Source organism: Saccopteryx leptura, chromosome 4 (genome assembly GCF_036850995.1).
Source record: "Saccopteryx leptura isolate mSacLep1 chromosome 4, mSacLep1_pri_phased_curated, whole genome shotgun sequence".
Lineage (NCBI taxonomy): Eukaryota > Metazoa > Chordata > Mammalia > Chiroptera > Emballonuridae > Saccopteryx > Saccopteryx leptura.
In genome coordinates this window covers 187786967-187931145 of record NC_089506.1, presented here as the reverse complement: position 1 = coordinate 187931145, position 144179 = coordinate 187786967, and the positions used below count along the sequence as shown (strand labels likewise).

At 39.0% G+C, this 144179-nt stretch overlaps 1 protein-coding gene across 1 annotated transcript; it reads left to right on the top strand.

Moving 5' to 3' along the window:
• Positions 1 to 91548: 91548 nt before the first annotated feature.
• LOC136403449 (cytochrome P450 3A12-like) lies at positions 91549 to 141250 on the top strand. The gene is made up of 13 exons (XM_066382189.1): positions 91549 to 91697; positions 94706 to 94799; positions 96633 to 96685; positions 106996 to 107095; positions 109964 to 110077; positions 110341 to 110429; positions 112083 to 112231; positions 127754 to 127881; positions 129504 to 129570; positions 131114 to 131274; positions 133632 to 133858; positions 137583 to 137745; positions 140717 to 141250. The coding sequence occupies exons 3-13, from the start codon at positions 96678 to 96680 to the stop codon at positions 140810 to 140812; spliced, it is 1302 nt and encodes a 433-aa protein (XP_066238286.1). The 5' UTR covers positions 91549 to 91697; positions 94706 to 94799; positions 96633 to 96677; the 3' UTR covers positions 140813 to 141250.
• Positions 141251 to 144179: the final 2929 nt, after the last annotated feature.

The window sequence follows — 144179 nt, the reverse complement described above, 5'->3', positions numbered from 1 at the left end:
CACCAACAGTGAAGGAGGGTTCCTTTTTCTCCACAGCCTCTCCAACATTTGCTATTACCTGTCTTGTTAATAATAGCTAATCTAAGAGGTGTGAGGTGGTATCTCATTGCAGTTTTGATTTGCATTTCTCTAATAACTAAAGAAGATGAGCATCTTTTCATATATCCGTTGGCCATTTGTATTTCTTCCTGGGAGAAGTGTCTGTTCACATTTTCTTTTTTTTAAAGGCTGAATACTATTCCGCTGTATATACATACATTTTCTTTATCCATTCATCTAATGATGGACATTTAGGTTCTTCCACGTACTGGCTATTGTGAATTATGCTTCAATAAACATGGAGAGTGGTTATCTCTTTGAAATACTTATTTCAAGTCCTCTGGGGTAGCACAGGCTGAGCTTGCAGTGGAGATAAGAGTTGCCTCCCCACAAAGTAACCACACACCCCAGCACCTGCCCATCAGATTCTGGACAAAAGCTTTCCTGGGAGACATGCTCCAAGAAAGTCACGGCTCTTCGCATGGCACCCTGATCTCCCAGGGTGGCTGAACTCAGCTAGAGGGTGAACCAAGTGATTTAACAAGTTGGAGGAGGGTACCAGCTCTGCCCTCAAGATGAAGGAGACCAGCCCTGTTTCCAAAGCTGCACAGTTTACACTATCTGAGTCTCTGCCAAGAACCTTCCCAGAAAAAAGAGTGCCCCAAAAGACACTGCTGGATGCTGCTAGCAGACTCCTCCCTAGGACCAAGCATTGCAGAGAGGTCCTGCCATCCATCTGGGATGGGCAGTGAACTCCTCAGGTTAGTGCTTAACAATAGGAGTGCTCTTCCCTGGGAAGGTGGAATTTTGGTGTCTCAGACCGAATCCTCACTGATTTTCACCACCAGATGCTATGTGGGCTCCTCTTCCCATCTCTGTTGCTCTGTGTTGGGGATTCCTGCATGGGGTTTAAACCCCATGCTCCTTAGGAGAGGGAGTTGTGCCACCACAGTATCCCTCCAGCATCTCAGCGGCAGCACCTGGGTATGGTGGTTAACTCCTTCTGTGTCTCTGCCCTTCTTACCAGTCTGTATGTGGCTTCTTCTGTAAATCTTTGGTTATATTTCACTTCAACTAGCTTTCAGTTGGTTATCCAGGTTGTTTGCCCTATGAGCTGTCAATCTGGTTTAGGGCTGAGAGCAGTTGAGTGTAGCTTCCACCTACTCTGCAGCCATCTTGGAATCCCGGGACAATATCTCCTATGCCATTCCTCCGGTAAATGGAGATTCCTAGTGTCAGAGAAGGAAGAATGGTTCATACTTCCTCATCACTAGCCAACATGTGAGTCAGTGTAGGCCTATCCGGTGGTTTTCATTTCACTTACATGTTTGTTCTGCCTACATACAAGCCTCTGCAGAGAAATTTTCAAGTAAGGTCATGCTGGGGGATCAGATATTCAGGAACTAGATTAGAAAATAGGACATCCCTTAGCATTGTCAGCTTATTCTCTCACCCTTTAAGCCAGGGTTGGGAGAGCCATGAACGCCATATATTTTAAAATGTAATCCCGTGAGAGCCATACAATGACCCATGTACATTACACATTATCCAATAAAAATTTGGTGTTGTCCCGGAGGACAGCGGTGATTGGCTCCAGCCACCCACAACCATAAACATGAACAGTAGGAAATGAATGAATTGTAATACATGAGAATGTTTCATTTTTTTTTTTTTGTATTTTTTTTTTCTGAAGCTGGAAACCGGGAGAGACAGTCAGACAGACTCCCGCATGCGCCCGACCGGGATCCACCCGGCACGCCCACCAGGGGTGACGCTCTGCCCACCAGGGGGCAATGCTCTGCCCCTCCGGGGCGTCGCTCTGCCATGACCAGAGCCACTCTAGTGCCTGGGGCAGAGGCCAAGGAGCCATCCCCAGCGCCTGGGCCATCTTTGCTCCAATGGAGCCTATGCTGCGGGAGGGGAAGAGAGAGACAGAGAGGAAGGGGGGGGAGTGGAGAAGCAAATGGGCGCTTCTCCTATGTGCCCTGACCGGGAATCGAACCCGGGTCCCCTGAGCACCAGGCCGACGCTCTACCGCTGAGCCAACCAGCCAGGGCCGAGAATGTTTTATATTTTTAACGTTATTATTTTTTTTATTAAAGATTTGTCAAGCTCAAGGGAGTGATGTCAGAGAAATGGCACCATGAGGAGCACTCCCAATACCTCTCCCCAAAATTTCAACAAGTTCTACAACCAGTGACAGAAAATTCTATCCTTGGAGCTTCTGGAAGTCCCACACACTGAACACGAAGGTATGATCGAGCAAAAAATTGACTAAAAATATAATCAACCCTTTAGGAAATAAGACAGAGAACAGAACACTCCACCTTCCTCACTAACCTGAACAAGGGCTGTTTCACTTGGAACTGAGAGAGAGGGGGGGGCTGGGAGCGCAGAGGGAACCGGGCTGTGGCACAGACATACAAGCCAAGGAAAGAGTGTGCCCACGGCGACTCAGCCCATGTGAGCTAACGCCCATGCTAGACCTTGGCAAAGGCGGGCGAGCAGTGGCTACATTATCCCCGATATCTGGGTCAGCGAGCACGGATAGTGTGCGAGAGTTTCCTCCTAGCACCCCGGCAGTGGGCTCCCATGTTCCCAGATAGAGGGGCAGGGTCAGAGGCCTCTGCTGGGCTGCGACCAGAGTCTCAGTGTAATCCCTGCTCCCCAAACAGCCGCACAGTGCGGGGAGTACATGAAAGCAAACTTCCCTACGCCCGGACTTCTCCAGGTGGGTGGGGCGCCTCACCCAGCCATTCAGGCTAACATCCTGGGGAAGAAAAGATACGGAAGTGCTAGTGGGGGGGGCGTGCAAGCAGCTTGCAGTCTGTCTCTGGAGCAGATCTGTGGACTCAATTGCTGATATTGGCTTAACCAACAGTCTGCTTACCTCCCAACTGACTTACGCGGCTCTAATTGACAAGGTGTCTCTCAGATCAGCAATCTAAGACAAGAGACGTGATATATTTTCAGGCCTCTTGCTATGCACGTAGGGGTGGAGGCAACTACCTGTCAGCCAATACAGGGTGAAAAACACATTCCTATGGAACAAATCTCAGAGAACACTGAAGAAGTTAGGATAGGCTGTAGGCCTTTTAATAAGGAAGAAGCCTGCAGGAAACAATCCCATGGAACGCTAAGGCAAACTTAACTAGATATACCTGGGGAACTGAACAGAAGTCAACACATACCCCTACCTGCTTAAGCTGGTGGCTCTGATTGGCAGAGCTTTCATACTCAGGGCTATGTTAAAAAGAGGGACTTGGCAGCTTTTAAGACCTCCTGTTCTGCAGGCAGCGACTAGGGCATCTTCTTCCCAAGCCAAAACAGGTTCCAAAGTGCAAAAAGCCTGGGGAGAGTGGTCCCACAGAGTGCTGAGGCATACTGGACACACCTGGAGGATCATAGAAAGTCACCTTGAGAGCAATTGGCTCCCAGCCCTGCCTGATTATGCTGGCGGCTCTGACTGACAGAGCCTTACCCAGAGCCTTGAGCTGAGTGGGGATAGAGTGGGGATTTGCCAGCTCTTTAAGCCTCTTACTCTCCAGGCAGTGGCAGGGGCAACCTCATAGCTGGATCACCAGGCTGCTAATTCAAGAAGGAGAGACTAGGAGAGAGGCTCCGGGAAAACGAACTCTCCCATTGTTGGAGCCTACAAATGCTAACAAGCCCCAACTATCAACAAGACTGAGGCCTAGTATATGGCATCACCATAGAGACTCATCAACTACAAATCTCTACCTAAGTGTGCCAGAGAGGCAGAGCCTAGGGTACAGAGCCACCAACCAGGAAGAGGTAAAGGAAAGAAAAATGAAGAAGATAACCTCTCAAAATCAAGAATAATCCACAGTCTTTATAACTTTTTCCACTTATTTTTGTTTCTTTCATTTTCTTATCTTTTGCTTTTCTTCTTCTTCCACTTTGGTCCTTTTATCCTCTGCTCATCTTATTCTTTTCTCTTCACCTTAAACCACATTACTCATAAGTGTTACATTTCCCATTTATTTTATTTTCTTTTTTCTTTCTCTCTATGAGGGTTACAGTCCAAAATCCTTAACTCTCTCCTTTTTTTTTCTTTTCTTTTTTTATTTTTCATCTTTCTCCCTCTCTCTTAGTTTCTTCTTTTCTCTTTTACTTTTCCTCTCATTCAATCCTCACTCACAAACAAACTATTTTACTTTGGATTCAAATTTTTCATTATGGCGTTTTGTTTGCTTTTTACTTTGCTTTTTAACTCATTAGTATTCCCCCCAACACCGGCTCTCCATTCTATGTAGTTTTCATTCCACTTAATACAATAGTATTTTTTTTCTTTTTCTTGTTTCTTGCCTATCTCTTTCACTATATATCTCATTCGACCATCATTTATAAGCAAATTATTTTATTCTTGATCCAAATTTTTTCCTTTTTTGCATATTGTGGGTCCCTACCTCATTTTTTGCCCTTTTGTCACTTCTCCCCAAATCAGGCCCTCCATTATAGATAGTTTTTGTTTCATTTAGCACGATATAATTATCAATTTTTCACCGTATTTTCTCAAAGAAAAGAAAAGATATAATAATTTTTTAAATTATTTTTTATTGTCTATTTTTTTACTTTTTATTCTTTATTAATTCTCATGAGTGTTATTAACAAAACCACCCTCAGATGCAATTAAGAAAAAGGAAATCTAATATCATGCATACAAAAGACAGAGATGTAGCACAGATAGATGAGGAAAAGTCTATAGAAAAAAATTTTAATAAATTGGAAATCTTGGAGTTAAATTACAGATAATTTGAAAGAGAAATCCTAAAAATACTCAGAGATATACAAGAAAACACAGAAAGGCAATTTAGGGAGCTCAAAAATCAACTCAACTGACACAAAGAATATATTACCAAGGAAATTGAAGCTATGGAAACAAATCAAAAAGAGATGAAAAACTCAATTCATGAACTGAAAAACAAGGTAACAAGCTTAGCTAATAGAACAGGCCAGGTAGAAGAGAGGATTAGTGACATAGAAGACAGGCAACTTGAGGCACAACAGAGAGAAGAACAGAGATTCATGAATTTAAAAAAATGAGAAAGCCGTACAGGAATTGTTTGACTACATCAAAAAGAGTAACATAAGAATAATAGGTATGGAAGAAAGAGAAGAGAGAGAAAATGGAATGGAGAACATATTCAAACAAATAATAGATGAGAACTTTCCAACCCTGTAGAAAGAACTGAAGCCTCAAATTCAAGAAGCAAACAGAAAACCGAGTTATCTTAACCACAACAAACCTACTCCAAGGCACATCATAATGAAATTGGCACAAACCAATAATAAAAAAAAAATTCTCAAGGCAGCCAGGGGAAAGAAGAATACAACATATAAAGGAAGGCCTATTAGATTATCATCAGATTTCTCAGCAGAAACTCTACAAGTGAGAAGAGAGTGAACCCAATATTTAAAGTTTTGAAAGAGAGGAACTTCCAGCCAAGAATACTATACCCATCAAAGCTATCCTTCAAATATGAAGGAGAAACAGAAACATTCACAGATACAGAAAAGATGAGGGAATTTATCATCTGAAAACCCAAACTTCAGGAAATACTAAAGGGGGTTTTCCAACCAGATACAAAGAACAAAACAAAACAAAACCACAAGTAAAAGCTCCACCAAGAACACAATAAAAGCAAATTTAAACTGTAACAACAAAAACAAAAAAAGGAAGAGGACGAAGATTAACAGTAGCAAAGGACGATGGAGTACAGAGGCACTCATAAGATAGTGTGCTACAATGAACATGGTAGGTACCCTTTCCATTACTTAATGGTAACCACCCCTGAAAAAACCACCACAGAAGCACATAACTTGAAAAAGGAAGTAGCAGAGAAAAGAAGTATGGATTACAACAAAAGAAAAACAAATGATAGAAAAACAAAAGAGAAGAATCAAACAAGATACAAAACTAACAGAAAGCAATATATATAATGGCGACAGGAAACCCTCAAGTGTCAATAATTACACTAAATGTAAATGGATTGAATTCTCCAATAAAAAGACACAGAGTAGCAGAATGGATTAAAAAAGAAAATCCAATTGTATGCTGCCTACAAGAAACACATCTAAGCAATAAGGATAAAAACAAATTCAAAGTGAAAGGCTGGAAAACACTACTCCAAGCAAATAACATCCAAAAAAAAGCAGGTGTAGCAATACTCATGTCGAACAATGAAGAAGAAGCAATACGTACAAACACATTTTATGAGGCCAACAAACATAACCCTCAAACCAAAACCTGGCAAGGATGGCACAAAAAAAGAAAACTACAGACCAATATCTCTAATGAATACAGATGCTAAAATACTAAACAAAATACTGGCAAATCAAATACAAAAACATATTACAAAATAATATATCATGGTCAAGTGGGATTCATCCCAGAATCTCAAGGATGGTTCAACATACGTAAAACGGTTAACATAATACACCATATCAACAAAACAAAGAACAAAAACCACATGATCTTATCAATAGATGCAGAAATGGCATTTGATAAAATACAACACAACTTTATGTTTAAGACACTCAACAAAATGGGCATAGAAGAAAAATATCTCAACATAATAAAGGCCATATATGATAAACCATCAGCCAACATATTAAATGGCATAAAACTGAGGACTTTCCACATTAAATCAAGAACAAGACAGGGTTGTCCACTCTTTCCACTCTTATTTAACCTGGTGCTAGAAGTTCTGGCCAGAGCAATCAGACAAGAGAAATAAAAGGCATCCATATCAGAAAAGAAAAAGTAAAGGTATCACGTTTTGCAGATGATATGATCCTATACATCAAAAACCCCAAAGATTCCACAAAAAGATTACTAGAAACAATAAACCAATACAGTAAAATCGCAGGATACAAAATTTTTTTTTAATAATTTTATTTTTTTAATGGGGCGACATCAATAAATCAAGATACATATATTTAAAGATAACAAGTCCAGGTTATCTTGTCGTTCAATTATGTTGCATACACATCACCCAAAGTCAGATTGTCCTCTGTCAACTTCTATTTTTCTTTGTGCCCCTCCCCCTCCCCCTTTTCCTCTCCCTCCCCCCTCCCCCCATAACCAACACACTCTTATCAATGCCTCTTTATTTTTTATTATTATTTTTTTTATGTTTTGAAATACATTCATTTATTTTTTTTATTTCATTTTTTTAATGGGGTGACATCAATAAATCAGGATACATATATTCAAAGATAACAAGTCCAGGTTATCTTGTCGTTCAATTATGTTGCATACCCAACACCCAAAGTCAGATTGTCCTCTGTCACCTTCTATCTAGTTTTCTTTGTGCCCCTCCCCCTCCCCCTTTCCCTCTCCCATTCCCTTCTCCCCCCCATAACCACCACACTCTTATCAATGTCTCTTAGTTGCACTTTTAAGTCCCACCTATGTATGGAATAATACAGTTCCTGGTTTTTTCTGATTTACTTATTTTGCTTCGTATCATGTTATTAAGATCCCACCATTTTGCTGTAAATGTTCCGATGTCATCATTTCTTATGGCTGAGTAGTATTCCATAGTGTATATGTGCCACATCTTCTTTATCCAGTCTTCTATTGAAGGGCTTTTTGGTTGTTTCCATGTCTTGGCCACTGTGAACAATGCTGCAATAAACATGGGGCCGCATGTGTCTTTACGTATCAATGTTTCTGAGTTTTTGGGGTATATACCCAGTAGAGGGATTGCTGGGTTATAAGGTAGTTCTACTTTCAGTTTTTTGAAGAACCACAACACTTTCTTCCATAATGGTTGTACTACTTTACATTCCCACCAACAGTGTATGAGGGTTCCTTTTTCTCCACAGCCTCTCCAACATTTGCTATTACCTGTCTTGCTAATAACAGCTAATCGAACAGGTGTGAGGTGGTATCTCATTGCCATTTTGATTTGCATTTCTCTAATAGCTAAAGAAGATGAGCATCTTTTCATATATCTGTTGGCCATTTGTATTTCTTCCTGGGAGAAGTGTCTGTTCATATCCTCTTCCCATTTTTTTATTGGATTGTTTGTTTGTTTGTTGTTGAGTTTTATGAGTTCTTTGTATATTTTGGATATTAGGTCCTTATCTGAGCTGTTGTTTGAAAATATCATTTCCCATTTAGTTGGCTTTCTGTTTATTTTGCTATCAGTTTCTCTTGCTGAGCAAAAACTTCTTAGTCTGATGTAGTCCCATTCATTAATTTTTGCCTTCACTTCTCTTGCCATTGAAGTCAAATTCATAAAATGCTCTCTAAAACCCAGGTCCATGAGTTGAGTACCTATGTCTTCTTCTATGTACTTAATTGTTTTAGGTCTTATGTTTAGATCTTTGATCCATTTTGAGTTACTTTTTGTACAGGGGGAGAGACTGTAGTCCAGTTTCATTCTTTTGCATGTGGCTTTCCAGTTTTCCCAGCACCATTTATTGAAGAGGCTTTCTTTTCTCCATTGTGTGTTGTTGGCCCCATATCAAAAATTATTTGACTATATATATGTAGTTTTATTTCTGGACTTTCTATTCTGTTCCATTGGTCTGAGTGTCTATTTTTCTGCCAATACCATGCTGTTTTGATTGTCATGGCCCTATAATATAGTTTGAAGTCAGGTATTGTAATGCCCCCAGCTTCATGCTTTTTCTTTAGGATTGCTTTGGCTATTCGGGGTGTTTTATAGTTCCATATAAATCTGATGATTTTTTGCTCTATTTCTTTAAAAAACGTCATTGGAAGTTTGATGGGAATTGCATTAAATTTGTATATTGGTTTGGGTAATATAGCCATCATGATTATATTTATTCTTCCTAGCCAAGAACAAGGTATATTCTTCCATCTCATTATATCTTTTTCGATTTCCCTTAACAATGGTTTATAGTTTTCATTATATAAGTCCTTTACATTCTTTGTTATGTTTATTCCTAAGTATTTTATTTTTTTTGTTGCAATTGTGAAGGGGATTATTATTTTGAGTTCCTTCTCAATTATTTCATTGTTGACATATAGAAAGGCTATTGACTTCTGTATGTTAAATTTGTATCCTGCGACCTTACTGTATTGGCTTATTGTTTCTAGTAGTCTTTTTGTGGATTCTTTGGGGTTTTCGATGTATAGGATCATATCATCTGCAAAAAGTGATACCTTTACTTCTTCTTTTCTGATATGGATGCCTTTTATTTCTTTGTCTTGTCTGATTGCTCTGGCTAGAACCTCTAGTACCACATTAAATAAGAGTGGAGAGAGTGGACAACCCTGTCTTGTTCCTGATTTAAGGGGGAAAGCCTTCAGTTTAGTGCCATTTAATATGATGTTAGCTGATGGTTTATCATATATGGCCTTTATCATGTTGAGATATTTTCCTTCTATACCCATTTTGTTGAGAGTTTTAAACATAAAACTGTGTTGTATTTTATCGAAAGCCTTTTCTGTGTCTATTGATAAGATCATGTGGTTTTTGTTCTTTGTTTTGTTGATATGGTGTATTACGTTAACCGTTTTACGTATGTTGAACCATCCTTGAGATTCTGGGATGAATCCACTTGATAATGATGTATTATTTTTTTAATATGTTGTTGTATTCGATTTGCTAGTATTTTGTTTAGTATTTTAGCATCTGTATTCATTAGAGATATTGGTCTGTAGTTTTCTTTTTTTGTGCCATCCTTGCCTGGTTTTGGTATGAGGGTTATGTTGGCCTCATAAAATGTGTTTGGAAGTATTGCTTCTTCTTCAATTTCTTGGAAGACTTTGAGTAGAATAGGAACCAAGTCTTCTTTGAATGTTTGATAAAATTCGCTTGTATAGCCGTCAGGGCCTGGACTTTTATTTTTGGGGAAGTTTTTAATGGTTTTTTCTATTTCTTCTCTACTGATAGGTCTGTTTAAGCTTTCTGCTTCTTCATGACTCAGTCTAGGAAGGTTGTATTGTTCTAGGAATTTATCTATTTCTTCTAGGTTGTTGAATTTAGTGCCATAAAGTTTTTCATAGTATTCTACAATAATTCTTTGTATATCTACGGTGTCCGTGGTGATTTCTCCTCTTTCATTTTGGATTTTGTTTATATGAGTTCTTTCTCTTTTTTCCTTGGTAAGTCTTGCCAAGGGTTTGTCAATTTTGTTGATCTTTTCAAAGAACCAGCTCCTTGTTCTATTAATTTTTTCTATAGTTTTTCTTTTCTCTAATTCATTTATTTCTGCTCTGATTTTTATTATCTCCTTTCTTCGGCTGGTTTTGGGTTGTCTTTGTTCTTCTTTTTCTAGTTCCTTAAGGTGGGAAGTTAAGTGGTTCACTTGGGCTCTCTCTTGTTTGTTCATGTATGCCTGAAGTGATATGAACTTCCCTCTTATCACTGCTTTTGCTGCATCCCATAGATTCTGATATGTCGTATTGTCATTTTCATTAGTCTGTATATATCTTTTGATCTCTGCACTTATTTCTTCTTTGACCCATTCATTTTTTAAAAGTATGTTGTTTAGTTTCCACATTTTTGTGGGATTTTTTTCCTCTTTTTTGCAGTTGAATTCTAGTTTCAAGGCTTTATGATCAGAAAATATGCTTGGTACAACTTCAATTTTTCTGAATTTGCTGATGTTGTTTTTGTGGCCCAACATATGGTCAATTCTTGAGAATGATCCATGTACACTGGAGAAAAATGTATACTCAGTCACTTTGGGATGAAATGTCCTGTAGATGTCTATCATATCCAGGTGCTCTAGTGTTTTGTTTAAGGCCACTATGTCTTTGTTGATTCTCTGTTTGGATGACCTATCTAGAGCCGTCAGCGGTGTATTGAGGTCTCCAAGTATGATTGTATTTTTGTCAGTTTTTGTTTTAAGATCAATAAGTAGCTGTCTTATATATTTTGGTGCTCCTTGGTTTGGTGCATATATATTAAGAATTGTTATGTCTTCTTGATTCAGTGTCCCCTTAGCCATTATGAAATGTCCATTTTTGTCTCTGAGTACATTTTCTGTCTTGTAGTCAGCATTATTAGATATGAGTATTGCTACACCTGCTTTTTTTTGGGTGTTGTTTGCTTGGAGTATTGTTTTCCAGCCTTTCACTTTGAATTTGTTTTTATCCTTGTTACTTAGATGAGTTTCCTGTAGGCAGCATACAGTTGGATTTTCCTTTTTAATCCATTCTGCTACTCTGTGTCTTTTTATTCCTGAGTTTAATCCGTTTACATTTAGTGTAATTATTGATACTTGTGAGTTCCCTATTGCCATTTTATATCTTGCTTTCTGTTAGTTTTGTATCTTGTTTGATCCTTCTCTTTCGTTTTTCTATCTTTTGTTTTTATTTGGTTGTATTCCATACATCTTTCCTCTGTTGCTATCTCTTTTATCTCATGTGCTTCTGTGGTGGTTTTTTTAATGGTGGTTACCTTTGAGTAATGAAAAGGGTCCCTACCCTGTTCATTGTAGCGAACGATTTTCTGAGTACTTTTGCACTCCATCGTCCTTTGCTACTGTTAATCTCCATCTTCTCCCCCCCTTTCTTTTTGTTGTTGTCACAGTTTAAATTTGGTTTTATTGTGTTCTTCTTGGAGCTTTTACTTGTGGCTCTGTTTTTTTTTTTTTTTGTTCTTTGTATCTGATTGGAGAACCCCCTTTAGTAATTCCTGGAGTGGGGGTTTTCTGATGATAAATTCCCTCATCTTTTCTGTATCTGTGAATATTTTTATTTCTCCTTCATATTTGAAGGATAGCTTTGATGGGTATAGTATTCATGGCTGAAAGTTCCTCTCTTTCAGGACTTTAAATATTGGGGTCCACTCTCTTTTAGCTTATAGAGTTTCTGCTGAAAAATCTGATGATAATCTAATGGGCCTTCCTTTATATGTTGTATTCTTCTTTTCCCTGGCTGCCTTGAGAATTTTTTCTTTGCTGTTGGTTTGTGTCAATTTCATTATGATATGCCTTGGAGTAGGTTTGTTGGGGTTAAGAAAACTCGGAGTTCTGTTTGCTTCTTGAACTTGAGGCTTAATTATTTCCACAGGCTTGGGAAGTTCTCCTCTATTATTTGTTTGAGTATGTTCTCCATTCCATTTTCTCTCTCTTCTCCCTCTGATATACCTATTATTCTTATGTTATTCTTTTTGATGGAGTCAGATAATTCTTGTAGGGCTATCTCATTTTTTTAAATTTTTGAGTCTCTTTCTTCTTCTCTCTGTTGTGCCTCAAGTTGCTTGTCTTCTATTTCACTAATCCTCTCTTCTATCTGACCTGTTCTATTAGCTAAGCTTGTTTCTTCATTTTTCAGCTCGTGAATTGAGTTTTTCATCTCTGTTTGATTTGTTTTTATAGTTTCAATTTCCTTGGACATATATTCTTTGTGTTCATTGAGTTGTTTTCTGAGCTCCCTAAATTGCCTTTCTGTGTTTCTCGTATATCTCGGAGGATTTTTAGGATTTCTATCTTGAATTCTCTGTCATTTAGCTCGAAGGTTTCCAATATATTAAATTTTTTCTCCATAGATTTTTCCTCATCTAGCTGTGTTACCTCTCTTTCTTTTGTATCCATGATATTCAATTTTTTCTTCCTTAATGGCATCTGAGGGTGGTTTTGTTGATAGTATTAATGAGATTTAATAAAGAATAAAAAGTTAAAAAAATGAAAAAATAAAAAATTGAAAAGAGTTGTTTTTTTAAAAAAAAATTAATAATGAAATAAAGAAAAATGAAATAAAATAATAATTTAAAAAAAAGGAAATTATTCCACCCCCTACTTTTTTCCTCTCCTCTCCTCTCCCCTCTTTCTTGAGAACATCTTGTGCTGAACTGTGAATTATAACAAAAAATGCCTGTGATGGAGGGCCTGAATTGGGGAAAAGTAATAAAGGGGCAAAAAAAAGAAAAAAAAAGAAAAGAAAGAAAATAAAAGGGGGTATAGACTCACAAAAAGCAAATAAGGAAAAAATTTGGGTTAAGAATAAAATGATTTGCTTTTAGGTGTTGGTTGTCTAAGAGTTATGATTAGAGGAATAAGAGGAAAACAGAAAAATGGGGGGACAAATTAAAAAATTACTATTGTATTTAGTGGAACAAGAACTAGATAAAATGGAGAGCCAGGGATGGGAGCAATGCTAGTGAGTTAAAAAGTTGAAGTAAAAACCCCCCAAAATGCCACAAACATAAGTTTGAGTCCCAGATAAGATAGTTTGTTATTGAGGTTTGAATGAGAGGATATGTAAAGGAGAAAGAAAGAAACTAATATAGAGGGAGAAAAGAAAGAGAGAGATAAAAAAAGAGGAAACCACTAAAAGAAGAAAAAAGAAAGGAGAGAGAGAGAGAGAGAGTTAAGGGTTTTGGAGTGCAACCCTCATAGAGAGAAAGGAAGAGGAGAGAAAAGATAATGGGAGATGTAATACTTATGGGTAGTGTAGTTCAAGGAGAGGAGAGAGTAAGACCGGAAGAGAGTTAATCGGCCAAATTGGAGGAGGAAAAAAAGTATCAAGAATGAAGATAAGAGAAACAAACGAACAAATATAATAAAATGGGATAGGTTATAAAGTCTGCAGATTATTCTTGATTTTGAGAGGTTATCTTCTTGCTTTTTCTTTTCTCTCCCTCTTCCTGGTCGGTGACTCTGTACCCTGGGTTCTGCCCCTTTGGCACGCTCAGGTAGAGGTTTGCAGTTGATAAGTCTCTATGGCAATGTCATGTATTGTGCTTTAGTCTCGTTGGCAGTCGAGGCTCATTAGCATTTATAGGCTCCGACAGTGAGAGAGTCCGTGTTCCTGGAGCCTTTCTCCTAGTCTTTCCTTCCTCAATTAGTAGCCTGATAATCCAGCTATGGGGTTGCTGCTGCCTCTGCCTGGATAGTAAGAGGCTCAAAGAGCTGGCAAAGTCCCCACTCTATTTCCACTCAGCAGAGGGCTCTGGGTAAGGCTCAGTCAGTCAGAGCTGCTAGCATAATCAGGCGGGCTTTCCGCCTACTCAAAGAACTCTGGCTCTGCCACTCTGTCCGGTAACACAGGCGGGCGCCCACTTCCGGGGCACTTGGAGGAAACACTCACTGTCTGCGCGTGCAGACCAGGATATCCAGCCAGCAGTCTCACGCTCTGAGTGAAACCCCCAACCGCAGGGAAAAGTTGCAGTGTTGGAATTGAGTCTCGCTCCGTCCCCGTGCGTGGCTTTTGCAAGGCGCTCGGGCAGCCCGAGATTCCGCTTTGGCCCACACAAAGGCCCCTGACTCTGCCCCTTTGTGCGATAACATGGGCGCGCACTTCCAAGGCACTCAGAGGAATCTCTCACTCCCTATCTGCACGCGCAGACCAGGATATGAGGCCGGCCGCGTTTCCCTCTGAGTGAAACCCCCACCAGCACGGAAAATTTCCACCGTTGGAATTAGTTCTTGCTCCCTCCCATGCGCGGCTTTCCCAGGGCGCTGGGGCTGCCCAGAGATTCTGCTTTCTGCCCACAGAAAGGCCTGTCACTCTGCCTCTCTGTGGGGTAACACGGGCACCCACTCCCGGGGCTTAGGAAGAAATCCCTTGCCCAGTAGCTGCGTGCACCGACCAGGAGATCGGGTAAAATGGCTGCCCCGCTTGTCTTTCTTTGTTTGGGTTTGGCGCGAGTGTTAGCTTGTATTGCCCGGGTTGCCACAGGATCAGTTTTTCCTCGGCTTGGATCTCCGTGCCAAAGCCTGGTTAAGCCGTTTGTGCCGCGGCCTGGATCTATTCAACCCCTTTGCTCGCCTCAGTTTCTATATTCACAGTTACCAGAGAAAGCCGCCGTGTTTAGGTTAGTGAGGAAGGCGGAGCATTTCTTACTCCCTATTTCCTTCGGGGTTTGGTTATATATTTAGCCAATTTTTCACTCGACCATACCTTTGGGTGTATTGCAAAGCATCTGGAGGCTCCAAGTACCCGTTTTTTGTTTCTGGTTGAAGATCTTGTTGAGTTTTGGGGGAGATTTATCGGTATCGCTTCCTACCCCGCCATTACTCTGACATCATCCACTATCAATGCCTCTTAATCTCACTTTTATGTTCCACCTACGTATGGAATAATTCAGTTCTTGGTTTTTTCTCATTTACTTATTTCACTTCGTATAATGTTATCAAGATCCCACCATTTTGTTGTAAATGATCCGATGTCATCATTTCTTATGGCTGAGTAGTATTCCATAGTGTATATGTGCCACATCTTCTTTATCCAGTCATCTATTGATGGACTTTTTGGTTGTTTCCATGTCTTAGCCACTGTGAACAATGCTGCAATAAAGATGGGGCCGCATGTGTCTTTACGTATCAATGTTTCTGAGTTTGGGGGGTATATACCCAGTAGAGGGATTGCTGGGTCATAAGGTAGTTCTATTTTCAGTTTTTTGAGGAACCACCATACTTTCTTCCATAATGGTTGTACAACTTTAAATTCCCACCAACAGTGAATGAGGGTTCCTTTTTCTCCACAGCCTCTCCAACATTTGCTATTACCTGTCTTGTTAATAATAGCTAATCTAACAGGTGTGAGGTGGTATCTCATTGCAGTTTTGATTTGCATTTCTCTAATAACTAAAGAAGATGAGCATCTTTTCATATATCTGTTGGCCATTTGTATTTCTTCCTGGGAGAAGTGTCTGTTCATGTCCTCTTCCCATTTTTTTTATTGGATTGTTTGTTTGTTTGTTGTTGAGTTTTATGAGTTCTTCGTATATTTTGGATATTATGCCCTTAACAGGATATAAAATTAACATAGAAAAGTCCATAGCCTTTCTATATGTCAACAAAGAAATATTAGAAAACGAACTCCAAAAAATAATCTCCTTCACGATTGCAACAACAAAAAAATACCTAGGAATAAACATAACAAAGAATGTGAAGGACCTATATAATGAAAACTACAAAGCATTATTAAAGGAATCAAAAAAGATAAATGAGATGGAAAAATATTTCTTGTTCTTGGATAGGAAAAATAAATATAATCAAATGGCCATATTACCCAAAGCAATTTATAAATTTAATGCAATTCTTATCAAAATTCCTATGACATTTTTAAAAGAAATGGGACAAAAAATCATCAGATTTATATGGAACTATAAAAACCCCCTAATAGCCAAAGCAATCCTAAGGAAAAAGAATGAGGCTGGGGGCATTATAATACCTGACTTCAAACTATATTATAGGGCCACAACAATCAAAACACCATGGTATTTGCAGAAAAATAGACACTCAGACCAATGGAACAGAATAGAAAGTCCAGAAATAAAACCACATATATATGGCCAAATAATTTTCGATAAAGGGGCAAATAACACACAATGAAGAAAAGAAAGCCTCTTCAACAAATGGTGCTTGGAAAACTGGAAAGCCACATGCAAAAGAATGAAATTCGACTACAGTTTGTCTCCTTGTACTAAAATTAATCCAAAATAGATCAAAGACCTAAATATAAGAACTGAAACAATAAAGTACATAGAAGAAGACATATGTTCTAAACTCATGGACCTTGGTTTTAAAGAGCGTTTTATGAATTTGACTCCAAAGTCAAGAAAAGTGAAGGCAAAAATTAAGGAATGGGACTACATCAGACTAAAAAGTTTTTGCTCAGGAAGTAAAACTGACAACAAAATAAACAGACAGCCAACTAAATGGGAAATGATATTTTCAAACAACAGCTCAGATAAGTGCTTAATATCCAAAATATACAAAGAACTCATAAAACTGAACAACAAACAAACAAAACAATCCAATAAAAAAATGGAAAGAGGACATGAACAGACACTTCTCCCAGGAAGAAATACAAATGGCCAACAGATATTTGAAAAGATGCTCATCTTCTTTAGTTATTAGAGAAATGCAAATCAAAACTGCAATGAGATACCACCTCACACCTGTTAGATTAGCTATTATTAACAAGACAGGTAATAGCAAATGTTGGAGAGGCTGTAGAGAAAAAGGAACCCTCATACACTGTTGGTGGGAATGTAAAGTAATACAACCATTATGGAAGAAATTATGGTGGTTCCTCAAAAAACTGAAAATAGAACTACCTTATAACCCAGCAATCCCTCTACTGGGTATATACCCCAAAAACTCAGAAATATTGATACGTAAAGACACATGCAGCCCCATGTTTATTGCAGCATTGTTCACAATGGCCAAGACATGGAAACAACCAAAAAGCCCTTCAATAGAAGACTGGATAAAGAAGATGTGGCACATATACACTATGGAATACTACTCAGCCATAAGAAATGATGACATCGGATCATTTACAACAAAATGGTGGGATCTTGATAACATTATATGAAGTGAAATAAGTAACTCAGAAAAAAACAAGAACTGCATTATTCCATACATAGGTGGAACATAAAAACTAGACTAAGAGACATTGATAAGAGTATTTTGGAGTGACGTCATGGAAATGGCGCCGTGAGCAGCACGTCCGACAGCTCTCCCCTAAATCACAACAAATTTATCAACTAGAAACAGAAAAATCTATCCTCGGAGCATTCCGGAATTCCACACAAACTGATAGCGAAAGGACTGTTATCACTTGAATCTGAGAGACGAGGGTGTGAAGGAAGCTACCGCAGGGACGTTCATTCAAGCCGCGAGGAAGTGCGCCTGTGGTGAGTCAGCCCACACTCGGGAGCTGCGAGCCGCTGCGAGCCGCAGCGAGCTGCCGCGAGCCGCCGGGCGCGCGCCCGGTCCGGTTGCAGCGCGAGCACCGCTTACGTTCCCAGCAGCCCGCGCACTACGAGTGAGAGTCGCCAGCCACTGGTGCCCGGAGCACCCCATTCGCACGCGTGCCCTGGGCATTCCACGCGTCCAGAGTGCCCTACTGGCCCGCACACCCAGGGTGCCCCATTATCCTGCGCCTGGTGCGATCGGGAGAGGCTTGGGAGATTCTCTCCGTGGGCGGGGCACATCACCCAGCCATTCGAGCTAACAATCAAGCCTTGGGGGAGGGGCGCGCGCAGGCAGCCTAAAATACCTTCGGGAGCACAGCTGCGACCCAATCACTGAAATTAGCTTCACCCTTGAAATCTGCGCACCCTCGGTTCTAATTGATAAGATCTCTCTCAGTTCAGCGATCCAAGACAAGAGGCATGATATTTTTTAGTGCCTCTCGCTAAAGGGGCGGGGGCAACATCTGATTGATAGAGCCTCCATATTCAGGGATAAACGCTAACAAGAAGGACTTGGCAGATAATAAGATCTATACTACATTAGTCGCAAGCAGAGACTAGTGCCTCTTCTTCCCAGCAAAAACAGGCTACAAAGTGTGGAAAGCCTGGGTTGATAGGCGCTGAACAGTCACCTTGACAACAATTGACTCCCACCCCCGCCTGATTACACTGGAGGCCCTGACTGCCAGAGCCTTTCCCAAAGCCTTGCACTGAGTGGGGATAGAGTGGGGATTTCCCAGCTCTTTGAGCCTCTTACTCCCCAGGCAGAAGCAGTTGCAGCCTTATAGCTGGATCACCAGGCTGCTAATTCAGAAAGGGGGGACTAGGAGAGAGAATCCAGGAAAGCAAACTCTCTCATCGTTGGACCCTGCAAACGCCAACAAGCCTTGACTACCAGCAAGACTAAAGCCAATTATATGACATTGCCATAGAATCCCATCAACTGCAAATCCCTACCTAAGTGAGACACAGGGGCAGAGCCTGGGGTACAGAGTCACCGACCAGGAAGAGGGAGAGAAAAGAAAAAGGAAGAAGTTAACCTCTCAAAATCAAGAAAAATCCACAGACTTTACAACTTGTTCCACTAATTTTTTTTTTGTTTTTGTTGTTTGTTTCTTCTATCTTATTGCCTTTATTTCCTCCACCTCGGTCCTTCTATTCTCTGCCCATCATATGCTTCCCTTTTCTTGAACTACACTACCCATGAGTGTTACATTTTATTTCTCTTCTTCATCCTCACCCTCCTTTAAGGTTATACTCCAAAACACTTAACTCTCACTCTCTCCTCTTTTGTTTTTTTTTGTCTTGCTTTATTTTGTTTTTTTTTCTCTTCCTATTTTATTTCTTCCTTCGTTTTTCTCTTTTTCTTATTTTTTCCTTTCTATTCGTTTTTTCTTTTCTCATTTTACTTTCCTCCCATTTAATCCTCAATCACGAACAAATTAGTTAATTTGGGACTCAAGGCTTTTTTTGGCTTTATTTTTCTTTTTTGCTTTTGTTTTTATTTTTTTCTTGTTTGTTTATTTTTGTGGCATTTTGGGTCCTCCCAACCCAAGGTCTCCACTGTATTTAGTCTTCGCTCCACTTAATACAACAGATTTTTACTTATTATTTTCATTTTTTTCTTCTTTATTATTCTTTTTTGGTCCTTTTTTCTGGTTCCCTCTTATCCCTCTCATTATATCTCTTAGTTGGCCATCACTTACAAGCAAATCATCTTATGCTTGTCTAAGATTTTCTTCCTTTTTTTTTGCATTTAGTAGGTCCCTACTCCCTTTTTTTGCCCCTTGAACTCTTCACCCCAAATCAGGCCCTCCATTATAGGCATGATATTTCCCTGAGGATGGGAGAGGAGGGAAAGAGAAGAAAGAAAAAAGGGGGAAATAATAAATTATTACTGTTTTTTTTTGTGGGGTGTTTTACCTTTTTTTTTTTTTTTTTTACTTTTTACTCTTTATTAATTCTAATTAGTGCTATCAACAAGACCACCCTCAGATGCTGATAAGAAAGAGGAAATCGAATATTATGGATACAAAAGAAAGAGAGGTAACACAAATAGATGTGGAAAAATCTATGGAGAAAAGACTTAACATATTGGAAGCCTTGGAGCTAAATGACAGAGAATTTAAAATAGAAATCTTAAAAATACTCAGAGATATACAAGAAAACACAGAAAGGCAATATAGGGAGATCAGAAAACAACTCAATGAACACAAAGAATATATTACCAAGGAAATTGAAACTATAAAAACAAATCAAACAGAAATGAAAAACTCAATTCACGAGCTGAAAAACGAGGTAACAAGCTTAGCTAACAGAACAGCCCAGATTGAAGATAGGATTAGTGAAATAGAAGACAAACAACTTGAGGCACAACAGAGAGAAGAAGAAAGAGACTCAAAAATAATAAAAAATGAGAAAGCCCTACAGGAATTGTCTGACTCCATCAGAAAGAATAACATAAGAATAATAGGTATATCAGAGGGAGAAGAAAAAGAAAATGGAATGGAGAATATACTCAAACAAATAATAGACGAGAACTTCCCAAGCCTGTGGAAAGAACTAAAGCCTCAAATTCAAGAAGCAAACAGAACACCGAGTTTTCTTAACCCCAACAAACCCACTCCAAGGCACATCATAATAAAGATGACACAAACCAATGACAAAGAAAAAATTCTCAAGGCAGCCAGGGAAAGAAGAGTACAACGTACAAAGGAAGGCCTATTAGATTATCATCAGATTTCTCAGCAGAAACTCTACAAGCTAGAAGAGAGTGGACCCCAATATTTAAAGCCCTGAAAGAGAGGAACTTTCAGCCAAGAATACTATACCCATCAAAGCTATCCTTCAAGTATGAAGGAGATATAAAAACATTCACAAATTCAGAAAAGATGAGAGAATTTATCAACAGAAAGCCCCCACTCCAGGAAATACTAAAGGGGGTTTTCCAACCAGATTCAAAGAACAAAAGAAAACAACACCACAAGTAACAGCTCCACCAAAAACACAATAAAACCAAACTTAAACTGTGACAACAAAGGAAAAAAAGGGGGGAGAGGATGGAGATTAACAATAGCAAAGGACGATGAAGTGCAGAAATACTTATAAGATAGGGTACTACAAAGAATATGGTAGGTACCCTTTTTATTACTTAATGGTAACCACCCTTGAAAAAACCACCACAAAAACACTTGACTTAAAAAAGATAGCAACAGAGGAAAGAAGTATGGAGCACAAACAAACAAAAACAAATGATAGAAAAACAAAAGAGAAGAATCAAACTAGATACAAAACTAACAGAAAGCAATTTATAAAATGGCAGTAGGGAACCCACAAGTGTCAATAATTACACTAAATGTAAATGGATTAAACTTACCAATAAAAAGACACAGAGTAGCAGAATGGATTAAAAAAGAAAATCCAACTATATGCTGCCTACAAGAAACACATCTAAGCAACAAGGATAAAAACAAATTCAAAGTGAAAGGCTGGAAAACAATACTCCAAGCAAACAACACCCAAAAAAAAGCAGGTGTAGCAATACTCATATCTAATAATGCTGACTACGAGACAGAAAAAGTACTCAGAGACAAAAATGGTCATTTCATAATGATTAAGGGGAAGTTGAATCAAGAAGACATAACAATCCTTAATATATATGCACCAAACCAAGGAGCACCAAAATATATAAGACAGCTACTTATTGACCTTAAAACAAAAACTAACAAAAATACAATCATACTTGGAGACCTCAATACACCACTGACAGCTCTAGATTGGTCATCCAAACAGAGAATCAACAAAGACATAGTGGCCTTAAACGAAATACTAGAACACCTGGATATGATAGACATCTACAGGACACTTCATCCCAAAGCGACAGAGTATACATTTTTCTCTAGTGTACATGGAACATTCTCAAGAATTGACCATATGTTGGGCCACAAAGACAATATCAGCAAATTTAGAAAAATTGAAATTGTACCAAGCATATTTTCTGATCATAAAGCCTTGAAACTAGAATTCAACTGCAAAAAAGAGGGGGAAAAACCCACAAAAATGTGGAAACTAAACAACATACTTCTAAAAAATGAATGGGTCAAAGAAGAAATAAGGGCAGAGATCAAAAGATATATACAGACAAATGAAAATGAAAATACGACATATCAGAATCTCTGGGATGCAGCAAAAGCAGTAATAAGAGGAAAGTTCATATCAGTTCAGGCCTATATGAACAAACAAGAGAGAGCCGAAGTAAACCACTTAACTTCACACCTTAAGGAACTAGAAAAAGAAGAACAAAGACAACCCAAAACCAGCCGAAGAAAGGAGATAATAAAAATCAGAGCAGAAATAAATGAAATAGAGAACAGAAAAACTATAGAAAAAATCAATAAAACAAGGAGCTGGTTCTTTGAAAAGATCAACAAAATTGACAAACCCTTGGCAAGACTCACCAAGAAAAAAAGGCACAGGACTCAAATAAATAAAATCCAAAATGAAAGAGGAGAGATCACCACGACATCATAGTTATACAAAGAATTATTGTAGAATACTATGAAAAATTATATGCCACCAAATACAACAATCTAGAAGAAATGGATAAATTCCTAGAACAATACAACCTTCCTAGACTGAGTCATGAAGAAGCAGAAAGCCTAAACAGACCAATCAGCAGGGAGGAAATAGAAAAAACTATTAAAAACCTCCCCAAAAATAAAAGTCCAGGCCCAGACGGTTATACTGATGAATTCTATCAAACATTCAAAGAAGACTTGGTTCCTATTCTACTCAAAGTCTTCCAAAAAATTGAAGAAGAAGCAATACTTCCAAACACATTTTATGAGGCCAACATAACCCTCATACCAAAACCTGGCAAGGATGGCACAAAGAAAGAAAACTACAGACCAATATCTCTAATGAATACCGATGCTAAAATACTAAACAAAATACTGGCAAACCGAATACAACAACATATTAAAAAAATAATACATCATGATCAAGTGGGATTCATCCCAGAATCTCAAGGATGGTTCAACATACGCAAAACGGTTAACGTAATACACCATATCAACAAAACAAAGAACAAAAACCACATGATCTTATCAATAGATGCAGAAATGGCACTTGATAAAATACAAAACAATTTTATGTTTAAGACTCTCAACAAAATGGGTATAGAAGGAAAATATCTCAACATGATAAAGGCCATATATGATAAACCATCAGCCAACATCCTATTAAACGGCATAAAACTGAGGACTTTCTACCTTAAATCAGGAACAAGACAGGGTTGTCCACTCTCTCCACTCTTATTTAACATGGTGCTAGAAGTTCTGGCCAGAGCAATCAGACAAGACAAAGAAATAAAAGGCATCCATATCGGAAAAGAAGAAGTAAAGGTATCACTTTTTGCTGATGATATGATCCTATACATCGAAAACCCGAAGGACTCCACAAAAAGATTATTAGAAACAATAAACCAATACAGTAAGGTCGCAGGATACAAAATTAACATACAAAAGTCCATAGCCTTTCTCTATGCCAACAATGAAATATTAGAAAACGAACTCAAAAAAATAATCCCCTTCACGATTGCAACAAAAAAAATAAAATACCTAGGAATAAACATAACAAAGAATGTAAAGGACCTATATAATGAAAATTACAAAGCATTGTTAAGAGAAATCGAAAAAGATACAATGAGATGGAAAAATATTCCTTGTTCTTGGATAGGAAGAATAAATATAATCAAAATGGCCATATTACCCAAAGCAATATACAAATTTAATGCAATTCCCATCAAAATCCCTATGAGATTTTTTAAAGAAATGGAACAAAAAATCATCAGATTTATATGGAACTATAAAAAACCCCAAATAGCCAAAACAATCCTAAGGAAAAAGAATGAAGCTGGGGGCATTACAATACCTGACTTTAAACTATATTATAGGGCCACGATAATCAAAACAGCATGGTATTGGCAGAAAAATAGACACTCAGACCAATGGAACAGAATAGAAAGCCCAGAAATAAAACCACGTATATATGGTCAAATAATCTTTGATAAAGGGGCCAACAACACACAATGGAGAAATGAGAGCCTCTTCAACAAATGGTGTTGGGAAAACTGGAAAGCCACATGCAAAAGAATGAAACTCGACTACAGCCTGTCCCTGTGTACTAAAATTAATTCAAAATGGATCAAAGACCTAAATATAAGACCTGAAACAATAAAGTACATAGAAGAAGACATAGGTACTAAAATCATGGACCTGGGTTTTAAAGAACATTTTATGAACTTGACTCCAATGGCAACAGAAGTGAAGGCAAAGATAAATGAATGGGACTACATCAGAATAAAAAGTTTTTGCTCAGCAAGAGAAACTGATACAAAAATAAACAGACAGCCAACTAAATGGGAAATGATATTTTCAAACAACAGCTCAGATAAGGGCCTAATTTCCAAAATTTACAAAGAACTCATAAAACTCAACAACAAACAAACAAACAATCCAATAAAAAAATGGGAAGAGGACATGAACAGACACTTCTCCCAGGAAGAGATACAAATGGCCAACAGATATATGAAAAGATGCTCAGCTTCATTAGTTATTAGAGAAATGCAAATCAAAACTACAATGAGATACCACCTCAGTCCTGTTAGATTAGCTATTATCAACAAGACGGGTAATAGCAAATGTTGGAGAGGCTGTGGAGAAAAAGGAACCCTCATTCACTGTTGGTGGGACTGTAAAGTAGTACAACCATTATGGAGGAAAGTATGGTGGTTCCTCAAAAAACTGCAAATAGAACTACCTTATGACCCAGCAATCCCTCTACTGGGTATATACCCCAAAACCTCAGAAATATTGATACGTGAAGACACATGTAGCCCCATGTTCATTGCAGCACTGTTCACAGTGGCCAAGACATGGAAACAACCAAAAAGCCCTTCAATAGAAGACTGGATAAAGAAGATGTGGCACATATACACTATGGAATACTACTCAGCCATAAGAAATGATGACATCAGATCATTTACAGCAAAATGGTGGGATCTTGATAACATTATAAGGAGTGAAATAAGTAAATCAGAAAAAAACAAGAACTACATGATTCCATACATTGGTGGAACATCAAAATGAGACTAAGAGACATGGACAAGAGTGTGGTGGTTACCAAGGGTGGGGGGAGGGAGGACATGGGAGGGAGGGAGGGAGAGAGTTAGGGGGAGGGGGAGGGGCACAGAGAACTAGATAGAGGGTGGCGGAGGACAGTCTGACTTTGGGCGAGGGGTTTGCAACATAATTTAATGACAAAATAACCTAGACATGTTTTCTTTGAATATATGTACCCTGATTTATTAATGTCATCCCATTACCATTAATAAAAATTTATTATAAAAAAAAAAAAAAAAAGAGTATTTTGGTTACGGGGGGGGGAGGGAGAGGAAAAGGGGGAGGGGGAGGGGCACAAAGAAAACTAGATAGAAGTTGACAGAGGACAATCTGACTTTGGGTAATGGGTATGCAACATAATTGAATGACAATATAACCTGGACATGTTTTCTTTGAATATATGTACCCTGATTTATTGATGTCATCCCATTGACATTAATAAAAATTTATTTATAAAAAAAACAACAACCCATTATTCCAATGGTTGAGTTGAGAGATGGGACTCTAAGTAAAGCCTGACTTTCCCTAAGGACTTAACACTTTGTTCCTCAAGGGAGTTGTATCCTCCAACACCAGAAAGCTCAATGTACTTTGTGAATAAAACCCAGAAATGAACATAAACTTACCCTACTGAGCTTGATGAATGACTAGGGATTCTGTACATTCATTTAGCCTTTTTGGTATCTATACAGAATGTTATACATATATTTTGTAATATAAAAAAGGTGACTGAATAAGTGGCAGATATATGGATTCAGCTTATTGGGTTTTTATAGTACTGTCTCCATCTACCCCATCTACTCTTACAAAGGACTAATGAAGAATACAAATTTCTCAACAATTTCATCAACAAACTTTAATGAAAACAAGAATTATTGTGGTAACAACATTTGTATCACATATTTTTTTAAATATCCTATATATTATATTATATTGAGCAACTCAATAAAAATCTCTTCACAATAGTATCATCTAATGGTTTCCTGCACAGTACGAGGAACCTATAGAAACAAATGAGTCAAAGGTTTTGGCCATCACTGGTTGGGTTGGGCCTTTTTCAGAATTCCAATTTGATATAATAAGATAGGTGAGTAGAAAGGGATGGCACGGGTTTGGCTACATAAAGAAGGGTTCATCAAATAAGTATTTTGGATAATGCAAGTCAGTCTTCTCACTACTGGAGAAGAATGTCACTAATTCAGAAAGAGAGAAAACCAGAAGAATAAACCTTGTAGGCTCAGAGATTGGAACTGAATGTGTTGTGTAAATTCATGCTTTTCTATATTGATAGATGATAGCTAAGTGTGTGTGTATGTGTGTGTGTGTGTGTGTGTGTGTGTGTACACACATGTAAAGGAGTAGGGTCCCAGCAGTTCTGATGAGAAGGTAAAGATGACCACTGCCAGTACGGTGTGGTGGTTGAGATGGAAGTCTCTCCCTGCATTCATTAACCAGATCTGCCACTTACAAGCTGATGATCTAGTTATTTCACTTGTAAAATCTCAGATTCCTCATCTGTGAAGCAAGAATTATTATAATAGCACTTACCTTATGGAATAATTATGAGGATTATGGAAGTTAATACAGATGAGATTCTAAGAATAATTCCAGGTACATAGTGAACCAACAACAGTGCCGGTCATTGTGTTGTTTTTTTTTTGTTTTTTTTTTTTAATAAATTTTTATTAATGGTATTGGGATGACATTAATAAATCAGGGTACATATATTCAAAGAAAACATGTCTAGGTTATTTTGTCATTAAATTGTGTTGCATACCCCTCGCCCAAAGTCAGATTGTCCTTTGCCACCCTCTATCTAGTTCTCTGTGCCCCTCCCCCTCCCCCTAACTCTCCCCCTGTCCTCCCTCCCCCACCCCTGGTAACCACCACACTCTTGTCCATGTCTCTTAGTCTCATTTTTATGTTCCACCAATGTATGGAATCATGTAGTTCTTGTTTTTTTCTGATTTACTTATTTCACTCCTTATAATGTTATCAAGATCCCACCATTTTGCTGTAAATGATCTGATGTCATCGTTTCTTATGGCTGAGTAGTATTCCATAGTGTATATGTGCCACATCTTCTTTATCCAGTCATCTATTGAAGGGCTTTTTGGTTGTTTCCATGTCTTGGCCACTGTGAACAGTGCTGCAATGAACATGGGGCTACATGTGTCTTCACGTATCAATGTTTCTGAGGTTTTGGGGTATATACCCAGTAGAGGGATTGCTGGGTCATAAGGTAGTTCTATTTGCAGTTTTTTGAGGAACCACCATACTTTCCTCCATAATGGTTGTACTACTTTACAGTCCCACCAACAGTGAATGAGGGTTCCTTTTTCTCCACAGCCTCTCCAACATTTGCTATTACCCGTCTTGTTGATCATAGCTAATCTAACAGGGGTGAGGTGGTATCTCATTGTAGTTTTGATTTGCATTTCCCTAATAACTAATGAAGCTGAGCATTTTTTCATATATCTGTTGGCCATTTGTATCTCTTCCTGGGAGAAGTGTCTATTCATGTCTTCTTCACATTTTTTTATTGGATTGTTTGTTTGTTTGTTGTTGAGTTTTATGAGTTCTTTGTAAATTTTGGAAATTAGGCCCTTATCTGAGCTGTTGTTTGAAAATATCATTTCCCATTTAGTTGGCTGTCTGTTTATTTTGTTGTCAGTTTCTCTTGCTGAGCAAAAACTTTTTATTCTGATGTAGTCCCATTCATTTATCTTTGCCTTCACTTCTGTTGCCATTGGAGTCAAGTTCATAAAATGTTCTTTAAAACCCAGGTCCATGATTTTAGTACCTATGTCTTCTTCTATGTACTTTATTGTTTCAGGTCTTATATTTAGGTCTTTGATCCATTTTGAATTAATTTTCGTACATGGGGACAGGCTGTAGTCGAGTTTCATTCTTTTGCATGTGGCTTTCCAGTTTTCCCAACACCATTTGTTGAAGAGGCTTTCTTTTCTCCATTGTGTGTTGTTGGCCCCTTTATCAAAGATTATTTGACCATATATATGTGGTTTTATTTCTGGGCTTTCTATTCTGTTCCATTGGTCTGAGTGTCTATTTTTCTGCCAATACCATGCTGTTTTGATTATTGTGGCCCTATAATATAGTTTAAAGTCAGGTATTGTAATGCCCCCAGCTTCATTCTTTTTCCTTAGGATTGTTTTGGCTATTTGGGGTTTTTTATAGTTCCATATAAATCTGATGATTTTTTGTTCCATTTCTTTAAAAAATCCCATAGGGATTTTGATGGGAATTGCATTAAATTTGTATATTGCTTTGGGTAATATGGCCATTTTGATTATATTTATTCTTCCTATCCAAGAACAAGGAATATTTTTCCATCTCATTGTATCTTTTTCGATTTCTCTTAACAATGCTTTGTAATTTTCATTATATAGGTCCTTTACATTCTTTGTTATGTTTATTTCTAGGTATTTTATTTTTTTTTGTTGCAATCGTGAAGGGGATTATTTTTTTGAGTTCGTTTTCTAATATTTCATTGTTGGCATAGAGAAAGGCTATGGACTTCTGTATGTTAATTTTGTATCCTGCGACCTTACTGTATTGGTTTATTGTTTCTAATAATCTTTTTGTGGAGTCCTTCGGGTTTTCGATGTATAGGATCATATCATCAGCAAAAAGTGATACCTTTACTTCTTCTTTTCCGATATGGATGCCTTTTATTTCTTTGTCTTGTCTGATTGCTCTGGCCAGAACTTCTAGCACCATGTTAAATAAGAGTGGAGAGAGTGGACAACCCTGTCTTGTTCCTGATTTAAGATAGAAAGTCCTCAGTTTTATGCCATTTAAAATGATGTTGGCTGATGGTTTATCATATATGGCCTTTATCATGTTGAGATATTTTCCTTCTATACCCATTTTGTTGAGAGTCTTAAACATAAAATTGTGTTGTATTTTATCAAAAGCCTTTTCTGCATCTATTGATAAGATCATGTGGTTTTTGTTCTTTGTTTTGTTGATATGGTGTATTACGTTAACCGTTTTGCGTATGTTGAACCATCCTTGAGATTCTGGGATGAATCCCACTTGATCATGATGTATTATTTTTTTAATATGTTGTTGTATTCGGTTTGCCAGTATTTTGTTTAGAATTTTAGCATCTGTATTCATTAGAGATATTGGTCTGTAGTTTTCTTTCTTTGTGCCATCCTTGCCAGGTTTTGGTATGAGGGTTATGTTGGCCTCATAAAATGTGTTTGGAAGTATTGCTTCTTCTTCAATTTTTTGGAAGACTTTGAGTAGAATAGGATCCAAGTCTTCTTTGAATGTTTGATAGAATTCACTAGTATAACCGTCTGGGCCTGGACTTTTATTTTTGGGGAGGTTTTTAATAGTTTTTTCTATTTCCTCCCTGCTGATTGGTCTGTTTAGGCTTTCTGCTTCTTCATAACTCAGTCTAGGAAGGTTGTATTGTTCTAGGAATTTATCCATTTCTTCTAGATTGTTGCATTTTGTGGCATATAATTTTTCATAGTATTCTACAATAATTCTTTGTATATCTATGATGTCGGTGGTGATCTCTCCTCTTTCATTTTGGATTTTATTTATTTGAGTCCTGTGCCTTTTTTCCTTGGTAAGTCTTGCCAAGGGTTTGTCAATTTTGTTGATCTTTTCAAAGAACCAGCTCCTTGTTTTATTGATTTTTTCTATAATTTTTCTGTTCTCTATTTCATTTATTTCTGCTCTGATTTTTATTATCTCCTTTCTTCGGCTGGTTTTGGGTTGTCTTTGTTCTTCTTTTTCTAGTTCCTTAAGGTGTGAAGTTAAGTGGTTTACTTCGGCTCTCTCTTGTTTGTTCATATAGGCCTGAAGTGATATGAACTTTCCTCTTATTACTGCTTTTGCAGCATCCCAGAGATTCTGATATGTCGTATTTTCATTTTCATTTGTCTGTATGTATCTTTTAATCTCTGTGCTTATTTCTTCTTTGACCCATTCATTTTTTAGAAGTATGTTGTTTAGTTTCCAAATTTTTGTGGGTTTTTCCCCCTCGTTTTTGCAGTTGAATTCTAGTTTCATGGCTTTATGATCAGAAAATATGCTTGGTACAATTTCAATTTTTCTAAATTTGCTGATATTGTCTTTGTGGCCCAACATATGGTCAATTCTTGAGAATGTTCCATGTACACTAGAGAAAAATGTATACTCTGTTGCTTTGGGATGAAGTGTCCTGTAGATGTCTATCATATCCAGGTGTTCTAGTATTTCGTTCAAGGCCACTATATCTTTATTGATTCTCTGTTTGGATGACCGATCTAGAGCCGTCAGCGGAGTATTGAGGTCTCCAAGTATGATTGTATTTTTGTTAGTTTTTGTTTTAAGGTCAATAAGTAGCTGTCTTATATATTTTGGTGCTCCTTGGTTTGGTGCATATATATTAAGGATTGTTATGTCTTCTTGATTCAGTGTCCCCTTAATCATTATGAAGTGACCATTTTTGTCTCTGAGTACTTTTTCTGTCTTGTAGTCAGCATTATCAGATATGAGTATTGCTACACCTGCTTTTTTTTGGGTGTTGTTTGCTTGGCGTATTGTTTTCCAGCTTTTCACTTTGAATTTGTTTTTATCCTTGTTACTTAGATGTGTTTCTTGTAGGCAGCATATAGTTGGATTTTCTTTTTTAATCCATTCTGCTACTCTGTGTCTTTTTATTGGTAAGTTTAATCCATTTACATTTAGTGTAATTATTGACACTTGTGGGTTCCCTACTGCCATTTTATAAATTGCTTTCTGTTAGTTTTGTATCTAGTTTGATTCTTCTCTTTTGTTTTTCTATCATTTGTTTCTGTTTGTTTGTGTTCCATACTTCTTTCCTCTGTTGCTACCTTTTTTAAGTCATGTGTTTTTGTGGTGGTTTTTTCTAGGGTGGTTACCATTAAGTAATGAAAAGGGTACCTACCATATTCATTGAAGTACCCTATCTTATAAGTATTTCTGCACTTCATCGTCCTTTGCTACTGTTAATCTCCATTCTCTCCCCCCCTTTTTTTTTTTTCCTTTGTTGTCACAGTTTAAGTTTGGTTTTATTGTGTTCTTGGTGGAGCTGTTACTTGGGGTTCTGTTTTCTTTTGTTCTTTAAATCTGGTTGGAAAACCCCCTTTAGTATTTCCTGGAGTGGGGGCTTTCTCGTGATAAATTCTCTCATCTTTTCTGTATTTGTGAATGTTTTTATATCTCCTTCATACTTGAAGGATAGCTTTGATGGGTATAGTATTCTTGGCTGAAAGTTCCTCTCTTTCAGGGCTTTAAATATTGGGGTCCACTCTCTTCTAGCTTGTAGAGTTTCTGCTGAGAAATCTGATGATAATCTAATAGGCCTTCCTTTATATGTTGTACTCTTCTTTTCCCTGGCTGCCTTGAGAATTTTTTCTTTGTCATTGGTTTGTGTCATCTTTATTATGATGTGCCTTGGAATGGGTTTGTTGGGGTTAAGAAAACTCGGTGTTCTGTTTGCTTCTTGAATTTGAGGCTTTAGTTCTTTCCACAGGCTTGGGAAGTTCTCGTCTATTATTTGTTTGAGTATATTCTCCATTCCATTTTCTTTCTCTTCTCCCTCTGATATACCTATTATTCTTATGTTATTCTTTCTGATGGAGTCAGATAATTCCTGTAGGGCTTTCTCGTTTTTTATTATTTTTGAGTCTCTTTCTTCTTCTCTCTGTTGTGCCTCAAGTTGTTTGTCTTCTATTTCACTAATCCTATCTTCAATCTGGGTTGTTCTGCTAGCTAAGCTTGTTACCTCGTTTTTCAGCTCGTGAATTGAGTTTTTCATTTCTGTTTGATTTGTTTTTATAGTTTCAATTTTCTTGGTAATATATTCTTTGTGTTCATTGAGTTGTTTTCTGATCTCCCTATATTGCCTTTCCGTGTTTTCTTGTATATCTCTGAGTATTTTTAAGATTTCTATTTTAAATTCTCTGTCATTTAGCTCCAAGGCTTCCAATATGTTGAGTCTTTTCTCCATAGATTTTTCCACATCTATTTGTGTTACCTCTCTTACTTTTGTATCCATAATATTCGATTTCCTCTTTCTTATTGGCATCTGAGGGTGGTCTTGTTGATAGCACTAATTAGAATTAATAAAGAGTAAAAAGTAAAAAACAAACAAAAAAAAAAACAAAAAAAAACAAAAATAAAAAAAAACAAAAAAAAAAAACCAGAGGGTAAAACACCCCACAAAAAAAGCAGTAATAATTTATTATTTCCCCCTTTTTTTTTCTTTGTTCCCCTTCCCTCCTCTCCCCTCCTCAGGGAAATATCGTGCCTATAATGGAGGGCCTGGTTTGCGGTGAAGAGTTCAAGGGGGCAAAAATAAATAAATAAATAAATAAATAAATAAAAATAAAAAAATAAAAAAAGGAAGAAAATCTTAGACAAGCATAAGTTGATCTGCCTGCGGGTGACGGTCAACCAAGAGATATAATGAGAGGGACAAGAGGGAACCAGAAAAAAGGACAAAAAAAGGAATAATAAAGAAGAAAAAATAAAAATAATAAGTAAAAATACGTTGTATTAAGTGGAGCAAAGACCAAATACAATGGAGACCTTGGGTTGGGAGGACCCAAAATGCCACAAAGACAAACCAACCAGAAAAAAACAAAAACAAAACCGAAAAAGAAAAACAAAGCCAAAAAAACCCTGAGTCCCAAATTAACTAATTTGTTCGTGATTGAGGATTAAATGGGAGGAAAGTAAAACGAGAAAAGAAAAAACGAATAGAAAGGAAAAAATAAGAAAAAGAGAAAAATGAAGGAAGAAATAAAAAAGCAAGAGAAAAAAACAAAAGAGGAGAGAGTGAGAATTAAGTGTCCTGGAGTATAACCCCAAAGGAGGGTGAGGATGAAGAAGAGAAATAAAATGTAACACTTATGGGTAGTGTAGTTCAAGAAAAGGGAAGCATAAGATGGGCAGAGAATAGAAGGACTGAGGTGGAGGAAATAAAGACAATAAGATAGAAGGAACAAACAACAAAAAAAAAACAAACAAAAAAAAAACAGTGGAACAAGCTGCAAAGTCTGTGGATTTTTCCTGATTTTGAGATGTCAACCTCTTCCTCCTTCTCCTCTCTCCCTCTTCCCGGTCGGCGACTCTGCACCCCAGGCCCTGCCCCTGCGCCACCCCCAGGCAGGGACTTGCAGTTGATGGGGTTCTACGGCAATGTCACACAATTGGCTTTAGTCTTGCTGGTAATCAAGGCCTGCCGGCGTCTGCAGGGTCTAACGACGAGAGAGTTCGCCTTCGTGGATTCTCTCTCCCAGTCCCCCCCTCCCGAACCAGCAGCCTGGCGATCCAGCCACAAGGCTGCCACTGCTTCTGCCTGGGGAGTAAGAGGCTCACAGAGCTGGGAAATCCCCACTCTATCCCCACTCAGTGCAAGGCTCTGGGAAGGGCTCTGATAGTCAGGGCCTCCAGTGTAATCAGGCGGGGGTGGGAGTCAATTGTTGTCAAGGTGATTGTTCAGCGCCTAGCATTCCGTTGGACCTCTCAACCCAGGCTTTCCACACTTTGTAGCCTGTTTTGGCTGGTAAAAAGAGGCACTAGTCTCTGCTTGCGACTAGTTTGGTATAGATCTTATTATCTGCCAAGTCCTTCTTGTTAGCGTTTATCCCTGAATATGGAGGAGCTATCAATCAGAAGTTGCCCCCGCCCCTTTAGCGAGAGGCACCAAAAAATATCACGCCTCTTGTCTTGGGTCGGTGAACTGAGAGAGATCTTATCAATTAGAACCGAGGGTGCGCAGATTTCACGGGTTAAGTTAATTTTAGTAATTGGGTCGCAGCTGTGCTCCCGAAGGTATTTCAGGCTGCCTGCGCGCGCCCCTCCCCCAACGCTTGATTGTTAGCTTGAATGGCTGGGTGAGGTGCCCCGCCCGCGGAGAGAATCTCCCAAGTAGGGAATACCGCCCTGGGGCCTCTCCCGCTCCCCGTGCGCGGGCCGCTGGGAACGTTAGCGGTGCTCGGTCTGCAATGCTCGGTCTGCAACCAGACCGGGAGCGCGCCAGCAGCTGCTCGCCGTTTGTTTTGCAACCGACCCGGGCGCTGCCCGCGGCCGCTGGCAGCGGCGGCTGGCGGCGGTGGCCGGCGGCGGCGGCGGCCGGCGGCGGCGGCTGGCGGCGGCGGCTGGCGGCGGCTTCCGAGTGCGGGATGACTTACCACAGGCGCACTTTCTCGCGGCTTGAATGAACATCCCTGCGGTAGCTTCCTCCACACCCTCGTCTCTCAGATTCGAGTGATAACAGTCCTTTTGCTTTCAGTTTGCTCCGAAGATAAATTTTCCTGTTTCTAGTTGATAAATTTGTTGTGATTTTGGGGAGATCTGTCGGACGCGCTGCTCACAGCGCCATTTCCGTGACGTCCCATTGTTAAGACTCATACATTTAGACTAGCACTCTCTGAGATGCAGAAGTCATGGAAGCAGCCCAATTTGCTACAGATCAATTTGCACAGGAGTCCCCATACTTTTTCTACAGGGGGCCAGTTCACTGTCCCTCAGACCATTGGAGGGCCAGACTATATAGGACTCATGTTCTTCCTGACATCACCTCTATTACCTGCATTGTCCCTTTCTTTGACCCACTCTACTGCCCCCATCCTATGTTCACATTGGTGTATTGGTGTTCTATCCCTCAACAAACTTTACTGTTTTCTCTATTTTTGTGGATTTATGGCAATAACAGAGTAGTCTAGGTCTTACTGTCTTATGGTTTTGATGAACTGACTTATCTTGAATCGACTTATATGCAGTGCCATAAATAGGCACTGGGCTTCAGGCTAGCTACACTAGGTTTCAATGGTCCCTCAGTCCTGGCCTCATTTACTGAAAGCTTGACCTTCCCTATTTCAGTGATTTGCAAGTGGCTTACATCATGATACTCCTGACCCTTCATGTTATGCCCTAAGAACAGGTACTAATAATTAATTGGACTATTTACAGAGTTACGTGACCGCAGCACTCTTCATCTTATTAATTTTGAGGGTGGTATTGCAAATGGATTCCTGCAATCACGTATTTATTCAAAACCTCCATGCCAGGTATAGAATTCTTAGGCCCCAGGAATATAGAAGTGAATAAATTGTGCTTCCTACCCAGGAAGATTCCATAATTTATTTGGAGAGACAGAAACATAAGTATTATACAATCACTGAGTCCACAGACATCCTTTTTCTGGCCCACAAGGGAAGGAGATTAGGTCTATATTAGTCTGCAAGGGCTACCATAGCAAACTATAGTAGACTGGTGGCTTAAACAGCAGAAATTAATTTTCTCACAGTTATGCAAGCTTCAAGTCCAAGATCAAAGTGTCAGCAGGTTTGGTTCTTTCTGGGGTCTCTCTCCTTAGCTACTAGATAGCCATGTTCTCCCTATGTCTTCACATGGCAATCCCTCTGTATCTCCCCATCTGAATTCCCTTTTCTTAGAAGGATACCAGTCATATTAATTGGTACTTACTGATATGTTCTCATTTAAAGTTAATTAGCACTTAGAAGTCCTACCTCCAACTCCAGTCACATTCTGAGGTGCTGGAGGTTAGAATTTCAACATATAAATTTTGAGTGTGGGGGACACAATGCAGCCTTTAACAAGATCTTAGGAGAGCCTGCACATGGATGTCACAGGATGGCTAAGGGGTCCCCCCCACACACAGCAGTGAGAATGCCCTCTCATCAAGGGTGGAGGGTGGGGATGGGCCCTCAATGCCAGCGAGAAGCACTTAAGTCAGCAGGGAGACTATCAGGCTTCACAAAACCATGAATATAACATGGACATTTGAAGACTTTCTGCAGAACCAGGACAGGGAGGAGACATCCCCTGCCAAGTGCAGGGCAAGGTGATGGTCTGAGACCCACCCTTCATTAGTCATATCGATAAACATCCCAATCTTATCCTGGGAGAAGCAGGAAAAGAGGTGGTCAGCAAGACCAAACTCAGAGAAATTTTTACCCAAATGAAACCAAGAAGTTGGTTTATGGAAACAAATAATTCTTTTATCCCAGGTAAGGTCTCATGGGGATGATGATCTTATTTATGAGAAGTTAAAAAGCTACATTTCTTTGAGCATCTGTGTGCATTTTCAAAAATACTATATATCTTATTTCTACAATTAGTACCATAACATGATTGATGAACAAAGATAAAATGAGGGCGGAAGATCCAAGATGGCAGAGCAGGTAAAATTTGCATTCACCTCCTATGACCACATCAGAATTACAACTAAATTATAGTACCATCAGTCTGGATAATAATCTGGAGACTAGCTGAACAGAAGTCTTCTAACTAAAGATATAAAGAAGTCATATTGAGACTAGTAGGAGGGGCAGAGATGCAAAATGGGCTGGTCCTACACGCAAATGCAGTGGTTAAGAATCTGGAGGGATATCTCAGCTACAGAGGTCCCCATGAGGAGCAAGAAGCCCCAAGTTGATGCCATTCTCCTCAACTTGCAGTACCAGTGCCAGAAAGAGGAGCCCACAAAACATCTAGCTGTGAAAATCATCAGGGATTCAGTCCAACCAGGTGAGACAGTAGGCAGCTAGAAACCTAAGCATCCACTTAAAAGGCCTGCACACAAAATCTCACTCGAAGGCACTCATCTTGGGCTCTAGCAGAAGGATGGCAGTTTGGAGAGTGCCAGAGTCATCCAGGGAGAGACTGAGTTGTGTGGCTTTGCAGAGGGCTGGATAAACAGCTGCCAATGTCCCGGCTTTGTGTCTCATTTCCCTACCACACATGGAGGCCATCTTTCCAAGATTGAGCACATCCTCCACACTGCATTAGCTTGGGAGCTACACTATCGTCACCCTGATGATTCCCTGAAGTTTGGCCCTGCCAAACTCAGACACCACTATGGGTTCTGTCAATGGTGGAAGTATGGACTGTATTGCAGTATTTCTTGAAAATTTCTCAAGGAATTCCAGGCAAGCTCAGGGATGCCAGAGACACACAGGGAAAGACAAAGTTATGTGGCTTTAAGGTGAAAGTCATCTTCCAGTGCACTCAACAGGAGCCACCATTCTTGTGAAGAGCCCTCCTTACACATGGTCAAATATTTATCTGCTTTAACCTGATGAATACTACTGATTCCACCCTGAGGACTCAGCAAGGTCCTGTCCCACATCAAGGTTCACTGTCCCCAGGAAGGTGGTGACTGTCTTTGGTGTACCCTGAGACTTTTACTAAGTGGCTGTAGACCCAGCACTGGTGATTAATTTCAATCTGTATTAACCTGATGACCACCACTCACCCTTACCTGGTGACTCATTGAGAACTTGCCTCACACAATTCATGTGACAACTGAGGCTCTTTAAATGGCCGAAATGAATGGGCAACCAGCAGGTGGTGGTGAGTCTTGGGTTGCTTTCAGCCTTTTATTGACCTGTTCCAGAGCAAGAACATTTGACAACAAGCCTTGGAACACAACTGGGCCCCTCCTGCATTGATCCAGACATATTATAGACAGATACCAAACATGGATTGCTTTGTAACTCCTAACAGATTGCAAAGGCCAGACACAAGCCAAGTCTGACATTAATTTTCACTGAAGTGCATCCCCAAAATCTTCAGAAACAACATACCTGGTGCCTGGCTTGAGACCAAAACAAAACATAACCTGATTGGCTCCAAAAGTGATAAACCCAAAGGCAGATCTCCTTGGGCATCAGTCCCTTTGGGGAAAAATTCTACTTCATGGAATCAGTCTCCACAGAGCAGCCTGTATAATGTAGTCAGGGCCAATCCTCACAGCCAACAAGTCTGAGGGTCAGTTTCACCCATGTATATGCCAACAGCAATAAATAATTAAGTATAATAAAAGGGTGCACATAATCCACACTAAGGACAATGCTAGAGCACCTAGATCAGAGTGATCATGGAGACTGTGCCACTGAACACCATTAAACATCTACAGTGTAAGGCCACCCTACCACAATTAGGAACATAGTAGATCTACCTAATGCACAGAAAAACACAGAGAAGCAGCTAAAATGAAGAAAAACAAACAAACACAACATGTGCTCCAAATGAAAAAATAAGAGAAATCTCCAGAAAAAGAACTAAATGAAATGTAGGCAAACAATCTACCAAACACAGAGTTCAAAACAATGGTTATGAGAATGTTGAAGAAACTTAGTGGAAGAATGGATGAAATTACTGGAAACTTAAAAAAATGATAAGCATAAAAAAGCAAAAAGACATTATAAAAAGGAACTAGTTTTTGTTCACAGTGGCCAAGACATGGAAACAACCAAAAAGCCCTTCAATAGATGACTGGATAAAGAAGATGTGGCACATATATACTATGGAATACTACTCAGCCATAAGAAATGATGACATCGGATCATTTACAACAAAATGGTTTGATCTTGATAACATTATACGGAGTGAAATAAGTAAATCAGAAAAAAACAAGAACTGCATGATTCCATACATAGGTGGAATATAAAAACGAGACTAAGAGACATGGACAAGAGTGTGGTGGTTATGGGGGGGGAGGGGAGGGTGGGAGAAGGGAAGGAATAGGGGAAGGGGCACAAAGAAAACTAGATAGAAGGTGACGGAGGACAATCTGACTTTGGGTGATGGGTATGCAACATAATTGAATGACAAGATAATCTGTACATGTTTTCTTTGAACATATATACCCTGATTTATTGATGTCACCCCATTAAAATTAATAAACATTTATAAAAAAAAGAAAAATAAATTTTTATTGAAAACACACATACACACACAAAAAAGGAACCAGTTGAAAATAAAGAATACAATATCTGAAATGAACAATCTGATATAAGGAATCAAAAACAGGTAAGCTGTGCCCTGGCTGGTTTGCTCAGTGGTAGAACGTCGGCCTGGCGTGCAGGAGTCCCAGGTTCGATTCCTGGCCAGGGCACACAGGAGAAGCACCCATCTGCCTCTCTTTCCTCTCTGTCTCTCTCTTCCCCTCCCGCAGCCAAGGCTCCATTGGAGCAAAGTTGGCCCGAGCACTGAGGATGGCTCTGTGGCCTCTGCCTCAGGTGCTAGAATGGCTCTGGTTGTAACAGAGCAACGCTCCAGATGGGCAGAGCATCGCCCCTTGGTGGGCCTGCCGGGTGGATCCCGGTTGGGCGCATGTGGGAGTCTGTCTAACTGCCTCCACATTTCCAACTTCAGAAAACAAAATACAACAACAACAACAACAAAAACAGGTAAACTGAAGCTGAGGATCGAATCAGCAATTTGGAAGAAAAGGTAGCAAAAAGCAAAACAAAACTCCCAGTCAGAACAGCAAAAAAAAAACACATAAAAAATTAAAAATAGAAATATAGGTTAAGAGAACCTCTAGGACAACATCAAGCATAATTATATCCACATTATAGGGGTACCAGAAGGAGAACAGAGAGAGCAAAGGACCGAGAATCTAATCGAAGAAATAATGACTGAAAATTTTCCTAATTTGGTGAAAAATATATACATGCAAGTCCAATAAACACATAGTCTCAAACAAACTGAGACCCATACCAAGATACATCATAACTAAAATGGCAAAGGTTAAGACAAAGAGAGACTATTAAAAGCATTAAGAAAAAGACAGCTGATTATCAGTAAGGGAGCTCCCAGAAGATTGTCAGCTGATTTCTAAACAGAAACTTTTCAGGCCAGAAGGCGTTGGCACAAATGAAAAGAACTGCAACCACATCTACTCTATCCATCAAGGCTATCATTTATTATTGAAGGGGAAATAAACAGCTTCCCAGACAAGAAAAAGCAGAAAGAATTTATCATCACCAAAAATGTAATACAAGAAATGTTAGAGGGACTATTTAAGAAAAAGAAAGACCCCAACTTCTCTCTCTTCCTCTCTCTCTAAAATGAATAAATAAAATCTTTTTTAAAAAAGTATTTAGCCTGACCTGTGGTGGCACAGTAGATAACGTGTTGACCTGTAACCCTGAGGTTACCAGTTCGAAATCCTGGCTTCCCTGGTCAAGGCTCATATGGCAGTTAATGCTTCCTGCTCCTCCCCCACTTCTCGCTCTCTTTTTCTCTCTTCTATCTAAAATGAATAAATAAAATCTTTAAAAAATAAGGAAGAAAAAGAGGAACATAAATATGAATAATAAAATGGCAAGAAATAAGTACTTATTAATCACATTAGTGTCAATAAATTATGCTGCAATCAACAGACATAGAGTAGTTGAATACATAAGAAAATAAGACATATATACGCTGTCAACAAGAGTCCCACTTCAGATCGAAAGACATGGACTGAAAGTAAAGAGATGGAAAAGATATTTCATGCAGATAACAACAAACAAACAAAAACTCTGGGGTAACAACACTTAAATAAAATAGGCTTTAAAACAAAGGCTACATTAAAAGACAAAAAAGAACACTACACGATGATAAAGAGATCAATCCAACAAGCAGATAAAATCCTTGTAAACATTTATGCACCCAAAATAGGATTGCCTAAATACATAAAGCTAATGTTGATAGACATAAATGAAGTGATCGGTAATAATACAATCTTAGTAGGAAACTTTAACACCTCATTGACAACAATCAATAGATCTTCCTGGCAGAAAACCAATAAGAAAACAGCAGCCTTAAATGACACATTAGACCAGATGGAATTAATTAATACTTATAGAGCATTTGACCCCAAAGCATAGAATATATATTCTTCTTAAGTGCACCTGAATATTTTGAAGGATAGACCACATATTAGGCCACAAAACAAGTCTCAATAAATTTAAGAAGATTAAAATTTATCGAGCACGTCTTCTCACCACAGTGGTATGAAACGAGATATCAAGTATAAGAAAAAAAACTGAAAAACACACAAACACATGTTAAAGGAGGTTAAACCACATGCTACTAAACAATAAATGATTAACAATGATCAAGTAGGATTTATTCCTGGGATGCAAGGGTTTCAATATACACAAATAAATTAAGTAATAAACCCCATAAATAAAATGAAGAGTAAAATCATATGACAATATCGACAGATGTAGAAAAAATATTTGACAAATCAAGCACACATTTATTATTAAAAACTTTCTGCAAAGTAGGAATAGAGGGAGCATACCTCAACAAAATGGCCATGTATGACAAACCCACAGCTAACATCATACCTTACAATGAAAACCTAAAAGTGTTTCTTTTAGATCAGGAACAAGACAGGGATGTCCACTTTCACCACTCTTATTCAACATAGTACTGGAAGTCCTAGCCACAGCAATAAGACTAGAAGAAGAAATAAAAGGCATCCAAATCGGAAAGGAAATAGTAAAATTGTCATTATTTGCAGATGACATGACACTATATATGAGAAAACTAAAGATTCTGCCAAAAAGCTACTAACACTGACAAATGGATTCAGTAAAGCAGCAGAATATTAAATAAACATTCAATAATAAGTTGCATTTTATACACCAAAAAGGAACTATAAGAAGGAGAAACAGAAAACAATCCCATTTAGAATTTTATTTAAAAAATAACATAACTAAAAATAAACTTAACCAAGGAGTTAGAAGACCAGTACTCAGAAAATTATAAGACATTGAAGAAAGAAATTGAAGAAGATACAAATAAATGGAAGCATATACTGAGTTTATGGATAGGAAGCATGAACATGGTTAAAAAGTTCATTCTAGCCAAAACAATCTATAGATTTAACACAATTCCATTGAAAGTATCAATGACATTTCTCAGACACTAGAATAAATAATTAAGAAATTTATATGGAACCATAAAAATCCCAAATAGCCACAGCAATCTTGAGAAAGAGCAAAGCTGAAGGTATCATGCTACCTAATATGAAACCATACCACAGGACTATAGTGATCGAAGCAGCATGATACTGGCATAGAAAAACAGACAGATAGATCAATGGACAGAATAGAGAGCCCTGATATAAATTCATGCCTCTATGTTCAATTAATATATGACAAAGAAAGCAAGAACACAACGTATGTAAAGACCATCTATTTGCTAAATGGCATTGGAAAAACTGGACAGATTCAAGCACCACATAGAAGAATAAATTCAAAATGGATCACAGAGTTAAATGTAAGACTTGAAATCATAAAACTCCTAAAAGAAAATATAGGCAGTAATATCTCTGCATATCTCTTAGTAATATTTTTACTGACACAACTTTGTGGGCAACAGAAACAAAAGAAAAAATAAACAAATGGGACTACAGTGTGTTCGTAAAATCATGATGCACTATTGACCAGTCATGGAAAGCAACAAAAGATGATAGAAATGTGAAATCTGCACCAAATAAAAGGAAAACTCCCCCAGTTTCATACCTATTCAATGCAGTTCGATGTGGGCTCACGCACAGATTTTTTAGGGCTCCTTAGGTAGCTATCCCGTATAATCTCTACAGACTTGTCACTGATTGATGGCCTACCAAGAACGGGGTTTCTCCACCAAACTGCCGGTTTCCTTCAACTGCTTATCCCACAGAGTAATGTTATTCCTATGCGGTGGTGCTTCGTTATAAACACACCAATATTCACGTTGCACTTTGGTCATAGATTTGAATTTAGCGAGCCGCAAAACACACTGAACTTTCCTCTGTATTGTCCACATTTCGACTGGCATGGCCATGGGCTGCTCCGCTGTATACACGGTGTTACATCATCATCTGCGCATGTGTACATGCTGCCATATCATTCTACAGAAACTGGGAGGGTTTTCCTTTTATTTGGTGCAGATTTCACATTTCTATGGTCTTTTGTTGCTTTCCTGTGACTGGTCAAAAGTGCACCATGACTTTACAAACACACTGTATATATCAAACTAAAAAAAAGTTGCAGCCCTGGCCGGTTGGCTCAGTAGTAGAGCGTTGGCCTGGAGTGTAGAAGTCCTGGGTTCCATTCCCAGCCAGGGCACACAGGAGAAGCGCCCATCTGCTTCTCCACCTCTCCCCCTCTCCTTCCTCTCTGTCTCTTTCTTCCCCTCCTGCAGCCAAGGCTCCACTGGAGCAAAGATGGCCCAGGCCCTGAGGATGGCTCTGTGGCCTCTGCCTCAGATGCTAGAATGGCTCTGGATGCAACAGAGCGACGCCCCAGAGGGGCAGAATATCGCCCCCTGGTGGGCATGCCGGGTGGATCCCGGTCGTGCGCATGCGGGAGTTTGTCTGACTGCCTCCCCGTTTCTGGCTTCGGAAAAATACAAAAATAAAAAAAAGTTGCACAGCAAAAGAAACCATTGACAAAATGAAAAGACAACCTACTGAATGAAAAAACATGTTTGCCAATGACAAGGTATCACTATCCAAAATATATAAAGAACACATACAACTTAACATCAAAATAAAAAACCCATTAAAAAGGGCAGAGTATCACCTCACACTTATCTGAATGGCTATCATCAGTAAATCAACAAACAAGTGATGTCAAGGGTGTGGAGAAAAGAAAATCTCTCTGCACTGTTGGTGACAATGCAGATTTGTAGAGCCACTGTGGAAAGCAGTATGAAGCTAGCTCAGATAATTAAAAATGAAACTGTTTTGCCTGATCAGGTGTGGTGACACAGTAGATAGAGTGTCAAACTGGGATGCTGAGATCACAGGTTCAAAACCTGAGGTTGCTGACTTCAACATTGGCTCACCTGGCTTGAGCACAGGCTCACCAGTTTGAACGTGGGATCATAGACATGGCCCCATGTTAGCTGGCTTGAGCCCAAAGGTCACTGGCTTGAAGCCCAAGTCACTGGATTGACCCTAATATCACCAACTTAAGCAAGGGATCTCTGGCTCAGCTGGAACCCCCAAGTCAAGGCACTTATGAGAAAGCAATCAATGAACAACCAAAGAGCCACAATGAAGAGTTAATGCTTCTTATCTCTCTCCCTTTCTGTCTATTTTTCTCTGTCTTTCTATCTGTCACACACACACACACACACACACACACACACACACACACACACAGAAACTGTCTTATGACTCAAAAATTCCACTTCTGGGAATTTATCCAAAGAAACCCAAAACACTAATTTAAAATAATATATGCACCCCTATGTTCAGTGCAGTGTTATTTAAAGTAGCCAAGATTTGGAAGCAGCTCAAGTGTCCATCAGTAGATGAGTGGATAAAAGATCTGTGGTACATTTACGCAATGGAATACTACTGAGCTATAAAAAATAATTTTCCCTTTTGTGACAGCATGAAAGGACCTGGAGAGGGTTGTGCTAAGTGAAAAAAGCCAGTCAGAGACAGCAAATACCATATGATTTCACTCATATATGGAATCTAAAGAACAAAATGAACTAATAGGCAAAATACAGACTCACAGATAAAGAGCAGTCATGGGTATTGGGTGAGAGTGGTGAAGGGATTGAGCAAAAAAGAACCAAAAAGAAAACCCAAAACTTATGTACACGAACAACAGTGTGATGATTGCTGGGCCAAGAGGGAGGTGGAGGAGGGTATAAAGGGGATAAATGATGATGGAAGGAGACTTGCCTCAGGGGTGCTGGTGAACACACAATACAGTGTACGTAAGATATGTTGTAGAATTGTACACCTGAAACCTGTGTCATTCTGTTAACCAGGATCAGCCCAGTAACTTCATTTAAAAATAAAATTAAATAAAAATGGGTAGAGGACCTGAATAGACACTTCTCTAGAGAGGACAGACAGATGGCCAACAAACATGAAAATGCTCACCATCACTAATCGTCAGAGGATGCAAAATACAATCACAATATCACTTCATGCCTGTCAGAATGGCTACAGTCAATTAAGAAGCGACAAGTGGTGAGGATGTGGAGTAAAGGGCAGCCATGTGCACTGTTGCTGGGAATGCAGATTGGTGCAGCAACTATGAAAAATAGTATGAAAGTTTCTCACAAAATTTAAAAGAAAGGTAAGTACCATATGATTTCATTCATATATGAAATCTAATGAACAAAATGAACTAACAAGCAACATAGAGACAGACTCATATAGAGAGCGGGCTGACAGCTATCGGGGGTAGGGAGGCTCAGTGAAGGAGGTGGAGGGATTGAACAAAAAAGGAAAAATAAGAAGAAAAACTCGTTCGATTTTTAATTTTTTGAGGAATCTCCATACTGTTTTCCATGGTGGCTGCTGCAGTCTGCATTCCCACCAGTAGTGCAGGTGGGAATACCCTTTTTCTCCACATCCTCGCCAGCACTAATTCTGTGTTGTTTTGTTGATGAGTGCCATTCTGACTGGTGTGAGGTGATATCTCATTGTGGTTTTAATTTGCATTTCTCTAATGATTACTGATGTTGAGCATTTTTTCATATGCCTATTGGCTATCTTATGTCCTCTTTGGAGAAGTGTCTATTCATTTCTTTTGTCCATTTTTGGATTGGATTGTTTGTCTTCCTGGTGTTGAGATTTACAAGTTCTTTATAAATTTTGGTTATTAACCCCTTATCAGACGTATTGTCAAATATGTTCTCCCATCGTGAAGTTTGTCTTTTTATTCTGTTCTTATTGTCTTTAGCTGTGCAAAAGCCTTTTAGTTTGATATAGTCCCATTTGTTTATCCTGTCTTTTATTTCCCTTGTCCGTGGAGATAAATCAGCAAATATATTGCTCCGAGAGATGTCGGAGAGCTTACTGCCTATGTTTTCTTCTAAGATGCTTATGGTTTCACGGCTTACATTTAAGTCTTTTATCCATTTTGAGTTTATTTTTGTGAGTGGTGTAAGTTTGTGGTCTACTTTCATTTTTTTGCAGGTAGCTTTTCAATTTTCCCAACACCATTTATTAAAGAGGCTGTCTTTACTCCATTATATGCCCTTACCTCCTTTGTCAAATATCACTTGTTCATAGAGCTGTGGGTTTATTTCTGGGTTCTCTGTTCTGTTCCATTGATATATGCCTGTTCTTATGCCAGTACCAGGCTGTTTTGAATACAATGGCCTTGTAGTATAACATGATATCAGAAAATGTGATACCTCCCGCTTTATTCTTTTTTAAGATTGCTGAGGCTATTCGTGTTCTTTTTTGGTTCCATATAAATTTTTGGAATATGTGATTTATATATTTAAAGTATGTCTTGGTATTTTAATTGATAATGCATTGAATTTATAAATTGCTTTGGGTAATATAGACATTTTAATGATGTTTATTCTTCCTAACCATGAGCACGGTATATGCTTCCACTTGTTTGTATCTTCCTTGAGTTTTTTATCAATGTTTTATAATTTGCTATCCCACTTTTAGGAATATACCCTAAGAACACCATAGAACTCTTCCAAAAGGAGAAATGCACCCCCATGTTTATGGCAGCATTGTTCACAATAGAGAAGATCTGGAAACAGCCCAAGTGTCCGTCAGTGGATGAGTGGTTTAAAAAGCTTTGTTACATATATACTATGGAATACTACTCAGCTATAAGAAATGATGACATCGGATCATTTACAATAACATGGATGGTCCTTGATAACATTATACTGAGTGAAATAAGTAAATCAGAAAAAACTAAGAACTATATGAATCCATACATAGGTGCGACATAAAAATGAGACTCAGAGATATGGACAAGAATGTGATGGTAACGGGATGGGGGGATGGGAGGGTGGGGAGGAGCAAAGAAGGAGAGAGAGGGGGTGGGAGGAGGGGAGGGGCACAAAGAAAACCAGATAGAAGGTGACAGAAGACAATTTGACTTTGGGTGAGGGGTATGCAATATAATCAAATGTCAAAATAATCTGGAGATGTTTTCCCTGAACATATATACCCTGATTTATCAATGTCACCGCATTAAAATAAATAAATAATAAATAAAAAAAAACTCGTGGCCAGAGACAACAGTGAGGTGACGTGGTGGGGGAGTTGGAGGAGGGTGCGGAGAGGGGATAAATGGTGATGGATGAAGACTAACCTTGGGGGGGTAAACATACAATACAGTATACAAAGATGTGTTGTGGTATTGAACACCCAAAACTTGTATAATTATGTTAACCCATGTCAATAAATTCAATTAAGAAAAAGAAATGTTCATCTGAATCTCATGCATGTCTGGGAGCAGGAAGGTTCTGCCAGGCTCCTGTCTAGATCCACATTTCCTGAACACCACTCTGGGCAAACTAAGAGGCCCCCATTTTCTCAGTGGAAAAACATCAACCCCTTGAACAGATCAATTCAACGTGGAGGTCAGCCTGGTTGGTGGTCTGGGAGCACAGAGAAGGGCATTGACCCCAAAGCAGGTTGGGAGAAGGTGACTCCTGATCTGGGGTTTTTCAAAATTCATTTAAAAACAATCCTGTGGTCATGCAGTGGATTAAAGCCTCGACCTAGAACTCTGAGTTTGCTGGTTTGAAACCCTGGGCTTGCCTGGTCAAGGCAGATATGGGAGTTGATGCTTCCTGTTCCTTCCCTTCTCTCTCTCTCTCTCTTTCTCTTTGTCTCTCCTCTCTGAAATGAATAAATAATAAAAAATAAAAATAAAAATAATTAAAATACAAAAAACACAATTAAATTTATAGATGAACATACTCTAAAAAGACAGACAGTCCTACAAGATTTATAACAAACCCCTTGGCACCTTGCCCTGCCTGACCCCCAGTCTGGGTTTTCTCCCCAGTGTCCACTTTCAACCATTTAGTAGTGTCTTCTGGTGTTTCCTGCCCTGTCACTCAGTACATTACTATTTCTTGATTTCTCTGGAAGATGTGAATTTAGGTTCCTACTATCCTCCTTTGCCTCATCCCACTTCCTGCCTTCCCAAATCTAAGATAGGAATCTGATTTTGATTCAGTGTTTGTATCAATATGACCTAAGTACTTATTATTTATTAACAGTTGAACCACACACATTTCTATGCTTTCATTTATGTTCTTGACAAAGTTTCATTTTTCTTGAAATCAATAGTACCTTTTTCTAATCTCATGAGTTTTCTCTGTCCCTGTTATCTGTTTTCTACTGGAAGCTAAGTCTCCTCTCTAAACGTTCAAGTCTTCCAGAGACTTTTCAGTTGCTTTCTGTCTAGGCCACTCAATCCTAGTGGCTTCTGCAGGCTTTGCCCAGACTTGCCCTTGCCTCTCGGCTGTGCTGAACGACCTGTTCCCAGATCCTGTACCTGACTCTCTTTCTTGACTTTCTCCATCCTTTTGATAGAGGAATCATATTGTAACTTTTAGAGAAATGATGCATAAGAGTAAATTTCTTAAAGAACTTGCATGTCTCAATACATTTAATACATATATGTTATCGTCATGCAAAATTGATAGTTTGGTCATAGAATTCTAGGCTGGCCCAATTTTTCTCTCAGAACTTAAAGTTATAGAGTCTTGTTTCTAGTTTCGCTGTTGAGAAGTTCAATATCCTTCTGTATTCTGAGCCTTTCTGTGGGACCTATTTTCTACTCCCCTAACCTTTCTTCCAGCTTTGCTATCTTCTTTTTGTTCCTGTTATGAAATTTTATTATGGTGTGCATTGGGGCCCTGCCTTCATCCATTATTCTAGGCCAGAGCTGTTGGATAGAACTTTCTGCAATGACGCAGCTGTTCCCTGTATTGTCTAACAAGGGGTCCTCCCACCACATGAGGTTATTGAGCACTGAGGAATTGCATTTCTGATTTCATTTAATTTTAATTAATTTATGTTTAAATTTGACCAGCCATATGGCTAGAGGCTACTATTTAGAAAAGTGCCTTTTAATATGGAGACTCTCGTCCTTCAGTTCTCAAAATTTACTTTATTTTTTCTATTTTCTGTTCTGATACCCACTATGGGGTAGGTTATGGAACTCCTAGAGTGATTCTCTACTCTTCTTTTTATTTGTTTTTCAATTTCCATCTATTCATTTCTCTTCTGTAGTAAAGTAGTTATCTTCACCTTCTCATCTTTCTCTGGAATGATACATCTTCTGTTATATTTTTGTATTTCTATGAGTTCTTTCTTACTCCATTCTAATTTTACATGAGCACAGCTCTCAGGTTGCTATGGCTATTTCCTGAAGCTCCCTTCCTAACCAAACACTGCTTGTTTTCCTTTGGGCTCCTATCCCTATTTGTTTCAGTCTTTCTCTTAAATGCTGCCTGTCCTTGCCTAGCTGCGTGTGTTTAAGAGTGTGTGGGATTTGATGTATAGCCATCTGACTGGAGGACCCGTAAATCTCAGAATCAGTAGTTTATATGGACGAGGAATTCCTAGGAGGAATTCTCTGGTCTTTAACCCAGGAGGCAGAGGGTGAGGCAAATCTCATAATTCCTTCTTCCTTCTGTCCAGCACTCCTTTTCTCTGCCACGGTTCTCAAGCCCACAGTGTGGCTGGTTTAATGTGGGTGGAGTATAGCCCACAGTCCTCTGTAGGGTAAAAGAGGTGGCTGTAAAAAAGTATACAAACTGAGTGGCTTAAAACAACAGAAATGTATTTTCTCAATATTCTGGGGGCTAGGAGGCAGAGCTCACAGTGTTGGCAGGATTGGTTCCCACCGGAGGCTCTGAGGGAGAATCTGCTCACTGCCTCTTCCTAGCTTCTGGTGGTTGCCGGCAATCTTTGGTTTGCTTGACTTGTGGTAGCATCACTTCAATCTCTGCCTCCATCTTGATATCACTGCCTTTCTTCTGTGTATGTCTCTTGAAAAACACTGCTCATTAAATTAGGGATGATACATCCCACTATGACCACATCTTAACTAATTAGTTTTGCAATGACTTTGATTCTGAATAGGGCCACATACTGAGGTAGCTAGTGCACATGAATTTTGAGGGAACACTATTCAAGACTGTACTTTCAGGGATCATTCTATAGTTTGTTGAGGGAACACTATTCAATCCAGTATAGGAAAGAATCTAGAAATATAACTATTGTGCAGACTATAAACCAGGGGTCCCCAAACTATAGCCTGCGGGCCACATGTGGCTCCTGAGGCCATTTATCCGGCTCCTGCCGCACTTCTGGAAGGGGCACCTCTTTCATTGGTGGTCAGTGAGAGGAGCACAGGATGCGGATGCTGGAGTACTGTATTGGCGGCATCGCAAAGCGTGGCATCGCTCACATACAGTACTACTTCTGGTGACACGGGTCGCACGTGTCACAGCTCCAGAAGCACGTCATATCACTTGTTATGGCTAGCAGTGACAAATATGAAACCGGACATTGACCATCTCATTAGCCAAAAGCAGGCCCATAGTTCCCATTGAAATACTGATCAGTTTGTTGATTTAAATTTACATGTTCTTTATTTTAAATATTGTATTTGTTCTTGTTTTGTTTTTTACTTTAAAATAAGATATGTGCAGTGTGCATAGGGATTTGTTCATAGTTTTTTTTATAGTCTGGCCCTCCAACGGTCTGAGGGACAGTGAACTGGCCCCCTGTGTAAAAAGATGGGGACCCCTGCTATAAACAATCCTTTGTTTTCAGTCTCCACCTCTTGATTTTAGACATACCTGTGCATTCAGTTCCTGAGTCCTTCTGGGCCTGGTGGTCTGGTTCTACTTGCTCTGGTCTCCCCAGTCCTGCCGGCTCAGTTTCTGTTTTTTTCTGTTCTGCCCAGCAAGTGACCATTTACAGTAGATGTATAGTTGTAATGGGCATAGACTCTGGGGCCAGGTCATCTGGGTTAAACCTGGATCTGTGGCTGCTTGTTACCTTGAACTAGTGACTTAACCTCTCTGCACTTATTTGTAAAAGGCGGTTGATAATAAGAGTACCCACTATACAAGTAAGGGGAGCACTTAGAATGGTGCCTGGCATGAAAAGCTCACGATAACCCTTGGCTCTACTTCTAGATTCATGTGTTTGTTGGCAGTTGTTTCCACTGATTGTCTTTGTCCTTGTGTATTTATGACTTTTAAGAAAGACCTTTAGCCTGACCAGGCAGTGGCACAGTGGATAGAGTGTTGGACTGGGATGCAGAGGACCCAGGTTTGAGACTCTGAGGTCGCCAGCTTGAGCACAGGCTCATCTGGTTTGAGCAAAAAAAGCCCACCAGCTTGGACCCAAGGTCGCTGGCTTGAGCAAGGGGTTACTTGGTCTGCTGTAGCCCTCGGTCAAGACACATATGAGAAAGCAATTAATGAACAACTAAGATGTTGCAATGAAAAACTGATGATTGATGCTTTTCATCTCGCTTGGTTCCTGTCTGTCTGTCCCTGTCTATCCCTTTCTCTGACTCTCTTTCTGACTCTGTTAAAAGAAAAAAAAAGAAAAGAAAGACCTTTAGTGCATTTTATGGGGCTCCTGGATGCTTCAGAGATAAATGTATGTGTTCAATCACCATGTTCAAGTCTCTGAGCAAAATTTTACATATGAAGCAATTGGGAGGGAATAAAGCAGGCAGAGCAGCATGAGTAAAAGTGAGAATGTATGAGGCAGCCGGGAGTGTGCAGGTACTGCAAAGACTCCAGGGTGCTGCAACGGGAGATCTGAGGAGGGGAACTGGGACCACACCTGGGGCAGTCACCTGTCACCTGGATGAAGTACTGGCTATGCCTGATGTGGGAGAGTCAGTCCTAAGCACACCCTGATTAAATGTGCAAAGGTTGCCCTCTGAAAGACATCAGCCAGGAAGCTCCGGTTAGTCTCCGTCAGAGATGATGAGAGTTTGACTCGAGTAGGGGTATGGGAAGTGAGATAGGAGAACGTTAAATGATGTTTAAACTTAATAAATACTGCTAATAATATCTTCAATTATATAACAATAGTTTTCAAATACAGAAAAGTAGAACAAAATAATGAAAAATGTTATATAAGCACTTGTGTGTACGCCACCCAGATTTTATGGTTAGCATTTCTTTATCATCTATGCATCCACCCATTGACTTGTTTAATTTTTTGTTGCATTTCAGTGTAAGCTGCAAAATAAGAGCGCTTCCTCCTTGCAAGAGGTGTGTAATTACGTAGGTGAATCTTGGTACTTAAATAAAATTAACCTGCAGACCCTGCCTTTATTTCAAATTTTGACATTTTATATATATATATATATAAAATGGGACATTTGGCAAATTTGTGCTCAAGTAGAATGTCTCCCTCTCCTCACTCTCATTCTGTTTTTGCTTGGAAGTCCCATTGAATTTTATAAATTTCCTGTGTCTGCAGAAGGGAATGAGCTCTCTCCCTACTCCTTTTTATGGTCCTTCTGGGTTTTGCCTATAAAGTGTAAAACTGTGGGAACTGTTTAGAAACAAATTCTGCCTCACCTAAGGAGGACAGGGAGAGGGATTTCATCCAATAGGAATTTTAAGATTCCACAATGGTGGGGAAAGGTAGACCTGCTGCAGGTCCTGTGCTGACACAGCTGGACAGACACTACCAGACTTAATTAGATATTCAGGAAAGTAAGGCTCTAATTTCTTTCTTTCTTTCTTTCTTTCTTTCTTTCTTTCTTTCTTTCTTTCTTTCTTTCTTTCTTTCTTTCTTTCTTTTTTTTTTTTTTTTTTTGTATTTTTCTGAAGCTGGAAATGGGGAGGCAGTCAGACAGACTCCCACATGCGCCTGACAAGGATCCACCCAGCATGCCCACCAGGGGGTGATGCTCTGCCCATCTGGGGCATTGCTCTGTTGAGACCAGAGCCACTCTAGCGCCTGAGGCAGAGACCATAGAGCCATCCCCAGCGCCCGGGCCATCTTTGCTCCAATGGAGCCTTGGCTGCAGGAGGGGAAGAGAGAGGCAGAGAGGAAGGAGAGAAAGAGGGGTGGAGAAGCAGATGGGCGCTTCTCCTGTGTGCCCTGGCTGGGAATCGAACCCAGGACTTCCGCACGCCAGGCCGACACTCTACCACTGAGCCAACTGGCCAGGGCCATAAGTCTCTAATTTCTTATGTGTTCAGAGGCTATTCACACAGGAACTAGTAAAAACAACCATTTACTTAATCTATTTTTAAAATTATATTTGTTGTGGTAAAATGGATCAATAACATATAATTTTCAGGTGTACGAGATTATAACCAGATATCTGTGTACTCTGTTACATATTCCACATCTGAAGTCTAGTTTTGTTCCATTACCTATATTGGAACCTCTTTACCCTGACCCTTTCCCTTCTGGTAACCACCATGCTATGAATCTGGTTTTGATTGTTTTGATATTTTGTTACTTTTTGTCTTATATTTGACATAAGAATAAAATTTTGTTATTGTCCTTTTCTAACTTATTTCACAGCATAAGACCCTCTTGATCCATTCATATTGTCACAAATAATAATATTTTATCTTCTTTATGGCTGGAATACCATTGTATAGGTGCACTGCTATTTATTTTTTCAATCATGGGCACTTAGGTTGTTTCTATGTCTTCACTTGGGAAATAATGCTGCAGTTAATAGGGGTACATACATTGTTACAAATAAGTGTTTTCCTATTTTGGGGGCAAATCCTTAGAAAATGAATTGGTAGATTCATATGGTATTTAAATGCTTAATTTTTTGTTTTGTTTTTATTTATTAAACATTTAAAAAATTATTGATTTCAGCAAGAGAGGAGGGGAGAGATAGAGAGAAAAAAAATCCAGCTGTTCTTGTATGTGCTCTGATCAGGGATTGAACCAACAACCTCTGTGTTTCAGGATGATATTCTAACCAACTAAGCTATCCAGCCAGGGCTCGTTTTGTTTTAAAGGGTAAGTTTTTAAAAATAATTTTATTTAGAAAATTAAATTTAATGGGGTGACATTGATCAATAAGAATAGATAGGCATACAGTAGTCTTGGCTGGTAATTCCTCTTTTTCAGTACTTTGAATGCTTGGAGAGTTTGGCTTGTAGAGTTTATGCTGAGAATTCTGATGATAACCTGATGGGCCTTCCTTTATATGTTAAGTTCTTCTTTTCCCTAGCTGCCTTTAGGATCCTCTTTTTTGTCATTGCTTTTTGACAATTTTATTATAATGTGCCTTGAAAAAGGTGCTTTTGGATCAAGGTAACTCTGCATTCTCTTTGAATTTTGGATTCAAGGACCTAACTCTTTCCATAGTCTTAGGAAGTTTTCATCAATTATTTATTTGAATAGGCTTTCCATTCCCTGCTCCCTCTCTTTTTCTTCTGACACACTCATTCTTATATTGTTCTTTCTGATGGAGTCAGAAAATTCCTGTAGAGCTCTATAATTTTTTTTAAAACTCATGAGCCTCTTTCTTGCTCTCTCTATAGCATCTCTAGTTGCCTGTCTTTGATGTTACTTATTCTCTCCTCTATAGGACCTGTTCTATTAGCTATACTTGCTATCTCATTTTTCAATTCATATATTGACTTCTTTATCTTTGTATGGTTCTTTTTTAAAGTTTCAATTTCCTTTCTGAAGTGTTCATTTTGTTCATTAATTTGTTTTTTGAGCTCATTTAATGGCCCATCAGTGTTTCTCACATCTTACTGAGTATTTTCAGAACTTCCATTTTAAGTTGTCTAGTGTTTAGCTAGGTTTCCATGCAATTAAGATGGCTTTCTGGAGATTTTTAAATATTATCTCTAAACTATGTCTCTTTCTGTATAGCCATATTTGTTTTCTTCTTCCTTGATGGCATTTGAGATTGAATTATTAAGAACTCTAACAAAAAATAAATAAAATCTTTTTCAAATAAAAATATGATACAATAAAATAAATTTTTTAAATAATGAAAAGTAAAAGAGAAATCACCAATAACAAAGAAAAAAACAAAAAACAAAACGCTGCAAAAAATGAAATAATAATATAAAAAATTAACAAAAGTGAAATCCAAAAGAAAAGAGAAGAAATGTCAGTTTGAGAGGTTTTCTATTTTCTTCCCATAGGTGGTGCTGTATTACAAGTTTTAGGTCTGAAATTCTTGGGCTGACCTCTGCTGAGATGTTGCTGTCTTAATGATGGAGGCAGGGCTGCAGTCTCAATGATGGGTGGGGTGTGTTGTGAGAAAATTACGGCTTTAGCAATGGTGATCTCAGGTCTCTACGTGCTCCTCTCCACATCTCAACAGATCAGGGGACAAGACACAGAGCACCTCTGTTCTTCATGGGAGTGAGTGGCTCTGGAGAACAGGCTGTGAGGTAAATCTCTGCAGCTCTCCATACCCGTGAGGTGAGGGAGGCGGGATCTGGGGAGGTGTTGTACTTTGTTTTTTTCTGTCTCTGTGCCAAGTGTGGGCTGCTGGCAGGATCCATGACCCGTTGCTCTGCCACTGCTTTGTTTTGTTATCTCCCTCTCTGCCCCTCAATCTGACTGCTTCTCCTATCAGAAGAAGACTCAGTCACTCTGGGTTTCTCCCTTCTCTGGAGCCTTGGCAGATTAAACCCCAGACAATCTGGGTTTCTCTTCTCTCCAGAGCTGACCGTGAGTGTGTCTATCTTCCACTCTATCCCCCACCCATCTCAACCCTTACCTCCTTTATTTAGTCCATGTGCAGATCTTTTTGGGCAGAACTGTGAGCCCAGTTGAGATTTTTTCCTCTGCATTACAGCTGTTTAATTTGTTGAAATTTTAAGGGTAGTGATCAAGGATACCTCTTATGCTGCCATTACTCTGACATCATCTCAATTCTTAATTTTTGAATAAACCTAAACCTTTATAAATCTTTTCATATGTCTGTTGGCCATCTGTAGGTCTTCCTTGGTAAAATATGTGTTCAACTTCTCTGCTCATTATTTAAATCAGATTGTTTTCCTGTTGTCAAGTTGTGTAGTTCTTTATTTATTTTAGATATTAGCCATTTATTGGAGGTATGGTTTGCCAATATCTTCTCCCATTCAGCTGGTTGCCTTTTTGTTTTGTTGACAGTTTCCTTTGCTGTGGAGTAGTCTTTTTTGTTTGATGTAGTCCCATTCATTTATTTTTGCTTTTAATGCACTTGTCTTTGGAGCCAAGTTTACAAAACCCCTTTGAGACCAAGGTTTGTAAGTTTAGTACAGTGTATTTATATTTTTACCTTGTTCTTCTTTAAAAAGTCCCTTTAACATTTTTTGTATTACTAGTTTGGTGGTGCTAAACTTGTAAATTTTTTTTCTCGTCTCAGAAGCTCTTTATTTGTCCTTCAATTTTTTTTTTTTTGTATTTTTCCAAAGTTAGAAGTGAGAAGGCAGTCAGACAGACTCCCACATGTGCCCGACAGAGATCCACCCGGCATGCCAACCAGGGGATGATGCTCCCCCTTCTGGGGCATTAGTCCATTTTGGCCCGAGCCATTCTAGCTCCTGAGGTGGAGGCCATGGAGCCATCCTCAGTTCCCGGGCCAACATTGCTCCAATGGTGCCTTGGCTACAGGAGAGAAAGAGAGAGATAGAGAGGAAGGGTGAAGAAGCAGATGGGCGCTTCTCCTGTATGCCCATGCTGGGAATCAAACCTGTGACTTCCACATGCCAGGCTGATGCTCTACCATTGAGCTAACCGGCCAGTCAATTTTAAATGATATCCTTGCTGGGCAGATTAATCTTTGTTATAGGTTCTTACTTTCCATCACTTTCAATATTTCATGCCAATCCCTTCTAGCCTAAACATTTTTTGTTGAGAAGTCAGCTGACAATCTTTTGGCACTCCATTGTAAGCAACTAACTGCTTTCCCCTTGTCGCTTTTAAGATTCTCTGTTTGTCTTTAACCTTTGCCATTTTATTTATAATGTCTTGATGTGGGCCTCTTTCAGTTCATCTTGTTTGGGGTTGTCTGTGAATCTTGGGCTTAAATGTCTATTTCTTTCACCCAGTCAAATAGTTTTTCAATTACTTTATCTCTCTTCTTCTGGAACTACTATGATACAAATGTTGTTACGTTTGATGTTGTCTCACAGGTCCCTTAAACCAGTGTTTTGAACCACTGGACCAAGTACGGGTCAGCCAGAAATTTTGCACCAGTCCATAAAAGAGTTAACCACCCTGATATTGTATGAAGATTATAGACTCAACAATCTTAGTTGAATTTGCTTATGCTCAGGATGATTTCCACCTTAGGGGTCTCTATTTTCATTGGTCCCCAAGTGTAAAAAAGTTAAAAACCACTGCCTGAAACTATCCTCATTTTTTTAACTCCTTTTGCTACTTTCTCTTCTAAATTGCTGATGTGATCCTCTGTCCATGTAATCTGCTTTTAATTTCACCTAATGCATTTTAAATTTCAGTTATTACATTCTTATTCTTTATTTCTAACTGGTTCTTTTTATGGTTTTTATTTGTATAAGGTCTCCTTGAATTGATCTATTTTTCCCCTAAGTTTATTGAGCATCTTTATAAACAAAATTTTGAACTCTGATTTGTACATTTTATGCCTCCATTTTGGTTAGTTCATTTTCTGGAGTTTTTTCCTGTTCTTTTATCTGAGACCTGTTTCTTTGTGTCTTCAATTTGCCTCTCTTCTTACTTTTGTTTCTATATATCTGGGAGATCTGCTATATCTCCCAGTATTGGCAGGGTGGGCTTATGCAGTATGTCCTGTGGGGCCCCAGTGGCACAATTTCCCTGGTCTCCTGAGCTGGGTGCTTGAAGAGTGTTCCTTGTGTGTGCCATCCTGTTGTAGTTGAGACTTCTTTGTAGCTGGCATATCAGTTGTTAGGATTGCCTTCAGGCTGACTGGCTATAAGAACCGGCCATAACTAGAACAAATGAGCTGTTGTCCAGGGTCTGACCCCATGAAGGAAAATTCTCTTTAGTGAGCCTCAAGTCAGCTGAGGTTAGTTCTGGGGTGTGTCATTTGTGATGGCAGCTCAATGGTGCTGTGGTTTGGTCTGAAGCAGGCTACCAGGTATGTTAGATTTGGGCCTCTTGGAAGTGGCTCTGGCTCAGGTTAACATTAACCACAGCTTGTACCTGGACCAGGGCCACCTGAAAGGATCTACAACCTGATCTGCATTTTGTAGCTACCTGTTCTGGGCTTGGAAGTCCCTGAGAGAGGTTATGCTGCAAACTAAAGCTCAGTTTGCACCAAGTGTCACTATTGTTAGGCTTAGGGCTGCTTAGCAAATGGCACAGGGCACACCAACACCATCTGCTGTTTGTTTAGCACTGTGGCCCTTGGGAAATTTTAGGACATTCTGTAGCAAGGACCAAGGTTGACTGTTGGTGAGAAACAGTTTAAGGAATGGGCTGGTGCAGGAGCTAGATGGGATGGAGTCTCAGGAAATTACCAGGATGGGGCAAGCTGTTGTAGCCAGGTTGATGGAAACTCAGAACTAGGTTCCACCGGTACCTACAGGCTGGATGAAGAGAGGGCTCAGAAAGAAACAATGGAACAAACCTGTCCACTCTGTGCAGGTTGGACTCAACAGTGAAACAATGACACTTGCCAGTACTTTTGTCCCAGAGAGCGCTGCCCCTGCAGCCCTTACCCTAAGACCAAATGATTCTCTTTATTTCATTTGTCCCCGCTACTATTTGAGCTGCTGTTCCTTCACTGGCGCTTAGAATGAGTATTTGTGAGTGAGTGAGTTGAAGGTTTGTCAATTTTATCTTTTCAAATAACCAGTTTTTTATTTCATTATTTTTTTCTATTGTTTTTTTGGTCTCTATCCCCTTCATTTCCACTTTGACTTTTATTATTCCCTTTCTTCTACTGACTTTGGGTTTCATTTGTTTTTTTCTTTATTAGTTCTTAAAGGTACAATATTAAGTTGTTTATTTGAGATTTTTCTTGTTTCTCTTGGTAGGCCTATGATGCTATAAACTTCCCTCTTAGTAATTTTTTCTGCATCCCCCAAATTTGATACATCATAAGTACATTTTCATTTATCTTTGTATCTCTTGATCTTTTCTCTTATTTCTTCTTTGACAAAACAGGTGTTCGGTAGCATATTGTTTAGTCTCTACATATTTGTTATTTTTCCAGCTTCCTTATTGTAGTTAATTGCCAATTTGATAGCACTGTGTTCAGAATATATGCTTGGTCTTTGTCTTCTTAAATTTATTGAGACTAATTCTGGGACCTAACACATGTTCTATGCTTGAGAATGTTCCATATACACATAAAAATAATGTGTATTCTGTCCCTTTGCAGTGGGAAGTTCTATAAATATCAATTAAATACATTTTTTTTTTTTTTAAATAAATTTTTATTAATGGTAATGGGATGACATTAATAAATCAGGGTACATATATTCAAAGAAAACATGTCTAGGTTATTTTCTCATTAAATTATGTTGCATACCCCTCGCCCAAAGTCAGATTGTCCTTCGCCACCCTCTATCTAGTTCTCTGTGCCCCTCCCCCTCCCCCTAACTCTCCCCCTGTTCTCCCTCCCCCCACCCCTGGTAACCACCACACTCTTGTCCATGTCTCTTAGTCTCATTTTTATGTTCCACCAATGTATGGAATCATGTAGTTCTTGTTTTTTTCTGATTTACTTATTTCACTCCTTATAATGTTATCAAGATCCCACCATTTTGCTGTAAATGATCTGATGTCATCGTTTCTTATGGCTGAGTAGTATTCCATAGTGTATATGTGCCACATCTTCTTTATCCAGTCTTCTATTGAAGGGCTTTTTGGTTGTTTCCATGTCTTGGCCACTGTGAACAGTGCTGCAATGAACATGGGGCTACATGTGTCTTCACGTATCAATGTTTCTGAGGTTTTGGGGTATATACCCAGTAGAGGGATTGCAGGGTCATAAGGTAGTTCTATTTGCAGTTTTTTGAGGAACCACCATACTTTCCTCCATAATGGTTGTACTACTTTACAGTCCCACCAACAGTGAATGAGGGTTCCTTTTTCTCCACAGCCTCTCCAACATTTGCTATTACCCGTCTTGTTGATCATAGCTAATCTAACAGGGGTGAGGTGGTATCTCATTGTAGTTTTGATTTGCATTTCCCTAATAACTAATGAAGCTGAGCATTTTTTCATATATCTGTTGGCCATTTGTATCTCTTCCTGGGAGAAGTGTCTATTCATGTCTTCTTCCCATTTTTTTATTGGATTGTTTGTTTGTTTGTTGTTGAGTTTTATGAGTTCTTTGTAAATTTTGGAAATTAGGCCCTTATCTGAGCTGTTGTTTGAAAATATCATTTCCCATTTAGTTGGCTGTCTGTTTATTTTTATATCAGTTTCTCTTGCTGAGCAAAAACTTTTTATTCTGATGTAGTCCCATTCATTTATCTTTGCCTTCACTTCTCTTGCCATTGGAGTCAAGTTCATAAAATGTTCTTTAAAACCCAGGTCCATGAGTTTAGTACCTATGTCTTCTTCTATGTACTTTATTGTTTCAGGTCTTATATTTAGGTCTTTGATCCATTTTGAATTAATTTTAGTACACGGGGACAGGCTGTAGTCGAGTTTCATTCTTTTGCATGTGGCTTTCCAGTTTTCCCAACACCATTTGTTGAAGAGGCTTTCTTTTCTCCATTGTGTGTTGTTGGCCCCTTTATCAAAGATTATTTGACCGTATATATGTGGTTTTATTTCTGGGCTTTCTATTCTGTTCCATTGGTCTGAGTGTCTATTTTTCTGCCAATACCATGCTGTTTTGATTATTGTGGCCCTATAATATAGTTTAAAGTCAGGTATTGTAATGCCCCCAGCTTCATTCTTTTTCCTTAGGATTGTTTTGGCTATTCGGGGTTTTTTATAGTTCCATATAAATCTGATGATTTTTTGTTCCATTTCTTTAAAAAATCCCATAGGGATTTTGATGGGAATTGCATTAAATTTGTATATTGCTTTGGGTAATATGGCCATTTTGATTATATTTATTCTTCCTATCCAAGAACAAGGAATATTTTTCCATCTCATTGTATCTTTTTCGATTTCTCTTAACAATGCTTTGTAATTTTCATTATATAGGTCTTTTACATTCTTTGTTATGTTTATTCCTAGGTATTTTATTTTTTTTGTTGCAATCGTGAAGGGGATTATTTTTTTGAGTTCGTTTTCTAATATTTCATTGTTGGCATAGAGAAAGGCTATGGACTTCTGTATGTTAATTTTGTATCCTGCGACCTTACTGTATTGGTTTATTGTTTCTAATAATCTTTTTGTGGAGTCCTTCGGGTTTTCGATGTATAGGATCATATCATCAGCAAAAAGTGATACCTTTACTTCTTCTTTTCCAATATGGATGCCTTTTATTTCTTTGTCTTGTCTGATTGCTCTGGCCAGAACTTCTAGCACCACATTAAATAAGAGTGGAGAGAGTGGACAACCCTGTCTTGTTCCTGATTTAAGGTAGAAAGTCCTCAGTTTTATGCCATTTAAAATGATGTTGGCTGATGGTTTATCATATATGGCCTTTATCATGTTGAGATATTTTCCTTCTATACCCATTTTGTTGAGAGTCTTAAACATAAAATTGTGTTGTATTTTATCAAAAGCCTTTTCTGCATCTATTGATAAGATCATATGGTTTTTGTTCTTTGTTTTGTTGATATGGTGTATTACGTTAACCGTTTTGCGTATGTTGAACCATCCTTGAGATTCTGGGATGAATCCCACTTGATCATGATGTATTATTTTTTTAATATGTTGTTGTATTCGGTTTGCCAGTATTTTGTTTAGAATTTTAGCATCTGTATTCATTAGAGATATTGGTCTGTAGTTTTCTTTCTTTGTGCCATCCTTGCCAGGTTTTGGTATGAGGGTTATGTTGGCCTCATAAAATGTGTTTGGAAGTATTGCTTCTTCTTCAATTTTTTGGAAGACTTTGAGTAGAATAGGAACCAAGTCTTCTTTGAATGTTTGATAGAATTCACTAGTATAACCGTCTGGGCCTGGACTTTTATTTTTGGGGAGGTTTTTAATAGTTTTTTCTATTTCCTCCCTGCTGATTGGTCTGTTTAGGCTTTCTGCTTCTTCATGACTCAGTCTAGGAAGGTTGTATTGTTCTAGGAATTTATCCATTTCTTCTAGATTGTTGTATTTGGTGGCATATAATTTTTCATAGTATTCTACAATAATTCTTTGTATATCTATGATGTCTGTGGTGATCTCTCCTCTTTCATTTTGGATTTTATTTATTTGAGTCCTGTGCCTTTTTTCCTTGGTGAGTCTTGCCAAGGGTTTGTCAATTTTGTTGATCTTTTCAAAGAACCAGCTCCTTGTTTTATTGATTTTTTCTATAGTTTTTCTGTTCTCTATTTCATTTATTTCTGCTCTGATTTTTATTATCTCCTTTCTTCGGCTGGTTTTGGGTTGTCTTTGTTCTTCTTTTTCTAGTTCCTTAAGGTGTGAAGTTAAGTGGTTTACTTCGGCTCTCTCTTGTTTGTTTATATAGGCCTGAAGTGATATGAACTTTCCTCTTATTACTGCTTTTGCAGCATCCCAGAGATTCTGATATGTCGTATTTTCATTTTCATTTGTCTGTATGTATCTTTTGATCTCTGCGCTTATTTCTTCTTTGACCCATTCATTTTTTAGAAGTATGTTGTTTAGTTTCCACATTTTTGTGGGTTTTTCCCCCTCTTTTTTGCAGTTGAATTCTAGTTTCAAGGCTTTATGATCAGAAAATATGCTTGGTATAATTTCAATTTTTCTAAATTTGCTGATATTGTCTTTGTGGCCCAACATATGGTCAATTCTTGAGAATGTTCCATGTACACTAGAGAAAAATGTATACTCTGTCGCTTTGGGATGAAGTGTCCTGTAGATGTCTATCATATCCAGGTGTTCTAGTATTTCGTTCAAGGCCACTATATCTTTATTGATTCTCTGTTTGGATGACCGATCTAGAGCCATCAACGGAGTATTGAGGTCTCCAAGTATGATTGTATTTTTGTTAGTTTTTGTTTTAAGGTCAATAAGTAGCTGTCTTATATATTTTGGTGCTCCTTGGTTTGGTGCATATATATTAAGGATTGTTATGTCTTCTTGATTCAGTGTCCCCTTAATCATTATGAAGTGACCATTTTTGTCTCTGAGTACTTTTTCTGTCTTGTAGTCAGCATTATCAGATATGAGTATTGCTACACCTGCTTTTTTTTGGGTGTTGTTTGCTTGGAGTATTGTTTTCCAGCCTTTCACTTTGAATTTGTTTTTATCCTTGTTGCTTAGATGTGTTTCTTGTAGGCAGCATATAGTTGGATTTTCTTTTTTAATCCATTCTGCTACTCTGTGTCTTTTTATTGGTAAGTTTAATCCATTTACATTTAGTGTAATTATTGACACTTGTGGGTTCCCTACTGCCATTTTATAAATTGCTTTCTGTTATTTTTGTATCTAGTTTGATTCTTCTCTTTTTTTTTTCTATCATTTGTTTCTGTTTGTTTGTGTTCCATACTTCTTTCCTCTGTTGCTACCTTTTTTAAGTCATGTGTTTTTGTGGTGGCTTTTTCTAGGGTGGTTACCATTAAGTAATGAAAAGGGTACCTACCATATTCATTGTAGTACCCTATCTTATAAGTATTTCTGCACTTCATCGTCCTTTGCTACTGTTAATCTCCATTCTCTCCCCCCCTTTTTTTTTTCCTTTGTTGTCACAGTTTAAGTTTGGTTTTATTGTGTTCTTGGTGGAGCTGTTACTTGTGGTGTTGTTTTCTTTTGTTCTTTGAATCTGGTTGGAAAACCCCCTTTAGTATTTCCTGGAGTGGGGGCTTTCTCGTGATAAATTCTCTCATCTTTTCTGTATTTGTGAATGTTTTTATATCTCCTTCATACTTGAAGGATAGCTTTGATGGGTATAGTATTCTTGGCTGAAAGTTCCTCTCTTTCAGGGCTTTAAATATTGGGGTCCACTCTCTTCTAGCTTGTAGAGTTTCTGCTGAGAAATCTGATGATAATCTAATAGGCCTTCCTTTATATGTTGTACTCTTCTTTTCCCTGGCTGCCTTGAGAATTTTTTCTTTGTCATTGGTTTGTGTCATCTTTATTATGATGTGCCTTGGCGTGGGTTTGTTGGGGTTAAGAAAACTCGGTGTTCTGTTTGCTTCTTGAATTTGAGGCTTTAGTTCTTTCCACAGGCTTGGGAAGTTCTCGTCTATTATTTGTTTGAGTATATTCTCCATTCCATTTTCTTTCTCTTCTCCCTCTGATATACCTATTATTCTTATGTTATTCTTTCTGATGGAGTCAGATAATTCCTGTAGGGCTTTCTCGTTTTTTATTATTTTTGAGTCTCTTTCTTCTTCTCTCTGTTGTGCCTCAAGTTGTTTGTCTTCTATTTCACTAATCCTATCTTCAATCTGGGTTGTTCTGCTAGCTAAGCTTGTTACCTCGTTTTCAGCTCGTGAATTGAGTTTTTCATTTCTGTTTGATTTGTTTTTATAGTTTCAATTTCCTTGGTAATATATTCTTTGTGTTCATTGAGTTGTTTTCTGATCTCCCTATATTGCCTTTCCGTGCTTTCTTGTATATCTCTGAGTATTTTTAAGATTTCTATTTTAAATTCTCTGTCATTTAGCTCCAAGGCTTCCAATATGTTAAGTCTTTTCTCCATTGATTTTTCCACATCTATTTGTGTTACCTCTCTTTCTTTTGTATCCATAATATTCGATTTCCTCTTTCTTATTGGCATCTGGTGGTGGTCTTGTTGATAGCACTAATTAGAATTAATAAGGAGTAAAAAGTAAAGAACAAAAAACAAAAACAAAAACAAAACAAAAAAAAACAAAAACAACAACAAAAAAAAACAAAAAACCAGAGGGTAAAACACCCCACTAAAAAAGCAGTAATAATTTATTGTTTCCCCCTTTTTTTTTTTTTTTTCTTTGTTCCCCTTCCCTCTTCTCCGCTCCTCAGGGAAATATCGTGCCTATAATGGAGGGCCTGGTTTGCGGTGAAGAGTTCAAGGGGGCAAAAAAAAAATAAAAATAAAAATAAAAATAAAAAAAAAATAAAAAAAATTAAAAAAAAAAATTAAAAATAAAAAAAGGAAGAAAATCTTAGACAAGCATAAGTTGATCTGCCTGCAGGTGACGGTCAACCAAGAGATATAATGAGAGGGAGAAGAGGGAACCAGAAAAAAGGACAAAAAAAGGAATAATAAAGAAGAAAAAATAAAAATAAGTAAAAATACGTTGTATTAAGTGGAGCAAAGACCAAATACAATGGAGACCTTGGGTTGGGAGGACCCAAAATGCCACAAAAACAAACCAACCAGAAAAAAAACAAAAACAAAACCGAAAAAGAAAAACAAAGCCAAAAAAAAAAAAAATAATAAAAAAACCTTGAGTCCCAAATTAACTAATTTGTTCGTGATTGAGGATTAAATGGGAGGAAAGTAAAATGAGAAAAGAAAAAACGAATATAAAGGGAAAAATAAGAAAAAGAGAAAAACGAAGGAAGAAATAAGAAAGCAAGAGAAAAAAACAAAATAAGGCAAAAAAAAAACAAAAGAGGAGAGAGTGAGAATTAAGTGTCCTGGAGTATAACCCCAAAGGAGGGTGAGGATGAAGAAGAGAAATAAAATGTAACACTTATGGGTAGTGTAGTTCAAGAAAAGGGAAGCATAAGATGGGCAGAGAATAGAAGGACTGAGGTGGAGGAAATAAAGACAATAAGATAGAAGGAACAAACAACAAAAAAAAAACAAACAAAAAAAAAACAGTGGAACAAGCTGCAAAGTCTGTGGATTTTTCCTGATTTTGAGATGTCAACCTCTTCCTCCTTCTCCTCTCTCCCTCTTCCCGGTCGGCGACTCTGCACCCCAGGCCCTGCCCCTGCGCCACCCCCAGGCAGGGACTTGCAGTTGATGGGGTTCTACGGCAATGTCACACAATTGGCTTTAGTCTTGCTGGTAATCAAGGCCTGCCGGCGTCTGCAGGGTCTAACGACGAGAGAGTTCGCCTTCGTGGATTCTCTCTCCCAGTCCCCCCCTCCCGAACCAGCAGCCTGGTGATCCAGCCACAAGGCTGCCACTGCTTCTGCCTGGGGAGTAAGAGGCTCACAGAGCTGGGAAATCCCCACTCTATCCCCACTCAGTGCAAGGCTCTGGGAAGGGCTCTGATAGTCAGGGCCTCCAGTGTAATCAGGCGGGGGTGGGAGTCAATTGTTGTCAAGGTGATTGTTCAGCGCCTAGCATTCCGTTGGACCTCTCAACCCAGGCTTTCCACACTTTGTAGCCTGTTTTGGCCGGTAAAAAGAGGCACTAGTCTCTGCTTGCGACTAGTTTGGTATAGATCTTATTATCTGCCAAGTCCTTCTTGTTAGCGTTTATCCCTGAATATGGAGGCTCTATCAATCAGAAGTTGCCCCCGCCCCTTTAGCGAGAGGCACCAAAAAATATCACGCCTCTTGTCTTGGGTCGGTGAACTGAGAGAGATCTTATCAATTAGAACCGAGGGTGCGCAGATTTCACGGGTTAAGTTAATTTTAGTAATTGGGTCGCAGCTGTGCTCCCGAAGGTATTTCAGGCTGCCTGCGCGCGCCCCTCCCCCAACGCTTGATTGTTAGCTTGAATGGCTGGGTGAGGTGCCCCGCCCGCGGAGAGAATCTCCCAAGTAGGGAATACCGCCCTGGGGCCTCTCCCGCTCCCCGTGCGCCGGCCGCTGGGAACTTAGCGGTGCTCGGTCTGCAATGCTCGGTCTGCAACCAGACCGGGAGCGCGCCAGCAGCTGCTTGCCGCTCGTTCTGCAACCGACCGGGGCACTGTCTGCGGCCGCTGGCGGCGGCGGCGGCGGCGGCGGCGGCGGCGGCGGCGGCGGCGGCGGCGGCGGCGGCTTCCGAGTGCGGGATGACTTACCACAAGCGAACTTTCTCGCGGCTTGAATGAACGTCCCTGCGCTAGGTTCCTCCACACCCTCGTCTCTCAGATTCGAGCGATAACAGTCCTTTTGCTTTCAGTTTGCTCCGAAGATAAATTTTCCTGTTTCTAGTTGATAAATTTGTTGTGATTTTGGGGAGATCTGTCGGACGCGCTTCTCACGGCGCCATTTCCGTGACGTCACTCGCCAATTAAATACATTTGGTATAATGTGTCATTGAACACCAAAATTTATTGACTATCTTTCTGGATGATGTACCATTGCTACTGGAAGGTATTTAAATTTCCTAGTATAATTGTATTTTTTTTTCAATTTCTCTCTCTAGGTTAGTTAATAAATGCCTTATATATCTTAGTGCTCTCTTGTTGAGTGCATATATATTGATAAATGTTATATATTTTTGGCCATTATAAAATGTCTTTCCTTGTCTTTTATTACCTTCTTGTAACAGTACTTATACAAGACAAAATTGATTTCATTAGCTTTGAATATTATCTTCCACCCCTTCTTTTAAAGCCTCCTTTGTCTTTGTATCTGAAATAAGTCTCCTGAAGGTAGTATATAGTTGTGTCTTGGTTTTTAATCGAACCCATTACTCTGTGCCAAAGAGAGCCAGTGAACTACAATGAACAATGTGGGGAAAGGCAAACAGTTCATGTTTAGCAAACTCCCAACATTCTAATAATTCTTTTCTACTAATATTTGAACTTATGTCTCCTCTTTTTGCTAAAAGAAAATACATTACACAATTTGGGATTACTCTTTAACTTTTGTCCTCTCGCTGACACAAGTTGAACTGTTTATGAGTTCACCTGGGTGAACATTTCTAGATGATCCTGCAGCAGTCAGATATCGGCTGAACATCGTGATATATTCTCTTTGATCACAGCCATCATGGGACAAACTTAATATCTAGGCCTGAAGCTGCTGCAGCTCACAGATCAGGGCCATTCCTGGTAAGAGCTCCTTTGCAAAGGAAGGACATAATTATTAATGCTTATTTTATGAGGCTATGCTGTTTAACTCCTATCGTACCTGCATATCAGTTGCATTTGGTGGATCCCTCTTAGCCATCTGTTTAAACAACAAAGAATATACATGTCCTTGCAGTCCATACAAAGCTCAGGGGCCAACCAAGCCAGGTTCTCACAACACCTTTTCCTTGTCTCCCTCTATCTGGTATATTCTCAGAGTTTCTTACCCAATGTGTTGTGCAAAGTTAAAATCCCAGAAGAACTATGACTTCACAACAACTAGGGTGGCTATAAAGAAAAAAAACCCAAAAGTGTTGGTAAGAGTTTGAAAATACTGAAACCCTTTTATGTTGTTTGTGGAAATGTAAATTGGTGTAACCAGTGTGAAAAATAGTTTGGTAGCTCCTCAAAAAGTGAGAATTACCAGACAAGCCAACAATTCCACTTACAGGTATAGACCTAAAGAGAACTGAAAATGATTTCTCAGGCAAATACATGTACCCACATGTTTAAAGAAGCCAAAAGGTGAAAACAGCATAAAACTGTGAATTACTAGATAAGCAAATTGTGGTATATATGTACAACTTAGTAGTATTTAGTCATAAAGGGAATGAAGTACTGATATGTGCTACAATAAGAATGCACCTTGAAAATTTCATTTTAAAAATGAAAGAAACAAGATATAAAAGCCACATATACATAATTACATTGATCTAAAAGGGGTAAATCCATAAAGCCAGTATGTACATTGCTAGTAGTCAGGGGCTTGGGAGAGCAAAAAGCAAAAGGCATTGCTCAGTTGGCACAGGATTTTATCTTCAGTAAAATGTAAACGTTCTGTAACCACAGGGATGTGGTGGCAGTGCAGCATTGTGAATGCACTAAAAGACAATGAACTGTTTATTCTAAAATGACTAATTTTATGTATTGTGGATTTTACCTTGGTCATTTTTTTTCAATCCCAGAAATGCACTCTAATAATTACAATACACATCAACATTGGGTCTGCCAAGCCCATTGGCTATTTCCAGAGAATCAGCTCAGCCTTCAGCACCCTACTGTCTGATCCAGGGTTGACTCTTGACCCTAGAAACAGAAGATCCTCAGCTTTGCCTGTGAACTGACTAGTTCCTTATTAGCAGTAGTAAAAGTTGGCATGATTCAGACACTGTACTTTTCAGTTAACAAAAGGTAAACACGATCAACAATGATAAAGATGGTAAGCTAAGCCTTTCTCACAGCCTGAGGTGCTCTCTCTCTTTTTCTTTTTCTGTCTGAAAACTCCTCTATCTGTGGTAGTACAACCAGAGTGTCACCTCCTCTGGGAATTCCCTCACCCAGGTTGCTCCAAATCCCCCTTAACTCTGCTTTCCTCAAGCTCTCAGTGCCTTTGGAGGTATCTGCTTGCAGTGGAGCACTCCACCTAGGTCCTCTGCATAAACACCTTTGTGACATTCTTGTTTGCTCTTTGTCCCCACGTACATCATAACACCAGGCACAGCAAAAACCCCATTCAAATTGATAAGCAAGGCCCGTGGCTCTGGGGATAACCTGTGACTGATTGAAACAGGGCATCTTGTGCTGGACCTCAGGAGAGGACTGAACTTGGCTGACCCCTGGCAAAAGTCAATGGGTTTGGCAGGCAGCATGGTGACATGTCTCCTTGGGAACCACTATGATCTGCACAGAAAATGAGTGTTTGTTTATCTTCTGGGGAGATTGTTCATTACTTTTAACTGATTATCAAAGGAACCCACGTTCTGACTAAAGTTCAAGAACTCCTGCTTGTGAACCCAGCTTTCTCCCTTCCCCACTCCCCTTGCTGCCACTAAATCTGGTCAGTTGATGCGGTCTCATAGGGATAAAAATAATTAATTTTTTCAGTAATTTAATAGTTTTCATTTAGGATTTCATAAGCAGGATTTCTGATGAAACTAAGTAATGATGTTCTTTCTATTAACAGCAAAAATAAATTCATTGATGGGATTTATTTATTTAAGAATATGCTATTTTTGAGTGAGAAGATGGCAGCAGAGTAGGCAGAATCATTCACCTCCTCCAAGGCCCAAAATAGAATGACAACTAAATTATTGATCAATTAACCTCATAACTAACTGAAGAGTATCTGAACAGAAGCCTTATAACCAAGGAACTTCAGAGAAAAACACATCCAGACTGGAAGGAAGTGCAGAGATGTGAAAAGGGCTGTCACTGGACCCACATACAGTGACTGAGAACCCAGAGGGATACCTCAGCTAAACAGGTCCCCCCTGAGAAACACGGGGTCCCAACTCTATGCCTAGTTGCCATGCCCTGAACAACAGAGCCAGGAAGAGAAACCCACATAATATCTGGCTGTACAAATCAGTGGGGATTCTGTATGCTAGGAGAGAGGAGAGTCTGCTAGAAACCCAAGTACCCTCTTAAAAAGTCAGTATACAATATCTCATCTGCAGCCACTCATTCTGGACTCCAAAAAAAGAAGCATTGCTAGTATAAGACTGGAGTCCTGTGTAGACAGACTGGTGTGGGTTGTGTGGCTCTGAGGGACAACCACAAGGGTCCCTGTGCTGAGTCCCTCTCCTGTACCACTCACAAAATCCATCTTTCCTCAATCAAGCATACCCCTTCAAACTACATTGGCCTGGAAGGACTGCACTATCCCTACCTTCCTGACCTCTTTTCCCATGCCCAGCTGAGCTAATGCCTTGCAGATGAATTTTGCTTCCTGATCCTGTGGTATAGATGTTTCTGTAGGGATCTTGAGGGCAAATAAGGGAGAATCAAAGACAGAGTTGTGTGGCTCTGGGGTAGAAGATGTTTCCCCTCTTTTTCTCCATAACATACTAGAGCAGAAACACCACACACAGCACCTCTTCCCTATACATGGATCAGAGTAGCTGCACCATGCCCACTCAGAGTGCCAGAGGAATTGTACCCCACCTATCGTAAGCCAGAGCTTCTGCACACAGCACCAGAAGTGCCAGAGAAGCACTCAGAGTCCCTCATGGGCTAGAGCAGGGTTCACCTTGCCCATATCTAGAGATCCACTAGCTCACCGAAGGAGAACCAATAACTACACCCTCCTGAATCCTGATGGCCTTACCCTGCTGAGCTTATATGTGGCAATATTTTCAGCAGGATGTGGCCAACCCAGTCCCCTAGTGCAAAAGACTCTCCAGGAGATAAGGACAGACTCTGGGGAAAACTGAGTTGTGTGGCTCTTGGGCGGGGCCATTTTTCTCTTGCATGCCAGATTTGTGCTACCATTCCTATACAGAACCCTGCTTTCAAATGGCCAAATTTTGGTCTGTTTGGGCCCGATGAGCACTGCTGGCCTTACCCCAATGAACACTTAAGACCCTGTCCCATCACAAAGGTTTCAGGCACCTGATTGGTAGCAGCTGACCTTGGTATACCCTTAGACACTTGCTGAGTGGCCTCAAACCCTGCACTGGCACCAAGTTTGAATCTGTATCAGTCTAGTGAACACCACTTATCCCTACTTTGTGACTCATTGAAAGCTTCCCTCATGCAATTCAAGTACCACAGAGGCTCTTCTGGTAACTAACAGGTGAGGGTGTATCTTGGGGAGCCTTGGAATTTTTACTGATCTGTCCCAGGGTTCAATGATGATAGAAACCAGCCTTGATATGCAGCTACATTCCTCCTAAGCACAACAAGTCCTGCAGAGGCAGCTACAAACCATGGATCACTTTGTAACTCCAAATCAGTAGCCCAAGGCTGGTCACAGGCAGTGCCTGACACTGATAAGCACTGAGTCCCCTCCTAAGTGGCCAAAGAACCAACATACACAGTGGTTCAGATTACATCAGAACACAACTCAATTAGCTCCACAAATAGCACACTAAAATGGAGATCTTGATAGACAAAAGACCCTGTTTGGGTTAATTCAGCTTTGTGGAGTCAGTCCTTGCACAACAGATCATACATTGTACTCGGGGTTGACTCACATACCAACCAGAGGGGCAACCCCACCATGATGGGCCAACAGCAATCAAGACTCAGTTACAACAAGACAGCTCATATAACTCACACAAGGGAAATTCCTGGAGAACCTAGTTCAGACAATCAGGGTGACTGCACCTCTGATCTCAACAGGACATCTACTACATAGGAACCATATCAAGGCATAGCAGATAAATGTAATACAAAACACAGTTACAGAGAAACAGCCAAAATGTGGATAAAAAGAAACATGCTCTGAGAGTAATGGCGGGGTAGGAAGCGATACCGATAAATCTCCCCCAAAACTCAACAAGATCTTCAACCAGAAACAGAAAAACCTATACTTGGAGCCTCCAGATGCTTCGCAATACACCCAAAGGTATGGTCGAGTGAAAAATTGGCTAAATATATAACCAAACCCCGAAGGAAATAGGGAGTAAGAAATGCTCCGCCTTCCTCACTAACCTAAACAGGGCGGCTTTCTCTGGTAACTGTGAATATAGAAACTGAGGCGGGCAAAGGCGGTGAATAGATCCAGGCCGTGGCACAAATGGCTGAACCAGGCTGTGGCACGGAGATCCAAGCCGAGGAAAAACTGATCCTGTGGCAACCCGGGCAATACAAGCTAACACTCGCGCCAAACCCAAACAAAGAAAGACAAGCGGGGCGGCCATTTTACCCGGTCTCCTGGTCAGCGTGCGCGCAGTTAGTGGGCGAGAGATTTCTTCCTAGGCCCCGAGAGTGGGTGCCCGTGTTGCCCCACGGAGAGGCAGGGTCAGAGGCCTTTCTGTGGGCCGAAGGCAGAGTCTCTGGGCAGCCCCAGCGCCCTGGGAAAGCCACGCACGGGAGGGAGTGAGAACTAATTCCAACGGTGGATATTTTCCGTGCTGGAGCGGGTTTCACTCAGAGGGAAACGCGGTCGGCCTCATATCCTGGTTTGCTCGCGCAGATAGTGAATGAGAGATTCCTCTGAGTGCCTCGGCAGTGCGCACCCGTGTTATCGCACAGAGGGGCAGAGTCAGGGGCCTTTGTGTGGGCCAAAGCGGAATCTCGGGCTGCCCCAGCGCCTTGCAAAAGCCGCGCACGGGGACGGAGCGAGACTCAATTCCAACGCTGCAACTTTTCCCTGCGGTTGGGGGTTTCACTCAGAGCGTGAGACTGCTGGCCAGATATCCTGGTCTGCGCGCGCAGCCAGTGAGTGAGAGTTTCCTCCAAGCACCCCGGAAGTGGGCGCCCGCCTGTGTTACCGGACAGAGTGGCAGACAGAGCCAGAGGTCTTTGAGTGGGCGGAAAGCCCGCCTGATTATGCTAGCAGCTCTGACTGACTGAGCCTTACCCAGAGCCCTCTGCTGAGTGGAAATAGAGTGGGGACTTTGCCAGCTCTTTGAGCCTCTTACTATCCAGGCAGAGGCAGCAGCAACCCCATAGCTGGATTATCAGGCTACTAATTGAGGAAGGAAAGACGAGGAGAGAGGCTCCAGGAACACGGACTCTCTCACTGTCGGAGCCTATAAATGCTAATGAGCCTCGACTGCCAACGAGACTAAAGCACAATACATGACATTGCCATAGAGACTTATCAACTGCAAACCTCTACCTGAGCGTGCCAAAGGGGCAGAACCTGGGGTACAGAATCACCGACCAGGAAGAGGGAGAGAAAAGAAAAAGCAAGAAGATAACCTCTCAAAATCAAGAATAATCTGCAGACTTTATAACCTATCCCATTTTATTATATTTGTTCGTTTGTTTCTCTTATCTTCATTCTTGATACTTTTTTTCCTCCTCCAATTTGGCCGATTAACTCTCTTCCGGTCTTACTCTCTCCTCTCCTTGAACTACACTACCCATAAGTGTTACATCTCCCATTATCTTTTCTCTCCTCTTCCTTTCTCTCTATGAGGGTTGCACTCCAAAACCCTTAACTCTCTCTCTCTCTCTCTCCTTTCTTTTTTCTTCTTTTAGTGGTTCCCTCTTTTTTTCTCTCTCTCTCTTTCTTTTCTCCCTCTATATTAGTTTCTTCCTTTCTCCTTTACATCTCCTCTCATTCAAACCTCAATAACAAACAAATTATCTTATCTGGGACTCAAACTTATGTTTGTGGCATTTTGGGGGTTTTTTACTTCACCTTTTTAACTCACTAGCACTGCTCCCATCCCTGGCTCTCCATTTTATCTAGTTCTTGTTCCACTAAATACAATAGTAATTTTTTAAATGGTCCGCCCATTTTTCCATTTTCCTCTTATTCATCTCATCATAACTCTTAGACAACCAACACCTAAAAGCAAATCATTTTATTCTTGACACAATTTTTTCCTTATTTGCTTTTTGTGGGTCCATAAGCTCTTTTTTTTTTCTTTCATTTTTCTTTTTTTTTCTTTTTCCCCTTTATTACTTTTCCCCAATTCAGGCCCTCCATTACAGGCATTGTTTGTTATAATTCACAGTTCACCACAAGATTATTCTCACGAAAGAGGGGAGAGGAGAGGAGAGGAAAAAAGGAGGGGGGGAATAATTTCCTTTTTTAAAAAATTTTTATTTTATTTTATTTTTCTTTATTTCATTATTAATTTTTTTAAAAAAAACAACTCTTTCCGATTTTTAATTTTTTTATTATTTTTTTAACTTATTATTCTTTATTAAATCTCATTAATACTATCAACAAAACCACCCTCAGATGCCATTAAGGAAGAGAAAATCAAATATCATGGATACAAAAGAAAGAGAGGTAACACAGCTAGATGAGGAAAAATCTATGGAGAAAAAATTTAATATATTGGAAACCTTGGAGCTAAATGACAGAGAATTCAAGATAGAAATCCTAAAAATCCTCCGAGATATACAAGAAAACACAGAAAGGCAATTTAGGGAGCTCAGAAAACAACTCAATGAACACAAAGAATATATGTCAAAGGTTATTGAAACTATAAAAACAAATCAAACAGAGATGAAAAACTCAATTCACGAGCTGAAAAACGAAGTAACAAGCTTAGCTAATAGAACAGGTCAGATAGAAGAGAGGATTAGTGAAATAGAAGACAAGCAACTTGAGGCACAACAGAGAGAAGAAGAAAGAGACTCAAAAATTTAAAAAAATGAGATAGCCCTACAAGAATTATCTGACTCCATCAAAAAGAATAACATAAGAATAATAGGTATATCAGAGGGAGAAGAGAGAGAAAATGGAATGGAGAACATACTCAAACAAATAATAGATGAGAACTTCCCAAGCCTGTGGAAAGAACTAAAGCCTCAAGTTCAAGAAGCAAACAGAACTCCAAGTATTCTTAACCCCAACAAACCTACTCCAAGGCATATCATAATGAAATTGACACAAACCAACAGCAAAGAAAAAATTCTCAAGGCAGCCAGGGAAAAGAAGAATACAACATATAAAGGAAGGCCTATTAGATTATCATCAGATTTCTCAGCAGAAACTCTACAAGCTAGAAGAGAGTGGACCCCAATATTTAAAGTCCTGAAAGAGAGGAACTTTCAGCCACGAATACTATACCCATCAAAGCTATCCTTCAAATATGAAGGAGAAATAAAAACATTCACAGATACAGAAAAGATGAGGGAATTTATCATCAGAAAACCCCCACTCCAGGAATTACTAAAGGGGGTTCTCCAATCAGATACAAAGAACAAAAAAAAAACAGAGCCACAAGTAAAAGCTCCAAGAAGAACACAATAAAACCAAATTTAAACTGTGACAACAACAAAAAGAAAGAGGGGGAGAAGATGGAGATTAACAGTAGCAAAGGACGATGGAGTGCAAAAGTACTCACAAAACAGTTCACTACAATGAACAGGGTAAGAACCCTTTTCATTACTCAAAGGTAACCACCATTGAAAAAACCACCACAGAAGCACATGAGATAAAAAAGATAGCAACAGAGGAAAGATGTATGGAATACAACCAAATAAAAACAAAAGATAGAAAAACATAAGAGAAGGATCAAACAAGACACAAAACTAACAGAAAGCAAGATATAAAATGGCAATAGGGAACTCACAAGTATCAATAATTACACTAAATGTAAACAGATTAAACTCACCATTAAAAGGCACAGAGTAGCAGAATGGATTAAAAAAGGAAATCCAACTGTATGCTGCCTACAGGAAACTCATCTAAGTAACAAGGATAAAAACAAATTCAAAGTGAAAGGCTGGAAAACAATACTCCAAGCAAATAACATCCAAAAAAAAGCAGGTGTAGCAATACTCATATCGGATAATGCTGACTATAAGACAGGAAAAGTACTCAGAGACAAAAATGGCCATTTCATAATGGCTAAGGGGACACTGAATCAAGAAGACATAACAATTCTTAATATATATGCACCAAACCAAGGAGCACCAAAATATATAAGACAGCTATTTATTGATCTTAAAACAAAAACTGACAAAAACACAATCATACTTGGAGACCTCAATACACCGCTGACGGCTCTAGATCGGTCATCCAAACAGAGAATCAACAAAGACATAGTGGCCTTAAACAAAACACTAGAGCACCTGGATATGATAGACATCTATAGGACATTTCATCCCAAAGTGACTGAGTATACATTTTTCTCCAGTGTACATGGATCATTCTCAAGAATTGACCATATGTTGGGCCACAAAAACAACATCAGCAAATTGAGAAAAATTGAAGTTGTACCAAGCATATTTTCTGATCATAAAGCCTTGAAACTAGAATTCAACTGCAAAAAAGAGGGAAAAAATCCCACAAAAATGTGGAAACTAAACAACATACTTTTAAAAAATGAATGGGTCAAAGAAGAAATAAGTGCAGAGATCAAAAGATATATATAGACTAATGAAAATGACAATACGACATATCAGAATCTATGGGATGCAGCAAAAGCAGTGATAAAAGGGAAGTTCATATCACTTCAGGCATATATTAACAAACAAGAGAGAGTCCAAGTGAACCACTTAACTTCCCACCTTAAGGAACTAGAAAAAGAAGAACAAAGACAACCCAAAACCAACCGAAGAAGGGAGATAATAAAAATCAGAGCAGAAATAAATGAATTAGAGAAAAGAAAAACTATACAAAAAATTAATAGAACAAGGAGCTGGTTCTTTGAAAAGATCAACAAAATTGACAAACCCTTGGCAAGACTTACCAAGGAAAAAAGAGAAAGAACTCATATAAACAAAATCCAAAATGAAAGAGGAGAAATCACCACGGACACCATAGATATACAAAGAATTATTGTAGAATACTATGAAAAACTTTATGCCACTAAATTCAACAACCTAGAAGAAATGGATAAATTCCTAGAACAATACAACCTTCCTAGACTGAGTCAAGAAGAAGCAGAAAGCCTAAACAGACCTATCAGTAGAGAAGAAATAAAAAAAACCATTAAAAACCTCCCCAAAAATAAAAGTCCAGGCCCTGATGGCTATACAAGCGAATTTTATCAAACATTCAAAGAAGACTTGGTTCCTATTCTACTCAAAGACTTCCAAAAAATTGAAGAAGAAGCAATACTTCCAAACACATTTTATGAGGCCAACATAACCCTCATACCAAAACCAGGCAAGGATGGCACAAAAAAAGAAAACTACAGACCAATATCTCTAATGAATACAGATGCTAAAATACTAAACAAAATACTAGCAAATCAAATACAACAACATATTAAAAAAATAATACATCATGATCAAGTGGGATTCATCCCAGAATCTCAAGGATGGTTCAACATACGTAAAACGGTTAACGTAATACACCATATCAACAAAACAAAGAACAAAAACCACATGATCTTATCAATAGACGCAGAAAAGGCTTTCGATAAAATACAACACAATTTTATGTTTAAGACTCTCAACAAAATGGGTATAGAAGGAAAATATCTCAACATGATAAAGGCTATATATGATAAACCATCAGCTAACATCATATTAAATGGCACTAAACTGAAGGCTTTCCCCCTTAAATCAGGAACAAGACAGGGTTGTCCACTCTCTCCACTCTTATTTAATGTGGTACTAGAGGTTCTAGCCAGAGCAATCAGACAAGACAAAGAAATAAAAGGCATCCATATCAGAAAAGAAGAAGTAAAGGTATCACTTTTTGCACATGATATGATCCTATACATCGAAAACCCCAAAGAATCCACAAAAAGACTACTAGAAACAATAAGCCAATACAGTAAGGTCGCAGGATACAAAATTAACATACAGAAGTCAATAGCCTTTCTATATGCCAACAATGAAACAACTGAGAAGGAACTCAAAAGAATAATCCCCTTCACGATTGCAACAAAAAAAATAAAATACTTAGGAATAAACATAACAAAGAATGTAAAGGACTTATATAATGAAAACTATAAACCATTGTTAAGGGAAATCGAAAAAGATATAATGAGATGGAAGAATATACCTTGTTCTTGGCTAGGAAGAATAAATATAATCAAAATGGCTATATTACCCAAACCAATATACAAATTTAATGCAATTCCCATCAAACTTCCAATGACGTTTTTTAAAGAAATAGAGCAAAAAATCATCAGATTTATATGGAACTATAAAACACCCCGAATAGCCAAAGCAATCCTAAAGAAAAAGAATGAAGCTGGGGGCATTACAATACCTGACTTCAAACTATACTATAGGGCCACGACAATCAAAACAGCATGGTATTGGCAGAAAAATAGACAATCAGACCAATGGAACAGAATAGAAAGTCCAGAAATAAAACCACATATATATAGTCAAATAATTTTTGATAAAGGGGCCAACAACACACAATGGAGAAAAGAAAGCCTCTTCAATAAATGGTGCTGGGAAAACTGGAAAGCCACATGCAAAAGAATGAAACTGGACTACAGTCTCTCCCCCTGTACAAAAATTAACTCAAAATGGATCAAAGATCTAAACATAAGACCTGAAACAATTAAGTACATAGAAGAAGACATAGGTACTCAACTCATGGACCTGGGTTTTAAAGAGCATTTTATGAATTTGACTCCACAGGCAAGAGAAATGAAGGCAGAAATTAATGAATGGGACTACATCAGACTAAGAAGTTTTTGCTCAGCAAGAGAAACTGACAACAAAATAAACAGACAGCCAACTAAATGGGAAATGATATTTTCAAACAACAGCTCAGATAAGGGCCTAATATCCAAAATATACAAAGAACTCATAAAACTCAACAACAAACAAACAAACAATCCAATTAAAATATGGGAAGAGAATATGAATAGACACTTCTCCCAGGAACAAATACAAATGGCCAACAGATATATGAAAAGATGCTCATCTTCTTTAGCTATTAGAGAAATGCAAATCAAAACGGCAATGAGATACCACCTCACACCTGTTCGATTAGCTGTTATTAGCAAGACAGGTAATAGCAAATGTTGGAGAGGCTGTGGAGAAAAAGGAACCCTCATACACTGTTGGTGGGAATGTAAAGTAGTACAACCATTATGGAAGAAAGTATGGTGGTTCCTCAAAAAACTGAGAATAGAACTACCTTATGACCCAGCAATCCCTCTACTGGGTATATATCCCAAAAACTCAGAAACATTGATACGTAAAGACACATGCAGCCCCATGTTTATTGCAGCATTGTTCACAGTGGCCAGGACATGGAAACAACCAAAAAGCCCATCAATAGATGACTGGATAAAGAAGATGTGGCACATATACACTATGGAATACTACTCAGTCATAAGAAATGATGACATCGGAACATTTACAGCAAAATGGTGGGATCTTGATAACATGATATGAAGCGAAATAAGTAAATCAGAAAAAACCAGGAACTGTATTATTCCATATGTAGGTGGGACATAATAGTGAAACTAAGAGACATTGATAAGAGTGTGGTGGTTATGGGGGGGAGGGGGGAATAGGAGTGGGAAAGGGGGTGGGGAGGGGCACAAAGAAAACAAGATAGAAGGTGACAGAGGACAATCTGACTTTGGGTGGTGAGTATGCAACATAATTGAACGACAAGATAACCTGGACTTGTTATCTTTGAATATATGTATCCTGATTTATTGATGTCACCCCATTAAAAAAATAAAATTATTAAAAAATAATAATAATAATAACGTTAAAAATATTTTTAAAAAAAGGCAATGGAAAAATCAGAAGAAAAAAAAAGAAACATGCTCTAAATGAAAGAACAGGAAAAATCCTCAAAAGAAGAACTAAATGAAATGAAGGCAAACAAGCTATCAGACAGAGTTCAAAACAATAGTTATAAGGAAGTTCAAGGAACTTAGTGAGAACTTCAACAAAGAGATAGAAAGCATAAAAAAGGATATAGTAATCATTAAAAGAACCAGTCAGAAATGAAGCATACAAAATCTAAAATTAAGACTACACTAGAAGGAATCAACAGCAAGATAGAAGAAGCAAAAATACAATGATTTGGAAGACAAGGTAGCAGAAAACACCCAATCAGAGCAAAAAGAAAACACAATTTTTAAAAACTTTCTTAATCTGGTGAAAGAAAGTAATACACATATCCAGGAAGCACAGAGTATCCCAAACAAGATGAACCCAGAGAGGCCCACAACAAGTTGCATCATAATTAAATGGCAAAGGTTAAAGAAAAAAAAAAAAGCTTAAAATCACCAAAGACAGTTAACTACAAGGGATCTTCCATAAGACTGTCAGCTGATTTCTCAAGAGAATCATATCAGACCATAAGTAATTGGCATGAAATATTCAAAGTGATGAAAAGCACGGACTTATAAACAGGACTACTCTACCTAGCAAGGTTATCATTTAAAATTGAAGGAGAGATAAAGAGCTTCCCAGGCAAGAAACAGATAAGGAACTGCATTACCACCAAAACATTATTACTAGAAATGTTAAAGGATATTTTTAAGAAGAAAGAAAAGAGAGAGAGAGAAGTTAGTTATAAACAATAAAATGACAATGAATAGATATCTATCAATAATCACTTTAAATGTTAACAAATTCAATGCTCCAATAAAAAAACACAGGATAGCTGAATGGCTAAGAAATCAAGACCATATATATGCTATTTATAAGAAAGTCACCTCACAATGAAAGATACACACAGACTGAAAGTGAAGGGATAAAAAAGCATATTTTCTTCCCAGTGAAAATGGAAAAAAAAAGCTGGGGTAACTATACTTATATCAGACAAAATAGATTTGAAAACAAAGTTTGCATTAAGAAATAAAGAGGATGCTACATAATGACGAAGAGATCATTCTAACAAGAGGATATAACACTTATAAACATTTAGTCACCCAACATAGGAACACGTAAACATTTAAAGCAAATATTGATGAACATAAAATGAGAGACCATCAGTAATATGGTAATAGTAGGGGATTTTAATACCTTATTGACATCAATGAAAATATCTTAGGTACAAAAAATTAACAAGGAAACATCAGCTTTAATGACAAACTAGACCAGATGGATTTAATGGATATTTTCAAGGATTTCAACCCAAAGCACCAGAATATACATTATCTTTAAATACACATAGAACATTTTTTAGGGTTGACTTCATGTTAGGACACAAGACAGATCTCAGTAAATTTAAGAAGATTAAAATCATATCAGGTATTTTCTCTGGCCAAACACAATGAGGCTAAAAATTAATGGGTTAACAATGAGATCAAAGAAGAAATCAAAAGTTATTTTGAGAAAAGTGAAAAAAATCTCACAACCCAAAAATCTATGGGATACAGCAAAAGCAGTCCTAAATAGGAAATTCATAGCATACAGGTCTACCTCAAGAACAAGAACAACAATAAAAAAAACCTCAAATAAACAATCTAACCTTACACCTAAATGAACTAGAAAAAGAACAAAGCCCAAAGTGAATAAATAGAAGGAAAGAATAAAGATCAAAGTGGGAATAAATGACACAGAGACTAAAAAACAAACAAAAAAAAAAAAACCCAAAGATGAATGAAACCAAGAGCTGGTTCTTTGAAAAGATAATCAAAATTGACAAAACTCTAACCAGATCCATCAAGAATATAAGAGGAGAAGGTCAAATAAATAAAATTAAAAATGAAACAAGAGAAGTAGCAACTGACACCACAGAAATATAAAGTATTATAAGAAAATATTATGAAAAACTATATGCCATCAAATTGTACAATCTGAGAAAATTGGATATATTTGTAGAAACATACAGTCTTCCAAAACTAAATCAAAAACAATAAAAAAAAACCTGAACAGCCTGACCACAGGGTGGCACAGTGGATAGTGCGTCAGACTAGGACATGGAAGACCCAGGTTCAAAACCCGAGGTTGCTGCTTGAGCGCGGGCTCATCCACTTGAGCACGGGCTCACCAGCTTACGTGTCAGGTCTCTGGCTTGAGCATGGGATCATAGACATGACCCCATAGTCACTGGCTTGAGCCCAAAGGTTGCTGGCTTGAAGCTCAAGGTCTCTGGCTTGAACCCAAGGTAGCTGGTCTGAACAAGGGGTCATTCACTCTGCTGTATCTCCTCGGTCAAAGTACATATGAGAAAGCAATCAATGAACAACTAAGGTGTCGCAGTAAAGAATTGATGCTTCTCATCTCTCTCTCTTCCTATCTGTCTGTCCCTATCTGTCCCTCTCTTTATCTCTCTCACAAAACAAACAAAAAAATGCCAAAAACAAACAAACAAAAAGCATGATTATAACAAGTGATGCTGAAAAAACATTTGACAAAATCCAGCACTTATTTATGGTAAAGACTCTGAGCAAAGTGGGAATAGACAGAGCATATCTATTGATGGGATTCAGCCGGTTTGCACTGGTTCGGCAGAACGAATACCTAATTTTTTGTTGAGTTTGGTAAACCAGTTGTTAAAATGGCACTTGTAATCAGGGTTCTTTCTAAGGTGGGCACCTAGGCAGCTGCCCAATGTGGAAATCACAGATTTACATTCCTTACTCTATTTTAATGTTCATCTGTGCAACTGTATGTTCTAAGTGCCCAGTATTGCTTTCCATCTACAGGTGAAAAAAATTGTAAGTGAGGACGCCAATCAAGAAGCAATATAGAAATATCTTAAATAACAGTTTTATTGTTTTTTGTCAGATATTATCTAATATTTTTTCATTAATATTTTAAAACTCTTATTATCTAGTTTTGTGTACCTCTTTTATTGTTCTTATTTAAGAATTAAATACTTGAAATAATAAACTACCTTTTGGTATATGGTTTTTTAATACTTAAAACGGTCATTAGGGCAGAGAAATTGTTAAATTATTTGAATCCCACCACTGAGCATATCTCAATGTAATAAAAGCCGTATACGACAAACCCACCGCTTAAATAAAATTCAATAGGTAAAAGCTAAAAGCATTTCCCTTAAGATTAAGAACAATACAGAGATGTTCCATTTTATTTAATTATTTATTTGTTTTTTTATTATTTTTACTAGGGTGACATCAATAAATCAAGGTACATATGTTCAAAGAAAACAGGTCCAGGTTATCTTGTTGATCAATTATGTTGCATACCTATCACCCAAAGTCAGATTGTCCTCTGTCACCTTCTATCTAGTTTTCTTTGTGTTAGTACTTGAAGTCCTAGCAACAGCCATCAGACAAGAAGAAATAAAAGGCATCTAAATTGGAAAGGAAGAAGTAAAACTGTCATTTTTTCCTGATGACATGATACTGATTATAAAGACCCTAAAGAGCATTATGATAAAGACTCCATGGAAAAACTAGATGATAGCCTGACCTGTGGTGGTACAGTGGATAAAGCATCGACCTGGAACACTGAGGTCACCAGTTCAAAACCCTTGGTTTGCTTGGTCAAGGCACATATGGGAGTTGATGCTTCCTTCTCCTCCTCCCTTTCTTTCTCTCTCTCTTCTCTCTAAAATAAATAAATAAATAAATAAATAAATAAATAAATAAATAATATTTTTTAAAAAAACTAGATGATAAATGAATTTGGTAAAGTGGAAAAGTAAAAAATTCATATTCAGAAATTGGTTGCATTTTCATACACCAATAATTAAGTATCAGGAAGGGAAATTAAGAAAAAATACCTCATTTACTTTGCATAAAAAATAGTAAAATACCTAGAAATAAATTTAACCTAGAATCGAAAAGACCTGTAATCAGAAATTATAAGGCACTGAAGAAAGAAATCAAAGAAGATACAAATAGATGGAAACACATATGATGTTTATGGATAAGAAGCATTAACAACATTAGAATGTCTATATAATTTCTATCAAAACACCAATGATATATTTCACAGAACAAGAACAAATAATCCAAAAATTTATATTGAACCACAGAAATCCCTAAATAGCCTCAACAATATTGAGAAAGAAGAATAAAGTTGGAGGCATCACAGTACCTGATATCAAACTATATTATAAAACCAGAGTAATAAAAACAGCATGAGACTAGCATAAAAAGAGACATATTGATCAATGGAACATAACACATAGAGTCCAGATAAACCCGCACCTATATGGGCAATTAATGTTTGATATAGGATAAAAAAACACACAATGGGGCAAAGACAGTCTATTCAATAAATGGTGCTGGGATTATTGAAGAGATACCCACAAAAATATTTAAATTAGACTACCTTCTTACAGCATATGCAAGTACAAACTCAAAATGAATGAAAGACTTAAATGTAAGACTCAAAACCATAAAAATCTTAAAAGGAAATATAGGCAGTTAAATCTCTGACATTTCTCTTAATATTTTTTCTGATATATCTCCTCGAATAAGTGAAACAAAAGAAAAAAGAAATTACAACCACAATGAGATATCACCTCATACCTTTCAGAATGGCTATCATCAACAAATCAACAAACCATAAGTGTTGGCAAAGGTATGGAAAAAGGGAATCCTCATGCACTGTTGGTGGGAATATGGACTGGTACAACCAGCATGGTTGTATGAAGTGAACTCAAATAATTAAGAGGGGATCTATGACCTCACAATTTCACTTCTGGGAATTTATCCAAAGAAACTCAAAACACTAATTTGAAAGATTATATGCATCCCTATGTTCACTGCAGCATTATTTATAATAGCCAGGATATGGAAGTAGCTCAAGTGTTCATCAGTAGATGAGTGCATAAAAAAGCTGTGGTACATTTACACGACAGATTACTACGTAGCCATAAAAAAGAAGGAAATCTTACCTTTTGTGACAGCATGGATGGATCTGGAGAGCATTATCCTAAGCAAAATAAGTCAGTCAGAAAAAAAGACAAGTATAAAATAATTTCACTTATATGTGAAATCTAATGAACAAAAATTAACTAACAAGCCAAATGGAGACAACCTCAGAGATAGAGAGTAGGTTGACAGCTATCAGGGGTGGGGGTGATTGGAGGGATTGAGCAAAAAAGGAAAAAAAATGAGAGAGAGAAAGAGAGAGAGAGAGAGAGGGAGGGAGAAAACTCATCGATATGGACAACAGTGTGGTGATTGCTGGGGAAGAGCAAAGGTGAAGGAGGGTAAAGGAGAATAAATGATTATGAATAAAGGCTATTCTTGCAGTGGGGGGCATGGACACACAATACAGCATACAGAGATGTGTTGTAGAATGGGGCACTTGAAATATGCATGATTTTGTTAACTAATGTCACCCCAATAAATTCAATTTAAAAAATAAAAACAAATGGGACTACATGAAACTAAAGATTTTGCACAGCAAAAGAAACCATCAACAAAACAAAGAGAAAACCTACTGATTAGGAGAACATATTCACTAATAATATATCTGATAAGGGTTAATACATAAAATGTATAAAGAACTCATAAAACTCAACACCAAAAAAAAAATTCAATTACGAAGTGGACAGAGGACCTGAACAGACACTTCTTCAAAGAGGACATACAGATGGCCAATAGACATATGTAAAGATGCTCAACACCAGTAATTGTCAGAGAAATTAATATTAAAACCATACTGTGACCTGTGGTGGTGCAGTGGATAAAGCGTCGACCTGGAAATGCTGAGGTCACCAGTTCAAAATCCTGGGCTTGCCTGGTAAAGGCACATGTGGGAGTTGATGCTTCAAGCTCCTCCTCCTTGTCTCTCTCTCCTCTCTCTATCTCTGTCTCTCTCTCTCTCCTCTCTAAAATGAATAAATAAAATAAAAATTTAAAAAAAAACATACTGACATATCACCTCTCCTGTCAGAATGGCTATCATCAGTAAATGAACAAACAAGTATTGGCGAGTATTTGGAGAAAAGGGAACCTCATGCACTGTTGGTGGGAATGCAGATTGGTGCAGCCACTGTAGGAAACAGTATGGAGTTTCCTAAAAAAATTAAAAATAGAACTTTCTTATGATCTTGCAATTAAACTGCTGGGAATTCATACAAAATAAAACCCCAAAACACTAATTTAAAAGAATATATGGGCCTTGGCCAGTTGGCTCGGTGGTAGAGTGTTGGCCCAGTGTGTGGATATCCTGGGTTCAATTCTAGGTTAGGGCACACAGGAGAAACACCCATCTGCCTATCCACCCATTCCCGTCTCACTTCTCTCTCCCTCTTCCCTTCCTGCAGCCATGGCTTGATTAGAGCGAGTTGGCTCCAGGCGCTGAGGATGGCTCCATGGCCTGCACCTCAGGCACTAAGAAGAGCTCAGTTGTTGAGCAATGGAGCAATGCCCCAGATGAGCAGAACATAGCCCCCTAGTGGGGTTGCCAGGAGGATCCTGGATGGGTTGCATGAGGGAGTCTCTCTGTCTTCCCTCCTCTCACTGAATGAAAAAAAAAAGAAAGAAAAAAAAATAAGCACTCCTGCATTCATTGCAGCATATTTACAATAACCAAGATATAAAAGCAAGTGGCTATTAAGTTGGTGGTACAGCTATATAGTGGAATATTGCTTGGCCATTAAAAAGAATGACATTTTACCATATGCCACAGCAAGGATGGACCTAGAGGGAATTATGCTAAGTAAAATTAGTCAGAGACAAATACCATATGATTTCACTTACATGTGGAATCTAAAGGACAAAATAAACAAACAAACGATATTCAAACAGCCTCACAGAGACAGAGAGTAGATTTGTGGTTGCCAAAGGGGAGGTGATTTGGTGGACTGGGTGAGAGGGGTGAAGGGATTAAGAAGTACAAATCTGTAAATAATATTGTGATAACAATGTATGATGCCAGTTGGGCACTGGAAATATCAAAGGGAACCCTTTGTAAAAAGACTCTATAGCACATGTACAGATTTAGAATTCATTATTTATTTGTGTGGCTGTTTAGTGTCTATACCTATATCTTCTCTTCATGAGGGCAAGAAGCCTGACTCTTATGTTCAGTTTCGGCACATGGACTAAACAGAGCAGGCATAGAACCCAATCGACATGCCCACTTCCTCCACTTTTTGTCTCACTTCTCCATCAACCAGAGGCCCAGCCACCAAAACTTAGCTACCAATTTGTCTACTATGAATTGGCAAGATCAAGCTTTACCCTACTGAGTAGTATGGGGGCTTGAGAACTGAGTTCCAAACACATAATCTTGCTTTTATTTTTTGTGCACTCAAATTATGACTCGTGAAATTTGAATTTAATGCACAAATCACTTCAGAATAATGTGCCTCCTCATACTGTCGCAATTCTCTCAGTGGATGTCAGGATGGGCTTCCCAGAAGAGGTACCACTTGGGTTAACATTATAGAAGAACAGGAGCATCAGACTAATGGTGCTCCTCACATCACTGAGTCCCTGACAACCTGATATCTGAGCCTAATGCTTTCCTGATTATTATCTGAGATTCAACTTTGACCTTTTGCTAAGAAGACCAAGCAAGCGGATAAGCCACTGTCTGGTGATGAGGACATTATGTTTCTTATACCTCCATAATTACTTTAACTTGGTTGCACTATAATTATCTGTTAATTCATCTCTGTATCAACCTGAATAATGTCTGGGTCTTATTCATATTTGTACTCTGAGCATTTAGAGCAGAATTCTGAAAGAAGGTGAGGAGCACACTAGTACACGAGCAAGTAGATGAGAGACACGGGTTGGGTGGGTGTATTTTTTTCACACTTCAGCACTACTCATAATATGTATGTCTTTTCTTGTTAGACGTTTCCTTCTGTAATAAGTAAATCAGAAATGGCTAAGAACTGTATGATTTCACACATAGGTGGGATATAAAACTGAGACTCATGGAGATAGATAATAGTGAAGTGGTTACCAGGGGGAGGGGGATATAGAGGAGAAGAATGGGAGAGGGGGAGGGGGAGAAGGGTGTAAAGAGAGACAAACATAAGGTGACAAAAAATGATTTGACTTTGGGTGATCGGTATACAACATAATCAACAGTTCAGATGCTATAAAAATGTTTACCTGAGGCCCTGGCCGGTTGGCTCAGTGGTAGAGCGTTGGCCTGGCGTGCAGAAGTCCTGGTATCAATTCCCGGCCAGGGCACACAGGAGAAGCGCCCGTCTGCTTTTCCACCCCTCCTCCTCTCTTTCCTCTCTGTCTCTCTCTTCCCCTTCCGCAGCCAAGGCTCCATTGGAGCAAAGATGGCCCGGGCGCTGGGGATGGCTCCTTGGCCTCTGCCCCAGGCGCTAGAGTGGCTCTGGTCGCAACAGAGCGACTGCTCGGAGGGGCAGAGCATCGCCCCCTGGTGGGCAGAGCGTCGCCCCCTGGTGGGCATGCCAGGTGGATCCCTGTCGGGCACATGCGGGAGTCTGTCTGCGCCCCGTTTCCAGCTTCAGAAAAATACAAAAAAAAAAAAAAAAGTTTACCTGAAACCTATGTATTCTTATCAATCAATGTCACTCTGTTCAATTTAATTTTTTAAATAAAATTAAAAAGAAAAATAAACCATAAAAAAAGATATTTCCTTCTGTGGGATGAAGGGGCAGAAAGATCATGACTTCTACTGTTTCCCCTTGAGGAGCAAGGCCATTTACATTGTTTAGGATGTGGTGCTGGCTACATTTTAGTCCTAAGGAATGACTAGCCTATGGCTGTTGGGCTACATTCCAACCTGCTGGACCAGTCCTTAAGGTGAATAGGGCCAGGAGGTGGTCTATTAGGCTTAGTTATGAAGTCAAGACAGCTAAGTGTGATTTTATAGGAAGAATAAAGCACATTAGTTTCCACAGAAGTTTTGTTTCCAAAAAGAATAATAAAAGCTCTGTGTTTAGGTGAGTGAATTAAGTTGTCGCTAGTTATCAGATTAACCTTACCCTATCCTTGTTTGGATGTATTATGAGTACTTCTCCGGCTGGGAGCACAGAGGGGAGATCCGAACCAATAATACCTTTAGTAGTCATGACTGGCATCTGTCTTTGTTCCCGTTCAGATGAGTTGGAGTCTTTTCACAGGAAGACCCACGGGGGTGTTGCTGTGGGGGGGGAGCATGAAGAATCAGAATTTTAATCACTTGCCATTGTAGCCTTCAGTCTCACCAGTTCCCATAGTGACCTTTATTAGGGAACAGCGTTGAATATTGAATATTGGTGTTTAGGAGCAGCAGAAGACTTTTCAGTCTCCATTCATATTAGCTTTTTTTTAACATGTTGCCACAATCCATAGCTTTTGTGAAGCCACTGCAGTTACTAAGTCTCAGCCTTTACACTTATGAACTGGGGACAGTAGCATAACCTTATTAAACATTACTCAGTAATAGGCAGCAAATTGGAGCAGACTAGTTGAAATTCCTGGGATTTTTTATGCTACTTTTCCTGTGGATCAACTTCTAGCTCCTCATTCCTGTCCTTTGTTGGTATTCCAGCTTGCAGCCCGTTCTTAGTTACCTCACTGCAAGACTCCATTATTCAAGATCTTCTAGAGGTGTGCTACATTATGGCACATCCATATGTCCCTCTCCCTCCACTGAGAGGCTGTTCCCGAGGACGGGAACTGTATGTCTTGTAGCCCACAGCCTGGCATGATAACATTCATGCACTTGGCTTTGAATCAGTGCACAGAGAAATAAATGTATTTGTGTTACATTTTCCAGTGGCAGCTATGGAATTTAACAGGTGCCTCCTGGAGAAAACCTTAATGCAACGATGACAAACTCTGATGGTAGAACTTTCAGGCTGCATGACAAACTTCCAAGTAAATAAAAGGAAGTCGGGACTTACTGCATTTTAACCAATGTGACATCCACCTACTCAGTCCATTTCATGTAACCCTTGAGAATTTCAGGCCCCAGGAACCTAAAGAATTGACAAGTGAGTGTCACTTTCTGCAGAAGGGCTGAAAGTGAGGAAGGATAAAGAGAGAAGGAAGTGTACAAACACAGCTCAAATGTTTCCTGTTCCTTTGAGTTTTAAGAACATTTAAGGTTTCTTTTTGACATAATCCACAGTCTCTCAGGCCAAGCAGACATAGAACATGGGTCCAAGTGATGACAACAAGTTAGTGGAATTTCCAAACCTTCAGTACTTGAATCTCTCCCAGCAGGAATGTGGCAGAAAGGTCACAGGACACTGACTGCTATTAGAACCCTCCTACCAGCTCTTCACAGCCCATAAGAAAATTCCCACTAGTCAAAAAACAAGGAAGCTTTCTTCTCTCAGCCACATTTCCCCAAAAGAGCTCATGTCATGTTTCTGGAGTCCTGTGTGTGATGTGTGCTGCCCAGAGTGACATATATCATGTCAGTGGTGGCTAAGGAGTTCAGGGTTCACTTGGCCATCTGGGCTGCTGTCCTCTTCACATCCATTGTTCTTGGACTTGTTGTCTTTCCAGAGAAATAAGCCATTATTTATACATGAATCTGTTTAACTCCCTGTCTTTGCAGGGCCCTCTGAGGGGTAAGATAGTAAGCTGGATGAATTGATGAGTTTGGTGTAGACATGATCATCTCCTCCAAGTTCTGCCTTTCCTTCAGGGGACCCTGTTCAACAAAATCCTGATGGATCCGTCCTGATGCATCAATGTGCAGCAATGAGGAGGCAAGGCTAGGCCCTCTTGTTGTGTTAACAATCCCGGAAACTGAGTGGTCACCAAAGAGCCACAGGGAAAGGAAGCACACGGGATCCTACAATATCACTTCTATCAGCTCAACTCCACCAACCTTTCTCAATGCCTGCTATATATCATATAAAGTGTTCTTTATGCATAATAATAATGAATAATGACATAATGGGGACTAACACCCAAACTATGCCCTTGAGAAACTCTTCCTGGTAAAGGAAATTGGTGTGGAAACCAAGAGTGCTGCTGGATGGTACAGAGGATGGTATTGACTCCAGATTTGACTGCCTGCCACTGAAACTTCAATAATTAGAGACAAGAGCTGGTGCAAGGAACATCAGCGTATCCAAGAGCCAGCAGCCTAAGAAGATGGTGGACTAAGGTTACAAAGTCCATCTTTACATGTCAGTGCAGGCAGGGGTTTTGATGAGAGGGGAAGGGAAGGCAGAACAAAGGAAACCAGAGAGCAGGAGGGGGTTCTGGGCTCCCCGTTGAGTACGCTCTGTTCGAGTCAACACAGTCTACCCAATAACCATCTCACGTTCAAGTGATGGTCTGGTTTCATCATTCTTGTTTTCTGGTCCAAGGTGAGCAAATCACCTCGAGCCAAAACACCTAAGGCTGGCGTCTGCTTCCTTTCCTCTTAGAATCCTTTAAGCAAACAGACTGTTTATCCATAGCTACATGTGAATTTAAAAGTCATCATTTACAGAAACACCGTTAAAAAAAATGGCGGTGGTGGGCGGTTTACAAGGATAATAATAAAATTGTCTGCAGAGAGTAGAAGTTCCCTAGAGGAGGAAGCAGTTATATCTGTTCAAGGAGGTTGGTTAGGAAAGATTCAGACAAAAAGGGCTCTGGCTAAACTGAGTGTGAAGGATGAGTAGGAGCATTTTGGGGCACAGAAACAGTCTTGGCATAGAAAACTGCACGAGTAAAGATCTGTGAACCTAGCCTGTTTGAAGGATTTCAAGTATTTATTAATGCAGACAGCCATGGAGTCAAGGGCAAGTTAGTGATTTAAGTCCAGCGGCTTTACTTGAGTTTCAGTAACCTTTGGCCTTACTGATAAAATGGAGTGAGTTGTTCATTGATTTCCCACCGAATATGAACTCAAGGAAGATAAAAGTGGGAGTGTCCATGATGCTTTGTCAACTACCAGGGTGGAGAGGTCACCTCAGTTCGAACACAAATGGCTTTTCTACTGGCTGCACTCAAGCTCCACCCGACTCCCAGTACATAAGCTTCCAGTCTCACTATATCCACTAAAACTCCGCAAGCACCACCTGCTAAGAGCACACGCTAACTACAAGGAAAACTCAGACGGCGGAATCTTGGGAGGAAAGTGGCCATGGACCTGATCCCAAGCTTTTCCATGGAAACCTGGGTTCTCCTGGTTACCAGCCTTGTGCTCCTGTATATGTGAGTTACTGTTCAGGTTCATGACCTCTGTAATCTGGGACTTGGGGAGCTCCTTAAGCCCCCCTTTCCCTTATCTATTTTCATGATCCAACAGCTAACTAAGAGGTAGTTGCTTAAGAATTGGGGGCTACAAACACCAAAGGGTTTATTATTGATCTTCCCTGACCTATTGAGGGAGTAAACCCTTTGTCAACCCAACTCCCAATTTCTGTAGTACAGAGGGTTTGGTGACATTATTTGGTCCTGGGCATGATTTATTTTATTTGGAAAATTAAATTTAACAGGGAAACATTGATCAACAAGAGTACATAGATTCTGGGCAAACATCTCCACATCATTTGGACAGTCGATAATGTTGTATACCCATATGATTGACTACCGGCTTGGTAAATGTAGACTAACCAGAATATAGCAGAGGCAAATTAAAAACAACTGGCTCTGTGCAGTGGAGCCCTCTCCACTCTGGGTTCCTGGAGGCAGGAGGGAGTGGCCTGGGGTTTGCCTCATTATCTTCACCTCCTGAGATCTGTGTCTGCTGTAAGAGATGTGTGTAAGGATCGGTCCTTGTGTGACTAGGTTTGTTCCTGCTCCCTCCGTCCCACTGCCTGGCATAACTTACACCGTGTGCCAGGATGAGCCCCAGGCTTCATGGGAGGCTAGAGAGTGCTGCCCTTCTCTTCACATCAGCTTCTTTTTGAGAGAGAGACAGAGAGAGGGACAGATAGGGACAGACAGACAGGAAGGAAGAGATATGAGAACCATCAATTCATTGCAGCACCTTAATTGTTCATTGATTTATTTCTCATATGTACTTTGACTGGGGGGCTACAGCAGAGTGAGTGACCCCTTGCTCAAGCCAGCGACCTCGGGGTCATGTCTATGATCCCAAGCTCAAGCCAGTGACCCAGTGCTCAAGACGGCAACCTCAGGTTTCGAACCTGCGTCCTCTGTGTCCCAGGCCAAAGCTCTATCCACTGCACCACAGCCTGGTCAGGCTCCACACTAGCTCTATTCTGTGTCCCCTCCCCCAAACACTCCCATCCTAAGACTCAGTTCCCATCCCTGTAATAGGCAGAACCATTCCTCCTGGATGAGAAAACTTTAGAGCAGAAAAAGTTTGCAAAAATCTTATTATATTCTTTTCTTTCTCCATTTTCACTAATCTTTGGGGAGGGTTGGCATCATTATATTTATTTATTTTCCCCCAATATGAAATTGGCTAACTGACAGCACAGGCTTGAGCCCAAAAGCCAATTTTGATTTAAATATTTTTTTCCATTAAGTTACAGTGCAGGCGGATGAATCAAACCATCTAGCAGAGGAATTCCTGAGAATTCCTCAGGAGTGAGGAATTTCTGGCATCATGAAACAGGTTGGGACAGGAGTTATTTTGGACATGTGGCTAGGGACAGCCCCTTTATGTCCCATTTGACCTCTACCTCAATTTGATTTTCAATGAGAGTAAGGAATCATGATTACATGAATATAGAAAATATGAACTTTGTTTCAGTTCTATGAAAGAAATATTATAAACACAGGATATTGTGGCAACATGTTTACTATCTGATGTCATTTTAAAATTAATTGATACTATTTAATTTCATTTAGTTTAATGCTAGATTTTTTACTGAGATAAGACTCTTTCCATCATGTTCTTTCTGTAGGATAAAAGAGGCTGCTGGTACAGAATTTGTGGCAAAAAAGGTGTGTAAATATCCTCCCACTACTAGAATAATGTCAGGAATATGAGTTCAGTGTACAAGCTGTGGCATAGATTGTATATGTGTTTTTAAATATAGGTGCCCAGCTGGTTACTTTAATCTCACAGTAAAGGTATATAAGTGAAACTGTGAGGCTGTGATAATAAGAGAGGCATCCAGGTAGTAGTCTGGATGAAGTTGGAGAATATTTCTCCCAGATACTCCTGGTCATGGCCCCACAGGAGGTCTTTCAGAGGGCAGCAGTGTAGGCATCTCCTCTGCTTGAAATCTGGGGTAGGGACACCATCTAAGTCACACTGTTATGGCATTGGGTCTGTCACTAGATACTGTCACCCCTGGATAAACAACATTGTAGCATTGATGACACTGGGACAGCCAGGCATCAGTTGCTGTAGAGCAGACAAAGCTCTCTTATGACAACACAATGTAAACACAATAGAAATGATTGGCTTTATTGTTAGCCCCCTCATTTGCCTTGCAACAGAGAATTGGTGTAGCTGAAAAGCACTGCAATGGAAGTTTTTTATTGGACCAGAAGTTTTATTGGGCCCGCAGGCAGAGTCTTGTGTGCCCACGGCTCTCTGCCTCAGATTTTCTTTTCCACAAGGGACAGACTTATTTCTCAGATTTTAAGCCCTGAACACAGGCTTAATTGTATAGAAATAAGTACACTGTGGCTATTCAGAGGCCTCTTTATGGTGATATATTTAAGAAGAACCAGATCCTGAAACAGGGTCAGGGTAGAGAGGGAAAGGGAAGGTTAAAAGTGAGCAAAGTGTAAGGACAATGTCTCAGTTGGCTAACAGTAATTCTGTTATTAAGTGGATACATTAAGCCAAATCTCATCATTGGAGCAGATTGTGTGTGTGTGTGTATGTGTACGTGTGTGCATGCGTGCGCATAGATTTAGAATCTGCAAAGTCATGGGTGAGTCAATTTATTAAAAACCATAACTGAATTATCTGAAAATATTCCAGCCTGAACCTCTCAGGAGCACTGTCATTGGAAACACTGATCAAGTATTCACTCTGGCATTGGGACCATGAAGTCTTCAGCTGCTTTATGTAATCTCGTTACTTTCTGTGTGTCTCACAGTGGAAGTAGAAAAAGAGATGATGAGTGAATGTAATTACTGCTATTGTTACTGTTATTATTTATTGTCTTTATGTGACCTGTCTAGCTTTATTGTCTTTATGTGACCTGTGTTCAGGTTCTGCATCAATGACTGGGCAGCCTCAGCACCCATTCCACAATTCCCATAACCTGGCTTTCTCTTTCACTTTAAAGATATGGGACCTATTCACATGGAGTTTTTAAGAAACTGGGAATTCCTGGGCCGACACCTCTGCCCTTTTTTGGAACTGTTCTGTCCTACCGGAAGGTGAGTGTTGTTTGAGTTTCCTCTTTTGCTCTCTGTGGTTACAAATCCCAGCTGAGCTCCATAGTAAAAGGGATCTCCGGGGTTCTGAGGTTTCACACTGTCCAGAAAGGGCATCAGAGGCCCCGCCCAGCACAGGGCGGGGTTTACCCCAGGGCTCTGTCAGCTGTTAGGAGCCTCAGGTTTTGCCTCCATGGACAGCAGAGCTCTCTGGCTGATTCAGCACAGGACTTCACGTTCCAGCTGTGAGCATCACAAGCAGCATTTTCTTCCTGCCCGTGCAGATTCCCAGGAAGACATCATCGTACTCAGTATTAGGAGAAAAGCATGGAGGGGTCCTGGTAGCGCCTCATGAAGTTGGATACTCTGGAGTCAGACTTTACTGTTCTTAGGTTATGAGGCTGTTAGCCTGTTTTGTTTTGTTTTTCTTTGAAACTTCACTATAGTAGGCAGCCCACGAATTTGCCATTGGGTAATTTGCATATCCATACCTGAACTCAATCCCTGCATTTATTTTCATGGCTCCAACTCACCCCTTGCTCCCATGACGTCTTTTGGGGGGGGGGGGTGCTTTGGAGATGGAACATGAGCTTTCTGCTTTCCTCTCTGCCCTAAGGCTGAGTCTGAGAGGGAGTGAGTAAAACTGAGACAAGACGGTGTTTTTTTTCCTCAACTTCAGATAATTGCTTTCACGGAATCACTAGAAAAGAGATGATTTGACAAAATTATTAAAAATTTAATTTATCTGAATGGAATGAACTCAGTGACACATGGGCTGCGAATTTTGGCAAAGCCTTGTGCTTGATCCAGTCCTGATGCAGTGCCCACCAGGGCCTGCATCCCGCCCCCGACGGAGGCTTACCAGCTCAGGTCTGGAAAGCCAATAGGCAGACCCTTGCGCGCACACCGCCTCTGCCTCAGATTATTATTCTGACCTTTATTACCTGCAGACCAGAGGCTTGTTTCTCAGATTCTCTTTCTGCCAGTTGAGGTCCTCAGTGCCTCATTTAGTTCACAAAATCCCACACTATTTTTGCCTCTGAAAAGGCAATCATTTCCTTTTCAGCTTTCCCAGATCAACCTTTTATAGATGCACCCCAGACCCATATTTCTGGAATGTTTTTTGCACAGTTAAAATATGAGATACTACAGCTGAAATTTAGCAATAGGAAGATTTCTTTGGTAAATTATAGAAGTGAAAACTTGGAGAGTTTTAGTTTTCTCTGTCCTTGTGGAGTGGCGGCATCTCCCCCTCATTCCCGTTTTGAGCTGGAAAACTGGGAAGCGAGTCACTGCCATTCATTCATTCACGCACTCACTTTCTCACTCAACAAACATGCCTTAGGCTTTTTGAATCTGCTAGACTAAAAAGGGTCACTGGTGTCTTGAACTTCCTAATTCTGCTAGAATTCTAGAGAGGGCTCAAGAGAGAAATGAAAAAGATGCTTAAGAAGGAAATAAAAGAGTGTGCAGGTCTTTCTTCTTCTCCCTCAGCTTCAGTTCTGGAATGTCTGTGGAGGTAATAGTTTAGAAGGTTATGAGAATTTAGAGACAACACATGCACAACAAAAACCCTTCAGAAAGACAAGGAGTTAGTCTCAGGTGAGAGAAGTCAAGTATCAATACTACTTGGTGAAAATGCAAGATTTAAAATTCTCCATTTCAAATATCTCCTCTATATTCTCTCTGTTCCCCAAGACACTTGTGGATAAGGATTTCCCTCTATCTGTCTTGGAAAGTAATCTTAATTTCATGGGATTCAAGTTCTTTTGGTCCCAGTTAGAGTTATGGTTCAAAACATTTAGATTATTAATCTAATTTTGTTTCTCTTTGTAGGGCATATGTAATTTTGACCAGGAATGTTTTTAAAAGTATGGAAATATGTGGGGGTAAGTACTTGGGAAACTGCCATTGGATAGACTTGCTGTTACAACAAGGGCCCCAAAAGTGTGGAGGAAGTCTCAGCCAGAGCCTCTTGGTAGGAAGTCAGCTATTGTAAAGCTTTTGGAGGCTTGTCCTAGCAGGGATCCCAGATGTCACCAGGTGTCCAGGTCTGCATTCAGAATCAAGCTGGGGAGTTGCAGGCTGTTATTACTCTAGATGTTGATGGCCCTGGACTCGCGGCGTCACTTTCTGGCCAGTGTCTCATTATTCCCCTCTTCTCCAGTTTCCCTTCCTTAGGTCTGTTTTAATTGGATAAATGCATTATTTCAGACCCTTCTACTATATGCTCATAAATGCATATCATAACCCTCCCCACATGACTGACTATTAATTAGAAGCTCAAATCCATACTTTTATATTTGGATTTGTTGCATCCTTTTGAAAAAGGACTGAAGGTATAGGGAAGCAGAATGGGAAACCACATCTGCTCAGCTTTTTAAAAACTTTGTAAGCTTGGAGTTTGGGTGTTTTAAAAGATGTTTAAGCCAAAACTTTTCACTAGAGGTTTAGTTTGTACAAGTATTACTTTATCTACTCTGATGTACTAACTTTGAAAAGAGGCAGAATATTTTTTAAATTAATTTATTGTATTTACATAGATTCTAGTGTCCCCCGAATTCATCCTCCCCTCCCCCATGTTTCCCAGTACATCCCCCCTCCCCTCCCCATAACGACCTCCCCCCTTCCCTCCAGGATTTACTTTTCTGCTCTCATCCCATCCTATCAGCCTATCATCCCCTTTCCCCCTTTCGTCCTCTTTCCTTCTGGATCTTTTGATCTCGCCTTTGTCTCTATTCCGTTCCTCAGTTCATATTGTTCATCGGATTCCTCAAATGAGTGAGGTCGTATGATATTTTTTTTTCTCTGCCTGGTTTATTTCACTTAACATAATAGTTTCCAGGTCCATCCATGTTGTCACAAAAAAATAATATTTCCTTTTTCATGGACCCATAGTATTCCACTATGTATATGTACCACTGCTTTTTAATCCACTCGTCCACTGGCGGGCACTTGGACTGTTTCCAGATCTTGGCTATTGTAAACAATGCTGCCATATACATGGGGCTGCATTTCTCATTTTGACTCGCTGATGTGGCGTTCTTGGGATATATTCCCAAAAGTGGGATGGCTGGGTCAAAAGACAGTTCGATTTTTAATTTTTTGAGGAATCTCCATACTGTTTTCCACAGTGGCTGCACCAGTCTGCATTCCCACCAGCAGTGCAGGAGGGTTCCCTTTTCTCCACATCCAACTTATTCTATGTTGTTTTATTGATGAGTGCCATTCTGACTGGTGTGAGGTGATATCTCATTGTGGTTTTAATTTGCATTTCTCTAATGATTAGTGATGTTAGCATTTTTTCATATGCCTATTGTCCATCTGTATGTCCTCTTTGGAGAAATGTCTATTCATCTCTTTTGCTCATTTTTTGATTGGATTGTTTGTCTTCCTGGTATTGAGTTTCACAAGTTCTTTATAAATTTTGGTTATTAACCCCTTATCAGACGTATTGTCGAATATGTTCTCCCATTGTGTGGTTTGCCTTTTTATTTTGTTCATATTATCTTTAGCTGTGCAAAAAGCTCTTTGGTTTGATGTAGTCCCATTTGTTTATCCTGTCCTTTATTTCCCTTGCATGTGGAGATAAATCAGCAAATATATTGCTGCAAGTAATGTCAGAGAGCTTACTGCCTATGTTTTCCTCTAGGATGCTTATGGTTTCATGACTTACATTTAAGTCTTTTGTCCATTTTGAGTTTATTTTTGTGAATGGTGTAAGTTGGTGGTCTAGTTTCATTTTTTTGCAGGTAGCTGTCCAATTTTCCCAGCACCATTTGTTAAAGAGGCTGTCTTTACTCCATTGTATGGTCTTACCTCCTTTGTCAAATATCAATTGTTCATAAAGGTGTGGATTTATTTCTGGGTTCTCTGTTCTCTTCCATTGCTCTATATGCCTGTTCTTATGGAGAGGCAGGATATTTCTTTTTTTTTTTTTTTTTTAATAATTTTATTTTTTTAATGGAGTGACATCAATAAATCAGGATACATATATTCAAAGATAACAAGTCCAGGTTATCTTGTCGTTCAATTATGTTGCATACCCAGCACCCAAAGTAAGATTGTCCTCTGTCACCTTCTATCTTGTTTTCTTTGTGCCCCTCCCCACCCCCTTTCCCTCTCCCATTCCCCCCACCCCCTGTAACAACCACACTCTTATCAATGTCTCTTAGTTTCACTATTATGTCCCACCTACGTATGGAATAATACAGTTCCTGGTTTTTTCTGATTTACTTATTTCGCTTCGTATCATGTTATCAAGATCCCACCATTTTGCTGTAAATGTTCCGATGTCATCATTTCTTATGGCTGAGTAGTATTCCATAGTGTATATGTGCCACATCTTCTTTATCCAGTCATCTATTGATGGGCTTTTTGGTTGTTTCCATGTCCTGGCCACTGTGAACAATGCTGCAATAAACATGGGGCTGCATGTGTCTTTACGTATCAATGTTTCTGAGTTTTGGGGATATATACCCAGTAGAGGGATTGCTGGGTCATAAGGTAGTTCTATTTTCAGTTTTTTGAGGAACCACCATACTTTCTTCCATAATGGTTGTACTACTTTACATTCCCACCAACAGTGTATGAGGGTTCCTTTTTCTCCACAGCCTCTCCAACATTTGCTATTACCTGTCTTGCTAATAACAGCTAATCGAACAGGTGTGAGGTGGTATCGCATTGCTGTTTTGATTTGCATTTCTCTAATAGCTAAAGAAGATGAGCATCTTTTCATATATCTGTTGGCCATTTGTATTTCTTCCTGGGAGAAGTGTCTATTCATATCCTCTTCCCATTTTTTTATTGGATTGTTTGTTTGTTTGTTGTTGAGTTTTATGAGTTCTTTGTATATTTTGGATATTAGGCCCTTATCTGAGCTGTTGTTTGAAAATATCATTTCCCATTTAGTTGGCTTTCTGTTTATTTTGTTATCAGTTTCTCTTGCTGAGCAAAAACTTCTTAGTCTGATGTAGTCCCATTCATTAATTTTTGCCTTCACTTCTCTTGCCTGTGGAGTCAAATTCATAAAATGCTCTTTAAAACCCAGGTCCATGAGTTGAGTACCTATGTCTTCTTCTATGTACTTAATTGTTTCAGGTCTTATGTTTAGATCTTTGATCCATTTTGAGTTAATTTTTGTACAGGGGGAGAGACTGTAGTCCAGTTTCATTCTTTTGCATGTGGCTTTCCAGTTTTCCCAGCACCATTTATTGAAGAGGCTTTCTTTTCTCCATTGTGTGTTGTTGGCCCCTTTATCAAAAATTATTTGACTATATATATGTGGTTTTATTTCTGGACTTTCTATTCTGTTCCATTGGTCTGAGTGTCTATTTTTCTGCCAATACCATGCTGTTTTGATTGTCATGGCCCTATAATATAGTTTGAAGTCAGGTATTGTAATGCCCCCAGCTTCATTCTTTTTCTTTAGGATTGCTTTGGCTATTCGGGGTGTTTTATAGTTCCATATAAATCTGATGATTTTTTGCTCTATTTCTTTAAAAAACGTCATTGGAAGTTTGATGGGAATTGCATTAAATTTGTATATTGTTTTGGGTAATATAGCCATCTTGATTATATTTATTCTTCCTAGCCAAGAACAAGGTATATTCTTCCATCTCATTATATCTTTTTCATTTTCCCTTAACAATGGTTTATAGTTTTCATTATATAAGTCCTTTACATTCTTTGTTATGTTTATTCCTAAGTATTTTATTTTTTTTGTTGCAATCGTGAAGGGGATTATTCTTTTGAGTTCATTCTCAGTTGTTTCATTGTTGGCATATAGAAAGGCTATTGACTTCTGTATGTTAATTTTGTATCCTGCGACCTTACTGTATTGGCTTATTGTTTCTAGTAGTCTTTTTGTGGATTCTTTGGGGTTTTCGATGTATAGGATCATATCATGTGCAAAAAGTGATACCTTTACTTCTTCTTTTCCGATATGGATGCCTTTTATTTCTTTGTCTTGTCTGATTGCTCTGGCTAGAACCTCTAGTACCACATTAAATAAGAGTGGAGAGAGTGGACAACCCTGTCTTGTTCCTGATTTAAGGGGGAAAGCCTTCAGTTTAGTGCCATTTAATATGATGTTAGCTGATGGTTTATCATATATGGCCTTTATCATGTTGAGATATTTTCCTTCTATACCCATTTTGTTGAGAGTCTTAAACATAAAATTGTGTTGTATTTTATCGAAAGCCTTTTCTGCGTCTATTGATAAGATCATGTGGTTTTTGTTCTTTGTTTTGTTGATATGGTGTATTACGTTAACCGTTTTACGTATGTTGAACCATCCTTGAGATTCTGGGATGAATCCCACTTGATCATGATGTATTATTTTTTTAATATGTTGTTGTATTTGATTTGCTAGTATTTTGTTTAGTATTTTAGCATCTGTATTCATTAGAGATATTGGTCTGTAGTTTTCTTTTTTTGTGCCATCCTTGCCTGGTTTTGGTATGAAGGTTATGTTGGCCTCATAAAATGTGTTTGGAAGTATTGCTTCTTCTTCAATTTTTTGGAAGACTTTGAGTAGAATAGGAACCAAGTCTTCTTTGAATGTTTGATAAAATTCGCTTGTATAGCCATCAGGGCCTGGACTTTTATTTTTGGGGAGGTTTTTAATGGTTTTTTCTATTTCTTCTCTACTGATAGGTCTGTTTAGGCTTTCTGCTTCTTCTTGACTCAGTCTAGGAAGGTTGTATTGTTCTAGGAATTTATCCATTTCTTCTAGGTTGTTGAATTTAGTGGCATAAAGTTTTTCATAGTATTCTACAATAATTCTTTGTATATCTACGGTGTCCGTGGTGATTTCTCCTCTTTCATTTTGGATTTTGTTTATATGAGTTCTTTCTCTTTTTTCCTTGGTAAGTCTTGCCAAGGGTTTGTCAATTTTGTTGATCTTTTCAAAGAACCAGCTCCTTGTTCTATTAATTTTTTCTATAGTTTTTCTGTTCTCTAATTCATTTATTTCTGCTCTGATTTTTATTATCTCCTTTCTTCGGCTGGTTTTGGGTTTTCTTTGTTCTTCTTTTTCTAGTTCCTTAAGGTGGGAAGTTAAGTGGTTCACTTGGGCTCTCTCTTGTTTGTTCATATATGCCTGAAGTGATATGAACTTCCCTTTTATCACTGCTTTTGCTGCATCCCATAGATTCTGATATGTCGTATTGTCATTTTCATTAGTCTGTATATATCTTTTGATCTCTGCACTTATTTCTTCTTTGACCCATTCATTTTTTAAAAGTATGTTGTTTAGTTTCCACATTTTTGTCAGATTTTTTTCCTTTTTTTTGCAGTTGAATTCTAGTTTCAAGGCTTTATGATCATAAAATATGCTTGGTACAACTTCAATTTTTCTGAATTTACTGATGTTGTTTTTTGGCCCAACATATGGTCAATTCTTGAGAATGATCCATGTACACTGGGGAAAAATGTATACTCAGTCACTTTGGGATGAAATGTCCTGTAGATGTCTATCATATCCAGGTGCTCTAGTGTTTTGTTTAAGGCCACTATGTCTTTGTTGATTCTCTGTTTGGATGACCGATCTAGAGCCGTCAACGGTGTATTGAGGTCTCCAAGTATGATTGTGTTTTTGTCAGTTTTTGTTTTAAGATCAATAAATAGCTGTCTTATATATTTTGGTGCTCCTTGGTTTGGTGCATATATATTAAGAATTGTTATGTCTTCTTGATTCAGTGTCCCCTTAGCCATTATGAAATGGCCATTTTTGTCTCTGAGTACTTTTCCTGTCTTGTAGTCAGCATTATCCGATATGAGTATTGCTACACCTGCTTTTTTTTGGATGTTATTTGCTTGGAGTATTGTTTTCCAGCCTTTCACTTTGAATTTGTTTTTATCCTTGTTACTTAGATGAGTTTCCTGTAGGCAGCATACAGTTGGATTTTCTTTTTTAATCCATTCTGCTACTCTGTGCCTTTTTATTGGTGAGTTTAATCCGTTTACGGTTAGTGTAATTATTGATACTTGTGAGTTCCCTATTGCCATTTTATATCTTGCTTTCTGTTAGTTTTGTGTCTTGTTTGATCCTTCTCTTTCATTTTTCTATCTTTTGTTTTTATTTGGTTGTATTCCATACATCTTTCCTCTGTTGCTATCTTTTTTATCTCATGTGCTTCTGTGGTGGTTTTTTCAATGGTGGTTACCTTTGAGTAATGAAAAGGGTCCCTACCCTGTTCATTGTAGCGAACTATTTTGTGAGTACTTTTGCACTCCATCGTCCTTTGCTACTGTTAATCTCCATCTTCTCCCCCTCTTTCTTTTTGTTGTTGTCACAGTTTAAATTTGGTTTTATTGTGTTCTTCTTGGAACTTTTACTTGTGGCTCTGTTTTTTTTTTTTTGTTTTGTTCTTTGTATCTGATTGGAGAACCCCCTTTAGTAATTCCTGGAGTGGGGGTTTTCTGATGATAAATTCCCTCATCTTTTCTGTATCTGTGAATGTTTTTATTTCTCCTTCATATTTGAAGGATAGCTTTGATGGGTATAGTATTCATGGCTGAAAGTTCCTCTCTTTCAGGACTTTAAATATTGGGGTCCACTCTCTTCTAGCTTGTAGAGTTTCTGCTGAGAAATCTGATGATAATCTAATGGGCCTTCCTTTATATGTTGTATTCTTCTTTTCCCTGGCTGCCTTGAGAATTTTTTCTTTGCTGTTGGTTTGTGTCAATTTCATTATGATATGCCTTGGAGTAGGTTTGTTGGGGTTAAGAAAACTCGGATTTCTGTTTGCTTCTTGAACTTGAGGCTTTAGTTCTTTCCACAGGCTTGGGAAGTTCTCATCTATTATTTGTTTGAGTATGTTCTCCATTCCATTTTCTCTCTCTTCTCCCTCTGATATACCTATTATTCTTATGTTATTCTTTTTGATGGAGTCAGATAATTCTTGTAGGTCTATCTCATTTTTTTAAATTTTTGAGTCTCTTTCTTCTTCTCTCTGTTGTGCCTCAAGTTGCTTGTCTTCTATTTCACTAATCCTTTCTTCTATCTGACCTGTTCTATTAGCTAAGCTTGTTACTTCGTTTTTCAGCTCGTGAATTGAGTTTTTCATCTCTGTTTGATTTGTTTTTATAGTTTCAATTTCCTTGGACATATATTCTTTGTGTTCATTGAGTTGTTTTCTGAGCTCCCTAAATTGCCTTTCTGTGTTTTCTTGTATATCTCGGAGGATTTTTTGGATTTCTATCTTGAATTCTCTGTCATTTAGCTCCAAGGTTTCCAATATATTAAATTTTTTCTCCATAGATTTTTCCTCATCTAGCTGTGTTATCTCTCTTTCTTTTGTATCCATGATATTCGATTTTCTCTTCCTTAATGGCATCTGAGGGTGGTTTTGTTGATAGTAATTATGAGATTTAATAAAGAATAAAAAGTTAAAAAAATAATAAAATAAAATAAATAAAAAAAATCGAAAAGAGTTTTTTTTTAAAAAAAAAATTAATAATGAAATAAAGAAAAATAAAATAAAATAAAAATTTTTTAAAAAGGAAATTATTCCCCCCCCTCCTTTTTTCCTCTCCTCTCCTCTCCCCTCTTTCTTGAGAAAATCTTGTGGTGAACTGTGAATTATAACAAACAAAGAGGCAGGATATTTCTAAACCACACTGTTTCCTGGCAGTCAATGGACTTGAAGATTTTGTAAAGTGGTCTTGGCCAGTTACAGCAGCTGTTCCCAGGGGGAGCTGCTGGCGGTGTGGTGAGAGCAGCAGGAGAGCTGTAACCGGTGCCACCTCAATAACTTATATCACCGCTTCAACACTAAATATACTTGACACCCACTTAAACCTTCTGAGTTTTAGAAGACCTTTGGAAAATGGGCAGCATTAGTGCAGTGGTTCTCCTCTAGTTTTATATGTGACACAAAACATTTGAAATTCTCTGTGAAGTGAGAGAAGGAATAAATAACAAGTATGGAAATTATCCTATTTTGTTCTAGCTAATGAAAAGGATTTATAGTAAAAAATAAAAATGCTGGAGGACAGTGTATTTAAACTTACATGAGTAATCCTCCTGTAATTAAACTTATAGTAAACCGGTTAGGAGATCAAGCCAAATAGGAATATAGCACACAAAAGTAGCTAGCTTTGTATGCTATCTGAGTCAAAAGTGGGATGGCCCAGCTACTAGCAGATGTCACTCACACGGGGCTGGAGACCCACTCAGGATCACTTATAGAATGAATATAACTAGCTCTGCCCGGTTGGCTCAGTGGTAAAGTGTCGTTCTGGCTTGTGGATGTCCCAGGTTCAGTTCTCAGTCAGGGCACACAGAAGGGACCTTCTCTACCCCTCCCTCTCTCCCTTCTATCTCTCTCTTCTCCTCCTGCAGCCATGGCTCAGTTGGAGTCAGTTGGCTCTGGACACTGAGGATGGCTCCATGGCCTTATTTCAGATGCTAAAATAGCTTGGTTGCCGAGCAACAGAGCAGTGGCCCCAGATGGGCAGAGCATTGCCCCATAGGGGGCTTGCTGGGTGGATCCCAGTTGGGGTGCATGTGGGAGTCTGTCTCTCTGCTTCCCTGCTTCTCACTTAGAAATTAAAAAAATAGAAGAATAAGTATAACTAATGAGAAGAAAAGATATATTTTAATGAATTGTACATGCTCCTTTGTGTTTTTTATTCTCTTTGTCCTTTTGTTTTAAATTTTTCTAACCTAGATTAGCTATTATCAACAAGACGGGTAATAGCAAATGTTGGAGAGGCTGTGGAGAAAAGGGAACTCTCATCCACTGTTGGTGGGACTGTAAAGTAGTACAACCATTATGGAGGAAAGTATGGTGGTTCCTCAAAAAACTGCAAATAGAACTACCTTATGACCCAGCAATCCCTCTACTGGGTATATACCCCAAAACCTCAGAAACATTGATACATAAAGACACTTGTAGCCCCATGTTCATTGCAGCACTGTTCACAGTGGCCAAGACATGGAAACAACCAAAAGGCCCTTCAATAGAAGACTGGATAAAGAAGATGTGGCACATATACACTATGGAATACTACTCAGCCATAAGAAATAATGACATCAGATCATTTACAGCAAAATGGTGGGATCTTGATAACATTATACGGAGTGAAATAAGTAAATCAGAAAAAACCAAGAACTACATGATTCCATACATTGGTGGAACATAAAAACGAGACTAAGAGACATGGACAAGAGTGTGGTGGTTACCAGGGGTGGGGGGAGGGAGGACATGGGAGGGAGGGAGGGAGAGAGTTAGGGGGAGGGGGAGGGACACAGAGAACTAGATAGAAGGAGGCGGAGGACAATCTGACTTTGGGCGAGGGGTATGCAACATAATTTAATGACAAAATAACCTAGACATGTTTTCTTTGAATATATGTACCCTGATTTATTAATGTCATCCCATTATCATTAATAAAAATTTATTAAAAAAAATTTTTTTCTAACCTTTATTCTACCAAGGACTTCTCTTTAATAGTAGTTACAACAATATATTTTTAAAGGATTTGCTAACTAGTAAACAAATTTTAGGGAAACAGAGAAATCATTCCTATTTCTACTGTATCTTTTTGAGTATTCCAAGTCTTTCTTATCTGCAGGCATATTTTTATGTATTTGTGACCAGTATGTCTACACTTGTGGCGCAGTGGATAAAGCATTGATCTGAAACACTGAGGTAGCCAGTTCAAAACCCTAGGCTTGCCTGGTCAAGGCACATATAAGAATTGATGCTTTCTGCTCCTCTACCCCTTCTCTCTCTCTTTCTCTCTCTCCTCTCTAAAATGAATAAAAAAAAGAAAAAAAGAAAAAAATTGTAAAAAAAAGACTATGCAACAAAGACTGCACATGGTATGTCATATGCATTTTTTATGCTTTTGATATACCTTCAAAATTGTATCTTGCAGTGACTGAGTGACTGGGTGAACTCAATTTCTTTGTTCTCAGATAATGTACTTGCCTTCAGCTATATACTATACTATTTTCCTTTATGATTATAAAAAATATTATACATACAAAAAATTGTGGAGAATGGTATAAGAAATACCCACGTACATGGGTACCACCTAAATTTCACAAATGTTTCAATGTTATTTCTAACCACAATCTCTAGGAATACGGATTATGTAATATCAGAATGGAGTTTGGACTTCCAGGAATGGCTCCAGTTGCAGAAACTGGCTTGTTAAATTAATCAGCTCTGTTTTCCTGACACAGGTTCTATGATGGTCAACAGCCTGTGTTGGCTATCACCGATCCAGACATGATCAAAGCAATTCTAGTGAAAGAATGCTATTCCGTGTTCACAAACCGGCGGGTAAGTAGAACCCATTCTTTTTTTTAATTTAATTTTTTTTTTATTTATTTTTAATTCTGAAAGAATAATAAATTAACAGGAAGTTGCCAAGAAAAATATCCAGGTAGGTCCCATGTCATGTACCCTTATTCAGTTTCCCCCAATAATAATGTCTTGTATAACGATAGTATCACATAATATCAAAGCAAGAAATTGACATGGGTACTACCACAGAGTTTATTCAAATTTTATCACTTTTATGTGCACTCATTTGTGTGTGTGTTGCTTATAAAAATTTATCAGGTATGTAGAGGATACAGAACTGTTCCATCACCATAAGGCTCCCTCTTACTATTCTTTTATTTTCCTTTTATCAGGGTCTTTAGCATAGCAAATATATTTTTTCATATTGATGTTCCCAATTTATTAATTTTTAAAATAAGTTATGCCTTTAGTGCCTGTTCTGAAAACTCTTCCCCTAGTCTTAGGTCCCAAAAATTTTCTCTTAGTTTTTTAAACATTATATATTTTTACATTTTACAATTAAGTCTATCTTTTATTTTGGCCCTGGCCAGTTGGCTCAATGGATAGAGCATCAGCCTAGCATGTAGACGTCCTAGATTCGATCCCCAGTCAGGGCACACATGAGAAGCAACCATCTGCTTCTCTTCCCTTCCCTTTCCCCCTTCCCTCTCTCTTCTCCCCTCACAGCCAGTGTGGGTGTATAGTGACTCCAGGAATAGGGGGTAATATTGGCCGGGTAGCTGGGGTTCACAACATAACCACTGCATGATCCTTGGCAGCAAGAGCTGTGGATGGTCCTTGGTGGCTTCAGGGGCTGTTGGGGTTTTCAACAGCATCAACAGGTCCGGTGGTTGGCTCCTGGGCACTAGGGCAGGTAGCAGTGGTGGCTCAGATTGGGTGATATACAAAATCTTGGGACTAACGGCAGGCACACATTTCCAGTGGTGAGATATGGTTCCAGTGACAGGGGTTGGGGCCAACTGTGGGCACATAAGTAGCTTAGAGTGCCTGAACTGTCAGAGTGCACTCATGTAGGTCTAGCGGCTATCTTCCATCACATGCATAAGCCGTGAGGACTGCTGGTGACTAGAGTTGAGGCTGAAAGGATGTAGGAGTGTGGCTGCAGAGGTTAGCTGTGGGCATATGTGGCAATGTAACCCACTAACAGGAGTCAGAGCTGGCTCTAGGGGATGGGGCTTGTGTTATGCACATGCCCAGGCACCTGAGAATCTGCAGGATACTGGGCTAGTGTTAGGTACATGCCCAGCCACAGAGGCCAGAGCTGACTGCTGGCACAGATCCTAAGGCTACGGGCATTAGTTTGGGCATGAGTTGGGGCAGGACTAGTATGTGGAGTGTGGTTGGGCAGGACTCAGGCTCCTGGAATTTGCGAATGTGAAAACCTGTGGGGCTCTCAGCACTAAAATCTGCTGGGGGTTCTCAGTGTCTGTGCCAGCTGTCAGCTTCCTCCGCCTCAAAGGCTGTTGGGGTCTTGTGCAGAACAGCACACAAAAAAGTCATGGTCCCTCATGCCACATAGCCAATACTGGTAGTTCCTGCTCTTCTTTGCTCTTAACTGTCTCTAGACTTCTCCTCTAAGCTGGTGGAGAGGGTATAGTGAAACCAACGCAGGGCATTTGTGCACTGCCCTGAAAGGCGGGGGGAAATTGTCCCCCACCCTGTTGTTCTTTTCCCAGCAAGGGGAAGTGTCCCAGGCTGGGGAGTTTCCTCCTGGCACTGAGCAGTGCCGGCCTGGGGGTGAGATGATGCAGGCAATAGGAAACTATTCTCTCTGTCCAGTTGTGCAGTTATTCTCAGGGTTTTTTTGCCCCAGTTGTTGCTGAAGCATCCCAGATGTCTAGCATTTTGTGAAGTTGTAGGAGACAGCAAGCCACTTGAGGTGCTATCCAGCCTTTATATTCCAGTCTCTTTCTAAAGGCAAATTGCCTTTAGTATAGTTGTTGTTGAGTGATCTACTGAACTCTTGTAGACCTATTTTTGTGTGTGGATAGCTGTCTAGTTTTATTTCCTCTGGGGCACGATGGTGGCAGGAATGTCCTTCTCCACCAGGTGATGTTACTGCAGGCTTTTCTCATTAAATGTGATGTTACCTGTAGGTTTTGTAAATGCTCTTTATCAAGTTGAGGACGTTTTTCTTCTTTCGTAATGGATGATTTTTTATTTTTATATCATGTGTGTCTATTAGAGATGTTCATTTTAAAACAGAAATAGTTTTTGGGAAAAATGGAAGAAAAGTTTCAAGCAGGTTGGCTAGATAGGGCGTCCCAAACTGAGAAATAGAATGACCTCTTCATTTTGTCTCCTATCCCTAGTGGGAAAATGTAAGAGAAAAGAATTTCCATGTAATTGTATTATTTCTTTTCTTAACATCAAATAGTTTCCTTATCTTTTAAGTGTTAACTATTTTATCTTAAAAACCCTACTGTATTAGACATTTGCTTTTCAAGTTGCTCATGCTGTAAATTTAAGTAAAAGTAGAATGGTCTGAAGCTACATACAGTTTGCCAAGACTATCTGGCTATCTGTCAAGAATCCTTTTCTATTCTGCAGAACGCTGGAGGGTCTCATTACTATGTATTCCCCTGGAAAAGCAGTTTTCTTAACATGTGGGCAGTTTGCCTTTAGAAAGAGATTGGAATATAAAGGCTGGATATCACCTCAAGTGGCTTGTTGTCTCCTACAACTTCACAAAATGCTAGACATCTGGGATAGGGATTTATTATCTAGCATAGGGCCTGCTATTAAGTGGATAGTTATTAAATATTTGTAATTGATGTCCATTTAACAACTGTTCAGACTTCTAAAACTTATGTAGGGCAAAATGCCTTTTGCTTTCAACTCCAGCCTGTTGGTCCAGTGGGATTTTTGAAAAGCGCCATCACTCTGTCTGTGGATGAAACTTGGAAGAGAATACGAACATTGCTGACTCCAACCTTCACCAGTGGAAAGCTCAAGGAGGTAGGAATATAAGAGGATATTTAATTTGATACATAAAGAATATAATTGGGGACAGATAGAAAACATGATAGTTTCTTTCCAAAGGTAGCTGCTGAATTTGAGCTTCCTAAAAATGACTCCTTCTTTTAGTTGTATGTCTGAGCAGTGACTTCTTAAGATTCATTATGAAATATCACTTACTGCTCCATGCTTGTGAAAGCCAGGTTTTTCCAGGACTTGATTCTTCACAATTAACTTCAGATGATGTTATATTTTGTGTCTAGATGTTCCCCATCATTCACCAGTATGCAGATGTGTTGGTGAGCAACGTGAGGAAGGAATTAGAGCAAGGCAAACCTGTCAACTTGAAAGAGTAAGTAGGAGCCCAGATGCTGGGATTCTGAGCCCTGCCTTGAGAACCTGCAGCTGCCATCACAGAGCTGAAATTCCCACTGCTGAGTCACTCTCATGACCAAAGAGAAGTAGTTGTGTGGTGTTAGAACTCCAATGGGCTATCCACAAAGATGTGACTCACCCAAAGAAGGAGGGCATCAGTAGAGGAAGATGTTCTCCTGGGTCAATGAACTAGGACAGGGGTAGTCAACCGTTATATACCTACCGCCCACTTTTGTATCTCTGTTAGTAGTAAAATTTTCTAACCGCCCACCCGTTCCACAGTAATGGTGATTTATAAAGTAGGGAAGTAACTTTACTTTATAAAATTTATAAAGCAGGGTTACAGCAAGTTAAAGCATATAATAATAATTACTTACCAAGTATTTTATGTTGGATTTTTGCTAAGTTTGGCAGAATAAATCTTTATAAAACAACTTACTATAGTTAAATCTATCTTTACATTTATACTTTGGTTGCTCCGCTACGGCCACCATGAAAGCTGGAACGCCTACTAGTGGGCAGTAGGGACCTGGTTGACTACCACTGAACCTAGGATTAATTTGTCTGCTTAATTGTCACCATGATATTCTGGAAGACAAAAATGCACAATTTAGAAGGAAGAAACATGATCATACCAAAGGGTTTATGGTAGAGAGTATAAAATAATGGGAGAGGAAGGCACTGGTGCATATCGATGGGCAGTGGGTAGGGCCGGGAAGTTACAACATGGGACTTGGAACAACTTAAATCCCTTTGATTTTGGTGAGGGTACCAGCAAAATACTAAATATTAAATCTTACCAGCACTTCTTTCTTTATACTAAAAAGAGAGAAGGTCTTGTACAGACTAGGGGTAGGTTGACTATATCATTTCTTATCTAAAGTAAGGTATTTTTTAATTATGCAGGAACAGCAGATGTAAACTGGGAAAACTGGGAACATAGGATCTGTGGGATTCCCCCAAATCAATTTTAGACTGATTTGATTTATTTTTATTATTTTTAAACCAGGGACATTCTTCTTACACTTTACAGAAATGAGTCTGCCCTCGGGGCAATCACAGATCACTGGAATTGAGGAGAGGGAGTCTTTCAGGAGCTTTAGCAGGAATATAGAGAAGGAGGGATGACATTCCAGGCAACTCTGAGCTGGGTGCCGCTGTTCTGTGATGGGCTGAGGAGGAATCAGCTCTGAGTATAGAGACTGTGGTGAGGCAAGACTCAGACCAATGTCAGCTTTCTTGATCCCACTAAAGAGTTAGTTATCTACCCTCTGTCCTGCTTGAGCACAGTGCAGCTACTATTGTCCAGACTCAAAGCACACCACTGTAATATGTCTGGTATGGGTCTTCAATCCTCTGACTGACCTCCTTGCACCCATAGCTGGGTCTAACTTGCCTTAGTGCCACCATAACCCCAGCACAGGGCCAGCTGCATCACTGGCAGCTGAAAACACGTCATGATGAGTGTGACAAGAGCATAGATTTTTTATATGCTCCAGCAGGTGCTTTGGACAGTTGTATGACTCTTTACTTGGACATGAGTTTACATGCCGTTCTTGTTGTATGTGTTGGATGAGGATAGTAAAGAGGTGCTGACTCTAATTGTCCATGTCTTTCTTTCTCTACCCAGCATCTTTGGGGCCTACAGCATGGATGTAATTACTAGCACATCATTTGGAGTGAACATCGATTCCCTCAGCAATCCACAAGATCCCTTTGTGGAAAATATCAAGAAGCTCTTAAAATTTAATTTTTCCAGTCCACTCATTCTCTTAATAAGTATGTAGACTACTATATTCCTCTTTCTTTCTTCCTCCCTTCACCTTCCTTGTCCCTTCCTTCACCCTTCATCCCTCTCTTCTCTCTCATCCCTCCCATTCTTTTTTCTTCCCTCCCTCTTTTCCTCCCTCTCTCCCTCCCTCCCTTCCTATCTTTTTTTAAAAGCTTTATTGAGAAATAATCTACATACTATATATCATAATTATCCATTTAAAATGTACAGTTTAACTACTTTTACAACCTAGTATCCATTGACAGATGAATGGATAAAGGAAATGTGACACATGTGCATACACACACACAATAGAATTTAGTCATAAAAAGGAATGATCTCCTGCCATTTGTGACAACATGGATGGAGCTTGAGAGTATTATGATAAGTCAGAAAGACTTGTGTGACCTCCCTTATATGTGGACTTGAAAAATACCCAAACTTATAGAAAAATGATTTGTGATGATCAGAGAGGCAGGGTTTGAGGGTAGGGGGATTAGATAAAGGTGCTCAAAAGGTATGAAATTTCAGTTATAAGATAAATAAGAGTATAGATTCTAAAAGTTCTTATCACAAGAGAGAAAAAGAATTTGTCACTACTGTATTTCCTCATGTATAAGACACACCCTTTTCCAAAAAATTTGGGGTCTAAAAACTGGGTGTGTTTTATACAGTAGTTGTGGCATTTCAAATGCCATAGATGGAACTGAGGATGAGGCAATATATGAAGACAGTGATTTGTCATCAGACACAGATGAGGACAAGCTAATGAATAGGAGTTTTGACAGTGTTGAGGAGTTGTATGAATTTTATGATGAATAAAACTTGAGTTCAACAACTTTATATAATACATTTAAAAAAAATTTGGGGGCCCCGCCTGACCTGTGAGGGCACAGTGGATAAAAACCTCAACCTGGAAGGCTGAGGTTGCTGATTCGAAACCCTGGGCTTGGCCAGTCAAGTCACATATGGGAGTTGATGCTTCCTGCTCCTCCCCCTTCTCTCTCTCTCTCTCTCTGTCTCTCTTCTCTCTCTAAAATGAATAAATAAAATCTAAAAAAATATATTCTAAAAAAGTTAAAAGAAATCACATATTAAAAAAATAAATAAAAAATTTTAGGCCCCAAAATTAAGGTGCGTCTTATACATGGGAGCATCTTATACATGGGGAAATACAGTATATAAGGTGATTGATGTTAACTTACAATGGCAATTATATCATAATACAGGGGTCAGGAACCTATGGCTTATGAGCCAGATGTTGTGGCTCTTTTGATCGCTGCATCTGGTTCGCAGACAAATCTTTAATAATAAAAAAAAAATAACGTTAAAAATATAAAGCATTCTCATGTATTACAATCCATTCATCTCCTACCACTCATGTTCATGGTTGTGGGTGGCTGGAGCCAATCACAGCTGTCCTCCGGGACAACACCAAATTTTTATTGGATAATGCATAACATACACGGGTCCTTGTGAGGTCAGGAAGTAAACTTCCCTCCTTTTAATCAAATAGTCAGCTAGCTAATTGCAGAAACCCTTTGGATGAAGATGGCTAAAAGGAAAAAAGATGAGGAGTATTGTACTTTTCAGCAGGAATGGACAGAGAAATTTGCCTTTGTGGAGAGAGCAGGTTCTGCAGTGTGACCAATATGCAATGATAAGATTGCATCGATGAAACGGTCAAGTATAAAGCGGCACTTCAACACACGCCATACTACATTTGCATTCGAAATATCCAGCGGGGGACAGCAGGAAGAAAGCTTGTCAAGAGCTACTGTGTAGAGTGTAAGCTAGTCAGCAGCAACTTTGTGTTTGGACCCAACAAGGTGACTAAAATTCAGCTAGCTTTGCTGGTGCTTTAGCAATTGTGAGAAACGGAAAGCCATTCATAGATGGGGGGTATGCCAAAACATTCATGCTTGATGTTGCCAATGAACTTTTTGACGACTTTTTGGATAAAGACAAGATAATCAAACAAATAAAAGACATGCCTCTGTCAGCAAGAACTGTTCACAATCATACCATGATGATGGCAAATCAAATTGAGGCAATACAAGTGAAGGACATAAATGCAGCACCATTCTTTTCTCTTGCTTTGGATGAGTCAACAGACGTAAGTCATTTATCCCAGTTCAGTGTGATTGCAAGGTGTGCTGTCGATGACACACAACGTGAGGAAAGTCTTGCTGTTTTGCCTATGAAAGAGACAACAAGAGGGGAGGATTTATTCAAGTCTTTCACTGAGTTCGCTAAAGAAAAAATCTACCGATGGATAAACTTATTTCAGTGTGTACTGATAGTGCTCTGTGCATGGTGGGGAAAAACAGGATTCGTAGCGCTTCTTTGTGAACATGAAAAGAGATCCATTCTAAGTTTTCACTGCATCCTACATCAGGAGGCGCTTTGTGCTCAGATGTGTGGCAAGCAACTTGGTGAGGTGATGTCGCTGGTCATTCAGAGATGTGTGGCAAGCAACTTGGTGAGGTGATGTCGCTGGTCATTTGGGTGGTCAACTTTATTGTTGCCCAAGCTTTAAATGATCACCAGTTTAAAACACTGCTGGATGAAGTTGGAAATTATCCTGGTCTGCTTCTGCACAGCAATGTGTGTTGGTTGTTAAGAGGGAAGGTGCTCAGCCATTTCGCGGCTTCTCTGAGTGAAATCCGGAGTTTTTTTTAAATGAAAAATATCGAGCATCCTGAGTTAGCTAACACTGAGTGGCTCCTGAAGTTCTACTATCTCGTGGACATGACTGAACATCTGAACCAGCTCAATGTGAAAATACAAGGCATTGGAAATACAGTCTTATTCCTTCAACAAGCAGTGTTTGCATTTGAAAACAAGCTGGAACTCTTCATCGCTGACATTGAAACAGGTCGTTTACTACACTTTGAAAAACTGGGAGAGTTTAAAGATGCATGCACAGCAAGTTACCCTGCTCAACATCTTGATCTCCAGCAGCTAGTGGGCTTCACATCTAATCTCCTGCAGTCATTCAAAGTGCAGTTTGGAGAATTTCGTGAGCGCACTCGTCTTTTTAAGTTCATCACCCATTCACACGAGTGTTCAGTGGACAGCACCAACCTGTCTACATCCCCGTGTCTTCGTCAGAGAGTTTGAGCTACAAGCTGCTGACCTGAAAGCCTCAGATATGTGGATGAATAAGTTCAAGTCACTGAATGAAGATTTGGAAAGACTTGCACGATAGCAAGCAGAGTTGGCGAGCTAACACAAGTGGAGAGAAATGAAAAAACTTCAACCCGTGGACCAGCTGATTGTCAAAACTTGGAACGTGCTTCCTGTCACATACCACACACTGCAGCGTGTGAGTATTGCTGTACTGACAATGTTTGGTTCTATGTATGCATGTGAACAGTCTTTCTTACATCTAAAGAACATTAAGACCAACCTAGGATCACGTTTAACAGATGGAAGTCTCAACGCCTGCATGAAGCTTAACCTCACCACGTATCAACCAGACTACAAAGCCATCAGCACACCCATGTAGCACCAGAAGTCACATTAATGGTAAGAAGTACTTTATTCATCATTGGTTAGCAGCAGCCTAACAACGTTATTAAAAAGAATTCAGAGACTTATTGTTCTTTAAAAGTGTTGGTCTTACATAAAATGCACACATTTACTTGTATTTAGTGTTAAACATATTGTATGGCTCTCACGGAATTACATTTTAAAATATGTGGCGTTCATGGCTCTCTCAGCCAAAAAGGTTCCTGACCCCTGTCGTAATATATGTGTGAATCATTATGCTGTATACCTTAAGCTTATACAGTACTGTATATCAATTAAAAGTCATTGAAAAAATGGTTTTTAGTACATTTAAAGACACATACAACCATCATGGTATCAATTGCTAGAATATTTTTGCCAACTTAAAAACCTTTTAACTCTCATCTACTACCCTGAGACCTAAGCAACCATTAATGTTATTTTCTCTGGCTATAGATTTGCCTCTCCTGGACAGTTCATATGTATGGAATCACATAATATGTGGTCTTTCTGTCTGGCTTCTTTAATTTAGCATAATGTTTTGAAGGTTCATTTATATTTTAGCATCTTTAAATGTTTAGAGAAGTGTCTATTAAAATTCTTTGCCTATTTATACGGTTTTATTCTTTTTGTGATTGAGTTATAAGAGTTCTTTATTCTAGATAATTCTTTATTAGATATATGATTTAAAAAGTTTTTGTTGCTATCCTGTGTTTTTATCACTTTTTTTTTTTCTGAGAGAGAGTGAGATGAGAAGCATCAACGTGTAGTTGTGGCACTTTTAGTTGTTCATTGATTGCTTCTCATCAGTGCTTTGACCCGAGGGCTCCAGCTGAGCCAGTGGCGGCCTTGGACTCAAGTGAGCAACCTCACTCAAGCTGGTGACCTTGGGGTTTCAAACCTGGGTCCTCGGCATCCCAGGTCAATGTTCTTTCCACAGTGCCACCATTGGTCAGGCAAAGTGGGTAAAATCTCTTCACTTTCTTGATAGTGTTCTTTGAAAGACAAAATTTTTAATTAAAAATTTTTAAAAAAAATTTTGATGATGTATGTGTATTTTCCCTTTTGTTGCCTGTGCTTTTGATATCATATTAATAATCCATTGCCAAAATTGTCATGAATAATTACCGCTTGATTTTCTTCTAAGAGGATATAGTGTTAGTACTTATTTTTAATCCATTTTGATATTGTTTTCGTGTATGATGTGAGGTAAGAGTTCAACTTCATTCTTTTGCATATGGCTATCCTGTTATCCCAGTACTATTTATTAAGACAATCATTCCCTATTGAATCATCTTGGAACCCTTCTCAAAATTCAGTTGACCATAAACACATGGGTTTATTTGTAAACTCTAAATTGTATTCCATTGATATATATGTCTATTATACCAGTACTACATTGCATTGATTATTATAGCTTTGTGGTAAGATTTGAAATCTGGAATTGTGAGTTCTCCCACTTTAATCTTTTTTTTTTTTCAAATTTATTTTGGTGATTCTGGTTCCCTTTTAATTTCCCAATAATTTAAAATTTATCTTGTTAGTTTCTATAAAGAAGTCAGCTAGGATTCTAATAGGGAATATGTTACATCTGTAGATCAGTTCAAGGAGTATTGCTATCTTCATATTAAATTTTCTGATGCAGGAACATGGATGTTTTTCCATTTACTTAGATCTTTAGTTTATTTCAACAATGTTTTGTAGTTTTCAGAGTATAAGTTTTGCATTTCTTTAATGAATGTTATTTCTAAGTGTTCTAGTTTTCTGGATGTTATTGTAAATGTAACTATCCTCTTGGATTGTTTATTGCAATTTATAGAAATCCAATTGATTTTACATATTGATCTTGTATCTTGAAATCCTGCTGAAATTTTTTATTGATTCTAATAGGTTTTCAGTGGATTTTAAAAAGGATTTTCTATATATAAAATTATGTTATTTGATAGGAGAGATAGTTTTACTTCTTCCTTTCATATATCAAAACCTCTTATTTCTTTTTCTTGTCTACTTCCCCTGGCCATGATCTCTATTTTTTTTTTTTTTTAAATAATTTTTTATTGATGTTAATGGGATGACATTAATAATTCAGGGTACATATATTCAAAGAAAACATGTCTAGGTTATTTTGTCATTAAATTATGTTGCATACCCCTCACCCAGAGTCAGATTGTCCTCCGTCATCCTCTGTCTAGTTTTCTCTGTGCCCCTCCCCCTCCCCCTCCCCCTAACTCTCCCTCCCTCCCTCCTGCGTCCTCCCTCCCCCCACCCCTGGTAACCACCACTCTCTTGTCCATGTCTCTTAGTCTCGTTTTTATGTTCCACCAATGTATGGAATCATGTAGTTCTTGTTTTTTTCTGATTTACTTATTTCACTCCGTATAATGTTATCAAGATCCCACCATTTTGCTGTAAATGATATGATGTCATCATTTCTTATGGCTGAGTAGTATTCCATAGTATATATGTGCCACATCTTCTTTATCCAGTCTTCTATTGAAGGGCTTTTTGGTTGTTTCCATGTCTTGGCCACTGTGAACAGTGCTGCAATGAACATGGGGCTACATGTGTCTTTACGTATCAATGATTCTGAGGTTTTGGGGTATATACCCAGTAGAGGGATTGCTGGGTCATAAGGTAGTTCTATTTGCAGTTTTTTGAGGAACCACCATACTTTCCTCCATAATGGTTGTACTACTTTACAGTCCCACCAACAGTGTATGAGGGTTCCTTTTTCTCCACAGCCTCTCCAACATTTGCTATTGCCCGTCTTGTTGATAATAGCTAATCTAACAGGGGTGAGGTGGTATCTCATTGTAGTTTTGATTTGCATTTCTCTAATAACTAATGAAGCTGAGCATCTTTTCATATATCTGTTGGCCATTTGTATTTCTTCCTGGGAGAAGTGTCTGTTCATGTCTTCTTCCCATTTTTTTATTGGATTGTTTGTTTGTTTGTTGTTGAGTTTTATGAGTTCTTTGTAAATTTTGGATATTAGGCCCTTATCTGAGCTATTGTTTGAAAATATCAGTTCCCATTTAGTTGGCTGTCTGTTTATTTTGATATCAGTTTCTCTTGCTGAGCAAAAACTTTTTATTCTGATGTAGTCCCATTCATTTATCTTTGCCTTCACTTCTCTTGCCATTGGAGTCAAGTTCATAAAATGTTCTTTAAAACCCAGGTCCATGAGTTGAGTACCTATGTCTTCTTCTATGTACTTTATTGTTTCAGATCTTATAAATAGGTCTTTGATCCATTTTGAATTAATTTTAGTACACGGGGACAGGCTGTAGTCGAGTTTCATTCTTTTGCATGTGGCTTTCCAGTTTTCCCAACACCATTTGTTGAAGAGGCTTTCTTTTCTCCATTTTGTGTTGTTGGCCCCCTTATCAAAGATTATTTGACCATATATATGTGGTTTTATTTCTGGGCTTTCTATTCTGTTCCATTGGTCTGAGTGTCTATTTTTCTGCCAATACCATACAGTTTTGATTATTGTGGCTCTATAATATAGTTTAAAGTCAGGTATTGTAATGCCCCCAGCTTCATTCTTTTTCCTTAGGATTGCTTTAGCTATTCGGGGTTTTTTATAGTTCCATATAAATCTTATGATTTTTTGTTCCATTTCTTTAAAAAATGTCATAGGAATTTTGATGGGAATTGCATTAAATTTATATATTACTTTGGGTAATATGGCCATTTTAATTATATTTATTCTTCCTATCCAAGAACAAGGAATATTTTTCCATCTCATTGTGTCTTTTTCTATTTCTCTTAGCAATGCCTTGTAGTTTTCATTATATAGGTCCTTTACATTCTTTGTTATGTTTATTCCTAGGTATTTTATTTTTTTTGTTGCAATCGTGAAGGGGATTATTTTTTTGAGTTCGTTTTCTAATATTTCATTGTTGGCATATAGAAAGGCTATGGACTTTTGTATGTTGATTTTGTATCCTGCGACCTTACTGTATTGGTTTATTGTTTCGAGTAATCTTTTTGTGGAGTCCTTTGGGTTTTCGATGTATAGGATCATATCATCAGCAAAAAGTGATACCTTTACTTCTTCTTTTCCGATGTGGATGCCTTTTATTTCTTTGTCTTGTCTGATTGCTCTGGCCAGAACTTCTAGCACCACGTTAAATAAGAGTGGAGAGAGTGGACAACCCTGTCTTGTTCCTGATTTAAGGTGGAAAGTCCTCAGTTTTACGCCATTTAATATGATGTTGGCTGATGGTTTATCATATATGGCCTTTATCATGTTGAGATATTTTCCTTCTATACCCATTTTGTTGAGAGTCTTAAACATAAAATTGTGTTGTATTTTATCGAAAGCCTTTTCTGCGTCTATTGATAAGATCATGTGGTTTTTGTTCTTTGTTTTGTTGATATGGTGTATTACGTTAACCGTTTTACGTATGTTGAACCATCCTTGAGATTCTGGGATGAATCCCACTTGATCATGATGTATTATTTTTTTAATATGTTGTTGTATTCGATTTGCCAGTATTTTGTTTAGTATTTTAGCATCTGTATTCATTAGAGATATTGGTCTGTAGTTTTCTTTCTTTGTGCCATCCTTGCCAGGTTTTGGTATGAGGGTTATGTTGGCCTCATAAAATGTGTTTGGAAGTATTGCTTCTTCTTCAATTTTTTGGAAGACTTTGAGTAGAATAGGAACCAAGTCTTCTTTGAATGTTTGATAGAATTCACTAGTATAACCGTCTGGGCCTGGACTTTTATTTTTGGGGAGGTTTTTAATAGTTTTTTCTATTTCCTCCCTGCTGATTGGTCTGTTTAGGTTTTCTGCTTCTTCATGACTCAGTTTAGGAAGGTTGTATTGTTCTAGGAATTTATCCATTTCTTCTAGATTGTTGTATTTGGTGGCATATAGTTTTTCATAGTATTCTACAATAATTCTTTGTATATCTATGATGTCTGTGGTGATTTCTCCTCTTTCATTTTGGATTTTATTTATTTGAGTCCTGTGTCTTTTTTCCTTAGTGAGTCTTGCCAAGGGTTTGTCAATTTTGTTGATCTTTTCAAAGAACCAGCTCCTTGTTTTATTGATTTTTTCTATAGTTTTTCTGTTCTCTATTTCATTTATTTCTGCTCTGATTTTTATTATCTCCTTTCTTCGGCTGGTTTTGGGTTGTCTTTGTTCTTCTTTTTCTAGCTCCTTAAGGTGTGAAGTTAAGTGGCTTATTTCGGCTCTCTCTTGTTTGTTCATATAGGCCTGAAGTGATATGAACTTTCCTCTTATTACTGCTTTTGCTGCATCCCAGAGATTCTGATATGTCGTATTTTCATTTTCATTTGTCTGTATGTATCTTTTGATCTCTGCGCTTATTTCTTCTTTGACCCATTTATTTTTTAGAAGTATGTTGTTTAGTTTCCATAATTTTGTGGGTTTTTCCCCCTCTTTTTTACAGTTGAATTCTAGTTTCAAGGCTTTATGATCAGAGAATATGCTTGGTACAATTTCAATTTTTCTAAATTTGCTGATATTGTCTTTGTGGCCCAACATATGGTCAATTCTTGAGAATGTTCCATGTACACTAGAGAAAAATGTATACTCTGTCGCTTTGGGATGAAGTGTCCTGTAGATGTCTATCATATCCAGGTGTTGTAATATTTCGTTTAAGGCCACTATATCTTTATTGATTCTCTGTTTGGATGACCGATCTAGAGCCGTCAGCGGTGTATTGAGGTCTCCAAGTATGATTGTATTTTTGTCAGTTTTTGTTTTAAGGTCAATAAGTAGCTGTCTTATATATTTTGGTGCTCCTTGGTTTGGTGCATATATATTAAGGATTGTTATGTCTTCTTGATTCAGTGTCCCCTTAATCATTATGAAATTACCATTTTTGTCTCTGAGTACTTTTTCTGTCTTGTAGTCAGCATTATCAGATATGAGTATTGCTACACCTGCTTTTTTTTGGGTGTTGTTTGCTTGGAGTATTGTTTTCCAGCCTTTCACTTTGAATTTGTTTTTATCCTTGTTGCTTAGATGAGTTTCTTGTAGGCAGCATACAGTTGGATTTTCTTTTTTAATCCATTCTGCTACTCTGTGTCTTTTTATTGGTAAGTTTAATCCATTTACATTTAGTGTAATTATTGACACTTGTGGGTTCCCTATTGCCATTTTATAAATTGCTTTCTTTTAGTTTTGTATCTTGTTTGATTCTTCTCTTTTGTTTTTCTATCATTTGTTTTTGTTTGTTTGTATTCCATACTTCTTTCCTCTGTTGCTACCTTTTTTAAGTCAAGTGTTTTTGTGGTGGTTTTTTCAAGGGTGGTTACCATTAAGTAATGAAAAGGATACCTACCATATTCATTGTAGTACCCTTTCTTATGAGTATTTCTGCGCTTCATCGTCCTTTGCTACTGTTAATCTTCATCCTTTCTCCCCTTTTTTTTCTTTTGTTGTCACAGTTTAAGTTTGGTTTTATTGTTTTCTTGGTGGAGCTGTTACTTGGGGTTCTGTTTTCTTTTGTTCTTTGAATCTGGTTGGAAAACCCCCTTTAGTATTTCCTGGAGTGGGGGCTTTCTGCTGATAAATTCTCTCATCTTTTCTATATTTGTGAATGTTTTTATATCTCCTTCGTACTTGAAGGATAGCTTTGATGGGTATAGTATTCTTGGCTGAAAGTTCCTCTCTTTCAGGGCTTTGAATATTGGGGTCCACTCTCTTCTAGCTTGTAGAGTTTCTGCTGAGAAGTCTGATGATAATCTAATAGGTCTTCCTTTATATGTTGTATTCCTCTTTTCCCTGGCTGCCTTGAGAATTTTTTCTTTGTCATTGGTTTGTGTCATCTTCATTATGATGTGCCTTGGAGTGGGTTTGTTGGGGTTAAGAAAACTCGGTGTTCTGTTTGCTTCTTGAATTTGAGGCTTTAATTCTTTCCACCGGCTTGGGAAGTTCTCATCTACTATTTGTTTAAGTATATTCTCCATTCCATTTTCTCTCTCTTCTCCCTCTGATATACCTATTATTCTTATGTTATTCTTTCTGATGGAGTCAGACAATTCCTGTAGGGTTTTCTCGTTTTTTATTATTTTTGAGTCTCTTTCTTCTTCTCTCTGTTGTGCCTCAAGTTGCTTGTCTTCTATTTCACTAATCCTATCTTCTATCTGGGCTGTTCTATTAGCTAAGCTTGTTATCTCGTTTTTCAGTTCGTGAATTGAGTTTTTCATTTCTGTTTGATTTGTTTTTATAGTTTCAATTTCCTTGGTAATATATTCTTTGTGATCATTGAGTTGTTTTCTGATTTCCCTAAATTGCCTTTCTGTGTTTTCTTGTATATCTCTGAGTATTTTTAAGATTTCTATTTTAAATTCTCTGTCATTTGGCTCCAAGGCTTCCAGTATGCTAAATCTTTTCTCCATAGATTTTCCCACATCTATTTGTGTTACCTCTCTATCTTTTGTATCCATAATATTCGATTTCCTTTTTCTTATTGGCATCTGAAGGTGGTCTTGTTGATATTCTTAATTAAAATTAATAAAGAATAAAAAGGGAAAAAAAAGAAAAAAAAAACAAACACTCCACACACAAAAAAAGTAATGATTTATTATTTCCCCCTTTTTTCTTTCTTCTCTTTCCCTCCTCTCACCTCTTTAGGTAAATATCGTGATGACCTGTGAATTATATTATGCTAAATGGAACAAAAATTGCCTATAACGGAGGGCCTGATTTGGGGTGAAGAGTTCAAGGTGCAAAAAAGGGAGTAGGGACCTACTAAATGCAAAAAAAAAAAAAAAAAAAAAAAGGAGGATATCTTAGACAAGCATCAAATGATTTGCTTGTAAGTGATGGTCGACTAAAAGATATAATGAGAGGGATAAGAGGGAAACAGAAAAAAGGAGAGAAAAAATAATATTTAAAGAAGAAAAAAATAAAAATAAGTAAAAATCTGTTGTATTAAGTGGAGTGAAGACTAAATACAATGGAGACTTTGGGTTGGGAGGAATGCTTGTGAGTTAAAAAGCAATGTAAAAAGTACCCAAAATGCCACAAAAACAAACAAATAAAGGAAAACCAAGAACAAAATCAGAAAAGAAAAGAAAAAAAAAAAAAAAAAAAAAAGAACAAACAACAAAAACAAAAAAAACTTTAGTCCCAAATTAAATAATTTGTTCGTAATTGAGGATTAAATGAGAGGAAAAGTAAAAGGAGAAAAGAAGGAACGAATAGAAAGGAAAAAATAAGAAAAAGAGAGAAACAAAGGAAGAAAAAAAGGAAAGGGAAAAAAAACAAAAAGAAAACAAAAGGGGAGAGAGTGAGAGTTAAGGGTTTTGGAGTGTAACCCTAAGGGAGAGTAAGGATGAAGAAAAGAAATAAAATGTAACACTTATGGGTAGTGTAGTTCAAGAAAAGGGTAGCATAAGATGGGCAGAGAATAAAAGGACCGAGGTGGAGGAAATACAAATAAAGACAATAAGAAAGAAGAGAGAAACAACAACAACAAAGAATTAGTGAAACAAGTTATAAAGTCTGTGGATTTTTCTTGATTTTGAGAGGTTAACTTCTTCCTTTTTCTTTTCTCTCCCTCTTCCTGGTCGGTGACTCTGTACCCCAGGTTCTGCCCCTGTGTCACGCTTAGGTAGGGATTTGCAGTTGATGGGATTCTATGGCAATGTCATATAATTGGCTTTAGTCTCACTGGTAGTCAAGGCTTGTTGGCGTTTGTAGAGTCCAACAATGAGAGAGAGTTTGCTTTCCTGGAGTCTCTCCCCTAGTCTCCCCTTCCTGAATTAGCAGCCTGGTGATCCAGCTATGAGGCTGCCATTGCTTCTGTCTGGGGAGTAAGAGGCTCAAAGAGCTGGGAAATCCCCACTCTATCCTCACTCAGCGCAAGGCTCTGGGTAAGGCTCTGGCAGTCAGAGCCTCCAGCGTAATCAGGCGGGGCTGGGAGTCAATTGTTGTCAAGGTGACTGTTCAGCGCCTATCATTCAGTTGGACCACTCAACCCAGGCTTTCCACACTTGGTAGCCTGTTTTGGCTGGAAAGAAGATGCACTATTCGCTGCTTGCTATATAGATCTTAATATCTGCCAAGTCCCTCTTGTTAGGTATATCCCTGAATATGGAGGCTCTGTCAATCAGAAGTTGCCCCCGCCCCTTTAGCGAAAGGCACTGAAAAATATTATGCCTCTTGTCTTGGATCGCTGAACTGGGAGAGATCTTATCAATTAGAGCCCCGTGGGTGCGTAGGTTTTGTGGGTTTAGCTAATTTCAGTGATTGGATCCGCAGCTGTGCTCCAGAGAGTATTTCAGGCTGCCTGCACACCCCTCCCCCAACGCTTGATTGTTAGCTCGAATGGCTGGGTGAGGTGCCCCATCCACGGAGAGAATCTCCTGACTAGGAAAGACAGGTTTGGCGCCCCTCCTGGACTGCGTCACGGGGCGCGCGCGCACGGCTTCTCAGAACACGCCAGTGGTGGCCGGCACTCCTGGGGAAGCGGGGCTCGCGCACGCGGCTTCTCAGAGCAAGCCGGTGGTGGCCGGCACTCCCCGGGACGCGGCTCGGGGCGGGAGCATGCGGCTTCTCCGAGCACGCCGGTGGTTGCTGGCACTCCCCGGGATGCGGCTCGGGGCGCGAGCACGCGGCTTCTCCGAGCACGCCGGTGGTTGCTGGCACTCCCCGGGGCGGGCGCGCGGGCGCGCGGCTTCTCAGAGCACGCCGTTGGTTGCTGGCACTCCCCGGGACGCGGCTCGGGGCGCGGGCGCGCGGCTTCTCAGAGCACTCTGGTGGTTGCCGGCACTCCCTGGGACGTGGGTCGGGGCGCACGCGCGGCTTCTCAGAGCACAGAGCTCGCCGGTGGTTGCCGGCACTCCCTGGGACGTGGATGGGGCGCGCCTGCGGCTCCTCAGAGCACAGAGCACACCGGTGGTTGCCGGCACTCCCTGGGACGTGGCTCGGGGCGCTGGGACGCGGCTTGGGGCGCGCGCGCGCGCGCGCCGGGCCTTTCAGAGCACGCCGGTGGTTGCCGGCACTCCCCGGGACGCGGCGGGGGCAGCTGCACGTGTGGGTTTACTCACCCCAGGCGTATTCCCTCCTGGGCAACAGTCCCTCTGCTTTCAGTGTGGATGCTCCGAGGATAAATTTTTCTGCTTCTAGTTGAGAAATTTGTTGAGATTTTGGGGAGATCTGTCGGACGCGCTGCTCACGGCGCCATTTCTGTCCATGATCTCTAGTACAATGTTAAATAACAGTGGTGAGAGAGGCATCCTTGTCTTGTTCCTAAACTTAGGGGAAAGCATTCAAACTTTCACTTTTAAGTATGGTGTTAGCTATGGGTTTTTTATAGATGTCTTTTATCAGGTTGAGAAATTTCTATATTCTATTTTGTTGAGTTCTTTAATCATAGAAGGTGTTGATTGTGTCAAATGCTTTTTCTGCATCTATTGAGATGAATATGTAGTTTTAGTTTTTTATTTTATTGATATGGTGTATTTTATAACCTTGCTTTCCTGGGATAAACTCCAGTTAATTATGGTGTATACTTCTATTTATGTTTCTGGATTGAGTTTGCTAGTATTTTGTAGAGGATTTGTGCATTCATGTTCATGAGATATGTGGTCTGTAGCTTTCTTTTCCTGTGATAGCTTTGCCTGGTTTTAGTACCAGGGTAATATTGGCCTTTTACAATGAGTTTAGAAGTGTTCACTCCTCTTTTATCTTTAGAAGAATTTGTGAAAAAAATAGTATTCATTCTTTAAACATTTGATAGAATTCACCATTGAAGCCATCTGTATGTTAGCTTTCTTGTGTGAGTAGTTTCTTCATTACTAATTCAATTTCCTTACTTGTTTAGGTCTATTCAGATTGTCTATTTCATTTTTGAGGCAGTTTCTGTAGTTTGTGTCTTTGCAGGAATTTGTTCATGTCATCTAAGTTATCTAAATTATTGGCACACCAATGCTCATAATATTCCTATATAGTTCTTTTATGTAAATTCAGTAGTAATCCCCTCCTTTTCATTTCTGATTCTAGTAATTGGAATGTTCTCTTCCCCTTTCTTGGTCAATTTATCTAAATGTCTTCAAAGAATCATCTTTTGATTTTATTGCTCTTACCTATTGTTTCTATATTTTATTTTATTAGTTTCTTCTCTCACTGTATTACGTTTTTTCTCCTGCTTTCTTTGGTTTTGTCTGCTCCTTTTTCTTCATTGTGTTAAGGGGGGAAAGTTTGGTTATTGATTTGAGATCTTTGTTCTTTTTAAATATAGCCATAAATTTCTGAGTACTGCATTTGCTTCATGATTTTTGATATGTCATGTCTTCACTTTTACTTATCTCAAAGTAATTTCTAATTTTCCTTTTAATTTCTTGGAGGCTCATTGGGTTAGTTATGAGGGTATTTTTTAGTTTCCACATATTAGTGAGTTTCCCAATTTTCTTTCTGCTCTTAATTTCTAATTTCATTCCATTGTGGATGAAAGACATATACTGTATTATTTCTATCCTGAGTATGAATTCCTTTCTAAAAAATATATTTTGGTTAATATTTATATTATTACACAATGTATATTTCTTATAAAATTTTCAGAATTAGAAAGAAGACAAAGAAATAAGACTCACCTATAATTAAACTCTCAGATATAATAATTGTTGACATTTTGGTGTCTAGTGTTCTACTGTGTCAATGCATGCGCATCTGACAACTATTTCTTGAACAGTTGATTAATGAAAGTATCAGATTCTGGTCTGGTTTATTCAAAGACAGTCTAGTTTAATAGAGAAAAGGCAAAGCTGTTCAGAAATATAATCATGTTTCTTTAGTCACCCAAAGATGAGAAGGGGCCACTGACCTCACTGGTATAGTGATGCCTCATAAGTGTGGAGGTGCGCTCGCTCAGCCATGGTCTTGAAAGTCTGAGCAAAGGTCGTAGAGGGAATGGCTCCTGGTTAAGGAGCTTGGTGTCTTTTACTCTTGTGGTTGGTAGAGAAAATTATAATAGCTCTGGGTACCTTTCATATTTTCATTGTGCTTTCTTTTTTTTTTTTTTTTACAGTGATCTTTCCATTTCTTACCCCCATTTTTGAAGCATTAAATATTTCTCGGTTTCCCAAAAGTGTTACTGATTTTTTCAAAACCTCTGTAAAAAGGATGAAAGAAAGTCGCCTTCATGATAAAGAAAAGGTAAAATCTGGTAGTGGTTACATGAGTGTATTTACTTTCTGATAATTCATTTGTCTGTGTACATAGGCCTTGTACACTTCTATTTTTTTGTAAAAGTAGGTAGAAACTCTGGGGTTTAGAGTAAGAGAGTTAAAAATGAGTCAGAGAGACAATGTTTAAAATGTAATAATTGGCACAAAGGTTAGTATGTCACTGCATGAAAAATTTTAAGATTATTTTCACATAAAAATATACTACTTCCTTTAATAAATTGTGAAAAGGAAAAAATTACTGTTTAAAAATTATTTTTTTGTTATTACAATTTCCCTAGATTTTAAATTGTCAAAGAATCACATCAATTCCAAGCTTCTTATACGTTTGGCAATGGAAGGTCCCATGAAGCACCTGATGGAGTGCACTCTATGTCAGCTTTGAGACAGAAAGTGCAGGAGTCTGCTCTGGACCTTGAGGTTGCAATCTGGCTAACCCAGCTTTGCCTTCATGGGCCTGGATGAGGACACAAGAATGTTCGCAGGTCATGAGGATAGGACTAAGTATGCCAGGATTGCACTAAACGTTGTGGAGAGTTCTGGGATGGTGGGGCATTTGAAGCTGCTCACAGAAAAGCATCTGATTAACTCTGCAAATGTAGGAGTCTGATAATCTATGTGGCCCATCGAACAAGAGTATAGTGATTGCCTGGTTAGGGGGAGGGTAGAGGGAGGATAAATGGTGATGACCAAAGACTTGACTTGAGGGGCAGGTGAACACACAATGTGGTGTATAAAGATGAGTTGTAGAATTGAGTACCTGAAACCTGTATAATTTTGTTAAGCATTATCATCCCAATAAATTTTTTTTTAAAAATATTAAGGCTGGAGACAAAAAAATGTTGAAGTCAGGGTCCTTTTTCTGAGCAAGCAGGTATGACAAGAGAGGGAACTGGCCAGGACATTGTGTTCAAAAGTGAGAGAAGCCAAAGATCAGAGAGAATGAGGACCACAAAGCAGTTGGGCATGATGGCTGGATTTCTCTCAGGGAAACATTGTGCTTTCCAAGATTTGTAGCTGGATGTTTTTGTTCACTGATAACTCAGGCAGCACTAGTGAGACTTCTGGACTTATAGGGGCCATATTAGACAGTATAGTGAATACAGTCAATAATATTGTAATGAATATGTATGGTGCCAGGTGAGTGTAAGAAATCTTGGGGGGAACACCTTGTAAAATAATTGGTTGTCTAATCCCTATGCTGTACACTGGAAATTAATACAAAATAATATTGAATGTAAACAGTAATTGAAAATTAAAATTGCCTGACCTGTGGTGGCGCAGTGGATAAAGCGTCGACCTGGAAATGCTGAGGTCGCCGGTTCGAAACCCTGGGCTTGCCTGGTCAAGGCACATATGGGAGTTGATGCTTCCAGCTCCTCCCCCCTTCTCTCTGTCTCTCCTCTCTGTCTCTCTCTCTCCTCTCTAAAATGAATTAAAGAAAACAAACAAACAAACAAACAAAAAAACTAAGCTTTAAAAAAAATTAAAATTAAAAAATAAATAAAGGGGCCATATTATCAGAAGAAATTTAGTACTCTACTCTTGATTTATTTCTGACTTTGCCATTGAAAGTTTTCCTTTTGCTTCCAGCACCGGGTGGATTTTCTTCAGCTGATGATGAACTCCCAGAATTCCAAAGAAACAGACTCCCGTAAAGGTAAACAGGTGTGCTTCAGAGGGCCATTGTTGGGGAGGCTCAGAGGTAGCAGTAGTTCTGACAACGTGCAGGGAGATTTCCATGCATATATGAATTTCTACTGAATTGAAAAAGGACACATGCTCAGATAGAAATGGAAGCCAGAAGTACTTTCTATAAGCATGTGGTCACAACTTCTTTTAAAGCTTGAAGGGCACAATAAACAAGAATTTTATACCCAGAGGTCAATCAGTGGCCTGTGAATCACCTACATCAGAACTTGCTGGGAGCTTGTTTCCGATGTCTATTCTCTGGCCTCATCCAGCTGCACAGAGATTTGCATTAAGCCTTTATCACATTAGGAGGCACATTGCCCCTGTACTGGTGACCTTCACTTGGAACACTTGGTGAAAATTGTGTTCACTAGCTAAATCTAATGAGGAGTTTTATTTTTCGTTTGTAATTAATAAGTAACTTGTGGGAAAGCCTTTGAGACTAGTCTGTTCCTCTTCAAACTTTTACCTACTAGTTTTATCATCCATGGATGGTTTTTGACGGAAATGATTAGTACTACGATGGCTGAAAAATGATTACTTTCTAATTCCACCATTTCTTCTACATTTATGAGTTGATGTTCCACTGTAAGGGAGAGCTTTTCATTTTCTTTCATTTATTTGTTTTTTTCTTTATGTCAGTATCTCATATATTAGAAATTTACTCTTTTTACATCATTCTTTCTTTTTTCTTTTTATGTTCAAATTCTCTCAGGTTTGTCCACTGGAGCCCTTTCCAGTAGGCTCTAGGGTCTTTTTTTCCCTCTTTCTTTCTTTTTAATTTTTAATTTTGTTCGATAGACTTTTTTTAGAGCAGTTTTAAATTCACAGCAAAATTGTGTGAAAGGGACAGAGATTTTCCATATCCTTATCCCCTCACTTACACTCAGCCTCCTCGACGATCAGAATCCTGCACAGGAGTGTGTCACGTGTTACAGTCAGAACCTACACTGATACATGATTATCACCCAATGGGCATAGTTTACATTAGCATTTACACTGGTGTTGTACATTGTTCTTTTAAGTTTCTGAAAACATGTTTAGAAGAAAGATCCTTTAATTTTTCCCTACATAAGCCTTAGTATTGCAAACCCTCTCAAAAACTTTCCAGATATGTTCTACATAGAATAATTTAACTTTTTCCTGTGGGAAGATGCTACCCCATATTATTTGTAGCTAAACTACTCTTAGGATTCTCCAATAGCATACTGTGTCTGTTACACAAAAATGCTATCTCTGGAATTACACAGTTGTGTTAGTGGTGAGCGTGATGTAACCAGGAGCAGATGCCCAAGAATACTGTATACCTTTGGAAAAACTGGATTAAGACTTTTTTTTCCCTTTTTATGGAACAGTAACTACATATCAGGGTGAAAATTCTTCAAGTTTGATCTGAATTACTTTCTATTATTTTGCCTTCTAGCAGTTTAGAGTTTCATTTGGATTTCTCATTATCTAAACTGATATTGTGCAATGTCCTGCTTTATAAAATGTCTTTTTTCTCGTTTTAGCTCTGTCTGATCTGGAGCTCATGGCCCAATCTATTATCTTTATTTTTGCTGGCTATGAGACCACTAGCACTTCTCTTTCCTTCCTTATGTATTTGTTGGCCACTCAACCTGATGTGCAGCAGAAACTGCAGGAGGAGATTGATGCGACATTTCCAAATAAGGTGAGAGGGTGATGCCTGGAGTGGAAGAGAGAAAGTGAAACCTTAGCAAGAATGCCTCCTCACCACTTCCTAGGAAATTTTTGCAAGAGCATAAGCATCAATTCTTCTGTGCTATTAGAAAGAATGGAGAAACATAGGTAATGTGTGCTATTCATATATTATAAGATCTTTGAGTGAAGTCCTTTTCCTGGCATATCAGTTATTTGTTATCACAATAATGTCAAGTGAAAATAAAAAAATCTCAGGGGCAATTAACAACATTTATTGCTCAAGTGCCTGGATAGTCATCTCTGTTGATATTGACTGGACTCGCTTTGGTCTGGCTCTAGGCTGATCTAGGCTGATCTTGGCTAATCTGGCTGGGTGACTGAACTCCACACATGCTCCACATGTCTCCAGTACTCCAGACAACTTGTCTGCATATGTTCTTCTCAGGTAATGGTCAGGGGCAAGAGCAAGCAGCCCAATCATATGGGTGCCTTTCAGAACTCGGCTTGCATCATATTTAGCCAATATTCCACTGGTTCAAAGCATGCCACATGGCCAACCCCAACATCATAATAGGAGGGCACCACAAAGTTAGATGGCTCAAGGCAAGGGTGGAGAAGTGGCACAAATAGTACAGTCTAGGAGAAGCCTGATACACAGGAAAGAGCACAGCGTAGGAAATAGAAGATAGGGATTTGAATCCAAGCTATGGTTTGGACAGGTCGTGTGACCTTTCTGAGCTACTGGTCTTTCAGATAGAAGGTAAAGGTATTTGGCCTACCTAAGTAGAGATTATTTTTCTTCTCTGGGAAAGACCATATTATTGGCATTCTTTTGATAACAATAAGATTCAGTAAAAGACAGACTGACTAAAGTATTGTGTTCTGCTTTTTTATAGTAATAATTGCAACACTGATAGTTCACATTTGCTTCCTACTATATATGTCTGTTCTCAATGCCTTGTATTTATAAATGAATTTAATCTTTAAAAAATATTGGATTAGGATTGGCTAGGTTATGCCTTGGTAACAGATTGGTCCTCAAATCTCAGTGGGTTTACATAGCAAAAGTTTGCTTCTCATATTTTCATTATGTGTCCAACATGGATTATTAGAGGAGGAGGGGAGTGGGAGTCTCTGCTTCACATAATTTCTTGGAAATATAAACTACAAGGGCCTCCCCTTCTAGTAGCTGCACTCTCTGGAACACACAGCCTTCGTGTTGGTTGGGAAATAAAAACTAGAGTGTTACTCACTGGCTTTTCAAATGTTTTGGTCCTGAACTGACATATGTCACCTCAGCTCACAGCCCATTCTCAAAGCTGATCTCCCCTATCCTCCAGTGGGCTGGGAGATGTGGCGACTACATGGATATTGAGTGAGCAGTGACTGTCTCTGCCACACAGCTCTATGAAGTGTCATCTCTAATTATCTCCATGTAAATGTCAGAAAATTGAGCTACAGAGATGTGAAATAACTTTTATACACAAGTCATTTGGTAGTGGTAAGACGCCACTATCCAAAGCCTTAACTTCTACAATATTGCCTCTTCAATATAACACCAAGTGATACCACGTACTGCCCACACCATTTTCAGATAGCTGACAAAACTGGAATTCTTGGCATGAAAATATTGGGCTCTGGGGCTGAAGATGCTTGTCTGAGATCTTCGCAGTTTGTAGTCAAGGCCTGAAGCCACAGCCTGGGGACTGTTCCAGCAAGGCAGTAGGGACCGAGTGAGGTCCCACCTCTTTATGACTTCCACTGGAATGAAACTGTGTTCCCTGCTAGCTGGAACACAGCCATACCTAGCTTTTGCCAAATTTGGTTTAGAAAGGAACTTGTTTCTCATTTAATTATTCATAGAGTTTCTATATAATGTAGTGTTTTTCTCCAAATTTTACATATATATCATCTAAAAAGTTAGCAAGCAGGATTTTTTAAGTAAAAATCTATGTCAAATAGGGATTTTTCTATTTTATAGATTCTCTTTCTTTGGTTCAGAACTATGGCTTCCCTTTTGAAAGGAAACAATGACTTTGGCATACTTTAGTTAAAAGTAAGGGTCATAGTCTATTAGTCACATTTGTTTACATGAGAAAAAAAAATCGCTACATGGTAATATGAAGGATTTCAGGTCCTGCTTAAGGAATTGTCCCAAAGGTCTCCCTCGTAACTACTCCACCCATCTCACTGGGCCAATTAGCAGGTCAAAGGATATGACAGGTATTAAAATGTCTATGAATCATAAGGTCCTTTGCGAAAATACATTATTCTTTGGAGCTCCTAACATTTCTATGGAACTACATAGACTGAGTTCAAAGTTGATCTCAAATCTCAGTTTATCAAAATCTGTTTCTCTCTTCCCAGGCACCTCCCACCTATGATGCTGTGGTACAGATGGAGTATCTTGACATGGTGTTGAATGAAACTCTCAGGATGTACCCAATTGCTGGTCGACTTGAGAGGGTCTGTAAGAAGGATGTGGAAATCAATGGCGTGTTCATTCCCAAAGGGACAGTGGTGATGGTGCCAGTCTTTTCTCTTCACCGTGACCCAGCACACTGGTCAGAGCCTGAGGAATTCCGTCCTGAAAGGTACTGGGCCTCTGGGAAAGGGAACCCCCATGATCCAGGCTGGCTGGGGCGTATTCTGATATCTGTTAGTATTGATGATGAACATGTGGTTGTACAATTATTTATATGTACTTTATATTTTTAGAAGTTTTTTTAAATTACAAGAGTAATTATTATTTTAGAGACTCTAGACTAGAAAAAAGAAAGTTGTATTTTTCCATAATCCCACTACTTTAAGATAGGCCTCATTAATAATGTGGTTATGTCATTATTGACAGTTTTGTATGCATATATAGATTTTTGTGTGTGTGTGTGATAGAGACAGAGAGAGGGACAGATGAGGATGAACAGAAAGGAAGGGAGAGAGATGAGAAGCATCAATTCTTCATTGCGGCACCTTTGTTCTTCATTGATTGCTTTCTCATATGTGCCTTGATTGGGGGAGGGGGAGCTACAGCAGAGCAAGTGACCCATTGCTCAAGTTAGTGACCTTGGTTTTCAAGCCAGCGATCTTGGGTTCAAACCAGTGACCATGGGGTCGTGTTTATGATCCCACTCTCAAGCCAGCAACCCTGAGCTCAAGCCGGTGACCTCAGGGTTTCGAACCTGGGTCCTCTGCATACCAGTCTGGTACTCTATTCACTGTGCCACTGCCTGGTCAGGCTACATATATAGATTTAAGAAAAAATTTTTATTTATAAAATTAACTTGAACAGGGTGACATTGATCAATAAGAGTACATAGGTTTCAAGTAAACATTTCTGTAGCTTTTTAAAAAAAATTAGAGTGGTATTATATTTTATACTACTTACTTTATTTAACAGTAAACTACAAACTATACCTTGTGTATAAAACATCATCAAATATATATAGGTATACATATATAAATATTTATGTGTATATGACTGTATACTTATGCCATAATTTACTTATTGACTATCTGTTTTTAGGGATATAGACTTTTTTCTTTAAGTTTTTCTGTGCTGTTCTCTTTAGCTGTCTGAATTTACCACCATTTTTTTTAATACATTGATTGCTGTTCCTTTAGCATGATGGGAGAGTGCAGTCTGAGAACATGAGAGCTCCTCATCCCAGATGGTGTAGACAGCCCCTTGAGGATAGAAATGAACACAGGTCCCTGCTGCTGTCTATGACTGCAATTCTGTGTCAGCTCCCTCCTACTCTCAGTATTTGATGATTTCCAAAGGGAAGTCACCTGCTCTGTAGACTATGTCTGAAACACTCGTCCTTAGGGGTCTTTATTATTCTTCTGGGTATTCCGAGCCACGTTCTGGCTTTGGGCACAGCTTGAACTCTGGAAAGAGCTGATTCCATTACCTGGGATCTAGACTTTGATTAACACAACTATAAGATTGCTAATGGCAGGGACCTTGTCCCATTTGCCATGGTGTCCCTAGTTCTAGCATCATGTCTACACATAGTATTTGTTGAAAGAAGTAGTTAGCTGACCAAATCCTCTGTTTTCTGGATCAGGGTACCTCTGTAGTTCCTCCACGCTTAGCAATTTCTTCCCCTGTATCTTCATAAACATCAAATCAGAGACCTTTTATTGTACTTTTTAAATTAAATTTAATGGGGTAACATTGTTTAACAATAGAATATAAATTTCAGTTGCATGTCTTTGTAAATACAACATCTATACTCAATTGTGTGCTCATCATCAAAGTCTAGTCTCCTTCAATCACCTTGTATTTGACCCCCTTGACCCTCTTCATCCTCCCCACACCCTTCTTCCCCTCTGGTAACCACAATTCTGTTGTCTATATCTCTGAGTTTGTTTGTTTATTTGTTGTTTTTTGTTTTATATCACACGTATGACTAAATCATGTGGTTCTTGTCCCTTTCTGTTTGACTTATTTCACTCAACATATTCCACTCAGGATCCATCTATGTTGTCACAATTAACAATACTTTATCGTTTTATGGCTGAGTAATATTCCATTGTATATATGTACCATATCTTCTTTATCCAATTATCCACTGCAGGACAGCTTGTTCTGTTTTCATGTCTTGACTATTGTAAATAATATTGCAATGAACATAAGGATACATACATCTTTATGAATAAGTGCTATAAAAATTTTCAGGTATATCTCCAGAAGAGGGATTGCTGGGTCATATGGTGGCTCTCTTCCTAGTTTTTTGAGGAACCTTCATACTATTTTCCATAGTGGCTACACCAATTTATATTTGCACTAGCAGTGTATGAAGATTTCCTTTTCTCCACATCCTTTCCACCATTTCTTGTCCTATTGATAGTAGCCTTCTAATGGGAGTAGTTGCAATTTGCATTTCCCTTATGTTTGAGCATTTTTTCACATTACTGTTGACCATCTTGTACTTCTCTTTGCTTCATTCACCCACTAAAGAGTAAGTGCTTGCCATGTGTCAGGAAGTGGGCCAGACAGTGAAAATTCCATATGTTTAAAAGCCTATTATGGAGAATTTTTGACATATACCTAAGCATTTTCTATATACACAAGTCTATGAAATACTTTTAATGCACCTGCCTTATATGTATCAACCCATGTCCACTGCCCCATCCACATGCCACTGATACCCTCCTCCTGATTACCATGTTATGTTTAGGCACTCTATCTATAAATATTCCAAATATTCTCCAAAATATATGAACTCTTTAAAATATGCACAGCTATAATGCCATGACCACTTTTCTTAAATACATATTTTTTCTTTAATATACTCTATTTCCCCATGTATAAGACACACATTAAAAAAATTGGGGTAAAAAACCAAGTGCTTACTTATAGTCTTATACAGTGGTTGTAGAAGTGTAGCGTTTCAAATGCTGGAACTAAGGACGAGGCAATATATGAAGACTGATTCGTCATCAGACTCAGATGAGGACAAACTATTAGATGGGAGTTTTGACAGTGATGAGGAGTTGTATGAATTTTATGATGAATAAAACCTGAGTTTAGTAACTTTATGTAATAAATTTTTATTCAAATTTCAGGCCTCAAAATTAAGGTGCATCTTATACACAGGAGTATCTTATACATAGGGAAATATGGTAACCAAATATTGAGGAATCAAATTTGAATAAAGCATAGATCTAACCTTCAGGAAATTTATAGCCTATTGGAACAGATAGACAAGGAAATCAGTGATGATACTAGAGTAGAGGAGCTACATATGCCTATGGAAGTCATACAATTTAAGCTATTCAGTAAGAGAGAGACAAACAGAAGGGGAGAGGTCAGAGGAGTGGAGGGGAAGGAAGGGAAGAAAAAGAAAGAGAAGGACAGGGGAGGTAAGGAAAAGGAAGGGATGAGAAGGAAAAGAAAATAACAACTAATGGGAGATTGATTCCTACTTCCTACCTCCATGAGTCTGTGGCTAACATGAGTCTGATGGAGGCAGAAACCTAACTTTTCCTTCTATCAGTGTCATTTCCTACTTGCCTTTCAGAGTGTGAACATTTCAACACCTTGAATGTAATTTTTGTGTTTAAAAATAAACGTTCTTTAAACAGTATCCATCTTTCTTCAATGAGACTGAAAGCTCCTCTAGATTAAGGGGAATGGAAAGGGTCTGTAGCTTCCAATTCTCACAGGAAAGTAACCATAGCAGGATCTCACTGACTAGCCCACAGAAGTATCCTGTTACTCCTGGTTGAGGAGTCTAAGAGAAAACCCTAAATATGTAGCTCTTGTGGTATTTATGTTTCATTAATTGTTTTCATCTACTGCTGTGGAACCAGGTTCAGTAAGGAGAACAAAGACAACATAAATCCTTACCAATACATGCCCTTTGGAAGTGGACCCCGAAACTGCATTGGCATGAGGTTTGCTATGATGAACATGAAACTTGCTGTCGTCAAAATTCTGCAGAACTTTTCCTTCAAACCTTGCAAAGAAACACAGGTTAGACACTTAACATGTTACCACTCTGTATATATAATGCTTTATTGGGAATTTAAAAAAATAACAGGCTAACAAACACACACACACACACACACACACACACACACACACAGAAATATTAATACATATATATTGCATGAATATGCTCATTTATTTTTTTTTAATTTTTTAGGGAGAGGAGGGGAGGCAGAGAAACAGACTCCCACATACACTCTGACCAGGATCCACCTGGCATGCCAACTAGGGGGTGATGCTCTGCCCATCTGAGGCTGTTGCTTCATTGCTCAGCAACAGCCATTTTTTTACTGCCTGAGGCAGAGCCCACAGAGCCATCCTCATTGCCCAAGGCAAATTCACTCAAACCAATTGAGACATGCATGCGGGAGGAGAGAGAGAGAAAGAGAGAGAAGGGGGAGGGGTGGAGAAGTAGATGGTTGCTTCTCCTGTGTGCCCTGACCATAAATCAAACCCAGGACATATACATGCTGGGCTGATGCTCTACCACTGAGGAAACTGGCCAAGGCCCTCCTTTGTTATTTAATAATTTTTTCTGTAAGCCAGAGAATCTACTTGGATCACATGTGACCTTTAAGTCCCCATTAGTCTGAAGTGCTAAGTATGTGATTTATAAATACCCAACTATAAAGGACATCTAGAGTCAATGCAGTTAGCATGACATGATGATGCAGCGTCCTTTGAACAAAGTTTTAAATATAGTTTCAAGTCCACTAGAAGGAAGGGAAAGTGCTCCGTCCTGAAGTGCAATGATAATAACTGGGTCATGACTTTTGAGTGCTGCTCTTCTCCACCAGAACTGACAGAAGCTCTTGTGATAGTGGTTCTCAACCACTGGCTGTATAATAAAATGAGTGAGGAGTTTTAAAAAATCCTGATGCCGGCTCTGGCCGGTTGCCTCAGTGGTAGGGCGTCCGCCTGGCATACAGGAGTCCCGGGTTCAATTCCCAGCCAGGGCACACAGGAGAAATGCCCATCTGCTTCTCCACCCCTCCCCCTCTCCTTCCTCTCTGTCTCTCTCTTCCTCTCCTGCAGCCAAGGCTCCATTGGAGCAAAGTTGGCCGGGGCACTGGGGGTGGCTCTATGGCCTCTGCCTCAGGCGCTAGAATGGTTCTGGTTACAACAGAGCAACGCCCCAGATGGGCAGAGCATCGCCCCCTGGTGGTCATGCCGGGTAGATCCCGGTCGGTCGCATGCGGGAGTCTGTCTGACTACCTCCCCGTTTCCAACTTTAGAAAAATACAAAAAAAAAAAAAGAAAAAAAAGAAAATCCTGATGCCTAAGTCATCTCAGATACTAAAAGAATTCATCTTTTGTGGCTTTAAAAGCCTCTCTGATTTTCATGTGCAGCCAAAGTTGAGAATCACTAATGAAAGCATTTCTGCCTGAAATGAAGAACTCCCTCAGTCCACCCTCTCCTGGCTACTTGACCCTCCTTCTGGGAGCCTTGCTGTGATCAAGCTGGGCTGCTTTTACATCCTAATAAGTACTCTATGGTGTTCTTCTCGCTCTCCTACCCATTCTGTTTTCGTTCTTTAAGTTCTAGTTCACTCCCAAAGCCTCTCTAGGAGCCTTCCCTATCTAGTCCATAGCCCATTTTTCTCTCTGCAGCAATAGCTGCTGTAGGCTGGTATCATCGCTTGTACCACCTGACCTAATGTTTTCTCATTAAACCATCTCGTTTGGTTCTCAGATTTCTTTGTACCTAAGAATGTCTTTTACTCTAGCACCTTATTTTATTCCTTTCATAAATTTCCAATGGAGCCTTACAGTCATGCAGGAAATGCTTAAAGAGTGATTGGCAGTTGATTTGGAACTCTTAGATACAAATTCTAATTAATTTATTTTAAAAATTTCACAATATTTGTGATGTGAATTTGTATATATTCCCCTGAAATATATATTTACATACATATACATGCTGTGAGGTGATATTAAAATAGAAAAGGTTTTACATTAATAGAAAGATTTGGAATTTCTCCTCTGAGGAACATACAGAATAGTTGCCATTGGTTCATGTCAAGCTTATTTTTTGGATTCATGCATTTAATATTTAGCTTCTCCCCTTAAGTAGGCTTTTGGGAAGAGGAGAAGGATAGAGATGGTATCCATCTTATTTGTGCCTTTGGAGGCTATGTAGCAGCCCTGTAAGTGTGTATGAATGGGGGACTCAGTCCTGAGAGGCAGTGGGCCTCCAGCATACATGAGGTGGGTCTGACACTCCCTGCCATCTTCCAGTTATCTATGGCTGCCACTTCTCACCCTCTATCACAATTTCCTGCCCTCCAATCAGCTGAGATCAGAAGGTTACTGTGTTGGTAACTCCCCTAAATTAAAGAAGTGATTGGGTGAGAATGGAACTAAAAAATTAGTCAAAACACGGTAAGTTTTCAGCAGATCACCATTTACACTACACTTGGAGCCAGGAGATGTTAGAAAATGCTTCAACAGACCTTTCTCATCATGAAACTGGAAGGTTTCCACTTGGAGAGGAGACTGAGCTCTAGAAGTCGAGGCTGGTCCGCACAATTAAAACATGTAAAAAGCACTCAGGATTACTTTGCAAGTTCCTACATGCACAAAATTAATTCTGTATGGCTTTTCCAAATAGTTTGTCATAATGCCTAAGAATCTGGTTTGAGTTTTTAAAAAATCATCCTTTTTACTTGAAATTTAAACCAAAAACAAACACAAATCAACATCACTTGGTCTCTGGCCTGGTACAGAACAGGCAATATATTGATATTTTCTTGAATGGATGAACTGGTGAATGGTTTTACTGTCTAGTTTTGAAACAGCTTACTCAATAAATTTAAATAAGCAAAGATATATTATGCTCAAAGTAATTGTTATATGTATGTAAAGCATTATTGTCCTCAATGTATCTCAGCTACTTTGCTGCTGTTGTTGACAGTGCTTCATTAACTGGTTCGCATATGCTGTTTAACATTTGCAGATCCCTCTGGAGTTAATTTCTCAAGGACTTACTCAACCAAAAAACCCCATTATTCTAATGGCTGAGTTGAGAGATGGGACTGTAAGTAAAGCCTGACTTTCCCTAAGGACTTAACATTTTGTTCTTCAAGGGAGTTGTATCCTCCAACACCAGAAAGCTCAATGTACTTTGTGAATAAAACCCAGAAATGAAGATGAACTTACCCTACTGAGCTTGATGAATGACTAGGGATTCTGTACATTCACTTAGCTTTCTTGGTGTCTATACAGAATGTTATACATATATTTTGTAAGATAAGGGGGTGACTAAGTGCCAGATATGTGGACTCAGCTTATTGGCTTTTTATAGTACTATCTCCATCTACTCTATCAACTCTTACAAAGGACTAATCAAGAATACAAATTTCTCTACAATTTTGTCAACAACCTTTAATGAAAACAAGAATTATTGTGGTAACAACATTTGTATCACATATTTTATTTTAAATATTCTATATCATATATTGAGCAACTCAATAAAAATCTCTTCACAATAGTATTAACTAATGCTTTAGTGCACAGTACAGGGAACCTATAGAAAGAAATTACTCAGTGGTTTTGGCCATCACTGGTTGGGTTGGGCCTTTTTCAGAACTAATTTGATATAATAAGATAGGTGAGTGGAAAGGGATGGCACAGGTTTGGCTACATAAAGAAGGGTTCATCAAATAAGGAAATGTATTATGGATAATGCAAGTCAGTCTTCTCACTACTGGAGGAGAATGTCACTGATTCAGAAAGAGAGAAAACCAGAAGAATAAACTTTGTAGGCTCAGAGATTAGAACTGAATGTGTTGTGTAAATTCATCCTTTTCTATATTGATAGATGATAGCTAGGTGTGTGTGTGTGTGTGTGTGTGTGTGTGTGTGTGTGTGTGTGTGTGTACACACATGTAAAGGAGTAGGGTTCCAGCAGTTGTCCTGATGAGAAGGTAAAGATGACCACTGCCAGTAGGGTGTGGTGGTTGAGATGGAAGTCTCTCCCTGCATTCATTAACCAGATCTGCCACTTACAAGCTGACGATCTAGTTATTTCACTTATGAAATCTCGGATTCCTCATCTGTGAAGCAAGAATGATAATAGCACTTACCTTATGGGGTAATTATGAGGATTATGGAAGTTAATACAGATGAGATTCTGAGAATGATTCCAGGTACATAGTGAACCAATAACAGTGCCGGTCATTGTTAAGATTCATACATTTAGACTAGCGCTCTCTGAGATGCAGAAGTCATGGAAGCAGCCCAATTTGCTACAGATCAGTTTTCAGAAGATCCAATTTGCTGAATGACTCAGTCACTGAATTCTGGAAGATATTCTTTGAGGTCTTGTTTATTCTCCACCCTTGGCGTCTGTGATGCTGCACTGTGGAGTGAAGAAGTGGGTTTTCTGTAAACACACTTTATTATTATTATTATTATTATTATTATTATTATTATTATTAGACTCATGTTCTTCTTGACATCAGCTCTCTTACCTGTATTGTCCCTTTCTTTGGCCCACTTTGCTGCCCCCATCCTATGGCCACATTGGTGTATTGGTGTTCTATCCCTCAACAAACTTGACTGTTTTCTCTATTTTTGTGAACTTATGGCAATAACAGAGTAGTCTATGTCTTACTGTCTTATAGTTTTGATGAATTGACTTATCTTGAATTGACTTATGTGCAGTGCCATAAGTAGGCACTGGGCTTCAGGCTAGCTGCACCAGGTTTCAATGGTCCCTTGGTCCTGGCCTCATTCAGTGAAAGCTTGACTTTCCTTATTTCAGTGATTTGCAAGCAGCTTACATCATTGTACCTGTGAGCCTTCATGTTATGCCCTAAGAACTGGTACTAATAATTAATTATTTGAACTATTTACAGTGTGACGTGACCACAGCACTCTCCATCTTATTAACTTTGAGGATGGTTTTGCAAAATGGATTCCTTCATTCATGTATTCATTCAAAACCTCCATGCCAGGTATAGAATTCTTAGGCCCCAGGAATATAGAAGTGAATAAATTGTGCTTCCTACCCAGGAAGATTCCATAATTTAATTGGAGAGACAGAAACATAAGTATTGTACAATCACTGAGTCCACAGACACCCTTTTTCTGGCCCACAAGGGAAGAAGATTAGGTCTATATTAGTCTGCTACGGCTACCATAGCAAACTACAGTAGACTGGTGGCTTAAACAGCAGAAATTATTTTTCTCACAGTTATGCAAGCTTCAAGTCCAAGATCAAAGTGTCGGCAGGTTTGGTTCTTTCTGGGGTCCCTCTCCTTGGCTACATAGCCATGTTCTCCCTATATCTTCACATGATAATCCCTCTGTATCTGCCCATCTGAATTCCCTTTTCTTAAAAGGATACCAGTCATATTAATTGGTACCTACTGATATGTTCTCATTTAAAGTTAATTAGCATTTAGAAGCCCTACCTCCAACTCCAGTCATATTCTGAGGGGTTGGAGGTTAAGATTTCAACATATAAAATTTTGAAATTTCAACAGATAAATTTTGAGTGTGGGGGACACAATGCAGCCTTTAACAGGATCTTAGGAGAGCCTGCACATGGATGTCACAGGATGGCTAAGGGGTCCCCCACACACAGCAGTGAGAATGCCCCCTCATCAAGGGTGGAGGGTGGGGCTAGGCCCTGAATGCCAGAGAGAAGCCCCTAAGTCAGCAGGGGAGACTCTCAGACTTCATAGAACCATGAATGTAAATGGACATTTGAAGACTTTCTGCAGAGCCAGGTCAGGGAGGAGACATCCCCTGCAAGGTGACCCACCCTTCATTAGTCCTATCTATAAACATCCCAATCTTATCCTGGGAGGAGCAGGAAAAGAGGTGTCAGCAACACAAAGCTCAGAAGCTTTTACCCAAAAAAAACCCAGAAGTTGGTTTATGGAAACAAATAATTTTTTGATCCTAGTTTTATCCCAGGTAAGGTCTCATGGGGATGATGATCTTATTCATGAAAAGTTAAAAAGCTACATTTTCTTTGAGCATCTGTGTGCATTTTAAAAAAAATGCTATATATCTTATTTCTACAATTACTACCATAACATGATTGATGAACAAAGATGAAATGAGGGTGGAAGATCTAAGATGGCAGAGCAGGTAAAAGTTGCATTCACCTCCTATGAACATATCAAAATTACATCTAAATTATAGAACCATCAGTCTGGATAATAGTCTGGAAACTAGATGAACAGAAGTCTTCTAACTAAAGATATAAAGAAGTCATGTTGAGACCAGTAGGAGGGGCAGAGATGCAAAATGGGCTGGTCTTACACCCACATGCAGTGGTTAAGAATCTGGAGGGCTATCTCAGCTACAGAGGTCCCCATGAGGACCCAGAAGCCCCAGGTTGATGCCATTCTCCTCAACCTGCAGTACCAGTGCCAGAAAAAGGAGCCCACACAACATCTAGCTGT

What these genes read in the sequence shown, in the direction of transcription:
- LOC136403449 (XM_066382189.1), top strand. An exon ending in CCGTGTTCACAAACCGGCGG is followed by an intron (nt 107,096 to 109,963) that starts GTAAGTAGAACC and finishes TTTCAACTCCAG; the next exon opens with CCTGTTGGTCCAGTGGGATT. An exon ending in ATGCGACATTTCCAAATAAG is followed by an intron (nt 131,275 to 133,631) that starts GTGAGAGGGTGA and finishes CTCTCTTCCCAG; the next exon opens with GCACCTCCCACCTATGATGC.